This window comes from Diplotaxodon limnothrissa, linkage group LG17 (assembly GCF_057381915.1).
Source record: "Diplotaxodon limnothrissa isolate DT_005_m linkage group LG17, D_limnothrissa_male_GT1.1, whole genome shotgun sequence".
NCBI lineage: Eukaryota > Metazoa > Chordata > Actinopteri > Cichliformes > Cichlidae > Diplotaxodon > Diplotaxodon limnothrissa.
Genome location: NC_140612.1, coordinates 26,210,887 through 26,355,065, shown reverse-complemented (window position 1 = coordinate 26,355,065; position 144,179 = coordinate 26,210,887). Strand labels below are relative to the sequence as shown.

Genomic DNA, 144,179 nt, shown 5'->3' with positions numbered 1-144,179 from the left:
AATAGAAGAGGACAACAAACAATAGGTAACAACGCAACAAGCTAAAACAGCCAACTAGACAGAATCAAAAGCCAAAGTAAAAAAATAAGTTTTAAGACGTAATTTAAAAGACTGGATAGACTCGGCAGTGCGAATATGAACGGGGAGGTTATTCCAGAGTCTGGGTGCCACGGATGCAAAGGCCCGGTCGCCTCTCGACTTCATTCGAGTCCTAGGTTGTGCTAGGAGCCTATGGTTGGATGATCTAAGTGCCCTGTTGGGATTGTATGAATGGAGTAAATCAGAAAGATAACTGGGCGCTAAATTATTCAAAATATTAAAAGTGAACAAAAGAATTTTAAAATCTATACGATATTTAACAGGGAGCCAATGTAATTTGGCTAAAATTGGAGTTATGTGTTCATGAATTCTCGTACCTGTTAAAAGACGCGCAGCTGCATTTTGAATTAACTGGAGCCGGCAAAGAGAGGAGTGTTGGAGGCCCGAGTAGAGGGAGTTACAGTAGTCCAATCTGGATGTAATAAATGCGTGGATAAGCTTTTCAAGATCTTTTAAAGGAAGGAACGGCTTTGCTTTGGAAATCTGACGCAACTGGTAAAAGCTGTTTTTTACCACAGTGGACACCTGTTTCTCGAGTTTAAAAGAGCCATCCAGGAACACTCCGAGGTTTCTTACAGTGGACGAAAGATGGCTAGCGAGAGGGCCTAGGGCATCAGCTAACTGGTCTAGCGGAGTGTGACTACCAAAGACTATGATTTCGGTCTTATTCTCGTTCAATGTAAGAAAATTATGTGATAACCAAATTTTAACTTCATGCAAACAGTTGAACAGAGGTTGCAAAGAAGCAGTCACATTGGATTTCAAAGGTAAATAAATCTGGATATCATCGGCATAACAGTGAAAGGAGATGTTATGTTTTCTAAAAATTAATCCCAACGGCAACATGTACAAAGAGAAAAGAGCAGGACCGAGCACGGACCCTTGAGGCACACCACAATAAATAGGGGCAGAAGCCAAGGAGTGTTGCCCCATAGCAACAGAGAATGACCTCTCTGAGAGATAGGATTTAAACCAAGATAAAACCGTACCTTTGAGACCAACAACATGTTCCAATCTTGATAGAAGAATGTTGTGATTAACCGTGTCAAAAGCAGCAGACAAGTCAAGTAAAACTAAGACCACAGAATATCCAGAATCTACAGTTAAAAGAAGATCATTAAAAACTCTAAGCAAGGCTGTCTCTGTGCTGTGGCGAGGTTTAAAACCAGACTGAAACTTTTCATTAATACCATTTGCATCTAAAAAGGCCTGAAGTTGTTTTAGAACTACCTTTTCCAATATTTTGGAAATAAAAGGGAGTTTAGAGATCGGCCTGTAGTTAGTGAGAGCATTAGGGTCAAGATTTTTCTTTTTCATAATAGGTTGCACAACAGCATGCTTAAAGACAGACGGTACACAACCTGATGACAATGATGCATTCAGCAGAGATAAGATACAAGGACCAATAACATGTAAAGCTTCCTTAAAGAAACGAGAAGGAAGAATATCATGCGGGGAACCAGAGATTTTGAGATGATCAATTATATCTTTTAAAGCAGAATAAGACACTGGCTCAAACTGTTGAAAGACAGTCAAGCATTCAGAAGCTGGAACTGGGTCTAAAACTGATGATGGGTGAGATGGATGAGAAGCCCTTAGAGCTGAGATTTTATCAGAGAAATACTTTAAGAATTTATCACAAAGAGCAGGGGAGGCATCCCTATAAGAAATAAGCCTCAGTTTTAGGATAGCTGTTCCAGTGATTTCTGATGAGATGCTGAAATTAGATTATTAGAAATAATGACTTGACCGCCATTTTCATGTCTTATCTTAAATATTACAGTATCATCTATGTGCTCAGTAACTAAAGTGTCGGGGGGCAAAGTCACAGAGAGGAATTTAAGGCCGTGTTATAAAGTTTCAGGTTTCCAGGTGTTGCTGTTCTTGCTTCACAAATTCTTCACAGAAGAAAAAGGGGGAAAAAAAGAAATAAGATGTATGGTTGCCAAAGCTTTACTGCTTGAAATTATATATGTATTATTCATCAGTGATCATAAATCAATTCATGGGGCTTGTTTTGGGAGTATGAATAATGCATTCTATATAGATTTTGTCTTAGTATGCTGAAGATCACATCAGGAGAGATATCAGTATGGACATGAGAATGGCTGATTAGTCGAAGTTATTCCAATCTGGGACACAATCGAAATCTAGGAGCAAGAGGTTAATCGCATAGAAAAGAATTGTATTCTTTGGAATGATCACGGGTTGTATAAGGCAAGTGATGAAAACTATCTGTGCTCTATGCCCCCTGGGTTATGCAAATGGACCTCCTCTTTCAGTAGTAAATTGATGTGTAATGTTGGTCTACTGGACTCAATATGCCGAAAATACAAACTACCTGTGAGTGTATGTCTTTTTGTCACAGCTTCTTCACTGATTTAAGGCCAGTCAATTAGGCACGTAAAATAAATGTGACTATTAAACTGTTTTTTAAAACCTTGGCTTACATTTAGCAATAATTTCTACACGCTGACCATGCATTAAAATTAACATGTTTGAGTCCATCCATCGATGTCTGGGTGTCCTTGACAGGTCACCAGTCTCTCTGAAGGCCAATTATACATCCATGACCAGATATGAATCCCACTACTACAGTCCTTCCTACTTAACTGACTAAATGATGATATGAAATACCATACCATATAGAAGTACTGGAACACTAAGTGGTATTATCTCAAAACTTTGCATATCCCCCATTGACTTTGAATGTAACTGAATGCTATTTTTATTTTATTTTGTTTTCAAATGTGCTTAGCTGTACAGTACATACCTACCGGTCATTTTCATTTCTAAAATGTCCTGGTAATAACTGACACACACCTCAGAAAAAGCTGTGTGAACTTTCAAATATTCACAGAAAAGTAGTCGTGCCGTTGCCAGATAGCAGACAGGGAAAGACATTAGCATTGTGTCAGTCTATGCAGTGTTCTTCTAGTACTTTAATGACAAAAGAAATTATGTTTATACAGCATCTTTCTGCAGGGGGGTCAAGAGCTATCATAAAAGGCGGGTTATAATCTGAACATTAGCAGTGGGAACACATTAGGAGCTGCTTTCTCAGACCATTATCATCCATCATGGCCATTATTAAAACAGATGATCTCATAAAAGACAAAGATGTACCTCTCAGTGCACGTATATTACACTGTATGCTGTATGTATCTTAAAGAATCATACACTATTTTATTTTAAGCCATTTCGAATATGCTCCAAATCAGTGACAGGAATGTTCTGAGGCAGCGGAATTTGCATACATGTTACAGCCACTCAGTGTGAGGGCAACATAAAAAAATGCAATTTTCTGCATGAATTCTCACTCTTCAAGATGTCAGCTGTGCAAAGGAGAGGGTGCATAGCACCTGTAATTGCATTGCTGCTGACATTTCTCATGATTTCAACTCCCAGTGCAAAAGGTTTAAATTTGTTATTGAAAAGGGTCAAACTTCAGTTAAAGAAATACTTCACAATGAACTTTTTCAGTCATCCCTAACGGCCAATAAAACGCCCTTTCACTGTTATAAAATAGAAAAAAATAGCCTCCAAAAGAGCCTGAAAGACAGTGACATTTTATGACTGTGTTAAATGTAAACAAGGGAGGGAAAAAAATTAAAAAGGCATTAGGACTGTTGCCTCACAACAACCTTCTGGTTAACTGAGGCATTAAGTATGTGTGGTATTTGTGGCTTTGTCCCACACTCAAAACAGATAACAGTTCGGTAAAGATCATCTAAAGTGACCATAGGTATGGATCGTCTATCTGACTGTGTTAGCCTTGTGATGGAGGGGTGGCTGTAGCTCAGGAGGTAGAGCAGGTCAGCTGCTGATTGGAAGGTTGGTGGTGTGATCCCTGGTTCCAGTTTGCATGCCAAATATCCTTGGGCAACCCCGACTTGCTCTCCGATGCATCCATCGGATTATGAGTGATAGTTAGAAAGCACTCACCGTATAGATAATAGTGCTTGTGTGAATGGGGTGAATGCGGCGTGTTGTATAGAGCGCTTCGAGTACTCCAGGAGAGTAGAAAAGCGCTATATAAGAACCAGTCCATTTACCATGGACTGGTCACCCATCTAGGATATCCAGATGAGATAGACTGCAGGCCCCATGACCTTACTGTTAAGAAGATGGATGGATGAACGTCAAAAAAGCCATAAAACCTTCTTTTAAACACATCTACATTCACTGTAAGACCTCTGGTACCACCAAATGGCAGTCTGTCACAGTAAAAGAGTGTAAAAATGGGAAAACAGAACTTGATAGAAGAATGTGCATACAAGAACTTTGCACAGTGTATTTCAATTATAAGCTATGATAACATGTGAATCATCCAGTGCTACCGTGGTACTACTGACAGATGAAATCCCGTGAACTCATTTCATGTAAAATAAGTTTTAAAAAAGTAAATCTCTTATGTAAAATCCATACACATCTCCTCTTTATAAAATGTTCTGCTCCAATAACAAAATAATAAAAGGGAAGAATGGAGTTCAACCAAGAGCAGCCACAAAACATCCGTTATATTTGATGGCAGAGAGAAAATGAAGGGAATTGTTCCAGGGTCACATCTGGCTCCCTTCTATTTTGTATCCAGATATTCATCCATCTGAAAAATTTAAGTCCTCTAAAGGGTTTTATGATCGACTGCAGGGGTTACTCTCCGAGGTTGAATTAAGGTCTTACATCACTGACAGATTTTTCTTAAAATCTTGCTCTACATATCAGACCTTTGGCTGTCCATGTTAGATCGATGCTTTGACATGAATATAGACTGGAGAGATTGAGCAGCCAGTGTCCAAAATGCTCAATGTATGGCAGCCTTGGCTCCTGTGATAGTTTCGATTCAGTACATCAGTAACACTCAGTAATTTCTAAAACAGAATGAATGAGTGGTCAGTAGGGAGTCTAGCAAGAGTGAAAACGAACTCAGCCACAAGAAGCTCTCTCCCCTTGATCTGCAGCATTGTCTGTGATGAGATTATTCTTGACACAGACACACAGTAAATGTAACTTTCTATCCTCCTCATCTTTGCTCTTTTCAACAGGGCGAGTTCTAAGTTCAGCGATACATTTAGCACAATAAAACTGTAATGACGATGCTGAAGTACAAGACTTTTAATGTGTTGCTTTTTTGATTTTCATTGCACGGTCGCTGCAATTTTCATATGCCCTTTTAACATGACAGGGCCCTCTAGCAGTCTGATGTTGGCACCCAGCACCGCCTGGATTTAAATCTGCAGCCAGAGAACCCAAGCAGGACAATGACCAGATTTGGGCAGGAAGAAAGGGTGCATGTCTCAGTCCTGAATGTGAGGTGTCAGGATTTGATTAATGTCCAACATCATTGCACATTTCTACTCGGGCAGACTGATAAACTGAGATAAATTGCTGATGGATGGCCACCTTCCTCAAAGATAAGGCTCATTTCTTTCCCTGGGATATAGGAAATGCAGAAAGTATAGGTTCCTATTTTGACATTAAAGACCTTTTTTGTATCACACTGGTGATCTTATTACCCATTGGTCACTGCAGCAGGATGGCCTTTACTCAGTGTACACTTTCAATAAATACTTGATGGCTGGTCGGGTTGGCGTGTTGCTGTTTTGAGAAACAGAATTAGAATTTTTTGGGACATGAGCCAAATGGTGAGTTTTAAAATATTAAAGCACAATAGATAGGTCAGCTAAGTGCCAGCCTAGTTTGCATAAATGCCTCAAACGTGCCACGAGGGCACATAAATGAGTAATTAGTTTGTTTGTGTCATTTAAAACATTCATTTAACATTTAGCTGTTGGAATTCATTCTTCTTCTTTATAACATTGTCAGAGTATAGCCTCCCCTCCCACAAATTTAGCAGCGAGGCAAGGATGTGAATGTGTATCACGGCTCAGTTTGATGACCCAAGATGGAAATCTTTCTCAGGACTGAAAGCTTAGACATATGTCATCTAAATCAGGCATCAACGGCATCATACTCATAACATAATCAGTACTTTAGATGGATGATGATTAGGACAGCCCGATTATATCGACATGTGATCAGTGACATGTGCACAGGGTTCATGTAGTTGAGGGATGCAGAAACATAAATTGTTTATGGTGACACAGTAATTTCTAGACTTTCCAATCACATGGCCCCTGGGAAAAATATGTCGCAATAGAAGAATTATCAACTTCTGCTATTAAGCAACAGAAACAACAATAATACCATATTATAGGTGTCACTTTCATGTGCCCAGTCTCAAATCATAGTCACTGCAAATTTCTCTCAAGATAACATAATGTCGTTTTCATTAACTTTAAAGGCATGCCCCTTAAGAAGATTTAGCATGTTTTCCAGGTGTCTGGGGTGAAACTGAAAATGAAATTTTAACAGGCTGGATGTTTGGGGTGAAGGGAGAAAGATAGGACAAAAGATTTAAATTTATTTAATGGTTCTCAGACAAATTGTAGAATTAAAAAAATGATAAAGAGACACCATCTTTAGTATTAAGAGCTTTAAAAATATTATACATTTCTTAAGTGGACACAACTAATTGTAAATGAAAGTATAAGATAGGATAGAGCATCTGTTTAGTCTGTCTAAAGAACAGTCTTCATTAGGAAGATTTGCTATCAAATTAAGTAACACTCCTGTTGTAAAGCCCAGTATGTATATTTTTACCTGGGTGGGAGGGTATGGCTCACTGGAGTTCACCTTTGCTAATCTCTGTTGTACACCTTCCTCGGCTCTTCACTGTAAATTATGAGCTACATTCACCACGGTTGATTTGGCGACTCTGCTAATCGCATTAGGTAATCCCACTACTGCGTGGCAGCAACAGGACATTGTTCAAAAACTTTTTCTAAGATGCTTAGGCTGGCAGTGAGCCAGATATTATCCAACCATTCTAGTATGCAGCTTTTCTGCTACTAAATGTCAGTTCACCTTGATCTGGTATGAGGGCGTTGTCAGCAAGATTCACAACGTGAAGCCATTTTCTGACAATTTTTCAAAAATATTTTTTCCTTTATTTATTATTAGTAATATATATTATTAATAAGATTCTAAATGGTATAAAAACAAGTGATGGGGACTAATTATGAAGGGAATAACTCGAGAACAACTACTTATGCACAATGGCAAATCTGGTGTCATGACTTCTATAAACACTCTTGCTGACAGGCCAAGAGTTCAGCATATTTTTATCCTCCTTTTCTAGCAGTGGTTTCGACACTGTATGTTTGTCTGTATCAACTGCATTTCCTCAGTTTTAGTGTTTTCTTTTTTCTCCCTTCAGGACAAATTTGTAGTATCAGAACTCAGAAACTAGTACTGGGTTCTTCCATTTTATTTTTACCAACTAGGTTTCAGGCTTCAAGTATTACATGATATAACGTAATTTATAAATCTTCTAAATAAACCCCAAGGTGTTGTCAAACCACCTGAGACACCGGGTGTGCCACGGTGCCTCCTATCAGTTAGAAATAACAGAAAAACCTTAACTGACTCCTTTCGATGTAGAGGTGTAGCAGCTCTGTTCTGAGCTTCCCCCAAATGACTGAGGACTTGTATCCACAATCTCTTTCTTTCTGTCATGAAGTTTGAGAATATAGGGGAGTGTGGGAAATGGACAACTTTTCTTTTGCATTTAATGGTCTCTTTGCCACAACAGACCAGTTCAGCGTTTTTAGTACTGCAGAAGCTCTGCCAATACCCTGGGATATTTCTAGGGCCCAGGAGCAGACACTTCACCCGTTTCAACCTGCGGTGGAGGTCTTTGCTCGATGAAAATAACAGGACTACATCATATGCAAAAGGAAGAGTGTTGTTATCCGGAGAAAATTGAACCCAGAAGACTTGGCCACTTTTTTTCTGCCATTTTCCATCCATAAAATTTCTGAACAGAGTCAGTGACAAAGGGAAGCTCTGTCCAACACTTATGAGTCTAAGCTGTTGTTGGCTGTGCTCTCACTATGGTTGTACAGTGACTGAGAGACTCAGTTAACTGTTTCAAAAGGTCAGCATAGTTGCTGCGGAGCTGTACAGTGAATGCAGGCTTTTCATCACGTATACCTCGGACTCCTTAAACAGTCTTCTGATAAGCCAGAGGAGCATACAGGGAGTGCAGAATTATTGGGCAAGTTGTATTTTTGAGGAATAATTTTATTATTGAACAACAACCATGTTCTCAATGAACCCAGAAAACTCATTAATATCAAAGCTGAATGTTTTTGGAAGTAGTTTGTAGTTTGTTTTTAGTTTTAGCTATTTTAGGGGGATATCTGTGTGTGCAGGTGACTATTACTGTGCATAATTATTAGGCAACTTAACAAAAAACAAATATATACCCATTTCAATTATTTATTTTTACCAGTGAAACCAATATAACATCTCCACATTCACAAATATACATTTCTGACATTCAAAAACAAAACAAAAACAAATCAGCGACCAATATAGCCACCTTTCTTTGCAAGGACACTCAAAAGCCTGCCATCCATGGATTCTGTCAGTGTTTTGATCTGTTCACCATCAACATTGCGTGCAGCAGCAACCACAGCCTCCCAGACACTGTTCAGAGAGGTGTACTGTTTTCCCTCCTTGTAAATATCACATTTGATGATGGACCACAGGTTCTCAATGGGGTTCAGATCAGGTGAACAAGGAGGCCATGTCATTAGTTTTTCTTCTTTTATACCCTTTCTTGCCAGCCACGCTGTGGAGTACTTGGACGCGTGTGATGGAGCATTGTCCTGCATGAAAATCATGTTTTTCTTGAAGGATGCAGACTTCTTCCTGTACCACTGCTTGAAGAAGGTGTCTTCCAGAAACTGGCAGTAGGACTGGGAGTTGAGCTTGACTCCATCCTCAACCCGAAAAGGCCCCACAAGCTCATCTTTGATGATACCAGCCCAAACCAGTACTCCACCTCCACCTTGCTGGCGTCTGAGTCGGACTGGAGCTCTCTGCCCTTTACCAATCCAGCCACGGGCCCATCCATCTGGCCCATCAAGACTCACTCTCATTTCATCAGTCCATAAAACCTTAGAAAAACCAGTCTTGAGATATTTCTTGGCCCAGTCTTGACGTTTCAGCTTGTGTGTCTTGTTCAGTGGTGGTCGTCTTTCAGCCTTTCTTACCTTGGCCATGTCTCTGAGTATTGCACACCTTGTGCTTTTGGGCACTCCAGTGATGTTGCAGCTCTGAAATATGGCCAAACTGGTGGCAAGTGGCATCTTGGCAGCTGCACGCTTGACTTTTCTCAGTTCATGGGCAGTTATTTTGCGCCTTGGTTTTTCCACACGCTTCTTGCGACCCTGTTGACTATTTTGAATGAAACGCTTGATTGTTCGATGATCACGCTTCAGAAGCTTTGCAATTTTGAGACTGCTGCATCCCTCTGCAAGATATCTCACTATTTTTGACTTTTCTGAGCCTGTCAAGTCCTTCTTTTGACCCATTTTGCCAAAGGAAAGGACGTTGCCTAATAATTATGCACACCTGATATAGGGTGTTGATGTCATTAGACCACACCCCTTCTCATTACAGAGATGCACATCACCTAATATGCTTAATTGGTAGTAGGCTTTCGAGCCTATACAGCTTGGAGTAAGACAACATGCATGAAGAGGATGATGTGGACAAAATACTCATTTGCCTAATAATTCTGCACTCCCTGTATTGAGCCAGAAAATAGGAATAAATGACTGCTGCACCAAATGTCACTGGACGTCCTTCCTTTCTGTGGTCATTATATAATTCCTCGTCTTTCTGCAGAAGTTGTATAATTTTATAGTTTACACAGTCTTGGGCAACTATTAAAAAGCAATTTCCCTGAAGGATTAATATGCTTGTTCTGATTTTGATACTATAGCTGTCTATGTGGTGAATAATTCAAATGACAGACTGATGGGTGACTTTAATCATTCTTTGGCTGTCAAATGAGTATCAGAGGCCACAGACAGAATCATAACACCATAACCACCACATAATTACAAATTATAGTCCTGAATGGAACTGTAAAATTGCCTTCTGTCTGTGACAAAATGGTGCCAAAGGGAGTGAAATGTTATTAGAAGTAATATATCATTTTACATGTTTTTTTCCTTCTTTTTTTTTGACCTAGCAGTTGAGATGGAACATTCAGTAAAGGACTTAACACTGTTATTTTTATTTATATATATATATATATATATATATATATATATATATATATATATATATATTTATATTTATTAGGGGTGCAACGATACACAAAATTCACGGTTCGGTTCGATACTTTGGTGTCACGGTTCGATATTTTTTCGATACAAAAAAAAGATGTTCATGCCTTTTTAATTTGTCATTTATTAAAATTATAAATATATATTTTAACACAAAAGTACAGTTTTTAAATTTAACCCTAACCCTTGTGCGTGTTGTTTTTTAGCTCGTCACATTGCAGCCACAGAAATTCTTTTGTCCATGAAACCATAAAGCTGCACTTTCTTTTTGCCTTATAGTCTGATTTGTCATAACTTCTCCGTTTTGTGGTAAGCTTTTCTTTGGCTGTCACTTCTTCACCCTGACCTGTCTTATTTGGCTCAGCAGAACTAAAATATATATCTGTCTGTGAAGGTTCTCAATCATCCAGGTCATCGTAGTGAAATATATATCCTGCCGCACTCACATAAGCTCAGCGATTCTCTGCGCGATCAACCTCTCACATGTTTAAGCTTGCTGCAGGAGATTTCACTTGTCATGTTTGCATAGTAAGCTAACAATTAATAAGACGATGTCAGAGGAATTGGTGCACAAATTATCATCACTCACAGATCAGTGCTGTCGCTCTCTATACACAGTTCGCGCGATTGCAAAGTGAAAGCAAAAAAACAAGCGCAAATTCAAACACGATTTCAATATGTCACATATTGACAGTGGCTCACCCAATGACATAATTACCCAGCTACATTTCTGAAAGAATGCAAAAGCATTGACATATATTTTTCCTTCCTACAATAGCCCGACAGGCAGGGCAGAGATAGCCCCGGGACGTCGGGCTAGCGATATTGCGAGCCCTGTATCTGATTGAGGAATCACTCATCTTTGGAAAAGAGAGTTTATTACAGAGAAATGGCTCTTTCCAAAATAAAAGCTATACTATCCGCTTCTTCTGGGCTATATTCTCAGCAGCATAAGGAGAATCATGTGCTAACAGCTGTCTAAATGACTCGGCTAAAGTTTGTAGCATGCATGCTTGTTGTTTTTGTCTTTGCACTAGGATGATGTCGGTGTAAATGTGCAGTCATATTCGTTGTGTTCCCACTAGTGCTTTCAGGTTAATCTCGTTGAAATAACCTTAACGCCACAACACGGCAAATCTCCGTTAACGAGCTACCCTATACAGAGGGGCTAGACGGCCAACACGTTAACGAGCTAACTGCGCTAACACACTAGCTCCCACCCATGTAATTGAGCATTGCATGGCACATCCAACATACTGTTTTACTTTAGTCCATGACTCGCTTACCTTCAGGGTCATACGTCACATGAAAACCAAAATAATTCCAAACGCCAGATCTGAATGAGGGTGGGGAGGTCCACTTCTGTCTCGCTAGCTTGCCCTGCGCTCTTCCTTCTGACCATGCTGTCTGTGTTGAGTGCTCAGTGAATCTGCGTTCGACTACTCCGCCTAGGCTGCACTCTCGAGCCTAGGCGGAGTAGTCAAATGCAGATTCACTGAGCGCTCAACACAGACAGCATCGTCAGAAGGAAAGTTGATAAAATAAATTACAAATTTTGTATTGTTCTTTTTTTTTCTCCCCTTTGGTTTTCTTTCTTTCTCTCCCCCTCTTTCTTTCATTCTTTCCCCCTGTCCTATCCCACAGTCATGTCTGTCCCGTTTGCAACTGAAAATAAAATAAATTCATAATTATAATAAAGGTCAATCAAATGGACCAATATGATGATCCACTTAAAATAAATCCTCTTGGCATCTTTCTTGGCCTCAAGACAACAATTCTGATGGCTATAGATCCAAACGGGACACAAAAAAAAAAAAAAAAAAAAATTGAAAAAAAAAAAATTGAAAAAAAATTGTATTGTTCGATACATATGCGTACCGAACCGAAAGCACTGTATCGAACGGTTCAATATCGATACGAATATCGTTGCACCCCTAATAAATAAATTTATTATTTATATATATATATATATAGATAGATATATAGATAGGCCTTTGGAACAGAGGATCGCAAGTTCGATTCCTGCCTGGGGCGTCTGTATCCAGTAAGGGTCCTAAGGCTAGACCCCCTATGCTAAGCAAGCCTACCGCAGACATGAGCGAGACAGATAAATATGAAGGCATGCCGGCTCGGACGTCGCCCGGATCAACAAGGTCCGCGTCAGGTGTTGAGGAACCAGGGCACCCTGACGAAAAGTGGGCTACTGGAACAAGAAGGCATCGGTGGGCAAGGGACGAAAACAGGGCGTTGTTGGAATGCTACTATGCAAGTAACCCCGGCGGAAGGGGCTACATGAATAGGATGAGGGACCTATGGATTCTTCGATACCCAACATCCACAATGACGGCGAAACAACTAGTAGCCCAGTGTTCCAACATTCGAAAGAAGGGACTGCTCTCACAGCTAGAGATTGACGAGGTACAACACAAATGCTACGGCAAGGAGGAGTCAGGACGCCAGGTCAGGGGGGAGATATCATCACCCCCACCCGAAATTGGGTACATAGCCCCAAGTGTGATAGGAGAAGGATCGTTGAGTGCGAGAGGAACTGACCTGAAAAATAGGATCATGGCCAAGCTTGAAACCTGGATCCCCCGTAGCCGGTTACCAAGATTACGTGAAGTACCCTCAGAAGGTCTGCTAGATGATGTTAATGCAGCACTACGGGCAATACCTACAACCACGATTACCGACACTAACAAGCTGATCTACAATACGGCAGCAGTGATCAGTGAGATGCTTGGCTACAAGTTGAACAGCCACAAGGGGCAGTACCCTCCATGGAGAAGGAGGCTAGAGGGCAAGATCAAAGTAGCACGGAGAGAGGTTAGCCAACTAACGGAGTTGCAGAAAGGTGCGACGAATAAGGTGCCTAAGAAATACAGCAAGCTGTCCATACCTGAGGCCTTGGAAACTGCCAAGCAAAGACTCACAGCCTTGGCCAGCCGCTTGAGGAGGTACACCAGGCAGGAGAATAAACCAGCTGTTCTCCACAGAACCAGCAAAGGTGTACTCTCAGTGGCAAGGGAACAATAAGAGAACAGCACCACCAAGGCTGGAGACGGAGCAATACTGGAAGAGCATATGGGAGAAGGATGCAACCCATAACGGCAATGCTCAGTGGCTAGAGGATCTGAGGGCAGACCACAGCGACCTCCCTGAACAGGGTCCAGTAACCATCACAGTGGCAGATATCCAAGAAAGGGTCTCCAGTATGAAGAGTTGGACAGCACCAGGGCCCGACATGGTTCACGCCTACTGGCTGAAGAAGCTGACTGCACTCCACGAGCGTCTGGCAGCACAAATGAACCAGCTGCTAGTTAACGAGAGACACCCGGAATGGCTAACTGAAGGCCGGACGGTCCTGATCCCCAAGGACCCCAAGAAGGGACCGGTCCCCTCCAACTACCGACCAATAACCTGCCTCAGTACTACATGGAAGCTCCTGTCAGGCATCATATCGGCTAAGATGAACAGGCACATGGGTCAATACATGAGCGGGACACAGAAAGGAATTGGCAAGAATACCAGAGGCGCAAAACACCAGCTACTGGTAGACAGAACAATCAGCCGAGACTGCAAGACCAGACTGACCAACCTGTGCACTGCCTGGATTGATTACAAGAAGGCCTATGACTCAATGCCCCACAGCTGGATACTGGAATGCCTAGAATTGTACAAGATCAATGGGACCCTAAGAGCCTTCATCAGGAACTCAATGGGGATGTGGCGTACAACACTAGAGGCCAACTCCAAGCCCATAGCACAAGTCACCATCAAGTGCGGGATCTACCAAGGAGATGCTCTGTCCCCACTGCTGTTCTGCATAGGCCTGAACCCCCTCAGTGAGATCATTAACAAGACTGGCTACGGATACCGACTACGGAACGGAGCAGTTGTCAGCCACCTCCTGTACATGGATGACATTAAGCTGTATGCCAAGAGTGAACGAGACATCGATTCACTGATCCACACTACCAGGCTATACAGCAATGACATTGGAATGTCGTTCGGACTGGAGAAGTGTAGTCGGATGGTAACAAAGAGAGGGAAGGTAGTCAGAACTGAGGGGATTGAACTACCAGAAGGCAACATTGCAGACATAGAGGACAGTTACAAGTACTTGGGGATCCCGCAGGCGAATGGGAACCATGAAGAGGCCGCTAGAAAAGCTGCAACCACCAAGTACCTGCAGAGGGTCAGGCAAGTCCTGAGGAGTCAGCTGAATGGTAAGAACAAGATCCGGGCCATCAACACGTACGCCCTGCCCGTGATCAGGTACCCTGCTGGGGTAATAGGCTGGCCAAAGGAGGAGATAGAAGCCACTGACATAAAGACAAGAAAGCTCCTTACCATGCATGGAGGGTTTCACCCCAAGTCCAGCACCCTGAGGCTATACGCTAAGCGGAAGGAAGGGGGCCGGGGACTGGTGAGTGTCAGCACCACAGTCCAGGATGAGACAACGAACATCCAAGAATACATTGGGAAGATGGCCCCAACTGACCGAGTGCTCAGTGAATACCTCAGGCAGCAGAAACCCAAGAAAGAGGAGGTAGACGAGGAACCATCATGGAAGGACAGGGCCCTGCACGGTATGTACCACCGGCAGATAGAGGAGGTGGCTGATATCCAGAAATCCTACCAGTGGCTGGACAAAGCTGGACTGAGAGACAGCACAGAGGCACTAATCATGGCAGCACAAGAACAAGCTCTGAGTACAAGATCCATAGAGGCTGGGGTCTATCACACCAGGCAAGACCCCAGGTGCAGGCTGTGTAAAGATGCCCCAGAGACAATCCAGCACATAACAGCAGGGTGCAAGATGCTAGCAGGCAAGGCATACATGGAACGCCATAACCAAGTGGCCGGCATAGTGTACAGGAACATCTGTGCCGAGTATAACCTGGAAGTCCCGAGGTCAAAATGGGAGATGCCCCCAAGGGTGGTGGAGAATGACCGAGCTAAGATCCTGTGGGACTTCCAGATACAGACGGACAAAATGGTGGTGGCTAACCAACCGGACATAGTGGTGGTAGACAAACAGAAGAAGACGGCCGTAGTGATCGATGTAGCGGTTCCGAATGACAGCAATATCAGGAAGAAGGAACACGAGAAGCTGGAGAAATACCAAGGGCTCAGAGAAGAGCTCGAGAGGATGTGGAGGGTGAAGGTAACGGTGGTCCCCGTGGTAATCGGAGCACTAGGTGCGGTGACTCCCAAGCTAGGCGAGTGGCTCCAGCAGATCCCGGGAATAACATCAGAGATCTCTGTCCAGAAGAGCGCAGTCCTGGGAACAGCTAAGATACTGCGCAGGACCCTCAAGCTCCCAGGCCTCTGGTAGAGGACCCGAGCTTGAAGGATAAACCGCCCGCAGGGGCGTGCTGGGTGTTTTTTTTTTTTTTTTTATATATTATATATATATATATATATATATATATATATATATAAATAATAAATCAAAGACTTCCAGGTCATAGTTTTAGAATACTTTATGACCTGTTTATTTTTAGTTATCCTCACACTTTTCTGGTCAGTTTCCCTTCTCTGTGATTGTCTCTCCCATCTTTATTCTTGTTTCCCTTTTTCCTATTCATATGTATTTATTTGTTATCTGTTGGGTCATGCACTGCCCCATTGTTTTTCACTTTTCATTTGACCCCCAGCTATCTGCTGTACCTTTTTGTGGTTATGGTTCTATAAGTTCAACTAAAGAAGGACAGGTTTTACCTCACCTCCAAAATCTGAATCCTAATCTGAAAAAAAAAAAAAAAAAAAAAAAATCTACCCCTCGTGTATTTATATTTTGCTTCCAAAGAGTCAGACTTTCTTTTACTTTTTACTAGTCCTGACTTTTTGATGATCTTTGGACATTGGCTGCTTTTTCACTGATTTTCAGAAGATGTATTATTTTTTTAATTAAGCCACTTTACTCTGTGTTTACTATGATTCAAACACAAATAAGACACTAAATTCAAGATATGGACCAGTTTGACAGGAATAGTTTAAACAAACCTCATTTGAGCAGTTTGGACATATCAGTGAAGAACCTAGGGTAATCGGGGATTTCAGCTTTTTGATCTTCAGCCACCCTGACCTGGGTGACCCACATAGGTTTGATCAGGCCCTGACTTCTGTCTAAGCCTCAGCTGTTTCCTCCAGGTCCACCTGTAGTTGCCAATCGTGAGCTGGAGTTAGTGAGTCTATAGAGTTCTTCAGCTAGTTTGGAGGCTTTGAACCTTTCTGGATGATGACGTGAGCTATTGAATGCGCAACAGTGTATTCCCCCTCTACCGGGGCTTTGGGGTAGCAGCTCAAAATATGTTCCAAAGACCTGGTAGCCTGAAACAGATATGAAAGTTGAAAGAGCTTGGGAGAAGATTTGTATATGGACTGGATCAAAAATTAGACTGTTGCCTTTTCCCAATTCCACATCATTGTCTAGGTAATCTTCCAATGTCCCTTACATTCTCCTTTAGAAGCCAAGCAACTGTTTGGGAAATAAAATCCAGCAAAGACCTAACACAGGACCTAAGAGATGTATCTAGTCCTTCAGTTGATCTGTCTACTGTTCACTGAAGGCTCATCAGAAATGGTCCCAAAGGAAGGATGGCAGTCGAGCCAGAAAAATCAATGGCAACAGTTCACGAGGGATACAATTTTGTGTTCAAATCCTTGTCAATATGTGCTGAAGAGATCAGGAGTGTCTACAACATCTGTAAAATTCAGTTTGTCTTTTAAGTGTATTTCCTTTTGTTTTTGCACAATTCAGTATATTGCTGCCACTATTTTCCATTTTCCTAGCAAAATGTAAAGAAACAAGTGGCGGTTTGAGAGTTGCACAGTGTTGTACAAAAGTGATTATCTAGTTAATATCCATTCAAGTCTATTGGAAAGAAATCCCACATGGCTCAAAGTATTAACTGTCTCAACAATTTAACTTTCCTAAAACTTTATTTCAGACAGTCAGCAGATATTGTTAATACCATACTGGCAAACCAATTAGTTTCAATGCTTAGCAGTTAAATATGCACTTCTGAACTGTTGGCAGTTACATCACTGAAATCTGTAGTAAGGAAAACTGCTTTGAGGAGCGCTCTGCTTAGAGTGTGCAGTGACCCATTACTGAAGTCTGGCCTCTCTGCCTGCTCAATACAGCCTCCCAGTCTTTCATGCACAATGCTTTTGCTTATATTACTGAAGGGGTCATTGATAATGTTCTTGACCGTTTCTGCGAGCTGCCTAGCGCCCACAGACCATGTGGTTGTTCATTTCAATACTCATACTAACACACAGAAGAGGGATTTGATGTGCATAATGGACCATCTACACATACTCTGGCTCATATCAAGATGGTTCTTGTTCTCTAAGAACATCTCTCCATATACACAAGAGGATGACAACCTCCAGCCTTCGATGCAGCTGCTAATCTCAGACCATAAATCAAAATTGGCAAAGCCACTCCTTCGCAGCCTCTGCTCCATAAAGGCAGCATAGCCGAGTGTAGCATATTGATGCCAGCCCCTGGAGTCTAGCTGCAGTGATCCAGCTGGACTGATGCCTGGCAGTGCCTCTGCTTGCTTCCTGCCATAGCAGCCACACAGTGCTTTGCAGTGGTTTATCAAACCCAGTGTGTCATGAAAGCATGACAGCGTGAGGCCTGAAGATTAAAACCACTCAGCGCTTCGTCATTTGAAAATGAAACACACAACACCCTATAAAAATAGATTTGACAAAAGTCACAAGTCTGGGTCACAGCCAGATTGAATTATCATTTCCCTTCCATTTGTATTTGTAGGGGAAAAAACTGAACCCTAATCCAAATTTTTTGAGTTTGGCCCCATTTGTGAACTTCCTATTTCAACAATGATACTCGAATCCTGAATGTAGTACATTCAGACAGTTATCCCCATGCACTTAAGTGAACCGTTTCAACAGAACATTACTTTTCTAAACCAGAAAGAAGCAGCAGAAGTGAAGTTATTATGCAACTAACCAGCAATTTGTTCAGCGAACACTACCCTTTTAGCTTCTGTGTGGTGGCAAACTCCTACAAGTCCTGCTAGCTCATATGGGAGTAAACAGATCAATATGTTCACCTGAGAGATGGATGCTCACCTCCTCTAAGCAGAGGTTATCAGGCAAATTCTACAAATCCCTTCTTTCAGCAGCAGCCTAATGACACTAATGGGCGGCAATGCTCTCAGAGACCCTTTATTACACTGGTTAAGCCAACAACCTCAAATATAATGTCCTAATCTGATTAGGAGATGGACACAGCTGAGCAGAAGAGAGACAGACTAGACAGCAAGAGGGAGCAGACTAATCGAGATGGGTTTTTATTGTTCATGAATATAAAAAGGCGAAATTACACAGAACTGGATGTCTGCTAATTTTTATATATGTGCTAAAATATAATCTGTATAGTCATGCAAAGTGTTCCTGAAAAGTCTGCCCTTTTGAAGTGCTATGTTGACACTAACTAACCAAATGCCCAGATGCTTGGACATCTTATAGAGCTTAATTGAGCATGCAGAACTACTAAAGCGGCTGAAACCTCGCTTTAGCTTGAAATTTGAAAGCAAGCAACAACATAGAATCTCATCTTTGTGTTTTAAATTATATGCTAACCTCCTAGGACCTGGCGTCCCCATACGTGGACATCACATTTTGGGCTATTTAGACCAAAATACTTAATTTTGCTCCACAAGGGCCTGATATCCACTTATGAGGACATTATACTGCTACTGTTCTATCGCAATTTTAAACAAATATCCTCATATGTGGCTCTAACTTTTCTTAGAAACAAAAAAAATCAGTTTAAAAAAAAAAAAATCTGGTAATTCTTTGTTTTTACATTCATCGGGTCCCAATCAGCCCAAATATCAAAGAGAAATTAAAAATGCATGCCACGGAAGAGTTCGGGTCTTAAGTTATTCCCATCCATTATCCATTTGGCCACAAAAAAGTATTATTTTATGTGAAAATCTGTTCCCAGGCTGGATGTTTTGCTCTGACTTGCTAGTTAGGTTTGAAATAAAATGTTTCAGAAAAAGATTCAGCTTTGGGTAATATATGCCCCTTTACAACATCATCCCTGTGCGCTGAAAAAAAACTGATGCATCTTCACGCTTAACAAAAATAGACATTATGTCTTCAGAGTCTTTCAAATGAGAAAATAATGCACCTTAAGCTGAATTGATCATGTGATCCAGGCCAACCAAAATCAATCACTTCCTTCGAGATGGAACCTGCAGTGATGGATACCACCCCACGGCTCGTTGCAAGACAAGAGTGCCACTTTGGGAGAGCATGTGTGTATGTGTAGACCTCACTTCATTTAGCACCGCACCACAGGGGAGCCAGGGGAAATCACACAGAGACACGAGAGAGAATAAACAAACAAATCAAAAGCATTAAACCAAGCAAACACAACATAGGAGGCTTTTTTAAGGACTGTTAAACCACCATTATCCAAATCAAAATTCAATGACTTCTTTGATACTCCTATCACCATAGGGAGGTATGCAAAGCACAAATCAAATCAAATCAAATCACTTTTTTATTGTCACATCACATGTGCAGGCACACTGGCACAGCACATGCGAGTGAAATTCTTGTGTGCGAGCCCCACAAGCAACAGAGATGTGCAAACACAACAACACAAACGAGCAAAATACAAGAATGGCCAACCTGAAACTAATAAATATGTACAATATATAATAGTGTATGCATTTCTGGATGTGTATACTAAATATTTTCCTACGTGTGTGTGTGTGTGTGTGTGTGTGTGTGTGTGTGTGTGTGTGTGTGTGTGTGTATACACATTTTTACAAATTAAATGGTAAAAAAATAAAATAAAATAATAATAATAATAATAATAATAATAATAATAAAATATATAAAATATACAGAGTTGAATATGTGCAAAACAAGTGGCATTTATATACAGTGTGGAGTGCATAATGTTGAAGTTCCAGTAGTGAAGCTGAGGTGTCTATGACGTGTTCAGCAGTCTGATGGCCTGATGGAAAAAGCTGTCTCTCAGTCTGCTGGTACGGGACGGGATGCTGCAGAACCTCCTTCCTGATGGAAGCAGTCTGAACAGTTTATGGCTGGGGTGACTGGAGTCCTTGATGATCCTCCCCGCTTTCCTCAGGCAGCGCTTCCTGTAGATGTCTTGGAGGGAGGGAAGCTCACCTCCAATTATCCGTTCAGAGCACCGCACTACTCGCTGGAGAGCTTTGCAGTTGTAGGCGGTGCTGTTGCCATACCAGGTGGTGATGCATCCAGTGAGGATGCTCTCAATGGCACAGTGATAGAAGGTCCTGAGGATGCGGGGGCTCATGCCGAATCTTTTCAGTCTCCTGAGAAAGAAGAGGCGCTGCTGGGCCTTCTTCACTGTTTTGTTTGTGTGTACTGACCACGTAAGATCCTCAGCCAGGTGTACGCCAAGGAACCGGAAGCTGCTCACTCTCTCCACAGCAGCGCCGTTGATGGTGATGGGGGTGTGTACTTCTCTGCACCTCCGGAAGTCCACTATCAACTCCTTTGTCTTTGCGACGTTGAGGGTGAGATGGTTGTCTTGACACCAGTGGGTCAGGGCGCTGACCTCCTCCCTGTAAGCCGTCTCATCACCGTTGGTGATAAGACCCACCACTGTAGTGTCGTCCGCAAACTTCACAATGATGTTGGAGCTGTTAGTGGCTGTGCAGTCGTAGGTGTAGAGTGAGTACAGGAGAGGGCTCAGTACACACCCCTGTGGAGCACCAGTGTTCAGTGTGATGGGGGATGAGGTGATGCTGCCCAGTCTGACCACCTGGCGTCTGTCAGACAGGAAGCTAAGGATCCAGCTGCAGAGGGAGCTGCTCAGTCCTAGATCCTGCAGTTTCCTGTCCAGCTTCGAGGGAACGATGGTATTGAATGCTGAGCTGAGGTTTCAGACCAGAGTAACCGTACCTAAAAATACCAGCCCTAATCTTCATTCTTTTCTCCTTCAACCTCTGAACATATTTATAGTGAAAGAAGAAAATGTGTTGCTGTCTTTTGTTACCCAAAATAGAATTCGATTTATTCTCCAGGTGCTGTTGACATTTTTACTATCAAATGGGAATTAAAGGAGCACAAATGTTTACACTTAAAGCTTTCTTCGGTGTGCAAATACATGCCTCATTCCCTGCAAATGTTACACACCCACCATCGTACATCTGCAGGCATTCTGTCGTTAGGTACAGGCTACCTACAGAGCTTGGAGGAGGTTCAAATCCATAAGTTCAGATCTATAATAGTGACTCGCTTAATTACAGATTTGCAAAGAGAGATCACGTTGCCAAGCCTACATGTATGCCAATATAAAAATATACAGGGATATATATATATTGCTGTTTACTTTAGTGTTAGGCTGTCTGAATGTCAAGAACTTGGGTTATGGAAAGCCAGTAGTTAAATCCAAAAATACTGCCTTTTAAATAAGGTCGATACTGACTTTATTTCTGTATATAATAATTGGAGCTCTCTATCTACAGTTTAACTTTGGTTTGTTTCTCTAACACGTTCATAGCCAATGTGGATGCTGTTTAAGGCTTCAAATGACCGAAGTTAGCTCTTAAACGTTTCAGTGCGTCTGCCATTCCTTCAACATTAACATTATTTCATGGCAATCTAAGGACATGGCTTGGAAAAAAAGCCGACTGGACTTACCTGGATGACCGAGAACCTACACAGAAATTATGTAGAAGTCGTTAGTGTTCAATCCAGTTTGCAAATATTTTTGCACTTTTGCCATATATTGGTCTGTTAAGATACACCATTTTTCAAGCCCGACACAGGCTCTAAAAAAACCATTTAGGGCTTCGCTGCATCAGTCATGACCAATTTTTAAATCTGATGCTCACAAGTCCCATAACTTTGTGGAGGTGGAATACCATATTGCTTAAGTACTCCTTTGAAGTTTAATTTTAGGCTGCATGAGCGGAATAGCCAATTGAGTTAATTAACAGACAGCATGAATATAAAATGACTGGCTACTACAGAGGGTATCTGTCATGTTTTTGGCCTACATTGTCTCTTATAAAAAGCAAACCAAACGCTGACCAAACAGATACTATTTTTATCTAAACATATTCTGTCTAATAATATACAAACAGAATATCAAGAAATTGAGTTTAGAGTTTGATCTGATAATGGGCTATGCCAATACTTCAAGTAATGGACTGTAAAGTTTTGTGACTCATCAAAAGGTCAGAGAGTTTGTAGATTGCTTCCATATATAGTGGTTCATAGCTAAAAATTGCTTCTGCCACTAAAAATGACCTTTTTAGGTTTATAAATGCACAATTTAGCAAGCTGTCCCTCTAAATTTTTGCAAATGTCTTCAGCTTTTAGCTGTGTTTAAGTGACTGGTAAATATTTTATTAAGTGTGCTGGATTCCAAACTGCAGACAGAACAGTATTAGTCCAATAAGTGTATACGTATTTTGTTTCAATATTGTGAATGCAGTGTTGCATTACTCACAATCTGTATGTTCATTAAAAAAAAAAAAAAAAAAAAAATCATCACCAAACCTTACCTAATGTACTTTAACATGCCTAAAAACATAATGTATGTTTGTGGATTTATACTGGGCATCTTTTTAAAAAATAAGCTCATGATTGATCAGGTGCGTTTCTGATGTCTGGAGCTTTTTATCTTTAAATTGGATCACCTCATGACTGAGTGCTTGCAGCTGTGAAGTGGTGGGTGGGGGTCAGAGTTGGTATGTTTTGCACACTGAAGAAGCCTCAAGGCTTAGCTGAGTAACATGTGGAACACTTTTTGGGAGAGCAGTTTTTGTAGCCTCTCTTTTGGTTAGTGGGCTATGATGTAAAAATAGATTTGTTTTGTTTTAAGAGTCAAGTAGTAAATCTCCATAGGAACCCACAGTGTTTTTACCTTTTCTTATGTGTCTTCCAATCTTCTCTTTTTTCCCCTTTTGCTAATAGGGTTGATAGAAGCCCAGACATTTGATATTAGTATTTGACCTGTTAACTACCATTAGTGTCTTGGTTAAAAAGATGACATCAAGAATAACAGATGCAGATTTTTCGTCCTGCGTCAGATTGGCTACCTGTCAGAGGCGTACCCTGCCTCTCGCTCTGTGGTAGCTGGGAAAGGCTCTAGCCTCCCCACAACCCTAATAAGGATAAGACGAACAGGATGGATGGATGGATGGATGGATGGATGGACGGACATGCAGATTTTTCAGTATTCAGCCCATCACCATCAATGCATCCTTAATTTATGTTTTAATTCATTTTCAGTGCCCTCCAGCAAATTCACTTTGAAAATTACTTTTTCACCTGTAACAGTAAAGAAAATGTGCTTGAATGCTCAATGAACCATCTACTTAAAATGTTTAGCATTTTAGATTTGCATTAATTCAGGTCAGCAGTAGGTCTCTTTCATGCCTTTGTAACTGTAAAAACTGCTGTTTTCTGAGAACGTGTACATATGTATATATACAAAGGATGACCTTTTCTGCTTGCTGACTGCAATGGTGCCATGCAGTGAACATAGTTATAGTTGACTGAAGAAACTCATCACCTGGAACTAAAAACTGAGTTCAACCTGTTTTCTGGAATAGACCTCAGGGCTTGTGCATTGTGAGCTTCAACTGAAAATATGAGTGCAGAGGAGATACAATATTTTTGGCTGACATTTCAATTGAATAGATGGAAAATAGCTATAGAAATACTGAAGGTTAGTCTAAAAATACGCCAGAAAAGAACCCAAAGCTTTTTAGATGGTGTACAGGAAAGATGTTATAAAAAGCAAGGTCATGCCTAAAGCTAGTCAGTCTTCATGAAAACCTGTGTGTGAGAAATTTCCAGTTTATCCAAAGGGTTTCAAAGAAAGCGAGGAATTACTAAAATCATCAAAATCCTTTGATGAGATAGCTAATAGGGTAAGATATAGACCAAACTAAATGCCATGCATCCATAGTGCATGCACTATGTGGACCACAATCCTTGCCACTGAGCAAAGTGACATCAGAGTGAAGTCTTTCATATGTCATTTTTGCATGTCAAATTATGGTCCATTGAAGGGGTTGTTTTGTAGAGCAAACTAAACTTAAACTGGGGACACTATGATTAAACTGTGATTACTATTAAAACAGATATGAGCATGATTCAGACCAGGAACGTGCAAATGGCTATGAAAATCAAAAACATGAACACGACCTGGGCAGAATCATACGTGGAACTTGACGAGACAAGAAGGAAAGAACACAGATGATCTGACAAAGTCTGAATGAAACACACAGGAGGTGATCAGTGGAAGTGGAAACACATGAGGAAACAGCTGACAAAAAAGAACATAACGACGTCACAGGAGAAGAGAAACTAAACACAATAAAGAAAGAAACACAAGACTTTCAAAATAAAACAGGAAACATGGAGAGACGTAGACATGACAACACAGGCTTGACAACATACATAACAACTAGCACAGAAGGCCTGGGTGAAACAGACTAAACTTAAATTCATGGCCAATTAATAATAATCCAAAACTCCACATTATCTTCAAAATATAACAAAAGAGATCAAAATCAATTGAAAGCGCTGGGTCACAGACCCAGCCCCTGACACATTCATTAATCATGGGAATTGCCTGCACCTGTTATGGACAACCACGTGACGTCCATCAAAATTACCCATTCCAAAGTTCAACTGTTGAACTTCATATCTATGTCCAGGTTGGATCATCCAGTTGGACATACAAATTGTGGACCTAGATTTGTCCCAGTCCAGCCCCGGACACGACACGCAGTGAATTAATCTGAGAGGGTGCACATCCCAAATTAGCTTGCATAGACACATTAGTTGTACCGCTTCTTAATGATGGTATCTTAGCTAACAACCCCAACTACCAGATACAACTTGTAATTGGCTAAAAATCACTACTGGTGAGAGGGACGTTGCTAGCTGTCAGTTTTTTCAGGTGATGTTGAAATCCCCATATTCCGACACTTCAAATGCTTCAGGAGCTCTCTCCGCTCAGTACAGCAACTGTTAATATAGAGCGTTATTAAATTTATTACTAATGCAATTATATGGCACATTGACTTCTGAGGAAATTTTAGATGGCACTCATCATCAAAAAGGTTGCCTACCCCTGGTTTAAAAGAACGAGTTCCACTAAAACGGGAGATGCATGTGTATTTATTTTGCTCATCAAGGAGGAAATGGCTCACTAATGTAAACAAGTGCAGGAAAAAGGATTCCTCTCAGTTATGGTTATGTAGAAAACCGCACATGTTCCTTTTCATAATGGACCTTTTTTTTTTTTTTTCCTGAAGCTCCTTCTGCTCTGCTCTCACCTTTTCAGTCTGGCTGATGCCATGATTGCAGCAAAGAAAGAACACAGCTGAGGCAGATTTGAATCTTTTCTCCAACGACAAGGATATTCTTGCCCTTTCACTCTGGTCAATTATCCTTTTTTATGTAACTGAATCAAATTACAACAAAGGGGATCAAAATGAGTCTCTTCCCTGCAAATTACAGAGCATGACAAAATTTGAGCAGAAATGTGGGATGAACTCGCTGGAATTAATCAGAATTTATCATTGTCACTGTCACACTTGCGTAGGCACTCTAACACTCAGAAGCTGAGCTCAGTCTCTGTCAGAAGTTTGAAAAGGGCCCCTTTGGATATTTGAGGACAGATTTAAACCATTAGACTGGGAATCGGAAAAGCTGTATCCCATTTGTAAAAAGAATCACTTAGAACAAAAACACTTTAGCATTTATTATTAATGCAGACGTTTCTGTATCTTATATCAAATATCCACCAAACGTCCTTTCAGCCCAATGCCTTATATTTAATGATGTTTTCCATTGTGGCTACAAAAAGGCCAAAAAAATATATCATATGTATTTCACAATATCTATAAGGCCCTCTGATAATTTGACATCAATTTAATCAGGATTAAAAGATAAAGCAGTGTATGCAGTGACCGTGATTAGTGAGTGGCATGGATGAGCTGAATGTCCTTGTTCATCCATTATAAAATCTCATTTAGTGTCTCTGCGTGTGGTCAGTGTCTAGTTAAATGCTTCATATACAATAATGATTAGGGTAGCTTAGGATGAGCTGTGTCTTGCATAGAAAGTGGGTAAGAGCAGGCGGCAGCAGCAGGGGGAGGAAGACAAAAAGCTACAGTCAATATAAACAGTTTGCAGCAGGCCTCACAGTCTGCACAGGAAGCTACAGAAACGCACTTTGTCAGTTGTTTCCAGCCTAATGTTTTCAGACTAAATCACTATGTGTGTAGTCTCCTATAATTACTGTTGCTCTGTGGTAGCTTTACAGTGCTACATGTCAGTAGGACTTTTGAAGTTCATTAAACCAAAGGCACCGACGCACTGTGAAATTGAGCACAAGCTCAATTGTGACATGGATCTAATAAGCCTTGTTGAGACATGATGTCTGGTGCATGTAGATTGTACACTTAATAATACTTACTAAATCATGGGCTACAGTGCACACCTGCAGTTCCTCCTTGTGCACATTGTGAGACAGTCATCTTAATATTTTGACTTTTCACTTGATTTGACTTTGCAAGATAAGTCCAACATTTTGGAGCCACATTCGTCTTGCAGGATATGACAAGCTAATTCATGGCCAGAATAGAAAAAAGACAAGACAGATTAGATGAGGATGCTAAACAAACGTCTGTGAAGGTTCTCGGCCATCCAGATCATGCCAGTCTCAAGAGCTTGAAATAAGGCGACTGGGCTTCTTTAAGTTATTTGCAGGCGTTTCATTGCTCATCCATGAGACTTTTCTATTTCTAAACCAAAAGGTGGAGACTCCCAGGCATTTAAAACCTACTGGAGCTTTTCTTGTAGGAGGTAACCCACTATTACTCATGTGGGTCATTACATGAGCCAAGTTGTGAAAAAAGGCGTGGGTAATTACCGCCTAGAGTTTTGGATAAACCCACTGCGAGGCTTTGTCTCACCTTTATAGGTCGCCCTATCATGTGACCTATAAAGGTCATCTGATGCAATTTATGAATGGGGGAGGCAGTGCCTGGGAAGGGATCTCAAGAGTGCATTGTATGGGACTGACAACAGGTGTTTCTAGCTGTTAGGATGCTAATCATAAGTTTAATTGCAAAAATGAAGACAACAATGATAAACATGAGGGGTAAGAAGAAAGTAAGGTCAGTGGTGGCTGCAATGCAAATGACAACATGAACCAGCATCTGGAGGGGTGTACACAGAATGGTTAAACGATGCTTATTTCAGCGCTGTGTGACGGTCTTAACATATGTACCCTCATTAGCTTTCTTGTTGTCCCTGCCAACAAACTTACAGGTAGAAACTCTGCATGAAAAAAAGAAAGTGGGGGGTCCATAACAGAGAGTAGCAATGTGGTCATCAATTAATTAATTTTTTTACAGCAAAAATTGTGCTAATTCTTTGGATCTGAGGTTTTGCGGTCTGTGAAGATCAACTGTGTTGCTTGCATAGCTCTCTCTTAATGTTTCCTGTTTTTATATGACAGAGTTTGTCCCGATAGAGTTAAAAACCAATCTGTATGTATTGTAAGGCAAGCACCGATGATCGATTTTGCATAGGTATAGCTCATCTTGTTACCTGTTGGCTGATTACAGCAATGTTTATTTCCCTGGTTGTTGGCAAATAATCCCCTCTAATATATCCTCTCTAGCTTCATTAACTTGCTCATTTCCAATCAAGATAAGGGAAATTACACTGAGAGAACAAAACAATACAAACAAAGAGCCACTGAAAAGCATTGTCCTTGGTCTTGTGGTTTAGTTATCAGTGTGTAAAACTTAAAATATACCAGTTATGTGTGTATGTATGACTTTTTGAAGCATCAAGATCAATTCAGTGTATATTGTATCTTCTTCACAGTGGAGCAGATGTACCATACCTTTACTGATATTACCAAACAAAAGCATTTAGTATTAATTACTAATTTGTTTGGCTGTGATTCCCTAAATTTCTTAGTTTGAGTGAAAAAAAAGTAAGTGAAGAATGTCTGCTGGTTTTTAATGTGTTGCTATAAGAGCAATGGTCCAAACTGAGTGCCAAGTAAAGTAAACAGAGCAGTAATGCTAAATCTGGCCCAGGGTCTAAATGGACTGTTTTTAGAGACCATTTAGCTTTTATCTCGGTATGTTTCTCCACTGTAGATGATGTCATTTTAGCTATGGACTGAATAATGTCTAAACACTGTGTTCAAGTTTGACAGTCCGTAAAAAAAATGAGCTGCTAAGTCAATAAGTTGATCAACACAAGTGTTAAAGTGGGTTAACAGCCGGTCTTTGCTAACTTAAATTGAAAAGCTGCAGACTGACTGTGGCTCTAATAGCTCTTATTGAGTGCATAGAACTTCTGCATACCAATGAAATGATTCTCGGTACTGCTACATTTTGCTAAAAGTTTGGTTGTATGTATTAACAGTTTGTGTATTATGTCTAGTAATGTTCTATAATCTTGTTTGGAGCAGAACTGCCACAAAATTAATCAGTGAGGGCTGAAAGGCACTGAAATACTCAGTGACACATTATCTTGGCCTCTTTGGGTGACTGTGGGCACACCACTTGGGGTGTATGTGTGTATGTGCGCTTGTAATTCAGGTATTACAAATGTTATGGGGACAAAAATCTGTTTACACAATCATTTTATAGGAACGTGTCTTCCTAAACACATGTAAATTGTTAGATTTTATGTTAAAAGCATGTTTTACAGTTGTGTTAAGGGTTATTAATGGGCACATGTCTAATGTAATGTCAATTTGCTTGAAATGAGGTATAAATTGTGCTTAACTAGTACAAACTCTTAGATGTAAAAGCTAGTGTCAAACTATAGTGGGCTGTCCACAATTTACAAATCAAGATGATGCCCAGAAACGTCCTAATATCTTCATCCTTTGAATTCATTATAGCTTTAAATTTTTATATGGTGGGTTCTGTTCTATTCAGCAGCAGTTCACCATATCTCGGGTATCTTTCTGTTATCTGGTTTCACTTACACTGACCATCAGGATAAATGGTCATAAGAAGCTGGTTATCAACTCACTACGTTAACCTTCAGTGTGCATTTCCATGGATAGGATGTTGCTGGCAACATCTAACCAATCTAAAAGGAGCATTTTGTGGGTCATATGCCTCTTCTTCGACAGAAAATGCTCCCTGTGAGTGCCAGCTACTCCACAGACTTTGTCAAATGCTGATTAAAATTCTTTAGTGAACATAAAAATGCAACAGTAAGATGCAAATGTAAAAAGGAGAAGAGGAGCGTGCTGCAGCAAGTCATTAAGTGCCTGAGTAGTAAAATAAACATTTTAATTCCAGTTAATTCTTTTATCACTGAGTGTGCGCTCACTGCTGCTGCTTATTTCTAAGGTTATGGCTGCACATTAGAGCTCTCAAACTTTAAACTGGATACATTTAAACATGTAATGTTACTGTCCTACAGTCTAATAAAGAACGTGTGGGGATCGCTTTCGTTTTCCAGCATATCGATGCAAAATGAATTTGATTGAGCAGGTATTATTGGTGTGTGCATTGTGTCCTTTTAGCTGCGATAACCAGCAGTGTGAAAGAGACTCAGCAGCAGATTAGATTCAAGTATTTTAGTTTATTTTTCCTTAAATCACCAAATTAATATATCGGTATTCCCATGACAATGTGACACAGTTTGCGCTTTAGTGATGTTGGTAAGGTACGGCTGCACATATAACGCATTCCTCTACCATAGAATCGATATCACACCGAAAACATGCTGTAAATAAGAGATTCCATGAAAATGCGCTGCTTTGAGACGATTTAAACTGAAATTCCCAGCAGTTGTATTTTTAGCCTCTCACCTGCATTTTAGGGTTTGAGAGCAAATATTAAATATGGGATTTAAACAAAGCCTTGAAGCCTTTACACACCAGATGCATTCAATCTGTCTGAATATTTTGTGCATTCAAAATATTTTTTAGACTAACCCATTTTTCCATGCAGCCGTTCAGAATCAGAATCAGAATCAGAATACTTTATTGATCCCTGGGGGAAATTATTTTTTGTTACAGTGCTCCATTTTAAACCAACATTAAGACAAGACAGACAATACGCTAACTAAGAATAGTACAATATATACATATATATACATACATACATACATACATACATACATACATACATACATACATACATAAGTCACTTATAAATAAATATTTGGAAAAGAAACATGTGTAGTTGTAGCAGCAAACAGTGTGTTAAGTGGATGCGTTGTACAGGGAGATGGCCACAGGCAGGAATGATTTCCTGTGTCGTTCAGTGGTGCTTTTCGGTAATCTCAGTCTCTCACTGAACGAGCTCCTGTGACTGACCAGCATGTCATGGAGTGGGTGGGAGGTGTTATCCAACATTGTCTTTATCTTGGACAGCATCCGCCTCTCCGACACCACCTTGAGGGAGTCCAGCTCCATCCCCACAACATTGCTGGCCTTACGGATCAGTTTATTAAGTCTGTTGGCATCTGCGACCCTCAGCCTGCTCCCCCAGCATGCAACAGCATAGAGGATCGCACTGGCCACAACAGACTCATAGAAAATCCTCAGCATTTTCTGGCAGATGTTGAAGGACCTCAGTCGCCTCAAAAAATAGAGACGACTCTGGCCCTTCCTGTAAAGTGCTGTGGTGTTTTTAGCCCAGTCCAGTTTATTGTCAATGTGTACTCCAAGGTATTTATAGTCCTCCACAATGTCAACACTGACCCCCTGGATTGAAACAGGGGTCAAGTGTTTCCTGGTCTTCCTGAAGTCCACGATCAGTTCCTTGGTCTTTGCCACGTTGAGCTGCAGATGATTCTGCTCACACCACGTGACAAAGGAGTCGACCACATCCCGGTACTCTGTCTCATCATCCCTGCTGATGCATCCAACCACCGCAGAGTCATCAGAAAACTTCTGAAGATGGCAGGTCTCTGTGCAGTGGCTGAAGTCTGTGGTGTAGAGGGTGAAGAGGAAGGGGGAGAGGACAGTCCCCTGTGGTGCCCCTGTGTTGCTGATCACCTTGTCAGACACACACTGTGGGAGACGTACATATTGTGGTCTTCCTGTCAGGTAATCAACAATCCAGGACACCAGAGAAGCATCCACCTGCATCGCTGCTAACTTATCACCCAGGAGGGTCGGCCTGATGGTGTTGAAAGCACTGGAAAAGTCAAAAAACATGACCCTCACAGTGCTCGCCGGCTGGTCCAGATGGGTGTAGACACGATTGAGCAGGTAGATGATGGCGTCCTCAGTTCCGAGACGAGGCTGATAAGCGAACTGAAGGGGATCCAGGTGTGGTCTTACTATGGGTCGCAGCTGGTCCAGGATGAGCCTTTCCAGGGTCTTCATGATGTGGGAGGTCAATGCCACGGGCCTGTAATCCTGGGGGCCACTGGGACGTGGCGTCTTTGGTACAGGGACGAGGCATGATGTCTTCCACATCACCGGGACCCTCTGCAGACTCAGACTCAGCATAAACAGTTTATGAAAGACTCCACACAGCTGGGGGGCACAGGTCTTGAGGACAAGGGGACTCACTCCGTCTGGTCCAGCAGACTTGCCTGAGTGAAGTCTCCTCATTTGCATCTCAACCTGGTATTGAGTGAAGGTGATGGGTGGGGGAGGGGTGTCAGGAATCTCACAGGAGGCAACAGCGCCATGTGAAGAGAGAGGCTGGCACAGTGGTGTGGTTCTGGATTCCAGGCTGACTACAGGTGAGGTTGTGGGGGTAGGAGCAGACACTGTGGTGTCGAATCTATTGAAAAACAGATTCAACTCATTGGCTCTATTCTCACCTCCCTCAGTTCCCCTGCTGTTGGTTGGCCTGAATCCAGTGATGGTCTTCATGCCCCTCCACACCTCTCTCATGCTGTTCTGCTGGAGTTTCCACTCCAGCTTCCTCCTGTAATTGTCCTTAGCCTCTCTGATCTTGTCCTTTAGTAACACCTGGATCTTCCTCACCTCCTCTTTGTTGCCCCCTCTGAAAGCCCACACCAACCAGGTAAATTTTTGGATCCAAATAAAAAGGTTTGACCAATCAGACCAGTGCATTTTCCAACAAGTGCGCTCGTAGCTCAAAACGTGCACCAGTACTGAATATACAAATAGTAAAATAATACTATTTTCCTCAGACACACAGCTAGATGCAACTTCATGTCAACTGGCTCTCTGAACTTATTTCCCTGCTTACTTAGATGTGGTCCCAACTCTGCCAACTGAGCTCAAACTGCCCCACTGACATCCTGAAATATGTATGAAAGTGGTCGTGATGCCGCTGGATCAAACCACAGAATTCTCCCTGCTGCTGCTGCTTTCTCGTGAGAACGTCCTCCTCTTCCTTTCTTTGTTTAGAAACATCAGGATCAGCTCATCCTGGCTTGATGTGAACTTCATTTTTTACACAGTGTTTTGTTTAAAGAGAAATCCTCTGCAAAAACACATTTGATGAGTATTTATGTTAAATGGAAGTTCAGATCCAGAACATTGGTAATCTCCTCTTGTTTTATTGCGACACAAGCAACAAGTTCTGTTGACTAATGAAATTTGTAAATAATAACTACAGGATCATTCACCAAGCCCAGAAACTCATTGTTGTCAGATAAAAGAGTAGAATAACCCTTTGTCATTGTACATGTACAACAAAATTATGTAAAACATTTTTGTCAAAGAGGAATTTGAATCCATGCCTCCAGGGCAGACTGCAACCTGCACACAGCTCCTTAAACCACTTGGCCACCCTGACTAACATCTTGTGTTGACCTAACTTAAGATTAAAAAGACTCAAATGCAGACATAGCATGCAGACTGATTAATGGGATTGGGAGCCGTTTATTAAGGCTGATTCTGAGTTCAAACCAGACACACAACAAAAGAGCTCAGGGGGATCCACACACTTACCAGACACTGTGACAAAGACAGAGTGGAAGACGAGACTATTTATATACAAAGCACTAATTAGGGGAACAGGACAAAGGTGAGGGCAGAGTATTAAAATTACCACAGGTGAAGATAATCAGGGAGGAGAAGGCAATCACAAAGGAGGGAAAAGGCAGGAAGTAAAATTAGAAGTAGATACAACAGAAACTAACAGTCAAACAGGAAATGAAGGAATGAAAACAGGAACACAGAGGGAGGCATAAACGGGAACAAGGGGAAGACTACTACTGGCACTACAACTACTATCACTACGGCTACTGCTAATAATAAGAAGAATATACATGAACCAAAAACTAAGACCTCTCACTCGAATGCAGTAAACACAGGAACCAAAGACTTCATTTTACAAAGGGTCAGTCTCACTATAAAATAATAAAGGCCTCGAGCAAGTATCCAAACCTCCATGAGCATGAAACAGTAACTGGGACTCTAAACACCATAAATAAATGCTCAGGATTATATAATGGAAACAAAACAGGAGTCGAGCACTCAAAGCAACAGTAGAATAACAACAGTAGAATAACAAAAGCAATTAAATGTCTGGAACAAATGATATCTCCAAAACAACTCAAACCCTGAAAAAACAGTTGCCCACAGAAGCTAAATGATGTGTGCTCAGACCACCGAGTCACTAATTTGTGTAAATTAGATTGAGTAAAGTGATTCATGATCTGGACATGTTGAAAGCACAGACATCAGTACACATGACATTATTAATGTTAATCCATTAATAAAATATTTTTACCTTGAAAAATATTTACTTTTTTGCAGTTCAGAGTATTTTTCTTAATAAAATCAAATTATGATTCAGGGTTAAGACACTGCATGATATTTAACATACTAATGTCAACAAATTAGCCATCCTTGGTGTCAGATCTGCTAATGACTGCTTAGTTGAAAGAATCTGATTGGCTTGAGGCACAGTGTTTTGATGAAATGTTGGGTTAGGTGCGCTGTTGTTGCTACAGCAAATCTGAAACGCCAATTAATCACATTTAAATGGTGGAGAGAGTGGGGTTTTTTAAGCACAAAAGTCCAGTAGCATGCTTTCTCCAAAATATAAAACTGTCAATCAGAGCAGAAGGGAATGATATACTAAAAGCAAGGGGAGGACAGACTAAGGAGGACTAAGTACATGGCTGATTCTTGCTTTCTTTACTTTTTTCTCTTTTACACAGTGTTTTCACAACAGTGGTATTGTTTGGGTGTGCATCTTGTGTTTTGTCCATTATTTTTAGGCCATTGCGGTATTAGATGTGACATGTTCTTTGAGCATTACACAGTTTGGCAATTTATGTTATTTCTTTTGAAATATTGAGAGCATCGCTTGTCAGTTGGTTCAATCCAGTGCCAAGACCTACTTGAAAGACAGATGCCTGAAATAAATCAAATGTAACTCAGGAGCATCTTGTCTTTCAGAATCCTTCATGCATTCCCTCTTTGCAAAATCTAAATGCCTCTGACAGCATGCCAGCAGCTCTCCCTGTGATGCCTTCTTTTCAGAACATTAAACTCTGATATTTATTTTTCTTTTGATACTCCATAAAGATTATTTCACTATGCAGCTACTAGGAATTCCTATTCCAAGAATTGCAAGGCAATGTAAGTAAACAAGCCACTCTCACTTCCAAGTTCCAGCTTCCTTTTGTCAGGACTTGTACAGCTGCTGCAGTGCAAAGCACACCCTGAAGTATAATTTCATATTGTGCAGAAATTTCAGTAGAAATCGCCTAACATCTGAAACTGATGCTTTGAGACAAGAGACAAAAGTATTCTGGAGCTTTACTCCACACACCAGACAATAAAGGGGCACGCTTTAAAACAGCATAACAAGAAGGGGGTTTCCCAAACAAATGTCAATATGAGACCAGTTGGAAATGAGAAATGTTGGAAGGGAATCAATAGTGAAGCAAAAGTATTTAACTGACTTTTATAATAGTTGACAGCTGTGAAATATAGTGAAGATAAAGGCTGGATGCTTTTATGCAATAGCAGAAATTTTATTCATAATATCCAAAACATTTCAGATCCACTTTGGAGAGTTCATTGAGGTAAAATGTAAAAAAAAAAAAAAAAAAAGAAAGAAAGAAGGAAAGAAAAAAAGATGAAAAAATGCTTTTAGGTATCGCTTTACTCCACTACTAATCTCTTTTGATCAGCAGTTATATTAGAAGGAGTGACGTGGTAATCTAATCGAGAGGGTCACATAAATGGATTCTGTCAAAATCGTCTGCCTGTAACAACATGGTTTGACAGCCCGTCAGGTTTGAACACTTTGAGTTTTGGTCATGACGCATCTGTTATTCAGATCAAGGTTGACTTCCTTGGATTAGCGTCTGTCAGCTTTATTTTCAGCGACACCAAGAGGCTTCAGAGCACAGATTACTGCCAAGATGCTGATGGCCACTTGTGACTGGCTCTGGCATATTGCGTTCCTGTCTTATCTGACATAGCCGAAGCTGCTTCTTTACAAGCGCGAGACAGATCTTTCTGCAAGTGAACAATCACAGAGAGCCTTCATACATCAGTAGTTTTTGGACCACAAGTCCCATAACACTCCACTGAAACAGTTTGTTGTAGTCTCTTGAGTTTTCATTTGGGTGCAGCATTTTAAAAAATAGATTAAAGTATAACAGTACTTTACTCCCATTAAAGCTTCACAGTGCTGTAGTGTAAATCATCTTCTGGCTTAGGGCAAAAAAACATAACAGGTACTGTAAATAGAACAACCTATACAAGGGCAGCATAACTCTGTGTTTTATCATTAAACTCTGAATAACAGGAGAAAGACAGAGTAGGGGAATGGGAAGCATAATACAGAAACAATGAAGTGGAACAAATCCAACAGGCACAAGCTTTATCTCGTTCCCTTCGCCTTCCCCGCCTTTTTTCCATTTTTGCTATCTTTCTTTATCTTAATGAGCACCACAGCTTTCTATCGAGGGATGGTGCCAGTGTGATACATCACAGGCAGGACACATACAGGGGAATGAGGACAGGACAGTAGCAGGGTGAGAGTGATGCTGGCAGAGCGATTAAGAGTGCTTAAACAGGCATGCTGATTCAGAGTGTGAGCAAAAGAGCACCATCATGCTCAGAGAAATGGCAGCGGTCCTCATTCACTCCTTGATAGAAAAAAATAAATAAATAAAGAGGACTGAGAACACTCAGTGTGTGTCTGTGTGTGTGTGTGTGTGTGTGTGTGTGTGTGTGTGTGTAGCTATTTAGCCATGACTAAGTCAATTCCAAGACTGAATGCTCTGAGTGTAGGTAAAGGTGGTCACACAAAGACTAAATTAACACCTATGTGTTCACTTCAAAGACAAAAAGCATTAAACTTACACACTCACAAATACAGTTACAGAAATATATGGCAGATACTCTTGTCCATGAGCATCTGACCTGTAAAAACTGAGACCAGTGGAGTGAAAGTAACGGATTGCTGCATCGGTGTAATTTGAACAGACATACAAATCATAAATACATTTTGCATATACTGGCTTTAAATGGATGTGTAATATATTTTGTACAGTGCTTAACGCATTTACTAGATCGCACCTACTCTAAGGTTTATGCCCCAGCTGCGTTAAATGAAACAATCACTACAGCCACTGAGGAGGTTATGGTTTTCTGAGCGTTTGTGTGCATGCATGCATTTATGCATGGGTGTGTTGCATTTGGTTTTTAAACACGATATCTTCAAAAGCTTTGAATGAATTCTGGTACTATTAGCAATTTATTAAAACCTGGCTTACATCCACCATGGTTTTCAAGGTCAACTTAATGATTTATTGGTTGAAAATCGACAACACGTTGTACACGTGTACCGTCAATGTTCCCTCTAATTTTTCATGTGTCTGAGCGAACACACAAACTCCCTGAGCGATCCCTTGGACCACTGTGAGCAACATTAGACGTGTGCACTGTGGTCACGCCGGCATTGAATCCATCCAAGTTACACGGTTTATTAAAATAATCAAATTACAGCATTTACGTTTATGTTAGACTACTTTTAATTAACTGCTTTAGCCCACTTACAGTGAAAATTTTAAAAAAAAATGTTCGTGACCTGTGTAGTATGTTAACACTATTAGAAGTAAAAATAACTAGAACTCCAATTTTGAAAACACAACTTACTTTTTTTTTCTTTTTTTATATAAAGCTCTGACTTGTATCATGAGTCTGAGTCTGTGGTCTGGGAGAGAGTCCTGTAACTCTGCAAAATACAGTATATAATGACCAATGCTGGGCAATTAATTATATAGTTACTTCTTCAAAAAAGTAACTGAGTTATGCAAACAACAAAGTTTTTTGCAGCTGTTTACCTAAAAATGCAGCCAAGGCGTTTTTTTAAACAAACATTTCAAACTATTTACAGAACAATCAGCTGTTCTAGGTCAAATTTGATGCCACACAAATCATTTGTGCCACTCCAAAAAATGATTTCTGTCGACTATGAGATGAAGGAGAACAACAGCCTGACAGGCCTGACAACAGGAGATGTATCACTGCTGTAACACCTGTAACATTCAGCAGTTGCCTCATTGTTCTGACACACACAACAAAACTATTGACTACACTACACACTAACTACACAAGATTTGCGCTAAACGTGGCAAATCTCTCACATCTCAAAACACCGCCGTCACTCCTAAAACTTCCCCCTTCCTAAACAACTAAATGCCATGTTACCATATCATTTTTTGATTGGTCGACATGGTACATTTTTCCACCAATAGGAAAGGGTGGGGTTTTTTTTGTTTTGTGTTTCCTCACAGAGAGTGCTTTCGAGTTTTCCTTATAAAACGCAGTTTTTACCGTTTCTTCCCACAGTAAATATAAACAACAATAGTATTCAGGAAGAAAACCAAACATTGCATATATTTTTATCACAACTCTGGTTTTACGTGGCCTATCAACACAATTTAAAAACTGGTATAAAGTTCACACTTTTTCGGTTAATTGTTCCGTCTGTCCTGCTCACATCTCCAATGGTTGTACATGTTGCCATTAACGTGGCTTTGCTAGCTAAAACACTGGTGTCGGCACATAAGGATGCTGTCATAGCTGCGTATATACGAATGTGAATCGCATTATTGGCTGGACTATGGGATAAGGTGGCATCGTTCTAATCCCATACAGGAGCAGCCAGTCACTCACTGACTAACACTGCAAAACAGAATTGTTAAAGTTTTCATTTTCATTTCAATTCAGGTTCGATTGTTTTTTCTGTGCGCAACGCAGATTTTCTGTGCACAGAGACCTGCCAGCAGTGTGCAATTGCGCACGCGCGCAGCTTAGTGGGAACATTGTGTACCGTGTATTGTCAACATATCGGTGAAAGGATTTAAAATATCACATCAACTTTTACCTTTAACCTCCTATTATTTTATTATGGCACATGTGCAATATAGTAACAGATTATAAATGTTTAAATACATAACAATTTCAATACATGTACAAGTTTCCTGAATAAGCATATTTTTTTACTATGTGATTTTTTTACTGATGTGCGTATATTAAGTATATTAAAATGGGTTTCAAAAGGGCAAATAACAAAATATAAAAAATACAGCACCATTCCCCTAAACATACAATAGTGCCCAGAGAGTGAGCTGCCTTGCTGGGTTTGCCGTCTCTGACTGCTTCTTGTTTTTCTGTTCTTCTTTTGGTTTCTGTAACGGTGTGCACAAGGAGTATGCACAAGCTCTTTAATTGAAATGATATTTCCAAGGCGAAAACATAATTACTGTTGTTATTCATGAATTTTCTAATTTAGTGTTTTACAAAAAAGCTGAAAAAAATTAAAAAAACACATTATTATTGGTTGATTAAGATGACAAATTAAAATGAATGACTGTTATACTTGATTGATGTTTAACTTCTCAGAGAAGTCCAATTTATTTTGATAGAATTTTAAGTTTTTGTGTTTTCTGGTCTAAAAACATTTTAAGAACAGTAGTTATCATGACATCATCCATTGTTTTCTGAAGTCCTAATTTGAAGCCTCGCAGTGTCGGCTGCAGAAAAAGAAAAACAGATATGACAGTGAGGATCAGAGTGACTTGTTAAACTGTATGTTCATTACACACACTTGTCAATCATAAATTGTTAGACAAGTGTGTGTTTTCATACCAGAGATAATTCTCCATTTTGAAACACAGTATGATCAAAATTTACAAAAAAGGCTTATTTTTTTTATTCATCATGAACTTAAATGACTGACTGAGCCCACAAACCTAGCAGCAAAGTGTTTACAGAGGTAAAGTCAGAGAGCTGTTTTGCCATAGGATCACACACCTCCATAGGACTGCAACCCGTTCAGAGTTTTTTGTGCAGCCACCATAGTTGGTTGGCTGCACAATGCTGAATGCTGATTCGCTTCTTCAGTGGCTTCATTTTTCTGACTCAGGCACGTTAACGTTTTCTATTTAACAGGGAAAAACTGTAAAATCATCTTCTCTAATACTACAGCCTGAGTCTATTTAATATCACACAGCTTCTCTTGAATTTGTTCTCAGTAGCTCAATAAAACCTTATGTGCTTGACACCCTTTGAGAAACGGTCAAACCTTTTGAGAGTGACACTTGGAAACTGACATTAACAGGTTCCTGTTCTTCCAGCTCAGCTTACTTCAGTCAAAGAGTTAGCTATAATTGCTCATTGGCCTAAATTAAAATGTCAGGTCTAAAGTCAGTCTACGCTGACCCCCATGGAACAATCAGAAGTACTCACCATACAAAGTCTGAGAGCTTAGTTGCGTAACGCGGTCTCATTATTCAGAGGCAACATTGCAGCAAGTTAATAGGAGGTGACCTTTCCATTTGTTTACAGCAGACACTGTCTTATATTTTATTTTTATTCTTCATAGTTGTGCAAGCTCAAGCTCTTCAGTAGATAAAAATTGAATTATGTCTGCAACACCTACCCTTAAAATTACAATAATAGGAAATGTGGCACTATTTGCTTTTTCAATGCTGGCACCCATGAGCAGGATTTAATTGAACAATGCCTGTGAAAAGAAGGCCCGGTGCTTCACCTGCGTGAGATGATTATTGCATCCATGTCCGTGCTCTATGTGAACTCGGTAATGAGCCAGAAATTACCAGGAGACAGTAGCAGGTTGGTTCATTATCATGCATTCTATGAAGAATCAGTGACGGGGGTTGGGGGGTCCCAGAGGCGATCTAAGAATGGAAACAGGCTTTTCTATGTTGCTTCTGTCATCCTTATGGGGAAAACCAAACTCTGAAGATGTTCTTGGCTAATAGCGACAATGAGAAAAGAAACCGCATTGCCACATATAAAATACATGACAGTGCTCCTACCTAAGCAAAGCTTAGCAGTGGCCTTTTCCTTAGGATCACATCTGACTCTGAGTCATAGCTTCAGCTGCAGCAGGTCTGCATGAGAGGAGCCGTGGTAAAAGGAATGTGCGTGTATTGTGCAAGAACATTCATTGATGTGCTATTTTTGCCCACATGAGGCACAGATTAGATAATGAAAAGTGGGCATATTCTGTATGGGAGAAGCATACAGCTCAATACACTTTTTCAAATTCAAAGGATTTCTGCATGCACAGTGTGGAAAGAATAATGTCTATTGTGATCATTGTACATTATTCTTTACATTATTGCATTATTACTTCCATGGCTTTAGCCTCACACAGCTGTTGTGGGCTGCCAGTGTTGTGAAGCATCTCACCAGAGAAATGGCTCGCCTGCCAGATGTTGGTTAATATGTTTGTCTGTTGATTATAGCTTGTTTGAGAGCTGCTGCAAATGTCCTTGGTGCCGGGTAAAAAAATGTTTGTCATGTATTAGCTAACACCTGGGACAATTTCCAAAAGGAAAAAGCAAAAGAGGTAATGTCTTACAAGCCCCGTTTTTTTTTTTGTTGTTGTTGTTGTTTTTTGTTTTTCTGCCTGCCCTGGATTTTTTAGGAAAGATAATGATGATGGTATTTTTAGGTGGGGATAAGAGAGGATATTTGCGCTGACATTGGAAACACATCTGATGTTACTTACACTAAAATAAGTCCCTAAAATTCCCCACTGAGAATCCGACTAATGAAATTGTACTAGGTGGGGTAGAAGCTCACAGCTCTACTCTTGAGAAGCAATTATGATTAGAAATATGGAAATCTGCTAATTAAAACCAAATCAGCAGAGTATACATGGTGCGGGGGTTTTCAGTCGAGGGTGAATTATTTGTATGAAATAAAATGTTTAATGTGAAGCGAGAGGCAAGATAGCGAGCGTTTGAGTAGGTAGCGTGACGGTGTTTATCAAGTCGTAGCTGTTGCAGGGTTTCTTTTGTATGACAGGAGGAAAATTGACTCGTCCCCCTTACTTTCCTAGCTTGCTTGAGGACATTGTTCGTTCATTACTGGCTGAGCTCCAGTGTTTTTGAATCCCAGAAGGCTTGTGATATTTACCAGACAGGACGGCTTTGAAACTGTCATGTGCAGCGAGAACTGTAAAAGCTCTTTCCATTGACCTGTATTTGTTCAAAATAAGTTCACTTGGTTCTTCGAGGCTGGTTTAATATACACGCAGGAGAAGCCTAAAACATGCTTCAAAATGTGTTGATTTTCTTATTTTGGCTTTAACGCGTCAGGTTAATTCCGAACACAACAGCAGAGGTCAAACGTCATTTTTCACAGATGGCGTCGAGGCTGCTATAGCAAAGTAGCTGGAATATCTATGGACAGGGGGGGCGGGGTAGCAGAATAAAGGACACCTTAAAATGACATTCCCGCAGTGCTGAAGATAATTTGCACTGAATCAGTATGAACATAATTTATATGAAGTGCACATCAAAAGGTCACAGTAAAATAATTGTGAGCCTTTCGCTGTCAAGCCTCGGGACAATTCATCAGGACACATCAAACAGGAGTGCTGCAGCCACTTGATTTAAACTTGGACGACCGTAAAACAGAAGACAGGGAGGAGTGTGACCAATGTCTGTATTCTTGCTCTCCTAATATGTGCATTGAAAGACAAGTAAATTCTCCTGTGTACATTCTGAACTCGTTCCCAGCACTTTGTGCACAGTGACACATGGCCACCTACAGGTTCCATGGGGAATTTGTGAGTAGTTGACTGTTTGCAGATTATTACAGCTTGTTTTTCCACCTGCTTGGATGTCATTTCCTGCTTGTTAACCCTCCATTAGTACCCCTTGCTTCGTGTCCACTTAACACAAGCACTGCTAGAGAGGTCTGGGTTTGAGAGGCTGTGTCACACCTGCAAAAGAGAGGTTGTCCCAGTAATTACATCCTCTCATGCAGAATGCTATTGTCTAACTTTTAATAAGAAGCCACTACCATTTTTTTGTAAAGATTTAATACTCCCATTAGTGAATCATAATCTTATCACGTTAAAGAGGCTACATGCTGCTATGACCCTGGAAGTTGTGATGTTTAGCTTCAATAGGATCTTATGATCTGTTGTGAAGATCAAGATGGCGAGGGATTCTAAGATCCCCCCTTTTATCTTTTATTGTAGAGATTAACCTTATCCAGAATAGGGAAACTGGGAAATACCCTAATGCATTTTCACATATCACATGCTCTGAAAACAATATCATTAGTGTAGAGTTCGTCAGAGCTGCCCAAGATGGGAGGTACCAGTCAAGTATTGAGGTAATCATAAGACACTTACATAAGTCCTCTATAACACAGGACTTAGTGCATGTGCTATTGTCACCGCAGGGGGTGAGTTCTGGATCTCATTGATGCTTTTTGCGATTGTAATTGATAGATGTAAACACTATCTTTACACAAAAAAAAAAACAAGAATCTGACATTTACAACATATTACAGTAACTGGCCAGGTTTACATAGCTGAAAATGCAATCTGGGATAGCTTCTTTCCCAGAGCTATCACCGTAGTAAATAAGCACAAAAACAATTGAACCTATTCCATACCGTCACTGTCATTATATTATGCTGCCATTCATACTGTCATTATATTAATGCTGCTATCCTGTATATATTGTACATACTATTGTTTGAGTACTTACGATTGTTTTTTTTTTACTTTTTATATTTTACATTTATATTTATTATTGAAACTTGCACCAAGGGAGTGGCACTCCAATTTCGTTGTACTCTGTACAATGACAATAAAGGCTATTCTATTCTATTCTATTCTATTCTATTCTATTCTATTCTAAATGCCTTATTCAAGTTACGTTTTGGTCTTAATGCACTGCACAACTCTATCATTTAAATTTTATACAGCTGAGTACAGCTTGCATGTCTGCCAAATGGGACCATATAAAAATAAGCACCAAGTTATCCACTAATGTAGCTCAATTATCTCTCCACTCTCTGAGATACTGTAATGCCCAGTATTTCCTTTCAAAGCCTAAGTGTGAAGCCTCAGTCACACAGGAAGTGTCTAGCAGCAGTGTGACGTCCACAGAAAGTCAGTGATATTCAAGCAGAGACTGGTGAAACTGCTGGCGACATCAAATGGGCACATTCTAAGGTCAGCTTTGTTCATTTTCAGAGATTAAAGCGACGTTGAATGACAGTGCAGGACACCGCTGATTGACATTACTGGGTAGTAAACATAGTACTGTGCAAAAGTCTCGAGCCAGCACACTTTTATTTGTATTTCGCTTCCAAGGAGGCAGTAGTTTATTAAAATGGCCTTGAATAATAGTTCAAGGCTTTTTAAAGGTGTTTCAAAGGTTTTTGTTGTACTTTTTGGACTTTTTGGACTTTTTTCTATCTAAGCCACTTAACACGGATCTGTGAATCATTCAAGCAGAGAAAAGACAGCTAACTCAAGGTATCAAAGGTATAAGTCTACACATATCAAAAAGAATCATTGTTACAAAATCTTACAAACAACTGTATCATTAAGCACTTACTTAATTACTAGTAGCCTGTTGTAAAAACACTTTTTTTTAGTTTCTTTAGTCGAATCTATGTGAAATACCAAATTTAACAAATGAAAAGGCATAAAATTCTATTTGGCATTCTCAAATCTTGGCATTGTATGTAATGACATGTAGTGTGTCCTTAAAATAATTGAGAAAACCAGACAAGTGGAGGACAAAAGCTGTCAAACATGGTGGAGCATCTGTTATAGTTTGGGGCTGCATTTCAGCCAGTGATGTTGGGGTTCTTGTCTAAATCTATGTTATTATGAATGCAGAAAAGTACCGTCACTTTTAGAGCCATCATGCAGTACCATCTGGAAAGCATCTGATTGGCAGTGGCTTCATTTTCAGCATGACAATGATCCCAAACACACTGCCAACGGCAGTAAAAGCACACCTGGATAGAAAAACACACAATCACACAGTGGAACACCATCAATCATGAACTGGCCTTCCCGCAACCCAGACCTTAACTTTATTGAAGGAGTGTGGGATCATGTTGACAGAGAGCAGAATGAAAGGCAACCAACAGCAACAGAGAGCTTTGGAATATCATTCAAGAGGAAATAAAAAAAATTGCAAAAACAATTAAGAGTTGAAGAACTCTATTTATGCCTTAAATAGTATATTTCCAATGATGTTTTCATGAAAGAAAGTGCTGGACTAGAGCCTGTAATGGCTACTAGCACCCAACCATCAGTGACAAAGCAATACACAATGAGCAAATCACTTCCAGAGGGGACACGGCTTAAGGCAGAGCCTGAGTCTGACAAGCAGATACAGGTATTGTACTGAATTTGTGTTGGTCAGAAGAAAGTTTGTCTCTCAGTTTCACGGGTGATGCCATCCATTAGCCATGGTCATGATATCTGGGTAGAGACTTCAAGAATAACACTGGAAAGGAGCCAAAGAGTACTTTCTCAAGAGTTTGCCTGCACTCACCCGTTAAGTATAACCACTGTTCTTTTGAAAATAGTGAGTTGTTTTGACAGGGTGCTTCCTGTTGAGAAATCTGCTGGGTCTCTTTCCATGACAACATCCAGGAAGATTTTGCCATGGTATTACCTATCAGGATTACCACAGAGATCCAATATCCAATAAATCACAGAAAATGGATTAGCAAAGAGCTTTGATCATTCACAGTATAAATATTTACTCTGAATCTCTACAGGCATCTGTCAAGCTCTATAACTCACAGTCTGATATCCCTGAGACAGTCGAAGGGGCCTGAGGAAATGAATGCAAATTTGTAATTACACTCCAGCTCAAGATTTGGATCGTTTGGTAGCCATCAGAACACTGGGATGCTGTGTTGTTTTGATGGTTATCAGAACAGTTTTCATTTCCTGCTGGACTTTTTTTTCCCCAAAAAAATATTTGTATGCATTTCTGTGTCTCTGTGTATCTCCCATCTTGGTCAGTATCCCTGTCTGAATCACAACTCAACTGAAGATTAGTTTACAAAAAGGCAAAAAAACAAAAATGTTTAATCCCAACTAAACCTGCTTAGCTTAACCTAAAATCTGATTCCAAAAAGATAAGAGCCCGTTTAACCTGCTCACATATTACCTATTATTAAAGCTGTATTTATAACACTTCTCTTTGTTTTTTGTTTCTTTTTTTTTAAGGCGTCTGCTCATTTTGCCCAAAATAAAGAATCCTCAAACTTAGATGAGCAAAAAAAGCAGTGATTTTTCTTTTTGAAAACTGTCTTTTTCAGTAAACTGGTATAACCCCTGACAATAGGGCTAAATAAATCTGTACCCCCGTGGATGAGCTGGACTGTAGCAATGCGGGGTTTTTACATTCCAGTCATGCTTCTGTGCAAACAGCAAATAAACGAAGGCCTAACCTTGCACGCTCCCATGGAGAGGGCCTGCAATGAAATTGCATATAATCACAGAAAGCAGGGTGCAAGTGCCCTGGGATTTGCTTGGGATCAGTGCTCAGAGATGGGGGCTGGAAATCTGGACGCTAGGAGCAGTCAAATGCATCAGTTTAAGTTCAGCTACAATGGTGGAACATTTGGAAGCAATCTTTTATATATTTTTGGTTGAAACCATGCGGACAGAAAGCCACATTTGTTGTCTGTCTCTGGCAAAACTATTGTGTAAGTGATTAGTTATTTTCTGATTAATTTTAAATCACAAACTTTAACTTAGGGTTAAATGCACCGAGTGTTTCTGGCTTCACTTTGGGCTTTTTTTGTTATATCTGGCTAGCCTGGAGTCCCCCAGAAGAGACAGAGTGAGGACATAAGACGTGAAAGGGAGAGGTTGGCCCTCTCTGTTTCCCAGAGGGCATACGCAATTTTCAGCTCTAGTGAGCCAGCTCTAGGAATACCAGCATCTGAACGCAGAACAATACTGAAGCTCATTTAGTCATGTCTTCCCATGGTAGCAACTGACTTGTCACCTTTTTTTAAATAAAAACAATTTAAACAAAAATAGCAAATTTAGGATTACTGGACCCACTGACACACATTTAATTCTCTGAGTTGCAGAGCACAAATTACAACAAACAACAAACTTATTTTTTATTACATCATCTGTGACTGATTATGTTAATCCTTTAAAAAACTTTACAGAATAAGTGAAAAATATCTGAATATTCATCTGTCTGAGGTGCCACTCATGCTCTGATTGGGCTCTGTCGGATGCAGTGGTACCTGACTACTGTAGTACTGAGAGTTGCAGGTAAGCTCCATGATTGATAGCTATGCTAAGAGTGCCACTGCTGCTCTCCCCAGGTGACGACAATTGAACTGCTGCTCAGCAGGCTGCAGTGCCAGTATGTCTACCAGTCACACTACAGCAAAAACATCTTGCTTCTGTTCAGTAATGGCTTATTAATGTTCCTCAATTCTTCTTAAGGAGCTAAGATAAAGATGTTTAATGAGGTTTTCAGCTAAAAGCACAACAGTAAAGCGAAAGTAAATAAATGGGTTTCCTTGGAAGGGGTGTCTAATGGCTTCCTTTAAATAAAGTGATGCTTTTAAACCAAGTCTGGGCCCCTAAGTCTGCTTTTGGAAAACCATGGCTGCCCACATTGAGCTTAAAAAGGATTTGTGCATTTTTAGTTGACTCTAGCAGGGGCCCAGCTTTCGCCCTGTTGTGGAAGAGATTTCAGGTGGGGGACATAGCTTATGGCAGCTAGAGGTGGACAAAGAGCAGCTAGGGGAGTTAACTGTCTCAACAGTGCTATGACCATCTATACTGATCCCCTTTACTTCTCTAATCCACTTGGCTGAAGCAAGTCACAAGTGTGTCCCATTTGTATTGTTAGTGTTTTTGAATGTAAATCGGTGGACTTAAACATTTTATGCGGATTAGACAAGCTTAGCTCCATGCCTAATGCAATGATTGGGGATTTCTGGCACAGCAGATAAGTGAATGTTCACTAGTTACTCACTGGGCTCAACGGTTAAAGACCTTAGACCAAAATGGCAAAGTCTTGAACAAGACAGCTTTCAAGCTGGAGAAGCGTCACAGAGAAATGATCGGATTGGTCACTAACCTTTTGTTACATTAAACTGTATTCAAGCAAAAAACTTGGATGTAAAGACTGCTTAAATGTAGACTGAAGAAAGCTGAATGAAAGGAAATTTGGAAGAGAGCTACACTACTTTATATGATAGAGGATTGTAGGTGTGTGTTCTTAAACAAATGAGTGAGACAGATTTTCCAGTTTGTCTACACTTTTCAGATTTGGCATTTATCCCCGAAGAACAAACAATTTGATTTTCTGTCTTGTGTAATTAAATTCAAGGTGTTGTATGGACAGGGGTATGTGTTGGTGATTTATCTAGCAGTTTTCAGTCAAATATGCTTTGATTTATATTTACTGCAATGTCAAGAAACGTATTGGGTAACATTAAGGTTGGTTTTTAAATCACAGCAAAAGAGTACCACTAATACCTGAACCTTCAGTTCAGAGGCTGAACAAAGTTTGAGTACGTTAAGGTGTTTGCGTAAAAACACTAAACAGGTCACCAAGTGCCATAAAACCTGCAAAAAAGCAACTGAAATGACTCAAAGAATTTTGACGCACCTTAAGACACATCACTCATAATTTCAAAAGACTCTAGCACAGTATGCGCAGAACTGAGCAGTGCTTTTAAAATCAAAGCAAGGTCTGAGTTTAAGACGAGTGTTTAAGATTAAAAGGGAGAACTAGTGGGTGACTTGGGAATCCAAAGAAGTTTATAGTGCTGTATGAAAAGAATTTTTAAATGCAAGTTGGAAAATGTCTTTGAAGTTAAAATGCTAGCTCAAATTGTCAATAATTCCTTTTAAAGTTTTCATTGAACTCTTGGTAACATGATGTGTGTAGTGTATAATCACACAGTTCCTTGCTCTTTTTAAGAATGTATGCAGCAACCCTGCCTTGGTTTAAAGGAATAGTAATTTTAAATAAAACATCATTAGCTAATATATGGGTTTAGAAACACATGAAGAAGACATGAAAGGACAATAATTCAAGCCCCAAACTAGTCATTAGGTTTTACGGTATTAGTTTGAAAGTGTATCCATCAAGTGTTAACACCTAGTAAGCTTTAATCACTGGGGATTAATAAATAAATACATTTTTATATGTACATGGTTTTAAAAAATAGCAAAGAAAACATTACAGGTATGTTGTTGCATGTTTAACCAAATTCAGTCCAGTTGGGACCACAACAGTGGCATAAAAATGGCTATCAATCATCTGCAGCAATTAAGATTTAGAGGTATGGCTTTGTCCTGAGGCCTCCCCTCCCCCTGACATACACATACACAAAGATCTCAAAGATAAAATGGAACAAGTATCAGTGACAACAGACATGACATTAAGTGAGAGATTGTATTGTAAGGGGGTTGCAAAGCAGCTTGCAGAAGCAGCAGCAAAGATGAGCTAAACTCTATGTGGGCTCAGCATGTTCTATTTTACCACTAGGATGTTCAAAGATGTGTTGAGATATGCACTGAAGCTAGCAGGCACTGAGATCAGGGGGTTTCAGAGTGAGTTTGACTCTTGACTGAAGTAAAATTATGTTGTACTAGACATTGGTTTAAAAGGAATAATTTATGAAAGTTATTTATCCTTTGTTTATATGTGCATTAAAAAGGATTTGCTTATTAAACAAACAGTCCTATATGTGAACATTTCTATTACCATGACCATGTCGTCATCCATCTGTCCATCCAGCCATCTTCTTCTTTCCGCTAATTGACTAAAGACATGGTGGAGCTGGAGCGTGTTTTGAGCTATCACAGGGGGGAGAGGCAGGGTGCGTCCTGGACAGGTCGCCAGTCTGGCACAGGGTGATCTGTCATCATGATATCCTCATTTCATATCCTACCTCGATTTATTTTTACATATCTTATTATTCAGCAGTCACTGATGTGCATTAGGTTTTTGCCTCTCAGGGACCTTTTGGGTTTTTTTTCTCTATAATGAGGCAGGTGTCTAATGGGTAGATGTTATTCATGCGGTGATTATGAAAAATACAAGTGCCTGATACCTGTGCTTCCAATTATCAAGCTAATTAGTGTGTGGCCAAAATTGCCACTGTTATCTGATGAATTGCTTTTAGGAGGGCTAAAAGCTAGTTTGAAACAGAAAGGGTCATATTGCCCATACTGATGGTTTAGAGAAACATATTTTCACATTTTTGTAATGAATCTCGATTATCATCTGCTCTACTTGTACCATTACAGGTTGGAAGATGGCATCGCATCTTTTGTAGCATTCTGAAAGTATATTGTGTGCTGATAAGTGCTGCTGTCATTTGCTGTTTTAATTTAAATTTAGTGCCAATCAGCACATATTAATGTATTTTGGATTAGGTACCTTGACTATATGTGAGAAAATACTTGGCTTGCTAAGTTAAGTTAAAAATAAGTTACTGTGGGTTTCTCAGCTTTCACAGTTGAAAAGAAAAAAATAAAGTGCATACAATGTATATGCATCTAAAATAGTCTTTAGCTAGCTAACTAAAATGCTGAAGCTATCACCGTCATCCTTTGCACCTTATTACAAATCTTCTCTCTTTTGTTCTCTTGTAGGTTCCATCTGAGTAGGAGGTGGCAACAAAAGACCAAATGCCATGGATGCATTCAATTTCACATATTGGAATGCCTCTGAAGGCAATGACACAGAAGTTGTGGAAGAGAGCGAAAGCGCCTACAAGACTGTGGAGGTGGTGTTCATCGTGTTGGTGGCTGGTTCCCTCAGTTTGGTTACAGTTATTGGAAATATCCTAGTCATGCTTTCCATCAAAGTTAATAGGAACTTACAAACTGTCAACAACTACTTTTTATTCAGCCTTGCATGTGCTGATCTCATTATTGGACTGTGCTCGATGAACTTGTACACAGTCTACATAGTGATTGGCTACTGGCCCCTGGGGCCAGTGGTGTGTGACTTGTGGTTAGCATTGGACTATGTTGTCAGCAATGCATCTGTCATGAATCTTCTCATCATAAGCTTTGATAGATACTTCTGTGTCACCAAGCCCCTCACCTACCCTGTCAAAAGGACCACCAAAATGGCAGGAATGATGATTGCGGCTGCCTGGGTCCTGTCTTTCATCCTATGGGCGCCTGCTATTCTCTTCTGGCAGTTCATTGTGGGTGGGCGGACAGTGCCTGAGAAGGAGTGCTATATCCAGTTCTTTTCCAATGCTGCCGTTACTTTTGGCACAGCCATTGCCGCCTTTTACCTACCTGTCATCATCATGATTCAGCTCTACTGGCAGATCTCAAGAGCAAGCAAGAGCCGTGTGAAGAAGGACAACCGGAAGCCATCCGGAGCAATCCCTGAATCTATCTCACCAGGCCAGAGGAGAAACAACACTCCAAAATCTAACAACAACAATGTACCAGGGGAAGATGCGGGGCATTCGCAAAGCCAGAATGCTGCTGATGGGGCAAACCAGCATGACGGAAAACTCCAGAATGGCAAAGGGCCGTCCTCAACCACTGCTGAGGGAGAAACTGAAGGTGATGATGCAGCAAGGGAGAACTGTACTCCTGGAGAGGAAAAGGAAAGCTCCAATGACTCAACATCTGGCAGTGTGGCTGCTTCCAATCAGAAGGATGAGGAACCAGCACCACCCACAGCCAACTCCAGTCTTGAGACAAACCAGCCAATCACACGTCAGCGAGCCAAAGCAGGGGGCTCCAAGCTGACATGCATTAAGATCAAGACTAAATCGCCCAAAGGTGACTGCTACACACCATCTAATGCCACTGTTGAGATTGTCCCAACCTCAGAGCGGCAGAACCATGTGGCTCGGAAGATTGTGAAGATGACTAAGCAACCTCCAAACAAGAAGAAGAAAGCAGCACCGTCACGGGAGAAAAAAGTTACCCGCACCATAATGGCCATCCTGGTAGCGTTTGTTGCCACTTGGACTCCTTACAACGTGATGGTGCTTATTAACACGTTTTGCTCTAGCTGTATCCCCAACACAGTATGGACTATTGGTTACTGGCTATGCTATATCAACAGCACCATTAATCCGGCCTGCTACGCCCTGTGCAATGTCACATTTAAAAAGACATTCAAACATCTTCTTCTCTGCCAATATAAGAATATTAGGTCAGCCAGATAAACACAGATCGCTTGGCAGGAACCACAGATGGATGAGTCGTGTGTCTATGATTGTGTGTTTGTGTGTGTCATCCATGAACATGTGTATCTGTGCCTATGAAAGAGGTTTGTAAGCATCATAAAGACTGCAAGAGTACCTTTGCCATCATTCAGCCATTAGTTTTCCAAATTCTCTCAATAACCGGTTGTAGCACTTTACACAAATTCAACTGAAGCCAGTTGCATTGAGATATGTTTGCAGAAACAGTGTAGATAAGAAAGGTTAAAAAAGGGTTACTGAATGCCTAAAAAAGAAAAGGGGGTGTAAAGCAAGGAGGAGGAAGTGAGACTGATCCAATGAAAAATGAACAAAGGTAAAGAGCAGAGGAATATCTCTGCTGTAAGAAAACACAAGAAATCTTCAAAATGGGAAAATAGGGCTGACTGAATTTACAAACATCAGAAGTTTGAAGTTCAGAAAAGATACCTGTAGATAACTGTAAATATCACTATGTAATTATGTGTGTGAGTGCAGAAGTAGGTGCGTGCTGGCTCTGCATTTGTGTGCACACGTGTGGCCCTCTGCCTGCCTTCTTTCTGTGATCATCATCATGACACCTCCAATCACTCACAAAATTTGTACATTAAAAAAAAAAAGCAATTAAAATCCACTGAAGCAGCTGATAAAGATTGAAAATACTCAACAGCAAAACTTAATTTGAACCAGTCAGATAAATCCATTATTCTGCTAATTGAGGATGGATCCCCATTGAGGATGTAAATATGCTCGTTCACATCAGTGATGGATGGGAAGACTATTAGCGCTCATGTTTGTTGAGATGAAAATGGGACCAGGAGACAGTTGCTGTAGCTTAGTGTAGCACAAATAATGGAAACAAGGGGGAAATGGCTGATTAACGTGCTCTGTCATTTAATCTGCACATGTAAATGCAAACAGCAACGAGGAGGAGGATCTTAGAGTAGAGCGCTTGCTTCTTCAAATTGAAAGAAATCACTTGAGCTGGTTGGGAATGCCCTGCAGACCCCCAGAAAGGTTCAAGGTAATCACCAAGGCGAACAAGATCTGCACAATTTTGAGTTGACTGCCACTCGGTCCTGGATCCAGATAAGAGGTAGAAAATGGATCGGACTGGATGTAAAGAACAACATGATGTTTTCTGAGGGTCTATGTATGATACTACCTTTTTTTGTTGTTGTTGTTTGTTTGTTTTTATCTCGGGGCAGTGCTTTTTGTCTTGCTGTCAGTGTGAGGAAGTCACTGCACACAGTCAAAGAGTAGTCTCAAAGAGTAGTCTGTCATATACCATTAGAAGGGATAACTAAATGGCTGTAGATGAAAGGCAAACAAACAGACCCAACTGCAGTAGCTATAAAAAATAAATTTAAAATGTGGCATAGCTTGCTCAGTCGCTCTTTTGTCGCTCATGACAGCTATGAAGAAATGTGTTTTTGCTGTCAAGATATTCACCGCTGAAATGAAACTTCCTTCTCAGTGAGTGAAACAGGTGGTTGGAGCTCAGAGCTGTTTTTTCTTACCGTCTGTGGGAAGGCACTTTGAGTGGGAGACGTCATCTGATCATGCTGATTAGTGGATTGATGTCACAGCGTGCTCTGTACTGTACTGATGATGATTGCGATTGCGAAGACCTAGGTGTGTGTGTGGGGTACGCTTGTGTGTGGCTGTATACATGCGGAGTTTGTCTGTGCACTCCATGAGTGGAGTTTACTTCTGATCACAAGTCATAGACTTGTGATTTTTCTGTTTTAAAAAAAAAGGGCTATTTACACCTTTTGTGTTTTGTGACTTTTTTTATTTTACTACTGTTCAATTATTATAAACACACACACTCATATACACACACACACGTACACTTGTGTTAATGAAATGAAAAATGGAGAAAAATATATTTTTCCAGCACAACATGTTCTGTGTGCTCATACATGTCATCCATCACTTAAGCCTCGAGATCCTCGTTTATACTAATGTGCGCTCACCAGTTGATCTGATTAATACGCAGGAGAAATTGCCACGAGGATGTTGCCACATTGGCTGGTAGGTGGGCTTTTTTTTGCAAAGAATTACGCCTGCACCAAATAGCTACTCAAGGCTGTCTCCTTAAAGAGAAATCTGGGACAGATCCTATAATGAAAACTCACCATGAGGCTGATCAGATTATGGGACGATGTGGAACACCTACATTTGAGATTAAAGATTGCCCATTATACGCTCAGCTTGCTACAAGCCCATGCCCCACTTAGTGCTCCACTCAACCCTGATCCTGTTATAGTCTCTTACTCTTTTAAGGCCATGAATGTAATGTACATATAAATGTATATTTATATAGTCATTTTCATATATTATTTCATTGTATCTTTCATTTTTCTCAATGTATCACCTTATTTCCAGCTACTACACCACTGATGTATGCTCTGTTCATTTCAAATCAGTCCATATATATATTGAGACTTCGAGCAGCAGTATGTATTCTGCCACGATCGGGTGGGGATAGGGGGAAGAGATTAAACAAGAAGGTCAAAGCACAAAATTACAGTGCAGAGGAGAGTAGTGAAAGTTTGGAGTTACAGTCTTTTATGGATATTTTTATTCAAATGACTTTCAGAGACATTAGAAGGTTAGAAATAATGATATTTAGTTCAAATTAAAATTTGCCTTTCATCAAAGAATCATCAATTTTCACATTCTCGCAGCCATTTGACAATCTAGTGGCCAATTTGCCTAGATAATCTGGAAATATGTTACACCCCATGTTCCTTGAAGCAACCCTCATAAGTTAGATTGACTTGATGGCACTGTTTAGGTGTCATACAGTCAAAACTGTTCCCGCAGCTGCTCAGCAGGTCTGGGATCCAGTGGTTTTGCTGGACTCTGCATCGTAGACAGAACACCCGCTGACTGCCTCTATTCGCAATGAAGTGATTGCCTGCCTTGCCCAGAAAAGCCTCACATTTCTTTCAGCATCCATGAAAGATGGCATCAAGGGCTCCCACAGCATCTTTCCACTTGTTCTGCATCTTCTAAATCTTCTTTTTCACCAAGACACCTGAACTATAATGCTCTGATATAGGTCATTGTGTCTTAGTGGTGCGTTCATATGTATTTATCTTTTAATATTGGCACAAAATGTTTTGTCATTCTTTTAAAGTTCTCAGTAGAAATGCAAAGTAGTGTAAAACAGAAAAAAAATAAACCACCTCAGAATTTTGCTTTTGAGGTTTGAGCAACAGAAGGGAAAAAAACCCAACTGTTCCATATTTATCTAAACACCTCCAGCAGGAACTCAGACGTCCATCAGAGCAGCCATCCTTTTCGATGATAAGTGGAGCCATGTCTGTCTGACATCTGTCACACATCTTAGAAGTGAGTAAAGACCCTTCCAGAATAACTAATCTTTGCTAAGCTGTCATTTGAGTGATACCAGCAGGAGACTAAGTGGCTCACAGCTCAAGTGGTGGTCTAGGGGTCTCAGCTTGAGCAGCTGTGTAGGTGTTTGATGGAAGGCGATGGCAGTTTATCACCTCCCGGAGCGGGAAAAGGGCAAAATGCATCCAACAAAATAAACGTGTGTACTTTGAACATTAGGGCCATTAAGCCATTTCACTCATCCTGGTCTTGTTGCCACGTTGTCAAACACTTGAGAACTAAAAGACGTTCTTGTATTAGGGCTTGACTGGAAATGGTCAAAGTGGGTGGGGGTTAGGTGAGGAATGTACCCTTATGACAGAGAGAAAGTGCAACACATAGTGACAGTGAAAGAGTACAGCTGTCGTCCATATAACGGAGAAAGCAAGCTGATGGCTCCAAGGTGTTCGTTGTACATGTGAAACAGCAGATAATCGTGGTTACGAGAGTGAGACATAGAAAGGGCGGAGACAGTAGGGTCTGTTCAGTGACAAAATCCAAAGCTAGAGGATCACACCGCAGGTGGACCATGTTTGGAGAAGTCCCAGCCATTCTCAGCAGGTCAGCCAAAGGTTTTCCTGCAAGAATTTTAGTGTCCCGGTCCCAAACCTGCCACTGTATGTAAACAGAGTGACACGGCACCGTTTACTGTCGCTCCTATGCTTTTATTTCATCTCATTCTCATGCCGTGCAAACGCAATTCATAGTTTCTCACTGTTTTCAAGCATTTTAGCATTTTATCAGTGATTTCAAATGCATTTATACATACCTTGATGTCCATGACCAAAATAAACATAGTCTCTCTCTATATTGTAATAGTCATCATATCGTGTTGTGCCGTCAGAGCTAGCTGGGCTCCTGTCCATACGGCTTATGTCAAAGGGCTACATTCCTTTTTTAACCCTAGAACACTATCGCTATAAATAGTAACACGATCACTAATGCCGGGTGATTTATACCCGGTATAATATAACCAATGAAAAGTAATCAAATATATCAAAATATGACAACACATGACAAATTAGAGTGGTCTTCTTTTACTTTCAACTGTGCCATGTCTAACAAAATGAAAAATAAAACTCCTAAAACAAAATAATGACTCTGGAAAGCTGGTCTTTGGTCCACCCATTCCTGGGACATTTGAGACTTCCCTGGTGATGGCACAGGCTCCTCGACACGCAAACAGCTTCAGGAGAGAGAAATCATGTAAATGTATTTTCTCGGGTGTAAATCACCCAGCGATAGTGTTCTAGGGTTAAGGAGTACATGTGACACGCAACGTTTATCAGAGACAACTTTAAATTTGAGGTTTCTCTGGCTTCACTCTTGGGGCCGTTGCTGAGAATAATCTCAACAGTCTTGTGCAACCAAGCAGATACGAAGACGCAGCAGCTTGTGCATGCTGTGAGATTTTATTCAGAGACTGAAAGTTTATATCGCCGGATTGTACAGAGCAATTTGAAGTGCCTTATCCAGAATGACATAAACAAATTGCTCTTTTATCCTAAAATCCCTGTTGCTTCTTCAGAGTGTCTGGCCTGAAAGTTGTGGATCGTGCTGCTGTGTGATGCACGTTAAAGAGCGTGTTTGTCAGCCTTCCTGATTTTATTTATTTATTGATATTATTTTGCCAGCTCTGGGCTACCATCACTATAAGTTTTAGGTTAACAGGAGTCCCCTGTTTCGACTGAACGAGCTAAAGAATTGAAATGATGTAGAAATGTCCACAGCTAAATCAGTTTGCAGGCACAGTGGGCTTTTTTAGTGGACTGCCAATCCTTTATGTATGTATTCTAAATTGTCTTCAAAGGCATTGTACTTTTACATGCAAAACCTATGTGTGTGTCTTTACGTTGAGATCAGGGGTCATCATTCATTCGTGTGTGTCTGTGTGTGTGTGCATGCACCTTGCTGTGTGGTGGTTTATTTTTTTTCTAACTGGCATCCTCAGCATGAACTCGTCAGACTGGATAAAATATCATAACGCACATCAGGACAGATTCAGGCAGAGTGATTACCTATTTCTTTGTCATCACTTCTTTCTCTTTCAACAGCAAAAAGCTTCCAAAGACTCACTGAGACACAGAATTCCATGGAAGAGACATGATATACATACATTTTCTATCACATTTTGTAAATCTGAACCTTTTATCATTGTACAAAGTACAAATGTAGTATTACAAATTAGAATTTGACCAGTGTACAGCCAGGGTTTTTGGTTTTTTGGGGTTAAAAAATGATTAATAAAAAATCTATAAAGATGTGAATATTATAAACTGTGTTTCTAAGATTATATAACTGCAAAGGTAGAAGGTATAAATATGTGCATTTCTGGAGTGCGTCATTTGAAGAAATGGATTCTTGCCTTGGGAACTGAGTGACTGAATCCAAACTTTTACACAATGGAAAAACGTTCCAGGGGATTTGAAGAATGACTTGTGCAGCCAGAAAGAGGAAAAAAAAAAAAAAAAAGAGCAATCCCCAAGAAGGGAAACCGAGGATGGGGACAAAAGCTAAAACTAGTTTCAGTGTGGCCGAAAGCTCCGAGGCAAGGGTTTCATTTTGATTTCACCTGTAAATTTATAAGGCTTCACACTTACCTTGAGAAAAAGGTGGTTCACCTGCTCTCTTTAACATCACGGGAAAAATGTGTTCTGTAAAAAAAAAAAAAACTAATGTGCTGAGGGTTTGAGTTCTATGACCTGGTCTGAACTTCATGGGTCAGAAAACGTGTATTTAAAATGGAAACCAACTTTTAAAAAAAGCAATCAGTAGCCTGCTGCAAGTGTTAAATGTACATTCAGGTGTTAATTTTTCATTTGCTTGTATATGTAGGTGCTCACTGTGTACTCACTCACTGTGGCTTGTGGCTTCTCTTGTAATAGGAAAAATAAATTTATTGTTTGCATTGTATATATCTATATGATATTACATTATATGTAATTCAGATGCAGTATATTTGAAATGTACATACACGATTAATAGCTATTCTCTGAATGTTTCCCCTCGACAATCCCTCGTTTATTCTCCCTCCCCTCCCCCCACTATGAAACTCCCTGTACAGTAACAATGGTAATATTTTTTGCTTTGATGCATTCTTGATCGATTATCTGTTCTGGACAATGAATCTGAGTGTTCTTATCACTGGCTACCTATGACACTGTAAGATGAACTGCATTAAGTGGTTACATTGTGCCATATCCTCTCGGAATGAAATTCGAATAAAAATATACGAAACGTGTTTGAAATTTGGAGGTTTTTGATTAACGGGAAGCACAGGATGAAACACAAACACTGTTGGCGTGTTTTCTAACTTTGAATTTTATTTTATGCATTTTTAACTTTTGGAAATGTACCAGGAAACAGAGAGGATGTTAACTCGAAGGGCTACCACAGTGGGGACTCGTTTTTGTTTGTTTTTTTCGTTCTTTTTTTACAACCAAGAGATGGAGAGTTACAACCAGTGAGTATAATAAAGTGAGTACAACAGGGCAGCAGGAGAAAAAAAAAAACTATCTTATGTTTATTCGGTGCTATTTGACAGGAAGAAAAAGAATTATAATTAAAGTGAGCCACAAATTGCAAATTCATGACTTTTTTTTTTTTTTGCTCAAATTAATTGAGTAAACATTTTCATAGCTTCAGTTTTAACAAACCGACTTATTAAGTCTGGGCATGGATCAAAGAGTTTTCCAAATTAGGGTTATGCTATGTGAAACTGTAAGACAAATCCTAAGCAATTTGCCCTTGAGAAAATAATTCTAGACATAACATCATTAAGTGGGAATGCGACTAATTAAATCTGATTATTTATCTCTATTGTATTACATCCTCTATTGCAACATACAAGTCTTTCTCCTCAGGTGCTAGAAAGAAGTAAAAAGTAAAACGTGGTCACTAAGAGTCATCTTCTGACTGATTTTTGTCAAAGCTATACGGGCTCCTACAGTCAACCTACAGGACACGTAAAGAGGAACCATGTTGAAATAGGGCCGTCTGTTCCGCTGTCTTCTTCCTTCTTCACCGGCTCAAACAAGCTCATCAGCCATTTGGGTGCGCTCTCGCTTCTTGCCTTCCTTCTTTTGCTTCTTTGCATCTGCAAGGATAAAAAGGTTAAAATTTGATAGTTTCTCTAAAAGTTTTTGTGAAAAGTTAAGATAACCTGTGCTCGGTAACAAAATGTATTAACTGTATGAGTTTTAATCTTTTTTTCGCCAGAGTTCACATTTTGTGCTGTGACGATTGTAGTTCTGTGCTCTCTTGGGGATTGATTTGGCAGCCTGGGTTGTACCCCATGAAAAACCACCTTATCAACTTGCCGCAACAGTGGCTTGGTACCTGGCTGCCATGACAGGAGCCACAGTGCATGGCTCTCCTTTCTGCTTTATGGCCTCTCCACTCTGGTAAACAGAAATAGAGCACAACCCTCAGAGGTTTGGACAGCTAGCTTCTGCCTAGCTGTGTGTTGGTCATTCAGCTGTGCTGTTTATTTTTGTTTGTATCTGCGTGGCTCCATGTGTGTCTATCTCTTAGCCAAATTGTTGGTGTCTTATCATTTTACAACTTTGATGTTTCGCATTTTAGCGCGCAGATGTTATATGTCTAAAAGTACCACATCTAACATCTGTGCAAATGGTTGTTTGGCAGGAAAATGGCTCATTTCATTAGAACATATTCTGCCAAGTCATACTGGGAACATTACAGGTGGAAATAAAACAAATCATGACTGAAATTCACTGGACAATAAATACAGCCATTTTTTTTAATCATGTGCATATAGAGACAGGAAAACAATTCATGGCTCTCAACTGACTTTGCTCTATATGAAGACTGCTTTTGCAAAAAAATAGAAAAAAGGGAAGAAAATGCCTAAAAGCTACAGTGTGGTGTGGTGCACTACCACAAGGGTAAAGAACCCAGAACTAAGTTTTGCAAGCTGCTGAACCGAAAAACTGAGCCTTAAGGAGACAAAGTGGATACAGGCAATAAAACAAGAGACCTCAGAAGGACAAATGACAATTCTGTGGAATCCCAATATTCGCTCTGTTTTGCAGCAAGCATTCTGTCAGTGAGAAGTAAAATGTATAAATGCCAATTTAGGACTACTATATTTACTTCAGGCTAAGCCAAAGCATTTTGAAAGTGTGCAGCAGCAGTGAGCTCCAGAGTTTTTCCTGGCTCAGAACAGGGCTTTGGGTGGTGACTATGTATGTTAGCAAAACCGGCCTGTGCAAATTCATCTATTTCCTTAGCCATTTATCCAATCCAGGGTCACGGGAGAGCTGGAGCCAATCCCAACAGCTATAGGGCAAGTACTCATCAAATGTAATGTCTTCACTATGAGTATTACATAATACTATATTGTGTCCAAAGACATGCAGTTAGGTTAATAGGTGATTCTAAACGTGTGTGGTTATCTGTCTCTCTGTGTAAACCCTGCGACAGACTGGCGACCTGTCCAGGGTGTACCCTCCCTCTCACCCTATGATCGCTGGGATAGGCTCTGCGACCCTTATAAGGATAAGCAGAAGAGAATGGATGGATGCATCTTAACAAATCACAGCTCTTAAAGAGCAACATATGTCTAGTTAGCAATTTGGAAGCAAATGTTACTTATGTGGAGAATTCAGAGAGCTATGAATATTGTGCTTGGAAGCGTCTCAGCAAACTGACTTAGCACAATAACAGGGCCTTAAAGCCTTATTTAAAAAAAAGATTCAGTCTTTAATTGTGCGCATATCAAAGCTTGTTTTAGAATACAGACAGTGCAGTGGCATCTGCACTCCCTCTCAGCAAGAAAGTGGTTTTTGAAAATGCTACAACCTAACCATGAGTCTGTCAAGGTAGCCGCACTGCCGTGACTCATCTGGACACTTCAAAGGAACAAAGCCATGCTTAATATTGTTAGTAACACCTGTGCTTTCCCCACGATGACAAGTTAAAATGGCTGGTGTGAAAAATGCACATGGATAATGTTGAATAAAAATAATACATTTTGCTCCTTCTGCACTTTTCATCATCCTCTACATGTTTGAAGTTCTTAGGTGTTTGGCATGTCTAATCTCTGACTATAAATCGTGTTTCAAAGTAAGATTTGTCCAGCTTAGGACACGTTGAACGGCGATGTCAGCCATCTGCATCCAAAGCACATGCTCTAAACAAAAGAAGTGACTTGGCAAAGTAGAAAGTGATGGTGTGTGATGAAAATGACTGTCATTATAAGATGTCTGGAAATCCAGCAGGGACAGTAACATACAGAAAAGCTACATTGTGATTCTGTATGCATTCACTTTGTGCACTTTTGTTTGGAGAGATTGCCTTAAGAAATTATCTTAGCCTAATAACGTGCTGGCAAGCAGTTCTAAACTCCGACAAGGCTTGCTTTACCAATGAGATTCGAGCCGCCTTTCAGCCTTTTAACATTCTCAACGTGCACTACCAGGAAAAAGCCGAAAATCTCTTCTTGTCATCTCAGTTGCAAACTTCCACTGGCATAAGAATCTTGACATGCAAAGCGCTCTCGCCCCTGCAAATACAGAAATTACTCTTCCATGCCATTTGTTTACTTGTTTTTTTATTTGTTTCAATGTTTTCTCTCTCTTCATCTCCCTGCTGTTTTGTGTCAGCATATTTTGCTCCCTGGAGAGAGAGAGAGATGGAAGAAAAGGATTTATTGTCATGCTGTTCTCTCAGCTCCATATATGAGATGTGGACTCTCATGCCAGGTTGGAGTACTTTCTGCTGCATTTGCACATTGCATGACTCTGCTCCTTTTTGCCTCTGACACAGACTCATAATCAGACCCTTGCTGCCTTCTCCAGCTCGAATCTGCCCTGAGCCAAAACACAGTGGCTACATATTTGCACAAATTTCAGGCTTTTTGCATTCACTTAATAAAAATGCACATATTAAAGTAAAACTTGCATATTAAGTTAATGATATAGGATAACTGTAAACTATTTATCTACTTTATACTTCTGCTTCACAGGAAGAAAATGATACTGCTCCACATTATTGAATCACAAAGTAAAAATTAGCTCCGCCTCAATGAAATGCAATGTTACTATTTGACATCCACCTTTTCACCCTCATTTGATCAAACTTTCTGTGTTATTTTCTAATTAAAACATTATTCCAACAGTAGCTAAGGACACAGTATTATCAAGTTTTTTGTTTTATAATTTATTCTAATTGTTTTGCTTCTCAGACTTTCATTGAGGTGGAGCTGCTTAGACAGCTAAAGCAAGAGAGCTGGAGTATGACACTGATGCACATGCCATCGGTGTCATAAAAAAGAATAAAAAGGCATTTTATTACTTATTACAACTTTATCAATTATAAAGTTTGACCACTCTCAACCTCAGTTTTCGCAGCTATGCCTCTTCGCCTTTGGGAGGCAGTAATCCTGAGTGCAGTAACACAACCATATGTGGCTGTGAATGCATGTCTTTGACTTAAAAATGAGGACACCACCTGTCTGTTCAAGACGAATGGCAGAAGCAAATTCACTCCAAGAAGATCCAGAGATGCCAGATTTCTCCTAACAAAGCCTTTTGTTTTACCTGAAATCAACTTTGGCATGCAAAGACTCCCTCACGCACTGCTCTGTGTGTTGTGCTGAAAGAGAAGGTGGGGACCTTGAGATTTCTACAGGTATTCATAATGTTTCTGTCAGTCTTTGTTCTCTCTTTCGCTCCAGAGGGTCCGTGTTTCACCTGGACTAGACAGCAAAGACACGCAACTCTGGATCTCAGATTGCTCCCAAGGTGCCTCTTACCATTGTCTCCTTCAAAATCTGCAAATGACAGATGCTGCCGCCACAGCAGCAACCCTGCTGCCCTCAGGGAAAACCCGGCTGCATCTCCTAAACCTAAAGTGGCTGGTCAGGATTACATATTTGGCTGGGCAGACATGTTCTCCCAGCTGGGGGTTAGATGGTCGCTTCTTTCTCTCACTTTGTCTCTCTAAGGCAAACATTTCTGTGTTGGTTTGTTTTTCAGGGTCTTTTTTCCCCTTTTCATAAGCCCTCTGATTCTGCTGCTGTGGACTGTATCTCTGCCATCCCCTGACTCACAGAGTAGAGCATGCACAATTCCCCCTACCATGTGAACCTTATTGTGCACAGCACCCCCTCTCTGTTTCCTAGTAGCTCCCCTGTTTCCCAAGGCTTATCTTCCAACTGGCAGACATGGGATATCACACCTCGCACAGATATCGAGTCTCTCTTCCCAACTGCCTCCCTTCATGTCTGCCCCTGTCATCCTTGCTCTGCATCTCTTTTGCCCTCAGCTCTCACACCTCTTAGGTTGTCACACCGCATCCGTGCATCTGGCTTTAATTGATGTGCAGGTATGCGGTGCTGCACACATGACTGCTAAACAAATAGATTTTGACACAGTCACAGACTGTATTTAAATACATGCTGCACTTTTTTACTTGCGCTGCGCCTTGAACTGATGTGCAGTGATATTGTCTACATGTTTAATGTGGATATAATCAAGCATCTCTAAACGATTGATAAGAATTTAATGAGGAAGTCATATTTGATTTTGTTTAATTATGTAAATTAATCATTTGGTTCCTTATGAAACACTCAAACTGAAAAAAACCTGCATGTCCATAGTTGCACAGATAGATGAAGGTCTGAGAAGTATAAATGAGCACACATTCAATTTCACATTAAGTAAAATATTATTTTGAACAAAATGGATTCAATTACTTTCTATACCTTCTAAACATAAATCCACATACACCTTTAAGTGTTTAAAAGTATCATATACTTGCTGCAAAGTGTGAGAGATGGTAAGTAGAGTGCATCTCTTCAAGATGTTCCTACTGTCACAATGTATTAACAATGTGCTACCAAGAGAAATGCTCAACTGATCCCTCTTTTGAAAGTCAAATAGCGTGTGGCAAAAAATCTTAAGACAAACAGTGTTGCAGACAGATGTGCAACATTTCACAGCACTGCAGCGGCAGACGTGTTGCACTGAGAGGGTCTCTCAGAAGTGCTCACATTGTCTTATCTTTGCAGAGCGGGACTTCGCCTGACTGTGGTTGTTTGATAAAGCGATGGTAAGGTTAAGTAAACTGTATGTGCAAACTTCATGTGCACGTGTGGCATCTGGGGAGTGTGATAAGGTTGCCGTTTATGGCCACTGGCAACATTTTGTACTCATTATAATCCTGTTTGGACAATGGAACATCCTTGTTTACAAAACTGACAAAAAGCACCAACTCATTTGGAATGAATCGAGTGCTTCTCATCAACAGTTTTGCCTCAATTTTTCAAGCAGGCAGGGATATATTGTAGATATTCCATGTTTCTTTCAGATTTTCTAATTACCTTGTATCTTATAGCTCCTTAAATGTTCTATAAACTGATTAATTCTCACATTCTCTGTGAAATGGAGGCCAAAAGTATTCCTCAGTTTAGTGTCTTATACATGACTGAAGAAAGCTAAAAGCTTGTACTTATAGCTGAATAATGAGTTAACCTATTCACCCTTGCTTTAACACTGTCTTTCACAGCTCCAACTTAGCACTTAAGTAGGAGGGTTTCCATCATACTGATGGCAGATTGAATATAAATTTGAATCACAGCTGGCTTTGCCTCGATTAAATCATTTGCAAGGGTTTGCTGGATTTAGTGGAGATGCAATCAGTCTGAGATGTGCCGGAGACAAGATAAATATCTCCTGAATTTACACAGTTATTATCACAACGAGGATAGAATTAGTTCATTCTCCCAAATACCTTGATACATACTTTGTACTACTCTACTGACGCCAATCCGTCCTACTTAAAATGAAGCCCAAGTAATTTTGCCTTTGTTTTTGACCCATGTGTCGTGACAAACAAAAGAGGCAAATGTGCGGACGTGTCAGGATACAGCGAAGCACTTTGGCAGAAGAAACAAAGAGGTCTGAGCGGTAAGCATACCTTCAGCTACGATTAATTACAAAAACGAAGTGATCTGACATTGCCCGTAACTATTTACAGTGATCTAACAGTGAAAGTCCCGGAATGATTTTTCATATAGACCACGTGTCTGCGTGGGTCTGGCTTTTGATCTAAACCAACCTAATATCATGTGAGTTTCCTGGAAAGTAAACAGTTTTCAAACGAGCCCAAAAAAGGCCAGTGTTGTACGTAGGGTGGTTTTCAACAGATCTGTCTTACATTACAAATATTGAAGGAAGTTTATGAATGTGGCTTGTAAAAAAGGCTTTGTCCTGCTTTAATTTCACCCCAGATTTATATTTTACGATGATATTTTGATTCCTTCTGTAAATATTTTGAATTGGCGTTTTCTTTTAGGTACAAGTTATATAATAGGAAGCAGACAGTTCCTATATTAGCACGCTAAATTCTAACCAATAAGCGGTGCACTTTTCTGTACACCCCTATTTCCTACACATACCAAATAAGGCTGTCAGATGAAACTAAAACAGCAAACCAGTAGATCCTATAATAGCCGGACTAATTGAGCCTCACTGGAATTTGTAGAATTTTTTTGATGTACTTGGCACCAGCCTTACACATACTTGGCAGGTGTAGGGCTGGTGGTCAAAGTGAGTGCACGTTGTGGTCTGAAGTTGTTTAAAAGAGCAGTTGTCGAGGGAAAAAAGGCCAAGAAATACAAACACAGATTCCTTCATTTATTAGTGAGATGTTCCACAGACTGAGTAAATATTCACGGGTAGGTAGCCAACAGAATTGTGACTGCTTTGAGGAAAAGAGATTACAATTTGAAATTTCCACTAAGGCTCCATTACTCAGACTATTTTGGGATCTGCATGTATTCTGTCTTACTGGGAATTTAATGGAGGGTTTACAACACGCTCGTCTCTCTGCTTTCATTAGCCACCCACAAGGTGTAGTCTTGGAACTGGAGGTGTACTTAGCCAGCGAAGGAATTTCATTTCCAGCAACTTGAAAGATGCAATATGGGCTGTACAATGTGAGTCATCAGAAGCTGCTGAGCTTAGCTGCTAATCAACAACCTTGTTTTTTAAAAAATACAAAAGGTAGGAAATACTACATTTGATGTATTTCTAATTGAAATGTTAAATATTTACCGATTACACATTAAAGTAACACCCTCCTAACTAATATGGAAAGTTTATTTAGCTAATATTATTAATTACTTTATATTAGATCATAGATAACTTCTTGGATGTCATAGGGCCAATGTAAAAGGTCACATGCATGTTTCTGACAAGCCAGTTGCTTCGAGTCGCATTCATTTTTAGAGTAGAGCACGCTCTCGGATCAGTAACGAAACCTTTATTTTAAAACGTCCCTCTCTATATAACTAATAATAATGATATACGAGACACTAGATATGACATTATAACTAACTATCAAGGAACGATTTTTACCAAAAAGCTAATCTCTTTAAAAGTAATAGCAACAAAATGAGTAGTACAAGATATCACATTTTTGGACATGGTGATTCAGCATAACAACTTTAGCGCATCCCACCTTTCGTGACCAGCTCAACATGGGAGAGTTGCATTTTATGCAGCAAATGTTTTATTTCTGTCATCTTACCTTGCAGCTTGGTTTTAGGGGTTTTCCCACAAGGCTTGGTGGCTGTGACGGTGGCAGCGCAGGTCGCGTCCATGAGCGCTCGCTTTAGCACTCCCGTTCTGTTCTTCTTGCCCGTTGCCAGATCGCACTCCCCCCAGGCCTGGAAGTCGTACTTGCATTCACCTATCAAGTAAAAAAGACATCAGACTTTAAATCACCTGCTTTTTGTTAGTGAAGTCGCTCGAAGAAAGAATGGTATGGACGGGTTCAGAAAGGAAACCTGCACATCTTACATTTGTTTTTAAAAGGAGTTCATTGTAATCAGTGACTGTAACAAGCCTCTGAGCCTGGGGAGTGCTGAGTCATTGACTTTGAATGGGTGTTTGATGAGCAGTTGCCTACCCTCTTCCATCAAGAGAAACTGTCCACCGCTCACAAAGTGCCTTCATGAGACCATTTTCTTAACAACAAAGTAAAGTGTGTTTATGTTTTTTCCTGCTGGAGTCGGTGATGCTTCACAGTTTGAGTCTCATATTCTTGATATGATGAAACCTTCTAAAAGATGAATGTAATCAAGCAGAGCCTGGCTCCCGGATAGATGTCATTTTAGAGGAGGACAATTTTATATATTTACATATTCGTGATGTTTGGGGCGAGGTCTTGCTGGTGCTTTCATTTCATCATACATTTTAAACAACTTAAATTCAACCAAAAGAAGTGCAAGATTTCTCTAGACGGATGGCAACAGTCGCTAATGCACTGTATGTTACGGATATTGGTTTGAAAAGCATGCAGGCGTGTGTACGTTAGTGTTTGTTTATGTACTGTATGTCCATGTCCCACTTATCTCTCTCCATTAATTTTTTTTCCCCAGTCTAGCCGGGTTCCCTCGAGGATGTGACACTCATTCTTCTGCCTCCTCTCTCATCAAAGCATCAGCGCCCTTGTCACTGCTTCTGAGATCCCAAGGTGCTCATCAGAGGAGGGGAGAGGTGGGAGAAGGGGCGAGGAAAAGAGGGGCGAAGAGCGAAGAGGGGGAGTGACAGGGCCATTGTTGCAAGAATCCTACAGGGACTTCCTGAGCAACCAACTTTAAAAACCCTATGCCTCCACAGCTGTAAATTGTCTTGGAGAGAGAGCTCCCTTGCTGACTACCAGGAATTTGTCAGGCAGCTCATGTATTCTGTAAGGTGTTTCATACAGTGTAACATACAGTATTTGTGCTGGCAAAAATGATGGTTGCAAAAGTGACTGACTATTCATTAAACCAAAGTCACAAATCACTGAATATAATTTGTTAAGCAGTGAAAAAGACCTCAGTCATAACTCATTTCTACAGAGCCTAAAGAAACTGGAGTGCCATCAGATAGAAACAGCATATATGCAAAATGAAATATCTTCGTGAAACAGCCAACATTTTGCTTTTGATGTTGTTTCATACATTTCACCATCACTAAGATCATCCCCACCATCTATTCTTCATATCACATACTCTTTATTTCTGGAATGATTTCTAGTTTAAGTCCTTCTTGCTTTCAAAATCTTAAAAAATATGCACATAAATTTTATGTACCGTACCGTGTTCATGAGTCATCCTAATTTCCTTATATTTTGCTTCCAACAAGATTTTTTCCCATTTTTAAAGTGGTCTTAAGGATTTTTTTTTTGGTTTTTCAAGCTATTTAATACTGATCTATAAATATTTCAAGGATAAAAAAAGTCACCTTTCTTTTTCAAAGAACCACATCATTTGCTCTCTTCTCTTTTTTTAGTTGAATGTATATAAAATGCCAAAGATAATACACAGTGTGACGGATAAAAATAAGCAATTTTGCACCAACAAGGTGATTCCTAAAAGCTATTAACTGAAAACTTGCTATAGCTCAAAAAAACATGAATGGTATGTGAAAGTCGTGTCTTTTGCTGGAAAAGAAATGCAGCAAAGACCTGACACAGGACCTGAGAGACACGGCCATTTCTGATGACTACCTGATCCATCTACTCATCAGAAATGGTCTCAGAGGAAGTGTGCCTGTCAGTCATTTAAAGGAAGGGAAAAGGCTGAGATATGCTAAATTACATAAGAATTGGACTGACTGCGACAACATGTCTTGGGGAGTGATAGATCTCAATTTTAAATGTGTGTTTCTAATCATCACGAGTATGTATGGAGGACAGGAGGTCAGGAGAGAGGTACAACAGTACAGTACAGTAAAAACATGGTGGAGGCTCTGTCATAGTTTAGGGCTCCATTTCAGACAGTGTTGTTTGCTAGAATTGATCGAATTATGAGTATAGAAAAGCATGCTTGGATAGAAAAACATACAATGGAGCACTGTCAGTCATGGATTGGTCTGCCCAGAGCTTAAATAACATTATCGAAGCAATGTAAGATCGTGCTGACAGAGAACAGAGAAAAAGGCAGCCAACATTCAAAGAAGGATGGTATAAACTAGTGTTTTTCCCTTATATACTGTATATTCTTGTATGTGCACGTCTACATTTCATCACTGCAACATTTTCCCATTTTCTGAGCAATATAGAATAGAATAGCCTTTATTGTCATTGTACAACGAAATTGGAGTGCCACTCCTTTGGTGCAAGTTTCAATAATAAATATAAATGTAAAATATAAAAAGTACAAAAAAAACAATCGTAAGTACTCAAACAATAGTATGTACAATATATATAAAGAAACAAGTGATGTCTTGAGACTTTTGCAAAAATATTGCATGCTTGTGTTGGTTGTATGACATATGAGTATATGGGGATGGTCATATATTATATGGAGTGGGCAGAATTTGTTCTATGACTAACCATTAATCCCCTTTCCTGGCAATAAGAGATCCAGTTATTTATTAATTTTAATTCCTTTCCTGCATTTTCATTTCCACCTAATAAAGAAGCAATGTGCTTGTGTTTTTGTGCTATGAAAAACCTGCATATGCTAACAGTTTTATAGAAATGCACCACGGAACCAAATATTTCTACTTCCTAGTAATTCTTCTCCATTCAGCTCTCACATAGCTGCTTTCTGTGGATTCATATTGTATCAGCCACTTCAGCACTCCATATGACTTATCTCTTTCGGTTTATTATAATGAGACCCATTAGCTGCTGTGTTTGTTACCTTGGTCACCAGTCCCATAGGTACTCGTCTTTTTTGTGTCATGCTGCTGGAAACCCCAGTTTTACAATATTGTGCCCACCTCTTATATTAATATTTATTCTCCTCGCATCACTGTGTTATACTTTGGCAAGAGGCAAAGAACAGTTTGGGTTGTGTGCTGCAAACTGGAAAACCAACGTTAACCTAGTTTTCACTAGTTGGTTTTTAAGGGTCTTTTGGGTCTTAGTATTCTAATTAGATGTAAGAGTTTTGCCAGATGGGATGTCAAATCTTTTATGCTCAGGACTCTTAGAACTATACTAAAAAAAAAATCCCAGTTTTTCATGTCTCTTTTAAGACTTCATAGCTAAAGGCATATAATACAGCTCCTTATTTGAGTATGCTACCTACTAGAGCTTAGATAATAAGTGTACTAGTAACATAGTATATTAATTAATCTCAAACAGACAATTTACTTAGGTCTATATTTGGATATGCTGCAGCTAACAGCCAGGGTTGAAGTAGAGGGTCTTTTCACACCTATTCTTACAGGTTCTGTTATCCATTTTTTTCCAGTACAAAAGTATCCACACTTAAAACGACACTGCTCTCATTTTGCAGGATTTCCAGCCAAGAGGGCCAATTCACACTTTTAATTTTTTTTATTTTCTAAACTAACTTTCCACAGTTTCAAACACGCAGATGTGAAACTTAACGCCACTCCTCCAAAACTTTTCTTGCAGTAATCTATGTAGCCAGTTAGCACCATTATTTCCTGCAGTGTGTTCATCATTCGTGACAGGCTCATTGCAGAGCAGCAGGCTCTTGCCTGACAGGCCTTACTGTGGGAACAAATGTCCTCCAGGCTTGTCACTGCAAGACATTTCGGCTGTAAAAGCCTCACCGTCTCAAGCCCAAAAAAGAAAATGACAATGCCGGGCAATTATTCCTATGTTTTCCATGACAATATATTATATACTGCATAGATGTTTTTGTTGTACCTCTAATTAGCTAGCTTACTCATTCCTATTCTGAAAATGGGACCATTGTTTGTGTAAATGACGGGCCACAATAAATCATCGGGAGACGTGGTGGGAGATGGATGGCATCCATGTATTTGTACAGAAGGAGGGGAGTCCTGGGTCATTTAGAAGGCATAAATTATTTAAAAACCTAAAACAGTAGGTATTCTAAATTCTACTGGGAAAAGTAGATCCTTCTTTTCCTACTTCAACAAAGCAACATGTGAACATTTATCACCTCCAAACTTCTTTTTCCAGTTGCACGGGATCTTGCAGCGCTGGGTCTTGATGGTCTGCTTGCAGTCAGTGCCGGCGCGCGTTCCCTCCCTGGTGCCAAGTCCACAGTCCCCTTCGTTGGCTACGCACACACTCCACTGCCAATCCCCACAGTCTGACTTGCGTTCCTTCTTTCCTGTAGAATCACATCCATATTATAACACAACATCAAAATAGATAGCGCTGAGCAGGAATCCCCATGAACGTCTGTTTACAGATCTTGTAAAGAGCTGCTCACAATACCTGACAAAAGACAACAAATGTCACTACTTTTAGGCTTAAAACAACATAATTTGGGTCCCAAGACAACACAGAAGGAATCAAATCTCGAGGCATGAATTTAGCGAGATGTGAACTTATCAGGTCATCTCTACTAAGGCTAGTAGCTACAGGTTGTATTACTTCTATCAGTATAAAACAACTGAAACTTAATGAAGTGAGAGGGCCAGAGCTCCACTGAGGGTAATCTAAAACATAGACTAAACCGATGATAGTGCTTGTTCTATTACACTGATTTTTGTACTTGCTGCCAAAAGTTAATGAGAGCTCACAGTGCACTCATACACTGCTGACCTAAACTGGTGAAGAACTGTCTGAAAAAGCAAGGCTGTTTTTAATTCTTCTTTTAAGCTGAGTTTAGTAGCAAGTATTCCAAAAAAGGGGAAAGTTTAAATTGTTAATTAAATGAAATAGTGTTTCAAACACCCCTTGATTGTTGTTCATTGTGTATTTTAGGACAAACAAGGTGTGTTTTCCTTTTGTTTTGTTTGTAATTTCTTAAAATAAATGAATATAGAACAAATAATATAGTATTCCAATAACATGGTTCTCCATTACTCATGTCAACTCCTGAAATGGTGCGTGTTCAGCCAGACACCCGCGTGATTCTGTTATCTTGTATTCTAGAGGGTCAAAACTTGAGATTTTAACATCAGCTGTGAAGTTATTTCCCACAGTGAAATATGATTTAGGTCTTACATCAATCTTGCTCGTGATTTTTATTTATTAAATCTTCTGTTTATGAATTCCTCGCTTAGCCTTCTGCAATTGCAGACCAACTTCTGTTAGATGGTAGAAACTGGAAGGATAGATGGTATTAGATTATTCTGTTATTATATGTTACCTTATATATGTAATCAAAGTAGTTGAATTAGAATACTGCTGTAGATCACATTATACCCTTTAATATAGAGTGTGTGAGCTGTATGTAGTTTAGTTCTCATTATACTTTTGAGTTAACAGAACATATTCACATATTAGTTCATTAGATAAATGTGCATCACTCTGTATCCTTGATCTGCTGGGAATGTGTTACACTGTTTTCTTGACATGCTTAATTGTTGAATCATGAAGAGAAGGTTGTAAGCAGGAGACTCTGTGTCTAAAGACAGGGGAGATAGATAGACCACATTCCACACCCCCACCTTACAGAAAGCAGAGAAACAACTGCCGAGGTCATAACTTAGGCGCTGTAACAGAGAAAAAATGTGATGTTTTGGCTTTTACGACTAGCTGGGGGCCACTAGAGACTATAAAAAGCTGAGCAACCCGTCACCATTTTGAGACATGTGCCTGACCCTCTGGTAGCATCTCTCCCGTCCGGACGTTGTAATGCTCTGACTGTTGAATTGTATGGAAATAAATGATTGTTGATTGAGCATTTATACACCGAGTATTGTCCTTCCTTCAGCCCAAAGATTCAAAGAATTGGGAGAATTCAACAATGGATGGTTGGATGTTCGTCTGTTAAAGTACCCCCTTTAGGACTGTATCACATTATTTTAAGGCGACTGTAATGAGTTTAGGTGTTTGCACTAATTTCCAATGCAAATTAACTTTTTTCCCCTGAATTTAAATTAGGTTAAATGTGTTTTCTTTACCCAAGTGGGATTACTCCACTTTTTTTTTGTTCCTTATTGCAAATTATTCCTATTTGTCTCTTGTTAATTCTCATAGGAGACCAATTATTTTATCCTCAAAGTTGTATTTTAAAAATTATATTTGTATTTTTTGAAGAGTTTTGTATGACTAAATTAGTTGTTCAACAGGACAGTGAAATGTGACAGCATGCACACTGCTTAATTTAAGGTTAACTAACACTTTTCCTCTTTATCTTCTGACTTATATACTTAACAGTTTGAAGGAATCACCTTGTTTTTCTGCTTTGCCTCCTTCAGCTGCAATCACTGTAAGCACCAGGAGTGCTATTGCCACCCGTGTCCACTGCTTCTGTCCATTCATTCTGAAAGTCCCAAAAAGACAGCTGTTAGCAGGAGAATCCTACTTCTTCACGGTTTAAATGTTACAGATCAAGATCAAGCAGTTATTCTGTGTTCCTTAAAATACCTTTTCTATAAGCAACTATAGTCAGCTAATCCACTCCCTTAGTTCACACCAGACACAAAACCCCAATCCCAGCAGGTAATCTGATATCATTGCCACTCCACATCAGTTAAAGCTCAGATCATTTTATTCTTTGAATCCTATAGGCAGTTGGCATATCTGCAAGCCACTTTGCAACCATCATTTCCTCAGCTTCTCCATTCCATGCTGTCTGGCTTCATTAGCATTATGGATGTTGCCACTGATATGTGATTTTAGGTTTTTTCTACCAACCTGCCTGTGCTCTGAATACCCTTAGGTTTCCATGTATGCATGTGGGAGGGGATGTTCTAACATTTCAAAGCTCTGATTTAAAAGAAAATACACCTGAAAAGCAATCGTCATGCAGCCATCCATCACACGGATCAACAAGAACATCCTGCAAAATCTCGTTTCATGTTAGCCCCACAGTGCTGGGGTCTGAAATCAACATTTTGTTTGTCTGCACTCAAAGTAATTTGGTCTCGGTGTTGGTGAAATGTTCACTATACGGATTTCATTTATGTCAAATTTAATGTCAAAATTCTCTTTTTCTACACCCAAAAGAAAGAATCCTGAATGTTATTGAGTTTCTCACTTAATCTGTTTTTGGATTGTCAGTCAAGTTAAGTTGATCCTTCTGGTCACTTTACTGATGGATGCAAATATACTGTAAATAGCCCATAATTTATAATTATCTGACCCACACTAACTGAATGATAGAGTTCATTGTTGTACTGCCTAATTAGATATAAGATGCCCAAATTACTCAGCCAACACATGTACAACATATAGCACAACATATTTGTTCTTTTTCTTTTAATATAGATACAATCATTGTTGAAATTCACAGGTATTCTTATTTTTTGCCATCATAAAATGCAATATTATAGGCTCGAGAGACTTGAGATGCTTTGAGTCCAGGCTTACTGAGGTGCAAAACATTTGCTCAAGAAAAGATTATACCTGCAGCAAGAAAAGAGCAAGGAAGCAGAGGTGACCTCCATCATGTAGCCACTGTACAATTATTGAAACTGTTGAGAAATGTAGCCATCTGCCTCATTTTTGTCCAGTGCAGCTGACATTAGAGATTCAAAATCTAGCTGATTTATGATTTCATAAATCAAACTAAAGCCATGTTTCATATTTCCCGACCTTATTTAGTCCTCCTGCTGGTTTTGGATTGGCAGAAAGCTGTTACTGTCACTACCACTAGCCTAATGCACTAAGATGAAATTGCTGCAAAAAGCTTACTTTTTTTTTGCTCTACTGCCCTCTCCTTTTTTTCTGAGTGAGATCCTCTAGCCGACAGCACTCTCTGAGGGGGAAACAGCATGAGACTGAAGCAATTACAAAGAGTCTGACGCCAGAAACGCTCCTCTGGGCTCGAATTCTTGTAGAACAGTTCAGCCTGGCAGGGAAATAATATACATTTGTCATTTTTAATTAATCACGAGCTGGATCTGAGCCGTCCATCCTATTGTGCGTTCTCAGCTTTTCATTTCACTCACTTAAGATTCCACATAAGTTGAGTCTATGGCAGTGAGCGCCTCTGAAATGTAAAGGCATTCAAATGTTATATTTAATTATTTGCTGCTATTGAAGTAAGTTTTATCCCGGAGTTAATGTCTTCCAGCACTTCTCTGAAATTCATAATGGACCTTATGCCAGCGCCTGTAGTTTGCCTAGCAGATTGTTTTTATACTTTACTGAGTGCTCAGCTCACAGAGAAGCCCCGTTTTGATTAAATACTTCAGACTCCGTCTCCCAGTTTTTAAGAGGTCCACAACTATTCATCTCCATAACCCAAAGTATGAAAGGGGGGAAAAAATTTGAATCCCAACTGTAAGAAGTATGTACAATGATTTCTAAAAGATTCATAGAGAAAGCCCAATGAAAGCACACTGATAAAGATCATTTTCCAAGAAAAAGGCATTGTGGCCTTTCAAAAGATAAGAAAGCCGTTCCCTGAGTTAGTCACACAAAGAATGATAGGCTTTTGGTGCAGTGCAGGCATAATAATAGGGGACATGGCAGATGACTTTGAATGAGCACTACATACAGCAAGTTAAAGTAAAAATATGTCCTGGAATTGAGCTGACTTAACCATTTCCTCTGTAGAAAGTGGATCCTGGGAGACAAGTTCTTCCTCTTTGAGAAGTTAATAATTTAAATGAAAGTCACTGTACCTGTTTTCAGAGCATGACAGCACCTATAATGGATGGATGGGTCTGAGCATTTGACTATACTTCAGTAGGCATGTGTGCTGCCAGTGTTCGACTTTGATAAGAAGCCTTCCAAAGTGCCGTCTTAAAGGACAAGCGCATATGCTTTCCATAAATGCTTTCTCTCACTTTCTTTACGCTCAGAGGCACCTACAGCTCTACACATTGACAGAAAGGTAAAGACTCGGCTCCTGCTACAACCTGAGCACAAACCAGCCTTCTTTCATGACTCACACCCCTATAGTTTGACTGAACCAATGGGGGGTTTGTAAAAAACATAATTCTCCAAGGTCCCTCAAGTCACCTCTTCCCTCCGTGTAGCCAAAAGGAAATTGGTGTATTCAGATAAATACATACAGACTCCAAATAAAGGAAGGATATAGCTACTGTGATGTAAGTCGATTGGTTTATAAAGTTCTGTTTTGAATTCTCATCTTAAGCAATTCAATTTTTTGCTAATTTTTTTAAACTGGTCAACATGAAAGGTGCATCTAACGAGAAAAATAGGACACTGCATGCTTAACTTCGTTTATTGCCCATTTTACTCCCATTTTACTAAAATGGGAACTTTTTTTTCCAAGTAAGACATGAAACTTGCAATTAGGATTACACTCATCGACTACTTTCTTAGATAAGCCTGTTCAACTGCAGGGCAAGTATTTAATCAGCCAATCACATGACAGTAGCTCAATACAATTAGGCAGGTCGACATATTCGAGACGAACCAGGTGAAGTCAAATCAAATATCAGAAGACGAAGAAAAGTGATCTAACTTGATCTGAGTATTTCAGGACTTGCTCATCCTGAAACGATCTCTAAGGTTTACAGAGAATTACCCCAAAAAGACAAAATATCCATTGTGAGGTAGTTTTCTGACTGAAAATGCCCTGTTGATACCAGGCTGCTTCCGGAAGTAATGAAGCTAACACGAAGCAAGGTATGCAGAAGAGTACCTCTGAATACAGAGCATAGCAAACTTTGAAATAGATGGGCTACAGCAGCAGAAGATGATACCGTGTGCTGCTTCTGTCAGCTAAGAACAGGAAACAGAGTTACAGTTCACACTGATTCACCAGAATTGCACAAAAAAAACTTCCCCTGGTCTCACGTGACTCCTTTCTGGCATTTTCTTTCATTTTTTGGCATGAACAACATGAAAGCCTGGATCCTTGTATGGCTGCGTCAATGGCTGTGCCATGCCGCAAGGCTCAAATCATCTCAAACCGGTGTTTGAACATGACATGTCATGTTATGTGTGAGTGTGTGTGACTGTGTGCGTCTGTATTTTAAACTGTAAGGTGTACCTAATAAAATGTCCATTGGGTGTAGAAGCCTATTAGAAAAATGTTGATGAAGTGAAAGTGAAGTGAGCAGGCCATGTTTTTTTTCTCTACATTCAGATGTGTTTGAAGAAGAAAAGAAAAGTCACTTCTGTTTGTCATTAGAAAAATGCAGGAAGCCTTTTTGATTGGTTTCATATTTCAGACTTTAATATTACGTCCATCTTTTATGTCTAGTCTATAAAAGATTATCATAAAATTCTTAGACATTTTAATGTTCAGCTAAAGTTGATACCTAAGTAGCCTGACACAAGAGAGCAAGAGTCATTAATCATCGCCGAACTTATTATTGCCAGATTCCAAACTAGATATTGAAGGCAGGAAATTGCTGTAAGTAAAGGTTTAGTGAAGTGGTGCTTTTCAAATAAGAGATTTTTTTTTGCCCTCAAGGTTGTCTTTGGACAATACCCCTCACTGCCCGTCTTTCCCCAGTGCAGGAACAGGAGAAGTGAATGTTTGCAAACCTCAACAAAAGGGGTTACTTTAGCTGGAACATCAGAAACATCCTGTGGTTGATGTGGCTCATGAGCCACTAAGAATGAGCCCTATCAAACCCTACCATTTGCCCCATTGATCCAAACAAATCTGTGAGTTTGCTGGTGAAAGAAAAGGAGGAGGAAAGCCAGTACCGGGCACAGATCGATGGATCTTCAGTGACTCCTCACATGCTTCAATAAATACGAACAAGATGCTCCTCCACTCCCCAATAACCCCGCATTCAAAACATATCCCATCTCTTTCCCCTCTCTCGCGGACTGACGTAATCCCTGCTGAGAACATAAAGGAGAATCTATTTATACGATCGGATCCTTTGGTTGCGTTTGATATGAAGGCAGGAGGCGATGGAGTCAACAGTGAAGGAATAAAGGAGAGAGCAGTTTAATGAATCAATTATATGGCCCAAGAAAAGGGGAATTGCTCGGGTTATTAGCTGTACCGGCTGAGCAAAAAATATTTCCACCATTACCCTTCTGTGAAGAATAGATTTTGGTTTCTTTAATTAAAGCTGTTAACCTCTCACAATCCAGTTCCTAATCAGAGAACTTGTATAAATACATTTGGGGAGCATGCAATTAGGCAACAGCTCCTCTGTGTGTTTATAATGAACACAAATATTACCATAAGACATATGTATACATTTAATATCACTTAGCTGCATATGAATTATACATTTTTAAACAACTCCTGGCTCCCAGAAGTAAATCAAAGGATGCGCTTTCCAAATGGGAGACACTTTTGGCTATCTCTAATTTCATCACTCAATATTTAGACTTGCTCAAGAGGAAATCTTTTTTCATTTGTGATATAAGGAGTTTAGTCCAAATGTGCAGTAATGACAATTAGTAAAGTGGGTCACATGGGTTGGTTGTTTTTGTGAACATAAAGAGAATAATTACCCCAATCTAGAGTTCCAATCAGCATTAAAGGGAGTTCCAGTTCGTTATTGAGCCTTTGAGGCTGCTTTTAACACCAAATGAAATTCATGCAATGAATTCATGCAATGAATTTCATTTGGTGTGCAATTATTCATTTGTAATAATTACACATAGTCAATCAACACAACACAACACAAGCCATGAAAGCAAACAACAAGTTGTGATAAATACAGCAACACCCTGCACATGTCCCAACTAATCATCAGATACAGTCACTGACACTGAGCAGAGCGAAGCTGATACGCACACATTTAAACTCACAAATAACAAGATTAGATTTAAGTTATCTTTTATTGTAGCATTTCAAATGCAGTGAACTTTTTTTTTTTTTTTTGCTTCAAGTGGTCAAAAGTCATTATCTTTTTGGAAAATATTTTAAAATCCATAAAGATCGACAATCAGATTTTGTGCAGACCTCAGGAGACTTGGGAACATTGTACTTGAGTATATATTCAAACTATTATAAAGAGCATAGAAATTAATGGAATGGTCAGAAAATCATTTTAATGTCCCCACATTCAAGCTCACAATGTCAAAAAAATCAGTTGTACTTCGGATCGTAACAAGGGTTAAGCAACAGGTCAGACAAGAACAAGTCACAACTCTCTCTTCTATTTCATTTGCTAAATAAAAGGAGGGATGACAGCCAAAAGTGTTCCATATCATAAAGCTGACTGACGGAACAACACTGATCAGAACAGAAGAAAAAAAATGAAAAACTCACTCCTCATGTGTCCCCATGTGGAAAACTAAATGTGCTGTGAAGGAAAAAAATGGTCCTGTAAGCTTTTTGCTCCCCGATATCCTTCTAGCCTCTCTAGCTTCTCTATTTTCAGTTTTAACATTTCACATGATAGAAAAGGTAACACTAAGTCAGCACTCACAGTTTTCTACCAAGTGATTAAAAATATGTTACTCAGGTCATTTGGAGGTCTGTACAGATGAACTGAGAGAAGACAAACCTTTAAATCTTTACTGCGATGTGCATTTACCTGTATCTGTGTTCCCTAAGCACATCTGCACATCTGTGACTGCAACTTTACCTTGTCATGGTCCTGGGCCATGTGGGCCCAGTATTCTTAGTTTTCATGTATTTTTGTATTTTGTTCTTTATTTAGGCCATGCTTCCTGGGTTGATCTGTTACGTTGTTCCTTATGTGTCTTCCCTTCGTGACTCTTACCCCCTGTGTGCCCCTCTGTGTATTTATGAGCCCTCGTCTCTCTTTGTGCTTTATTCTATGTTTTCCCCAGCCCGTTATGTCTGCGTTCTCCCCGTGCTCTCTCTCCTCCTGTTTGAACCTCTGTGTACTTCCTGCTTTACTTTGCCCATCTCCCATCAGTGTTACGTTCACTCCTGCCGTGTCTTGTTATGATTATCAGTGTCACCTGTGTTCCCCGTGTGCATCCACTTCCCCTGATCATCCCTCATGTGTATTTAGTCTCTGTGTTTCGTACAGTCTGTGTCGCGTCGTCTGTGTTCTCACCTCCATGTTTTCACGGTCAGTCCTTGCAGTGATCATCATAGTCTGAGTTTTCTTAGTTTGTCGCAGTATTAGTTTTCCCAGTTTAGTTATAGTCTAGTCACGCCATCCCTGCTTTGTTTGTGCACTTTGTCTTCAGCCATAATAAAGGCTCGCTTTCTGTTAAGTTCACTCCCGTCTACTCACTTGTGTATGCACCTGGGTCCATCACACACACCACCGCACGGCCTGTCTCTGCAGACCGTGACATACCTGCCGCCAGTTTTAAATCTTTCTGTTTAGTCTGAAAATGTCAGGGAACGTATTACACTGCTATAAGATGTAATGGATCACCTACTGTACAGAGAAAAGCACGTAGGGTTATCAACCAGTTCTGCAGAAGTGGTATAAAAATATTCTTCTTTAGGTTTGTGGAAAAATATAAATCAACTCTCAAAATAAAAAAAGAAAGAAAAGAAAAATAAATGAATATGTATTATAACAGGTAGAATTTTGAGCAGCACCGTCTTTGTTGATTATTGATTCACGTCATTGGTGCAAATGGAAATTTGGAACCTGACAGAGACTCAACTTTGAGCATCTTAGCAAACAGAAACTGTAGAATCACGCTTCTGTAAAAGTGCTCCAACCTCAAATCTGCCCAACATCATAGGCGCAATAATACAGGCATTTTTGCAGCAAAGTGCCAAACCCATACCAATTTTCTTCCCTCATTCTTTTCATAAATGCCTAGATTGGATCATGCTCCCCACTGCCAACAAATTAATGTTGCTGGCAGTGGGGGGCATGATACACTTCTTGATACAATGTTGCCATTGAAATGCACCTGAAGCAAGATCCTCCACAAAATTTTCTTTCTTTTTTTTAACTTTTTTGTGTGGCACGTTTGTCATGGTTGGTGTTATTGCTCTTCTTTGTGTTTCTAGTTTGCTCAGCCTTCTCTATCATCATGTTTATTATTAGCTTTCATGTCTATTTTTTCCTTTTGTACTTTAAAGGTTACTTTTTCTGTCTCTAGTATAAAATTTACTTCCTGCTGTTGCACCTTTCCCAGCTTTGTGACTGTCTGCACCATCCTCTTTACAGTCGCCTGTATTTGATTGTTTCCACCTGTGCTTCCTTCCCACATCATCAATCACCCTCTCTGTTTTTGGATTTCTGTTTTGTTTTTTTGTTTACTTTGCCTTTTTATGTGACCTGTGTTTAGGTTCTCCCTCCAATACATCCTGACAGATTTGACACTAGCTATTTGTCTCATAAGATGACTGTATTTATTCATGTTTCTAAAACATAAGAAAAAATGCTAAATGAAACACATTCTCACTTGAAAAGATAAGATAAGATAAGATAAGATAACCTTTATTAGTCCCACACGTGGGAAATTTGTTTTGTCACAGCAGGAAGTGGACAGTGCAAAAGTTATGACGCAAAAATTAGAATACAATAAGAATAAATACAGTACACAGCTGTACAGAATAGAATAAAATAATATACTATATACAGTAGAATAAAAATATACAATAAGATAAAAATAGAATACGAATGCTATATACAACTGAGTAAAAATACAACGATGCCAGAAAAGATTATTGCACTTAGTGTTATTGCACATGTGTGGATGTGTGTGTTTGTTCAGTTAAAGTCTTTGTTGTGGAGTCTGACAGCAGTGGGGAGGAAAGACCTGCGAAATCTCTCCGTCCCACACCGTGGGTGCCGCAGCCTCCCACTGAAGGAGCTGCTCAGTGCTGTCACAGTCTGCTGCATGGGGTGGGAGATGTTGTCCATCAGGGATGACAGCTTAGCCGCCATTCTCCTGTCACTCACCACCTCCACTGGGTCCAGAGGGCATCCTAGAACAGAGCTGGCCCTTCGGATCACCCTGTTCAGTCTCTTCCTGTCCCCAGCAGAGATGCTGCCGCCCCAGCAGACCACACCATAAAAGATAGCAGAAGCCACCACAGAGTCATAGAAGGTCTTCAGGAGTGGGCCCTCCACCCCAAACGACCTGAGTCTCCGCAGCAGGTACAGCCTGCTCTGCCCTTTCCTGTAGAGGGCGTCTGAGTTATGAGTCCAGTCCAGTCTGTTGTTCAGATGAACACCAAGGTACCTGTAGCTGTCCACAGCCTCAATGTCCATACCCTGGATGTTCAGTGGTTGCAGTGGAGAATGCTTGTGCCTGCGGAAGTCTACCACCAGCTCCTTGGTTTTACTGGCGTTGATCTGGAGGTAGTTCAGCTGGCACCAGTCCACAAAGTCTTGAGTCAGTCCTCTGTACTCCTTGTCGTCCCCATCAGTGATGAGGCCGACTATTGCAGAGTCATCAGAGAACTTCTGCAGGAAGCACTGGGTGGAATTGTGGGAGAAGTCTGCAGTGTAGATGGTGAAGAGGAACGGAGCCAGAACCGTTCCCTGTGGGGCCCCCGTACTGCAGACGACCCTGTCCGACACACAGCCCTGAGTCCTCACATACTGTGGTCGGTCGGTGAGGTAGTCCAAAATCCAGGTAGTGAGGTGATGGTCCACTCCAGAGTTCTCCAGCTTGTCCTTCAGAACCGAGGGAAGAATAGTGTTGAAGGCACTGGAGAAATCAAAGAACATGATTCTCACAGTGCTTCCAGCGGTCTCCAGGTGAGCGAGGGAACGATGTAGGAGGTGAATGACGGCATCATCCGCGCCAATGCCAGGCTGGTAGGCAAACTGAAGTGGGTCCAGTGATGAGCTTGTTAGGCGCCGAAGCTGAGCCAGGACCAACCGCTCCAGGATCTTTATCAGGTGGGATGTCAGAGCCACCGGCCTGTAGCTGTTGAGGTCCTTGGGGCGTGAAGTCTTTGGCACTGGTACAACACAGGAGGTTTTCCAGAGCTGTGGGACTCTTCCCAACCTCAGGCTCAGGTTGAAGAGGTGCTCCATCACCCCACACAGTTGGTCCGCGCAGGACCTGACGACCCTCGAGCTGATGCCATCTGGGCCCGCTGCCTTCTTGCCATTAATCCTCCTCAGTTCCCTCCTAACCTGGGTGGTTGAGAGAGACAGGCTGGAGCCTTGTGTTGAGTGTGTATTGGATGCTGTTGTTGGGGGTGGGGGGAGTGAGCAGGGTGAATAGAGGAGGTGTGAAGTGTCTGAGGTGTCAGAGGTGGAACAGCAGCAGTGGGGGTGGGTGAGTCTGCAGCCGATGTTGTAGACTGTCTCATGGTTGAATCAAATCTGTTGAAGAAATGATTCAGTTCATTTGCCCACCTCACATCCCTCCCAGGCAGAGAGTTCTGCTGTTTGTGGCAGAAGTATTATGAGATTGAACATAGGATTATGGTAGTCTTAACACTATAAAGTGATACAACTGATGCTGGCTAAGATCTGCAAGATAAATCTCCATATGAACCCCTTTATAATTGCCTCAGAACCAATATGGAAGTCACCATCTAGAGCAGGGGTCTCAAACTCCAGTCCTTAAAGGCCGGTGTCCTGAAACTTTTCCATGTGTCCCTGTTGCAAAACACCTGAATAAAATTAGTAGGTCATTAGCAAGAGTATAGAACTTGACTGCATGTTGAAGTAGCAGCCCCTAACCCTACTCAAGTAAAGTCAAGTAAATATAAGTGTTTGAAAAAATGTACTTCTAAAAGTAAAAATGGTAAATAAATACTTTTATTTCTAAAAGTACTTTTATTGCACCATGTTCATTCACTCATGAACTGCTGTAACATGAATCAAATCTGTAGAGTCTTGCTAATGACCTACAGTGGCTTGCAAAACTATTCGGCCCCCTTGAACAAACACCGTCCATCTAACCTGACTGAGCTGGAGCTGTTTTGCAAAGAAGAATGGGCAAGGATTTCAGTCTGTAGATGTGCAAAGCTGGTAGAGACAGACCCTAAAAGACTGGCAGCTGTAATTGCAGCAAAAGGTGGTTCCACAAAGTATTGACTCAGGGGGCTGAATAATTACGCACACCCCACTTTTCAGTTATTTATTTGTAAAAAAGGTTTGGAATCATGTATGATTTTCATCCCACTTCTCACGTATACACCACTTTGTATTGGTCTTTCACGTGGAATTCTAATAAAATCGATTCATGTTTGTGGCTGTAATGTGACAAAATGTGGAAAAGTTCAAGGGGCCGAATACTTTTGCAAGCCACTGTACTAATTGTATTCAGTTGTGTTGCAACAGGGACACATAGAAAAGTTTCAGGACACCGGCCCTTGAAGACTGGAGTTTGAGACTCCTGATCTAGAGGAACTTGAGCTTTTGACATACCCAAGAGCACATTAGACTTGTAGTCAAGACCACCTAAACCAAGCCCAAGACAATACCAAGACCAGAGGGTATCGAGACCAAGACAAGACCAAGACCAAGACAGACCGAGTCAAGACCAAGACAAAGTCGAGACGAGACCGAACCAAAAAAAGTCTTTAAAACTGAAGCCAGATGCTGCTTCGTTTAGGCATATTTATGTGTTTTTGCGATGCACTTGCACAGCCCTCCTCACTGCTGTCTACTGTCTCACTCACTTACTGAGAGGACAGACGCACGCTCCACTTGACTGTTGCGTCTCTCACACTCTCTGTTTTTCACATAATGATATTATCCTGTATCGTCACAGGTGATTGGCCACAATATGGAGGGATTGGAGCACAGCTGAGCCACTGTGTGAGAGCTGAGCAGCGAAAGGAAATTAAAATAGGAGCCAGCTCTCGCTCAATGGGAGTCGACTCTTCTGATTCACTACAAAGCACTCTCTAAGCACGGCTCTTAGAGCTGATGCTTTTGCACGTGACACATTATCGAACGTTACATTGTGTGTCATGGATACTGTTTACTCCAAATCTCCCGACCACTATGTCGATCTGACACAGCTAGACCAAGACAGCGAGAGCAAGACAAGACCGAGGGATCCGAGACCAAGACAAGAGCCAAGACCAAAGTCCGTCGCGACCGAGACAAGCCCAAGACCAGGTCTCGAGACATCCAACTCTAGAGCACATCACCCATGACTGCACCTGTTCCATGTCCAGCTCGATTTCTGTATATCCCCTTGACCTCCTTTCATGTCGCCCATGCATTGCTTTGATTTGGACTACATTTTTTTTGTATCTAATTTCATTTCGTCATCAAGCCTTGAAAAAAAAATCATGTCCCATTGTTACGGTTTGCTGACACAGTTAAAACATAAATGGGGCAGGAAGTGTGGTTTTCTTAAGAACGCACATTTCCTCTATACACGTAACATTTATCAAGTAAAATTTGTTCAAATGTTTGTATTTCACCTGGAACGCTTACATGAGCAAACTTTGTGGATTTACTAACGAAAATATTCTCTCAGGACACTTGATAGGATATGAGTTGAACTTACTCTGGTAACCGTTTGAGATTTGCTTTGTTGGTTTGGAAATCTCCCTCATGAAAAAAATTCAGCTGAACTGACATCGGTTCTCCAAACAAAAAAATAATATATAAAATGTGGCAAAAACAAATGTCTCCTTGGATATTGATTTGTGTTCCAAAGTCACATCTGATATTTAGAGAGAGATGGAGGAAAAAACAAAAGATTTCCATTGTGTGGTTCATTGTTTTTTTGTTTATCTTCAGTAGACAGACAACACAACACTGTGTCCTTGGGAAAAGTCAGGCAGAAAAATCCACTTCTGAGTAGTTGTGATTCAGGAGAGGAGTGAATGCCTCACCTAGACACAGGGCATATTGAAAGGATTTATTTAGGAGTCTCTCTGTTTGTGTGTGTTCCTTGAGCTGAGCTTTTGAGAGATTCTAGCACGGATGAAATGAAAAGTATATTGACTAGAAAACAAAGGAAGGCCTTTGAAAGGAACTGAAAGGCAGAAAGCCACGGACAGTCGAGCATATAGCTCCAATATGCAGCCACTGTCACGGCTGAGGGTCCTGTCTTTGGCTTGTAAGATCACCTCCCTCGTGTACCTTAGTGTTTACTTTTTCTGCCTCTTAGTTGTGAGTGTCTATGCCTTCCTTCCTGCCTTTTTAACAACTTCTCTACAGGTCTGCCCGTGCCTCTGTGTGGTTTGCCTTTATTCTCTTACTCCTCTGGTTTTCCTTTTGTTCTGTTGGACTTCAGTTGTGATTCACTCTACCTAGACTTTTCTGTCTTCCCTATAAGGAGCAACCTTTTTCTGCCTAAGAGTTTGAGATCCCTTCGTCTGAACAAAAACAGAACACCCACAGAGCAAAAATGTATCTACAAAATGTAGATAACTACACAGTAAATAATGTGAGTGAAAGCTTGATAAAATGCTGCTAGGTGCAGTAATCCCTCCAGGTTCGGTGTTGAAGGAAAGTGAATCGTTTTCCCGTGGGACTGTAGAATGCCTTAAATGTGGCACGGCACCGTTTCTTGCGTGTTTAGGTGCAGATGATTAAAGGAAAATGCCACTTGTGTTTTGTAAAGGTCAGACAATGGGGGAGAGGGTATGTGAAGATGGTCCTTACTACAGTATCTCTCAGAACAGCCTGAGCGAAGCCTCCAGGGAGCCATGCTCCAGAACAAAAGCAGCATGTGTGGCATCCTCTGTGTGTGTTTCAGCTTGTGTGTATTGTGTGCTGAGTCTTCAAAATGAAACTAAGTCTGAAGAGCAGTGTAAAATAGGCTTGTTTACTGATTAACAAAAACCAACAACCCCCCCCCCCCCAAAAAAAATATAATAACAAGGATGGCAGGCAAAGGCTGTGTGAGAGCATTAGAGCTGAAACAGACGAAATTGAAGACTTCGGTTTATGCATGAATGCCTCCATCACGACGATCGTATTATATTATACCCCCAAACACTCATTCATTTGCTTATCCTCACTCTCATCTCCCCAATATATTATTAGCTGCATGAGAACATTATGAGCCCCATACTATCGCTGTGACAAATTCCAGTCATCCCAATTTTTAGGGTTATGAAACTGCAATATAGAAAAATTACAGTTGTATTAAAATTTATTGACAAATTAAAGTTTCTAATATTCTAACTATGTTTTTTTTTTTGTTTTTTTTTTACAAAGGTTGCACAAAGAAAGCTGGCAGCTGGAGCACTGCAGCAGTCAAGCGAACTTTCAATAAAGTTTTCTTTTTTAGTGAAGTAGAGATAAGTTGGCAAAATGCTGAAAAAAAACCATGTTCTGCCTCCGAGGGTAAACATTTAAAACAAATATCAGAGAATGTTAAAATATAAGATGCTGTGCACGAACATTTGAGTGAGGACAAAGTTATTTTGGAGCAGCACTGAGACGCACTCTAAGTGAATCGGAATTTTATATATAATTTGCATAATTTACAATAAAAATATTCCATATTTATCGTACACCACTCCGCTGCAGCCATTTAATTAGGCCTTTCTCTCGAATCAGGCATTTTAGCTGCTGCAGCTCCTGATCACCCGAATGTCTTTTGATTGGTCGGCTTCCGTAAACAGATTAACATCCCCTGTAACAAGCATGGGCATGAGATTATAAAGGCACCTGAGCTGCCATTTCACTGAGCGTGGGGAACAGTGCACTACTTCGTAATACTGCATTCTGGTTCGCTTGGAGTTCACTGGGATTTTTCTCCATCTTTATGTGTTGTGTTGTGGACAGAGATCTCAGATGTCATTACCGGAATCTGCTGGAAGCACTCTCCCATTCTCACCATGGTGATGTTACCTTCAACATCTTCCCTTACTCCTCTCTCAGCCTTTGGTATTTTTCCAGCATCTAGTTTTCCTTCTACTTGATGTTGCTATCGCTTGTAGTGATGTGTCGGTCGTGAACGAAATGGCTCTTAGAGCCGGGTCTTTGACGTGAACGACGCGAGCCGTGTTTTTTTTTTTTCTCTGTCTCTCGCCCTCTCTCACACACTTTTTTTCCACTTCACTCCGCACGCGAGCCTTGTGCTTTACGACAGAACAGAGCGGGCGGGAGAGACAGAGAAAGAGAGCCAGGGACAACAACGTCACATTAAAAAGGTATAGTAATCATCCACAACTATTTTCAGTTGCGGATGATAAAGGATTCAGAAAGTTTATTCATGCAGGCCCATATAACAGAGAATATGCATCTTCTTTTTGTTTTCATATTTTAATTTATATTTAATTGTGTTGTGGTTTGTGGTATTTTGTGTTGTTTCACTTTAAATTTGTTTAAAAGGAAAAAGCTGGAAATTTAAATATTTAAAAGTTGAAATGTGAATAGTTGGTTTTTGTATTATATGATTTATTTATTACATTTTATGTGGAGTGAATAAATAAAAGTATATTTACGGTGGCCCCTAGAGACAAAGAATGTACAAACTTCAAAATACCTACGAACTCTGAAGCACATACAAACTCCAAAACATGTAAAAACTCCACAGCACGTACAAACTCCAAAGCACGTAAAAACTCAAAACACGTACAAAAGACAACAGAAGTGCTCCAGGATGCTAGGGGCAGTGTTGAGCTTTTGTTACCTAGTGGCTACACAAGCCAGCAAGTACCAACGACCGGATTTGGTGTGTGGTAGTAACAGGTAAACGAACATTTTTTTTTAATTATTTGAATATATATGAATGCTTGTGTATAAATACACAAACAATACACATATGCTTTCATGCTTTCAACTGTGTAATTTAAGTGATCTAGGTAGCTCTGTTTTGGAAGTTCAGTTAACGCTAGAAATGTGTTTTGGAGTTTGTACGTGCTTTGTCTCTAGGGGCCACTGCATATATTTACATATAAACATATATAAATAGAACCACTTTTTTTTACATTAGTAATTCCTTTTGTGCATAATTTTATATTATTGTTAATAATAAATTCATTAAAGCAACAAAACAACCGTAAGAGCCAGCTCTTTTTAGTGAGCTGAGCCGAAAGATCCGGTTCTCTAAAAAGAGCCGGAAATCCCATCACTAATCACTTGGTGTAGCTACATCTGTTACCATGGATTCTTTCTCTGCTTGTCCACTGTTACTATGTCCAGTTGGTTAGCCATCACCAATTTGGACTTCCTCAGCACAGATGAACGTTAACATCACCAATGAAACATTAAGGATTAATGATTCATTCAGTTGTTTATTGTTCAATAAGTGATTTTCTAAATTACTCTTCAAAATTGTTGTTCAAAATTTGTTGTAGTAGACTGGTCAAAAGGCATAAAATGTGAAGAGTATCTAAGGGCCAACGGGTTAGCATGAGAAATTGTTGTTTCAAATGAGAAAAATGTTTTTTTTTTAAGCTACTATGAATATGTGATGAAGGCAGTAAAAGAATAATATCACTAGATGAAAATTAAGAGCGAATGAAGTCAGATGTCTTTGGCATAGATAGCAGAGATGCACACAAGACACTGGTGCCTTGGCACACTCGGGGCAGCAATACAGGACACCAAGAGATATAAATTTTTATGACACCATTAAAGTTCACATTTTGATGTTATGGGTTGGACACCAAGACTGTAGTTTGAGTCCAGTTGGGACCTTTGTGCTAGCCATTTTTTTTTTTTTTCAGATTTGTCTAGTGCTTTCTATTTTCACTTTAAGGAATGAAAAAAAGTAGTTTAATAACGACTTTCATTTTCATTGTTGTTATGTGACAGGTTGAGAGGGAGACCCTTCACTCTATTTCCATAAATCAAGTGTGTCTAGCACCAACAACAAACTTAATGCTAGATGTATCTGTGAGGCAAAAGTGGTCATATTAGATGGCCTGAGAATGAGAATGGCATCTTGAACCTTAGAAAAATCGGCTCAGTGAGTCTTTGAAATTACCTCCGTAATTACTTGCTTTTGATAAAGATTAGATTAGATTAGATTAGATAGAACTTTATTAATCCCTCGGGTGGGTTCCTCTGGGAAATTCGATTTCCAAAAAGCACAGCACCGACAGAAGTTCCAGAGTTACAGAATATTATATATATATATATATATATATATATATACACACACACACACACACACACACACACACACACACACACACATATAAATACAGAGACAATATAAATAAAATATACGAAGGGGATAAATAGAATAAATAGGAATAAAAAATAAAAATACAAGTGAATGAATCAAAACTCTGTTTTATCCCTTTTCCATTTATGGAATATTTGTAGATTTTCTGTATATTGCATTCTAAATATAGGCCTTTTTGTTTTGTGTTGCACAAACAGAGAAAACCAAATAACTGTTATTCTCTAATGGATTCTGAAATAGTAAAATTGGAAACCTTTTTTCAGGAACATTGTTCAAATTACACAACCACAAAACTGCAGACACTTTTGAGAGTTTTTCTGAAAAGAACAGATTGCACAAGGTCATATCCAAACAGCGAAAATATTCATAAATATTACTTCTGCATCTATTCCATTTTATAAAGGTCTCACGATAAGATCTAACACATTTTGATAGTAGGCTGAAAAGAAGGCTACTTTGAGTCAGCAGGTTTTGCTCATTGTAGAACACTCTGAAATAGATGTGCCGTATTCATACATGGGGCTATTTTTACCCTGTCCTTTAATCTCCATTCCTTTCTGTGAAGCTACAGTAGAAACACCTGTGTGCCTGGCTGCAGGGGACACCTTATCACCCACTACTTGTCCTTTTGCTTTTCTCTCCATTTGGGTACCTTTTGATTGCTTGAAATAGCTAGTCTTGTTCCCTTCACATGCTGGCTGTCCTGGTGCTGGACCCTTGCAGGCTGATCCCCCTGGCAGCCACTGACGGCACAGAAACAGCTCAAAGCTGCTCCATCCCTCAAGCCCCACACAGTAACATCAGCAGTCACCGCCCGCCTCCCTCTCTCCGTTCTCAAATGCTTTCTCCTGCCTACTCTCCAAAGGCGCCAATTTAGAGGTGTCTGTCTAATTGAGTAGGCAACATTTATCTGTATGTGTGTGTGTGTGTGTGTGTGTGTGTGTGTGTGTGTGTGTGGCTAAAGTGAGTATGTGTGTGTCTTTGTTTCTCTTAGGAACCTGCTGAAAGCACCTTGAGTCACTTGTTCATTAAAGTATGCTGGATGAGAAAGCCTTTGCAGAGAGCGTGGGTAGTTTTGTCTGGCTTTTGATAAAGCCATGCTCCCTCCTTCCCTTTCTCTTTTTTCCTATCCTCCCTGCCTCCTAAAATGACTTCTCTCTTTCTTTCTCTGCTTCTTATTCTGTGTATTTAGCAGAGAGTTATGCAAAGAATTTTTTTTTTGTCCACTTGAGCAGTGCTTTGCATATCTCTGTGTATTTAATTTGTGCTTGTAAACAGACTGTTGAATTTCTTAATAGCAGTCGAAAGTCGGTGACAGCTTATTAAAGAGCCAAGAAATCACTCTTCCTGAAAGTGAGAATGGACTTCATCTGCAGCTGAATAAGGTACATAATGCTGTAGAAGATCTAGTTATCAGTCACACCTCAGCTACGAACACTACAATAAATTTGCACAATGGATGTGGAAGATTTTAATTTAAAAAGTATCTACTGCTTTGGTTAGTACATTTATTTTAACTGTTTCAGTGTATATTGTAAATATCAGGGTCTTTACACTGTGTTCATCTGTATGTAATGGGCACTGCATGAATGCCATTCAGTATATTATATATACAATTCAGTATATTACATATACTGACTTTTGCTACAGATCCTTCCATGTACTTCAGAACTCAATGCCATTGTCATGTGGTTGTTTTTTCTCTTAGAAATCACATAAATATGCAACAACTGAGCAGTAAGCAGTTATAAACAAAAGATAAGCCATGCCTTGCCAGTAAACTGTTGATTTCTTATTTTAAGCTGTCACAAATTAGTTCATCTTGAGGTATTTAGTTATATAAATAAAAATCATGTACACTACAGGAAACAGGAGGCTGTGTTTCAAACACTAGTCAGCATTTTCATTTTCTTCCTAATATATATCCCTCCTAAGCTTTCAAGTAGTGATGGCTTCCTGATACCTCTCAAGTCACTCCCATTCACTCGCTAGTGCCAACCTACACAATAGTTACCCTTCTCATCCATTTAACCCTCTCAGGCTCAAATTAAACTTTTTGTTGCTAATGCACAACCAAGTCCTGCAGTGGTACTTCTGAGTAAAAAAAACTCATAAAATATGTATGTGGGGTAATCAGGTTGTTAGTTTTTAACTGTTGCAAATCGGCAACGCCTGCCTTGAGAGGGTTAAGCCATTGCAGGCTCTGAACGTCTGTAGTTTGATAACATTCACAAATGATAGGCTACGACTTTCAACTTACATGTTTTAAAAGAAAAGGTTCACTCACAGAGTTACTAGAGTCCAACAAACCAAAGATGTTGCACTCAGCATCTTAAGCTACCTGTCATTTTGTTACATTTTGCAAAGAAAATGATAGAATAGGTCTAACAGTTTGTTTAAAATGTAACCTAACCTAAACATAAATAAAATTACAGTATATAAGGTTAAAACAGATTTTCTTGAAAGTCAATGCCAAATTTGGTATTTATTCTTGTAATTCCTCTAAGTAGTTAGGAATAGTTCTCCAGGCTTCTTGGGGAAAATTCCAAAAGTCTTCTTTGGTTGTTAGCTGCCTTTTGTTCTAGAACCTGTGTCTTATAGATGGCTGTAGACACTCACTGTATAAAAGCTACTGATTGCCACTGATTTGTGTGATCAGTTCTTGTGCAATATTATCTGTTTCCCCTCTTTAAGAACGGCTTCTTGACAGCCACCCTGCTTCTGATGAGGCTTTGGTAACAGTAGAAAGATCATCTGAAGAAACTGTCATTATGATATTTTTCATACATTCAACTAAAGAAACATGAAAAACATTGTGTCTTTCCAACAGGCTGCTAATAACAAATTCTTAGCACTCATTCATCCTTTTTAGGTACCCCTTTCATGCTTAAGGGGCTCATAGAGCCACGTTAAATGGCTTAACAAACAAAATTTCTCTGAAAATGGTCAGGTACAAGGACTGGACTGAAAATGAGTAAAAGAGCAGCCAATGTCCAAATTGACACTTTGAAATATCTCCAGAAAGTTTGGATTCTTGGAAGCAAAATATAAAGAAATCAAAGACGGCAAAACAGTCTGTTTACAAACAAACCCAGACCCAACTGTAAATACAGTCCCAATCAAAAGATTAAGACGACTTGAAAATGGCAAAAAAAATCATATTTTGCATGGTTGGATCTTACCAAGGTTCCAAGTAGAGCTTAAACATGCAACAAGAAGAAATGGGAGTGAGACAAAACCCATAACCATCAGACGGCATCTGAGACTGAAGCGTTTCAAAAACAAAAAACATCTTCCAAAGCCTCGTCTCCTTGAATGCCACAGAACTGACCATGTGGACTTGGCAATACATCACCAACCATGCAGCATTGAAAGGTGGAAGAAAGATTTATTCTCTGATGAGAAAAATTTAACCTTGATGGTCCTGATGGTTTTCAACGTTACTGGCATGAAAAGCACATCCCACCTGAGATGTTTTCCACGCACCACAGTGGAGAGGGCACCATAATGGGGTGCTTTTTCCTTCAGTGGAACAATGGATCTTCAGGAGGTGCAGGGGCGTTAAATGGCCGCTGGCTATGTCCAGATGTTGCCGAGAGCAACCCTCATCTGTGTGGTAACGACTGGGTTTTTCAACAGGACAACGCTACGGTACACAGTGCTCGCAGGACAAGGGCTTTCTTCCAGGAGAATAGCATCACTTTTTTGGACTATCCTGTTCAGGTTGCTTATATATTTATTTATTTATTTATTTATTTTTCTTTCTTTTTTTTCTTTCTTTTTTTGCCTGTCCCGTTTGGCCCTTTTGCCATCAGAATTGTTGTCTAAAGGCAAAGAAAGATGCCCAACGGATTTACTTTACCAAATTGACCATCCCAGCCTTGCCGTAATGGTCCATTTGATTCACCTTTTATTGTTTATTTTATTTTCACTTACTGAATACGGGACAGACTTGACTGGGGGAAAGAAGGGGAGAAAGAAAGAGGGAAAGGGAAACAGCTGAGAAGAGGGACGGGGGAGAAGGGCAAAAGACAAAAACCAACAGAATGAGCAGGAAAAAAAAGAAAAAAAATGCATATATCAATCACCTGGATCACCTGCTTATATATTTATATGCAGCATTGCACATAAGAGGTTTTAACGTTCGGAGAAGGAAGCAGAACAGAAATCTGATAATATAGTACGGCAATATGGTATTATGGTATATGGCAGAGACATGGACTTATAAATAAAGTTTTCAATGTGTGTCCTTCAGTGGTTTTTTAAGGGTTTTTTGAGTAAGCTTCAAATATTCAGTTTTCTGTTTTGAAACCCTTACATCCATATACCTCACAGATGTCAATATTTCTACGTAGTAAAGGGGGAGGATGGAGCAGGCTATCGGGAAGGGCCATTATATTCTTTTGCAACCATGGCATCATATAACTTATATAGAAACCTTGAAAGTTATCTTTGCTGCAGCAGCATGACTGGTTCAATCCATGGAAAAGGTAGCAGTTACCATCACCACTGAAAGCATGCTCTCAGACTGTTTGCATCTAATACTTAAAAACCTGCTTAAACATGGATAGAAAGAAAAACATGATCAGTGCTGCAGAGAAAGTGCACCAAAACAAAGAAAACTGCTTTCTTTTTCTTTTTTCCTGACCTTGCAAAGTGTGCTGAAATAATGGATTTATTGATGTAATCTGCAAGTGATGATGAGAAAAGTGGTGAATAGCGAAATAAACATCAGAAGGAGAGAGCAGGTTCTTTTTTATGCTTAGCTATTATGTGCTATCTAGGAACAGAATGTTTTAACCTTGGAATTGTAGTGGGGTAATAAGCAGGTCTGGCCATTTTCAACAGTTAACTACATTCAATGCATCATAATTTGTAGAACTTTATTTATTTTACTTGACAGTAAATGGCTTTTTTTGTTGTTTTTCACACTATAGTCTAAAATTGGCTCTAAAACTGACTGCTGAAATGTTCATGTAAGTCTGCACCTAAACAGAAAGCAATAACTTTGAAATCTAATTAAACTTGTCATGGTTGTTTTTTGTACATACACTAGAAAGTTCACGAATACTTTATTTTACTGCTGATACACCATGATACTAGATCAGCATTTACTTTTTTGCTATGAAGTAATCCCCATAAAAAACAAACATACAAAACTGCAATAAAAAACATATATAACTTTAATGTCTTGCCCCAAAATACTAGCTAAGTTTCACAAGCAGGTCAACCTATATGAAAGCACAGCCAATGCAAATATGACATTCTCATCATCAACAAAACACAACAAATATATTTTAAAAACCCTTTAAGAGAGTTTTTGCTCTCTTAAAGATCTGATTCACATTCACCAAGCTACACTGTCAGCTGGACTGGATAAGGCTATACATACAAGCAGTGAACGCAATCCATTTATTCTACAAGGCCTCTGTGGGTAGAACGAATCACCTCAGTGAGCTGACAGAGGTCCTAACCAACAAAGGCATAACCAGTCTGAAACCACGATGGCTGGTTTGTTGTCTGTCCACCTTGCAGAATGAAGTAAAAAGCTTTTAAACAACAGTAATGGAAAAGTCAAAAGTGAAATATCCAAACTCAGTGTATTCTAAAACAGGCTCATAAGTACTCCAATGTGCAGAAGAACTCTTTGATCACCCACACAGTGGCTAATAGTGATGGGTCGTTCGCGAACGAAATGGCTCTTAGAGCCGGCTCTTTGAAGTGAACGACGGGAGCCGGCTCCCGTGGGTTTTTTTTTTTTTTCTTTCTCTTGCCCTCTCACTAACCTTTTTCGCTTAATGCCACACGTGAGCCTTGTGTTTGCGCTGAGCAGAGGGGGGAGGGAAGCAAACACAGCTGTGCGTTTGTGCCCCTCCCGCCTCTGCTCAGCGCTGGGCAGAGGGGGGAGGGGCGGTAGTTACACTCACAGCAGCAGTAGAACACGAACAGAGCAGGAGGGAGAGAGAGAAAGAGAGCAACAACAAGAGACAACGTCGTCAATTTAGAAAGGTACAGTAAAGAAAATGAGTGAAGCAACCAAGAAAACAAGCAAAATCTGGAACCACTTCAATTTTATTGACAGTACAAAGGCAGAGTGTAGAGTCTGCAAGAAAAGAATTTCATATAGAGCTGGCTCCACAAACAATATGAATAGGCACCTGAGAACTGTCCACCCATCAGTGCAATGGGAAAAAAACCCACAGTCAGTTGAGGGTGATATAAATGAAGGTGCTAGTGTGTCTACTGCAACTGTTGCTGCTCCTTCTTCTGCTGCAGCATCTGAAGCGTCATGCAGTATACCACCTAAACCAAGCCAGAGTTCAATGAGACAGTTTTTGCAGAAGTCACTGACCCCAGCAAGACAGAACACAATTGATGAAGAACTGGCAAAAATGATAGCACTTGATTTCCAACCATTTTCTGTTGTGGATGATAAGGGATTCAGGACTTTTATACATGCACTGAATCCCATGTATCTAATTCCAAGCAGGAAGGCTCTCTCCCAAAAAATCATCCCAGGCATATATGAAAGAGAACGTGCATCACTGCAAGAGAGGGTTAAAAAAGCCACAGCAGTGTGTCTAACAACTGACAGCTGGACATCCCAAACCACCACATCCTTCTTGTCAGTTACATGTCACTTTATTGAAAATTATAAAATGGTATCCTGTCTTCTGGATTGTTTTGAGTTCAGTGACAGACACACTTCTGAGAACTTAGCAGAAGAGCTGCTCAAAGTGGCAAAAGAGTGGGATGTGGAAAAGAAAGTGGTTTGCTGTGTTACTGACAATGCAGCTAACATAACAAAAGCAATTAAAATCCTGAAATGGACCCACCACCCATGTCTTGCGCACACAATTAACCTTGTTGTGAGAGATGCTTTGAAGGTGATGAAGCCAGCTGTGGACAAAGTGAAGGCAATAGTGGAATTTTTCCACAGGAGCACAACAGCCACACACAAGCTCAAATCTACCCAACAACAGATGGGCATGCCTGAGCTAAAGCTCAAACAAGAATGTATCACAAGGTGGAACTCAACCTTTCATATGCTAAAACGGATTTTGGAGTCCAAGGATGCAGTCATCTCTACCCTGGCAGTTATCAATGCACCGGTTGACCCTCTGAGCCATGAGGAATGGGAGGTACTACAGGAGGCATGCACTGTTTTGGAGCCATTTGAGCAGGTCACCGTGGAGATCAGTGCAGACAGGTGAGTGTGCAAATGTTATTGCATTATTATTAGTAGTAGTAGTAGTCGTAGTTAGTTGCATTGCTGGTATGAAAAGTAGATTAGACATGATCATAAATAATAATATACTGCTGAATTTTTAAAAAGCATAATTTTGAAACTTGTTATGTACTCTTTTTCAGCCATGTCACAGCCTCCAAAATGTTAATCCTGTGCAAGGGTCTGCAGAGAGTGACAGCTGAACACCAAACCAGAGTAACTACTGGAAAAGTGAAAGAGTTGGTGGATGCTCTCTGTGCATCCATGGACAGAAAATTCCACAGAATGGAATATAATGCTGTTCTCTCTGAAACCACCATTCTTGATCCAAGATTCAAGAAGCTGGTCTTTAATGACAACAGAGCGGTGGATGAAGCTCTTCAGAGAATAACTGCAGCAGCAAGATCCAGCCAACCAACTCCACTGCCAGGGAACCAAGAGGGAGAAGAGGCAGAAGAGGATGAACAAAAGGAGCAACAAGCATCTGCTGTTGGGAGGTTCTTTGAAGAACGAGCAAATAGAGACACTACCAGAAGGAATCCCTCAGCAGATGCAATACTGGAAGTGAGATCCTACATTGATGAGCCCCTTTGCCAGAGAAGTGCAGATCCACTGAGCTGGTGGGAGACAAAGGCTTATACTTATCCACGTCTTACCCAGGTGATGACACGGAGACTTTGCATTGTAGCAACATCAGTCCCCTCAGAGAGAATCTTCTCCAAAACAGGACAGATAATGAATGACAGAAGAAACCGGATCAGCTCCTCAAAGCTAAGGCACTTGATATTCCTGAATGCCAACCTTTCCGTCAATTAAAGATCTGGTTGTTCATGTTTTCTTTTTGTTTTGCATATTTTAATTGATATTTTATTGTGTTGTGGTTTGTAGTGTTTTGTGTTCTTTCGTTTTGAATTGGTTTAAAAGGAAAAAAGCTGAAAATTTAAAAGTTGAATTGTAAATAGTTGGTTTTTGTACTTATAATTTTTTTTTTTTTTACATTTTGTGTGCTGTGAATAAATACAAGAATATTTATATGATAAACATTTATAAATAAAAAAGACATTTTTTACATTAGTAGTTCATTGTGTGCATGATTTTATATTGTTGTTAATAATAAATTACTTAAAGCAATAAAACAACCTGAAGAGCCGGTTCGGAGCCGAAAGAGCCGGCTCTTTTTAGTGATCCGAGCCGAAAGAGCCGGTTCTCTAAAAAGAGCCAGAAATCCCATCACTAGTGGCTAACTTTAATCCGTTTGAATTTGGTCTTTCAATACTGCAAGAAACAATCTCAGGTCTTAAAAGATTTAGAAAGTTTATCATAGCAATACCAAACTCCTTTATTTTGCATAGCCACCATAGAAACTGTTACATATAAAATCCCATTTTCTATGATAAAAAGTTTCATTTTATTCCAAAACCTCGTACAGCAACACCAAATCTATTTTATCTAATCCTACTGATCCTAACTAGCACAACCTAATGTGTTTTTTTATATTGCTATTTTATTAGTTACTTATTATAATCCCATCGTACACTTCCATCCCACTGTCTCAAAAATGGCTACAAAAAAATGCTATTTCTTGACTTTGTGTTGCCAGTTAAATTTTTTCCCCATAATTGTTAAATCTGTCCTTTCTATAAAAATAAACATAGACCCCTTCAGACCGTTGGGAATCTCACATATATAATCAGTATATTCAGAGGCATCTTTGAATGCACAGATAATCACGAATCGGAACAGATGTATCATCTCCTTTGAGAACCTCCTGTTGGCTGTGTGATGCCAAGAAGTGACGTGTTTCCCTTGTGCAGTCTGGCTCTTGAGGTAATTTGAATAATAATGACCGTAGGCTGAAAGCTTGGCACATACAGTAGGACTCCGAATTCAGCACACGGTTATGTACTATTTGCCACATGCCAAAGAAGGAGGTATTGCTCATCTCTGGATCTAACCATGATTCTAGTCTCAGATAACCTACATCTTCCACCTACACACACACCAACCTTTCCCCTCAGAGGTTTCCCACCCACTTTCCCCAAACCAGCCATCACACTGTGAGGCTGAGAGGGAGCAGGTTTACAGCCGTTGGTGGAGAGATAAAGCCCGCTGTTACCTTTATTTCTACACCGGCTGCTCCTGCACCGCATTATGGTCAAAACAACATGCTCAACGACTAAGAGTTACTGGGATTAAAACCAGACTGAGAGCCACAAATAGTAAAACAGTCAATATAGTTGAGTGCTGAAACGTCTTTTCTTGCCATACTTCTGCTGTCAAGCACGGAAGTGCTTCTGTAATTGCATTCAATTCTCATCAATGTGTGGAGAGAATTTCTTCAAATTTGGCCAAACACTTACTTTGGCTCAAGGATGAAATTATTTGATTTTTAAGGCCACAAGTCAAGATCACTGTGATCTCATTCATAAGCTATCTGAGGATCACCTTTGATGAATGGCTTCAAATTTGGAATGAATATGTCTTTGGAGTCAAGGATGAGCTGATGTAGCATTCAAAGGTAAAAGTCACCATGATTTTGCAAATATTTTTTAGCCATAATTCAAGAAGTCACATGATTATGATTAAAATTGGATGCAAACACTCAGTATGGTAACATGCCCAGACTATCTTGGTTTTATAGAGTCAGATGTGACAATATTTAAAGAAAAGCGGACTTAGATATTAGCTAACACTAGCAAGCGTGGTAAGCAAAGTTCATCTGTTGACTATATAGGTGCCTGCTAATTAGTGCTATGTAAGGCTCCAGTCACACAGGCATAGAGACCTGTCTGTGACACCCTAGCAACAACAGGCTACTGGGAAAGAATGTGTATTCCCTAACTGCTTGTTGTAGCTACAGGTAAAATCTGTGATTGCTTTGGTTGCTAGCTGATGGTTAGCTAATTGTTGCACTCGCCTACAGTTTGTATAAAAGATGCAAACTTGTCTGAAAACACTCGTCAACTATTCACTGGAGGTTTGTGAAATCCAAGAAAGTGTGACGCAAACCGGAAATGAAGAATGTTCAAAGTCAAAGTCATGCTTCCAGTCTCCAGCAACCTGACGTTGGCAGGGTGTCACAGATTGGTCTCTTGCCCTGTGTGACTTAAGTAAGGCATACGAATAAAATTATTTCATGAAACTTACCAAAAAGTCTTCTTGAACACCCAATTAATACAGTTAGTGATGCACCAAGCAATATTATCTGTCAGGTGATTGCAAAAAATAACACGCACACACACACGCATAAACAAATTAAGCATAATTTTAAGATATAACTAAAAAAAAGTTTTGATGAAGCAAAAAAATCGGAAAGGAAATTATAGAATTTTTGGGGGGTCTAAGACTGTAAACATGTTTATTTCTGCTGCATTTATTCATTCTTATTTCTTTATTATAGTACCAGTTCAAAACAACAACACTCATCTCAAGGTGTAATTTTATTAACTTTTTTGCGACTGTTATTGTATTATATGCACGTTGTATTATATTTTATATAGGTCCAGTATGGACAGAGAGTTATATAAACTTCAAACTGACTACCGGAGATGTGCAGCCGTCTAATTTCATATGTTCTTTTGCTGATGCTTCTCTTTCACTTAGAACTTATTCCATTTTTATCAAACAAGCCAGAAACCTAAAACCTGATTGGATTGTTTTCAAACATCCAGGAAAATTTACCTCAACAGGTGAGAGCTGTTGAGAGCATTAAATCAACGCTTTTCACAAGTTGAAGCGGATGAAGGGGGAAATCAAATTTATTTATATGAAAATGTCACAGATTATTACTTCATAGCTGCACTGCACACAGTTTTTTTTCGTTTCATTTAGTGAGTTTGACACTTAACATTGGTACAAATTTGCATATTCCCAGGAGTAAGGCTGAGTTGGGTAAATATGTTTTGGTGCCATAAAACATGACAGTGTTCACTGTTTTACCTTCTAGTAATTCAGATTACTTTGTTGCTTATGAGTTAGGATAGGTATGAAATATAAATATGCAGCCTTAATATAATAAATAAGCAATTTAATAGCATTGCAATAGAGATAATAGTATATTAGCATATGTGTCATGTTCGTTGAAAAAAACTCACAAGTTAGATATTACTGCCAATCTGTAAAATCTTCTATATTGTGATGCTACCAACTATCCTTGTAATACAACAGAGCATCAAGATCAGCTGTTAGAAAGAAAAAAATGAGTGGCAAGAGCACTGGATATGTACTGTTGTCTGCCAGCAGAACATAACATAACGCGCATTATTTGATGGCTATGTTTATCCAAAACATATTGCAGCACAGTGCTGGCGAGATTTTGGCAAACAGGCTGATTAAACAAGTTTTTGAATCAGTTTTGTTGAGTGTGCGTCACAGGATGCAGGAGAAGGCTATCTTCTGTTGTCGCTAGCTGTGTTATTAGCTGTGGCAAAGTCCAAGACAGAATAATCTACTTTTACACTATTGATTTAATTTGGCATTTTCTATTTTATTTTCTGGATGGCATTACTTTTTGTTGTGAGTAAGTTAGGGGTGAAGATGTGAGCAAAACTGTCAAGGGATTCATTATTGCTCTCCTCTTTACTACTCTTGCATTTTTGCAGCTCTCATCTTGCCTCTGGAGGGAAACTGTGGTGACAATGGTGCAACATTAGCTTGAAAGTCATTTTAAAGTGTGCTGTCACTGAGACTTGCTCAAGATGAAGAGGTTTTGACTGTCTGACATCGACGCGAGACAATAACAGGGAAAGTGTGGGTGGATTGTGTTTATTCACTTTAGCAAAACAAATTGTGGTGGACAGCTCTGACAGCTCTTCCCACCATTTTTTGAATATGTACTGTTGCGTTTACAATCTCAGTGTCACACTTCTGCCATAGACATGGGAGAATATATACAGTCTGTGCTATATATACGAGAAGCTAGAAAAGTACCAAGGGCTCAGAGAAGAGCTCGAGAAGATATGGAGGGTGAAGTTAACAGTGGTCCCAGTGGTAATCGGAGCACTAGGTGCAGGGATTCCCAAGCTAGGTGAGTGGCTCCAGCAGATCCCGGGAACAACATCGGAGAGCTCTGTCCAGAAGAGCGGAGTCCTAGGAACAGCTAAGATAGTGTGCAGGACCCTCAAGCTACCAGGCCTCTGGTAGAGGGCCCGAGCTTGAAGGATAGACCGCCCGCAGTTGAAATGGTACTCTCATTGAGCCCACATAGTGTGAATCAGCAGCGTTTTATGTGTATTCCTTTTGCCTTCTTGAAATAGATATTAAAAGTGCAGGTGAACAACAAAGATACAATATGGTTTCTTTGTTTTCCTGAAGCCCCGATGATTCCCTTTCTGTGTGGCAATGGAAGAAAGCCTGACTGCACATTACGAAAGCCTCACAAAGGCATACTTTTGTAAATTTCCCCCCAGGCTGAGTCTCACCTCTGATCACACAGCAGCAGCGGGCCAGGAATAGTTGCAGTCCAACATCTATGAGATGTACGTCACACATCCACAACCAGCCAAACCCCCACAAGTGGTGCATAAAAAAATAGCCTATTGATTTTTAAAATAACAGTAGTAGTCGGTCTCTACAGCCCTTTACGTCGCACCATTACTTCAATATCTGTCCAATTTCAGGGATGACTGCAAGCAAGTAAGTTTAGGTCTTTTAACCACTAACCTGTATGCTTTAGCAGAAGCCAATCAGTTGTTATTTTCAACCACTTTCTTCCAAAGACAATCTATCAGTGACCCTTTGACCCTCCATACAATGGAGATTTCACTGTTAATTAGCCCACATGCATGCAAACAGTCTGCCTGATCTCATCTCAAGTTTAGAATATTTGCTTGGTTAATATTCAGTAACAGGTTGCTCCCAGGAGATTTTAAGGCGCAGCATTGAATAACGGTGTTCCTCTGCTGCTTTGGTGGGGGATTTGTTTCTCCCTGCAGTGTGTTCTTAATGTTTGTTTGTTTGTTAGTTTTAAAAATTTTTCCTTACTCAAATACCCCTTGTGGCTGGACCGAAGCTGAAAGATGGACAGTTGGAGTTGAGATAAACCTTGACTCAACTTTACTCTCCTCTCCGAGTTTATATGGGATTCAAATGTGTTGAAAAAGTAATGAACAATTGCGTTAAACTGATTTAAATGTCTAAATGCCTCACTTACTCTAATGAGTACCTCTGCAACAGAGATATGATTTCACTACAATCTAATTGCAAAATCTGTCACATTTGGTGCAACAGAAAATATATTATGTAAGATTTTATCTCATAGAGTTAGAAAAATATAATTGTTTACAATGCAGCACATCTGTAAAAAGCCCTTGCAAAATTACACTTCCGTCTTAAAGGCTCCAGCATCAATCAGGGGTCACTTCTCTTGGCTATTAAAATTTTTAGCATATTCCCACTGTTATCTTTATCTCTTTCACGCCTCCCTTCAGATCACTAAATCTTTACAACATTTCTCTCCGAACAGCAGGTGGGCGTTTGAATTAGGATTTTTAGAGCTAAATGATGATCGTAATTTCTGAGTTCTCCACATGATGAGAAGAACATAACTAATTTCAGATGGTTCAGCCACAGAAAATAATCATGCATATTCAATAAAGTCTATTTTCCTTCTTAATGCACAGGAGGGGGAAAAAACTGGAGATTCTGCTGTGATGGTGATACTGGTCTCTTTTGATTTAACTGTCAGTAGAGGGCTCTCATGATCTATCTATAATGGGTCTGACCTCTCTTGCAGTAACTGTATTTAATGACACCCACTATCAATGCCCTTTCATGGCAATACTGAACAGCGCTTTTGTTCTCCAGCTCACTCTGTTTCTGACTCAAACAATGGTGGGGATGGCCTTATCATTTACCTTAACTCACCATCAGACAGTATGTGCATCTTTGTTTCCTGCTGCTCGGTGTTCCATTGATTTCCTCACTGTGCTTCTGGACTAAATTATATCCACGGCTCTGTCTCTTTACTTTGACCTCCATGTGAAGGTGTTTAAAAACCTTTTTTGTGTGTGTACAGTATTTCTCATATTGAGTGGATGACCTCATCAACTACACACTGGCCTCTTCTGGGTAAAATAAGTTATTGCCTGAAGAAAAGCAAGGGAAGGGTAGAGATGCTTTTTGAGGGAGATAGGATCATTTTTTTGTAGATGGAAGATGTCAGCCGTATTAGGGGTTCATTTAAGAATATCCTCCACGTTGATGGGTAGTTTTGGAGCATGCAGCAGCGCAGAAACGAGAAAACAGATCTTCGCTGCTCTTTGTGAACCCGTGTGTCTTCTCATCTCCCCATAACACTCTTATGGCAGGCTTTGAATTACCTGCCCTCATCCCTGCCTAAATTGTTCAAATATGTTAGAAGTTGATCAAACAGAAAGGTTTGCAGCGCACAGCCGACAGAGCTTCCCCTGTGGGCTGTTGGGGATCAGACATGAAAACAGGAAAAGAACAAAGGCTTGTCGGGACAGTTAAAAGATGTCTGGACCACAGCAGCCCATCAAAATTTATTCAGTGAAACAAGCATGAAATACCCGCCATCTGCAAGAAGCTCTCAAACATGTCAAACTCCCCTCCGGTCTTTGAGAAAATGTGCTGTCAAAGCAAGGAGATTCTTACATATGAAAACTTTACCTAATCTTTGTTTTCTCACTGGCGTAAATAAATAAATACTCCCTGCAAGTCATGTTTATATCAATGAGTACATCACAAACATTTAGTTATAACAATAATCTTAAAATTATCTCTGTATTGTTTGTGTATAATGGACATAAATATCTGAAACAGGGAAAGACTATACAAACATTTTCTCACATTAACATATAGAAACCAAGATTATAAAGACTGTTTTGATTCACACCGTCTCTTTCAAACTAACCAGAAAGTTGGGGACAAGCCGGTGAAAATACTTAAGTATTTAGTTTATGTGTGTAAGACTGACAGAAGATATGTCACCCATTGGTTTTTGAAGTCTCAGCAGAAGCATTATAGCAACTACCAACTTAGGACCAAGAAATTACTGTATTTGGACGTAAGTGTGAGTTATCAAGCTGCAGCTATACAGAGATAACGATATCTGCTAATTAATCTTAAATAACAGTAACTTTTATAGTGCCAACCTGTAAACATGTTTATTTCTGCTGGCATTTTAATACAAGCCTTTGGGGATGAACTCGATTTCGTGCAAGCTGAAGTGAACATTCAAGGAACTGTAGTAGTATTTTGATACGTCCATACTGACTTCATTTTTCATCCCTATATGCTGCCACTTGGCATTCAAAAACAACTCCTGATAAGGACTATCTGTTCAGCAGTACACAGAACACTTCAACAAGAAGTTACTTGACGTAAACAGTCCGTTTATCTTTTCTGAGGCTGAAAACAAAGTGAACTTTTAAAGTTCTGCCTCGTGTCACTGGTATGTTCACCGCTTATTTGGCTTTGAAAACGATCAGTATACAGTGCTTTGCATTTGGCTTGCTGCTACAGTAAGACATTTCTGTGCTAATTTATAAACTCTTTTAAGAAGGCATTTCATATTAATTTTCTTTCATCTTGTCTTGCTTTTATTGCAAGAATGAATGATGAAAGTTAAGTGTGGCAGGAGATATAAATGTGATGGAAGAGACTACATAATTCAACAGCAGTTCTGTGCATTCAGTGTCATGTTTTTGTGGTTGCCATATTATAAAACTTGTCTGTTTCTTTCACCATGAAAAGAACCCAAAGATTTTGTAGAAACATGCAGCAAAGAAATAGAGCCGTTTTATCTTGTTCACTCCAGTTTGTAATGATAGTGTCATCCAGTTCCTATGCCGCCAGGCTCCACATGACCTGAAACGAATCACACGTAGAACCCAGTGACAGTCTTATTTCCAGCCATCGATGAAGCAGAGGTAATGTTATTTACTGAGAATGCACGATGGACACAGATTGGACATCCCTGATCTGTCAAGGACATGACTTTTGGCCAAAGCAAATCCTTCACTTTGATTGCATTGTCTTTTGGGCCATTTGGCACAAAGCGATCAAGTTGGTAATGGTGGTGGTGGTGGACGGGGGTTGCTGGCTAATGTGTAGCACTTCTTTGATCAAACATTGTTTCCCAAAGCTAAGTTTCTAGGAGAAAAAGGAAATCCATTCTTCAGAGTTTCTGAAGCCTTGTCATTAGTCTGACATAAGCAGAACAGTCTTGTTTTAAATAAAGAAATACATGAATTAAAATAAAATTACTAATCTAAATTTAAACACACACAGGCACGCACGGACGTATGCACACGCACGCACACACACTTTAAAACATCTCTGATACCAGATGGATGAAACCCCAGTTTTTCAAATAGGTACTTAAAAGACCCATCACCAACCCTAATAACCATGTAAATAACGTAAACTTCTATGTGTAAATATAATAAATACAATAAATAGTAATTCAAAGCCAAATAAGTGATGAGCATAACAGTGACACATGAGGCACTACGTTCAGTAACCTGCTGTTTAGATTTTCTGTGAGCTGCATGTTGATGAACAGCTAGCCCTAGTCTTAGAACTAGGACTATTTTTGAATGTCAAGTAGCAGCATAAAGGGATGCAAAATGAAGTTAACACGGACGTATCAAAAACGACACTTCCTTGAATGGTCAGTTGTACTTGCACGCAAAGCGAGTTAGTTCCCAAAGACCATCATATTAAAATGGCAGCAGAAATAATCATGTTTACAGGTTAAATGCCACCACTTGGGATAGGCATCAAGGGGGGCACGTGCAGCATCACAGATATCCACCGCCTGAGGTACTCTGACGTTAGCTGGAGAGGATGATAGGAATTCAATACGCAGCATCCACACCGCCTAATATATTCCACAATAAAATCGGTGGGAGCTTGTTTGTGTACCACTCCATTGATGGTTCAGCCAACTGAATGTCACTAAAGTTCATCACAAAGTCTTTAACTAAACAGGTTTCTATGTGACAGAATATTCTTGAAAAGAAAAGCATTCAGTTCAGGTCATTTACTGTCTTAGTGTTGTTTACAACACTATCCAACCCAGTGTACTAATAGTCCACATATATTAAAGAAAGTTCATACATCTATAGTCATAGTAATGGCATGGACTTTATGATAATAAGGAATGAAAATGTATACAATTTCTACTCCTTTAAAAATGCTATCCATTTTCCTGCCAAAGTCATTTAGTCTTTTTGCTCACACATACAATGCAGTGTTTACTAAAGTTCAGCTCACAGATCCATCCTATTCACCATCAACCCGCTTCTGCAGTAAGCTATTTCCATCCATCAGGAATGCAATGCGCCAGATTTTCTGTGTGCCCACCAGTGTCATTGTCTACATTCATCTGCAGAAAATAGTATTTGCTACAGCTCTATTTACCAAACCATAAATGCAGCAATGCTATATGTGACACAATTTACAAATAAATAAGGGAGCCCATTTTGCTGCATGGACAGATCCAATCATTCCTATTCAAAGTGAAAACACAACTCAGAGCTGCTGTGCAAATACCAGCAGCCCTTCTGTGACACAGGCTCTGTTTGGCTGTGGGATGGGTGTAGGGTTAAGAGGTGAGCAGGGGAGTCAGAGGAGTTTGCATGGTGGGAGAGAGCGGCTCTTGCCTTCAGTCACAGCCCAGAGCATTAAACATAACCTTTCAACTTGCCACCAAGCATTGCAGCAGTCAGAAAAGCCATCAAGTCCTTGTGTATGAATGGAGTGTGGTGGGACTACTGCTAGGACTCTTTTTCTTTAACATCTGCTAAGTAAGCCATTGCAGTCGAGGTGGTTTGACCCTGTCTTTAAACGAGTGGCCAAAACTGACATGCAGATTATTCAGTAAGAGGTTGTTGTCTCTGCAGAGCTTATACAGCGAAATAATACATAAATGACAAGTTTCTATAATAAAAATAGAAATATTTGGCAAGTAGTTAGTTTATTTATTTCTATTTTTTGAGAAACACAACATTATCAAATAAATAAATGTAGAAACGGGAAAGTTAAATGAGAATTTCATGCACCAGCAAATTTTCATCTAATTCTCTTATCTTTGTATATAAAAAAAGTCACCAAAAGTGTAATTTCATACAAAAGAACAAAACGAATGTATACTAATTCATTTTGGTTTGCAATGGCAGATTAAACATCACTGTTTTCAGAGGCATTTTAAGTAATGACTTTAAGTAATTAAGGAATGCAAATATGGAGTTCGGGGTTGAGGTGGGGGGTTCATTCACGCTGCAGACACACCCGGTTGAATTCCCGCTAGTGTGGCTGTTAGGTTGTTTGTAGCCAGTGAAGGTTCATGTCCTTGTCATGGCAGTGACTTGCTCCTCTGTTTGGTTGCCTGTAGCATCCCCAAGCCAAGCATGAGCGATAACTGCAGTGTATGGAAAATTGGCCTTTCAAATTAAGGCAGTAGTCTAATTTTCTCCATATTCTCTGATGATTATGTTTAAAGGTCACTCGGGTACATAACTGAACTTTTCAAAGTACAAATGGCAAATGCCAGAGGTTCAGAAATTGACTTGCAAAAAAGGGTGCTGTAATGTAATTCTTAGGGTCAAGTTCTCGGGCTCTGCAGTACAACTCTACATGTTTCTTGATTATGCACAAGTGGCCAGCTAGGGTCCAGTGACAACTAAGCTCAATTCTGTGGATTTGTTTAACAATCTTTACTTTAAAAATCTCAATAAAGTATGAAGCTCAGTTAGTGGATATCCATTGTTCAAGGCAAATTTAAAATGCAAGTCTAATAACAAAAGAAGTTCACATTCAATATAACATGTACACATATCAGATTTACATTAAACCAAAGCTTTATAGCTTAATATATAAAAAAATGAATTAGCATTGAATGAAAGAGCATTAAGCATCTGATATACAACTCCATGTCGCAATTCCAACTTTGACTGTTAAACCACATCGTAACCCTCAAACTGCTTTTTTTTTAAGCAAATTGGAAAAGTTAGGTCCTCTATTTTCAAAAATGTCCTCATTTCATTGGCAATAAATGCATGCTGGTCCTCACTGAGATAGGTTTATGAGTACACACAAACACAGAGAGAAAGGGGGAGAATTAACCCTAAAGCCAGGTGCTTCTTTATAAACATCTCTGGATCTCTAACGTGCAGGTTTATTTTTATTTATAGTCTGGTTTGCTGCACTTGGCCACCATCAATCTTGCTGCCAAGCACAAGAGAAGAGGTGTTCTGAGTGAGATATACCTTATTCTCAAAAAAAAAAATTAAATCACTGTTCATGGTGACTGAACTGGTAACACTGACATACCCTGTTGTAGAAATTTTAAAAATTAATGTCACTCCTCTAAAATGTTTTTTTAAATAATTTTTTTAAATTTTGTAATCGTGATAATTGCTACAGTTCTTGATAAGTGATTGATGATTAATGATTCACTGGTAAACATACAATTACCAGCAACAACTAGAATTATGTACCAAAATTATGTACATTCCCTCACACTGCCAAAACAGCTCCGATGTCAGACCTCCAAATGTGTCCAGTGATGTCTGGAACAGGGATATTTGCAGCTGATGATTTAGATTATGCTGTTGCAGAGCTGGCATTCATCTTGTTCCAGCATCCCATCGATGCTTTCAGAGTATTTGTGGACTGGTGAGAGCTTTTAATTTTTAAATCTTCACATTTACAGTTCCATTGAGGGCTACTGTTGTCTATGTTTTATATGTATGCATAAGTCGGGTTGCCTCTCCCCTCACCCCTTTTGAGTTATTTCATGAGAAAAGTTGTTAAAAGAACATTTGCTCTTTCATTTTTGTTTCTGTAAAGTGAAGAAACAGTGGTCAACTCTTAGTTAATGTATAATGATGATCCACTGCAAAATAGGGATGTTCTCCCACTCGACTTACTTAAGTTTGTTTGTTAATTGTTTTTACACTGAATAACTGGGGGGATTTCCATGAATATTTTTATACCTATTTAAATGGATTTGTGGCTGACTCAAGTTCTATATGAAATTCCAGTGTGGACACAAATGGGTTAAAAACAAAAATGCCATCTGTTGGGTAATTATATTCCCCTGCCATATGGCTCTGAATGTTTTACGTAGGTATTGTATTTGATTTTTTTGTTTGCAGGTATTTGCAGCAATTCTGTCTTCTGCAAATATCCTCTCAGTGCCCCTGTACATCAAGCACAAGAGGTTTACATGCCCCTTGAGAGTCAGGGCTCCCTTTGGGACCTGTGAAGTCTAGATACAGTACTGGGAAAGATAGGTGAAAGGAGTAGACGTCTCAAGATATCCTTTCCATAAATGCATCAGGCTGTAGAGGCCGCTAAGCTAAATTGCTCCAAGAGGTAAAGAACAGGAATTCAGACTGTGTTTTTGCTTTCTTCTTACAGGATGCAGCCTTGTACTGCACTGTCATCATCATGTACTGAACAGCATGTGAATTGTTGCTTTACTAGCCCCACTAACATCTCTAAACTCCAGTGGAGAAAGAGGGCAAGGTCACAGCCCTGGCCTAGTGTTTATGGTCAGATGGAATGTGAACTCCGGGTGAGAAGAAAGGGGGGAAGTTATAATGAGGCATCCCCCCTCTGCCGGTTGTTTGTTTGGACAGACCGGCTGTCTCACAGCACAAGCTGTGGATGGAATACTAATGGATATGACTAATGATTCTCTCGCCTCTCTCGATTTCTCCAGATTCCATCCCACTCTACTCTTTCCTCTCACTCCTCCATCTCCCATTGCCTCTTTGTGGAAAGAAACTCCTGAGAAAAGTATTCAAGATGCTTAATTCTGTTCAAATTAACAACGATGTAAGAAACTAACATAGAGCAAGTAACAACACCTCCACCCCTACTGATCCTGCTATCTAATCACTTATTGGTAGGTGGACATAAAGCCATCCTCAGTGTTTGTAACCATGGGCCTATCTAATCCCCTCCCCTTCCATCACAGGCATTTAACTTTCCAAAACATACTTTCTCTAGAATGTGGCACCCTGAGGTAAGAATACAAAGACATCCCAGAGCTGCAGAAACTCTCCACTGGGCCTGATTAAAACCTGCTGAGATTTAGCCAAGGATTAGAAACCCCCTTTGGCATGAGAAGACTATATAAACAGTTTAAAATTATTTTTATGTTAAGTATTGACAATTTTGCCCTTCAAGCAGCCAAGTAACCACTATTTGGCCTAATAAAAAAATCCACATAAAAAAGAACACATAATTTTATTGAGTCAGTTCAAGAGAATTATATATTTTACAAAACTGGCTCCCTTTCATGTGATCACAGCACTGGTAATGTGGTTAGATTTCACAATAAACAATGCAAACCATTCTAATCAGAGAAGAGTCTAACCTCTGTGCATCATTGCCATTAGCAATCCAATTAGCAGTGCGACTGGGATAGAGAAACTAAGTGGCAGACGGTGTTCCACAGTGATGCTCACAATCAATTTAACTTTCCATTCAACATCACTGGTCACATGATGTTGAACAACAAATTCCTGCATCCCTGCGCATAAGAGCAACCTGCTCCCATCCATATCAGATTTTTGTTTTCTTCATTTTATACCCTTTCATAGTTTATGGCTTGCAAGGATCAAATTCTCACTATAGGAGCGATTATAATATCGCTAATAACTCTCTTGGCAAATCTACTTCTGGCTTCAAAGCAGCTAAAAAATCATTCTAAATAAAATGAGATTCCATTGATTGAGCCTTTACATTATAGCATTTAGGTGGAACTTTGCCAACGTATTGGCTCTATGTTATTTAATAGCCCCCTTAGGGTTTTGTGAGCCATTAAGCAAGGTTCTGTACTGGAGAGAAAGTTAGTGATGCGGCTTACTTTTATTTCTGCCGTACCTATTATCAACAGAGAAAGATTTGCAGAATAACCAGATTTTAATTATTAAAAAATGACACAGTCTCCAAGGAATTACTACTAAACTGGTGCTATTATCTAGATGTTATAAATGTGCTTTTGACATTAGCTTTGTGGTAACTACAACTAAAGTATTGCTGTTTATTGTAAAATCCTGAGTTTCAAGCTTTCCCTTCGTGCTGAGAGACAAGATCATCCTTCAGTTTATTAGAGGAATACAAACACTACCCATTCCCCTGTGCTTCACACTCTAAGGCCTGTACACACAAAAACCTTGAGTGAGGGAGCACCCTCAGGAACTGTATTCCCTACATGACATTTGCTAAACATATAGTACATCTGTTCAAGGTTTCAATCTTGCACACTGCTTGAAATATTTAACCTGTTTGAGTCATTACTTAATTGCTAAAATGAAGATATAGTTTAGTTTCTTACTTTTGCATTGTTTTATGAATTACAGTTGGGTCAAAACACATGTAAGGGCACATGTATGTAAATTGTCAGGGGCCACCTTATAGTGCCTCAAGGGGCTTGTCTGAGTAAGGCAAGAAAACCCCAAAAAAGATAGAGAACCCACGTACACGCTCTGGTGTGTGTGTTTGTGTGGCGCCGAGAAGTAGCTGTCTCCCACGTCTCACGGTTTGACTGAGACAAAAAAGGAGATCCGAGAGGTCAGTCAAAAAAGAAGTTGCGACTGCAGCAAGTTTAGATGGAGTTTCGCTCCATGCGGGAAGCTTGGCTTGTGTAGCCACAACGTTTGGTGCTGCAGGCCATCGTGGAAGGAGACAGCGTGGTGATGGGGAGTTGGAGTGAGACCCAAGCTTAGCTGTGCTTTTCTGGCTAGCTGCCTCGCTGGAAGCTAACATGTCTCTTGGAGGGCTTTAGCGACTTCACTTAATGTTGCCCATTGCTGGTCTGAGTTTGAGCACATTCTTCGGACTCGACGGCGAGAACAAAGTGAGTCAGCGGTGAACGGGTTACCCTGCCATCCAGATGACATCCTGGTTGTTCATCCGCCTTCGTTCAGCTGTATGTGAAAGCGCTGCCTTCTCATAGCCCAGTATTTTTCCCGCGCACTTTCACCTAGACACAAAGGCATGGTTTCTATTTTCTTTGCTTTTTTGAACCCAAGACTTGATTCCTCACTCCAGCTCCTGTACCTCTGGTCAGCTTAACCCCGCAGTTATCTCCTTCTCACTACAGTTACACCTTCAAAGAAGAGACTGTATATGGTTTCATATTCAAAGGCCATTTTGGGGGGTCTGACTAGTAGAAACTGGGACTATTTCCTTGTGAACATTGTAAATTGTGTTATGTTTGTGATACAGTGTTAATAATTCTAGAGGGGAGAGTGAATTCATGTAATCTGGAGACCCTTGGCCTTTAAAAGAGGGTTTCATACAGTTCTATCCTCATTTTTTTAGCGCTCTGAGAAGAATTTCTTCCTTTTATTTTTATTATTTTGTTGGTGTTGTGTGTTTTGTTTGTATTTTTGGACCCTTTCAGAGGCTAATGCAAACCAGGGGTTTTAAAACAGCGGGGAAGTGGCTGTTTCATGTTTACGTTGAACCCAAGTTGCCTTGGAGTAGGGGCACTCTAACAATCTGGTTGGGCACAGAAAATCAGAGGGAAATGATGCTAGGCTATGTTATTGTCTGACAGTACAGCGCACTCCCGGTAGTCGTCGTTTCTCGAGCTTGAATTCTGGAGCTCCTTGTCTTTACCTGCAGCAGCCACACACGTAAAAACATTCTTACAGTTGTAAGTACCAGATTTGGGGTTTATTCCCTAGCAAGGTGTGAATTGGTGTGAAGGCTGTGAATTTGCATTTTCTCCCAGAGCTTTGGTTTTTCCCGCCAACCAAACATAACTAAGAGTGCTATTTGGCTTAGGACTTCACAAGATTGTGACAAAGCTGGGTTACACAATTTGTTGTCAGACAGTCAGGGAAGTGAAAAAACACCTTCCAAAGCACTTCAAATTACATTTGTATTGTGTTTTATGACAGTGCATGCCATGATTTGCTATGAGGATAAATACATGGCTCACAAGGTAAAAACAATACCAGCAATGCTAGCACAGCTGCACAAATGCATCCAATTAAGTCTTACATCACAGCTGCATGTTTACTTCCTCAGCAAGTACAGAATTTCACACCCAGCCATATGACCTTTGCCCTATTTTCCTTTAGTCATTGACTGAGGGGCCTGGGGAGAGATTGTATTTGTGCATGTGTGTAAGTGTGCGTGGATGGCTCTGTGACTGAGTGGAACACTAATGAGCCAACTGATTATAGTGGAAAGCCTCAGGTTTTCATTAGCTCTCAGAGGATCAAATACTAGATCAAACCAACAGCATGCCAGAGAAAGAGGCTGGCCACAAAGGTTCACTGAAAAACTTCAAAATCTGTACAAATAGCAAGATGGAAAGTTTTACCTTTTTAAATCAGATGATAAAACTTGCTTGTGATCAAAAAGAAACCAAGAAATTCATAATATGCCTCTATACTATGGACAAACACAAACACTGGCTTGTGTAATTGAATTCTTCCACAAAAAGCATTCATAGCGCTTTCATTGAGCTTCCTTAGACAACAGGGACCAACCCCCCTACAAACCTAGAGGTTTTGTACACAGCTTTGATTGTCTCACCCTTCCCTATATTGAAAGAGGTGCTGGCTTGACATCTCTGTGAGAACATCAGCATTTCCACTCTTGATTATTAACCCGACAGACCAAAAAGGTGGGCTCTTTGCAGTAACTTTGTATTGCCACAACTGCAGAAAAAAAGCTATAACAACCAACAAACTCAGGAAATGTGATAGCAAGAGCTCTCTACTCAGTGTCACTTTGACCCAGCATTTTCAGTTTCTTATGTTTTTGGTATTCTTCTGTATTCTGATTTATGTCTGATTCTTTAGTTATCCTGTTTTAATTATTATAAATCTACATTTCAGTTTATTCTGGTTTAGGGTTTAGTTCTTAGGTTTTGTTCTTATGCCCTCATGTTTAGTTTAGGTTTAGTTCTGTGCTTAGTCTTCTCTGCCCGTGTGTTCCCTCTGTGTAAAGTCCATGTTTCTTAGTCTGTGTCTTTGTGAATTGTTTCCTGTTTTATTTTGAAGGGTTATGTCTTATGTCAGTGTTTCTAGCTTCGCTCCCCCTGTCTCGTTAGGTCTAATTCCTCCCAGCTGTGTTCCCCTTCTGTCTCTAATTCCTTGATGACTTCTTCAGTGTATTTTAGCCCCGTGTTGTGTCAGTGACGTGTTGTACCCTCAGATTGTGCCTGTTTGTTTCCGTTCTCAGCGTTCATTGTTCAGTTAATGTTTTGTTCATCACCAGCAATAAAGCTCTGGTTTTCAGTTACAATTCAGTCTCCACGAGTCCTGCATTTGGATCCTCACCTCTGCCTGCCCGCACACAGAGCCCCAACAGTCAGTTTATCAAATATTTAAATGTTTAAATGCACTAAATTGCAACTATCAAGGATTAAAGAATGAGTGGTCAGCAGCAAGATTGATAGTGAGCAAACCAATACTTTTGCCTGAGAACCCAAAGTACAGGATGAGGTAAAAAATTTATCTTGAGGCTAAGTTGATAATATCTCATCACTGCTACAGGGGCAGGGAGAATTTAACAGAGTAATGGGTTGCTTTGCGTCAACTGTAGGGTCCAGTGGTTCTAGAGTGCTACCCATATAAGGCAGTGTGAATCAAATATGCCTCAGTTCTGCTGCTTTTATTTATTTTGTTGCCACTTGTAATAACCAAACCTTTGGAAATATTTAATAGTTCGTGTTTAACTTTTTAAAACACGAAGGATTTTTTAACCAGATTTATTTACTTCCAAGAGGTGGGCACCAGAATAATCATTTAAGGGTCACATGATTGCTTTTTCCAGCTCTGCTTTACTGCAGATTTTACTTCTAGCCTATTGTCTTTAGAGATTGATGGTTAGGACAGTTCCTTGACAGGCCTCTCTACTGGCATCCTTCCTTTCCTCTTTTCTTCTAGTCCCTTTCTTTCTTTTCCTCCCTTTCTCCGTAGGGCCCCTGGACCCCATCAAGTCTCATTCTGTACATCCCACATGTTAGGGGTCAGTGCATACCCCACAAAAATAAACCAGTCACTCAATGTGAGGATCTTTGTGTATGTCCTTACCCCCCTAGCCTCTTTCTCCATCTCTCTCTCACTCATTTACTTGCGCCCTATAGACGAGAACTGGCTCCATTCACAGTGTTCCCTCCCCCCTGGAGCGAACTTCTCTGGCCCTAACAGAGTAATTCTATGCCTTATTGCTCCAGCTCCTTCACGGAAAACTTTCTCGTCAAAGCATTTGTAAGGATACTGAAAGAAATGAACTGGCTTTGTGCTTAAACACATTGACATATAGGTGACATCATGTGGTGAAGTCTGGGGGTCAAACGTTTAAAAAAGAAAAAAGGGCAGAATGTGTGAAATGTCTCTTAAAGGCCTCCAAGTGGCCATCTTGGAGAAAAAATGCCAGGACTCTTTTAGAAATGAAGCAGTTTTATGAGTTTGCCCCTGCTGGCTATCATCCAGCTTAATCCACATTGTGTTCTGACTTCCTACAGACCAAAGCAGGTTTCTCAAGCTCATCTCCACTTCATGTTTAATCTCCCCCTGCTCTTTCATTAGGACCACACCATGTGTTGATTCTGAAGAAATGAAGCGGACACCTCATTTCGAGCACGAATGAGCCAGAGAAAGCTTTTGTCCACAGTAGGAATGCCCATAAGACAGAGAGGAACACTGTTTGGTCTGACTCGGGTTGCTATACCGGAGCTGAAGAAAGCCATGGCAACGCAAGCAGAAGGTCTTCTGGATCACTTAGTGCTGATACAATACAGCAGCTCTGGGTTTGTCATTCCAGTCAGGCCTGACCCAAATTACGACATCCTGGGAAAAAGTAGCCCACTTCAATCAGTGCCCACGCACAGGCAGACTTAATTTGGGCCAACACATATTTGGCTGATAGCAGTAATAAACAAAACATATGGATGTTTGAAGTATAATCACTGAGAAAGAGGGCCTGTTAATGATTTAACAGCAAAGTCTGTAGCCCATGGCTGTTGGATTACTGGGTCTTTCCAATTGTTTACACAGTATGTCTACAAGCCACTTTTCCATCTGCTGTTATAATTCTCAGCATTTTAAGCTTAATAGTCTTTTATATTTTCATATGTTTATTATCTCCTATCAACAGCCTCAAGACAAAATCTGCTTAAAATGGGAAGAACAACAAAGAATCAATTAGGACCATGTCTACAGAAGTTTGTTTTTTTTATTGTTTGTTTGGGGGTTTTTTTGTTTTTTTTTACCAAAAGGCGAAATATCAGAAAAATGCACAATTGCAAAAGTGTTGTGCTTGGAGCAGAAACTTTTGCTGAGTTTTTTTTTTTTTTGCAACTTTACAAAAACTTTACTTATTCCAAGTTTTAAAGCCATATGAAAACAAGCTGGATGGATACTAGCAGTCCTTGAATCCATATAAATCCCATCCCAAACATACAGAGTGAGCAGAAAGACCAAAAATCATACAAATGATAACGTCAAGTTACTGCTCTGTTAATCAGTTCAACATTGTATCACCCCCCAAAAGCTACATATCAATAAGTGTAGACCCCGAAAAGGAATCCACTTACTTTGTTTTGGAGGTCTGGTAGTTGTATTTCAGAGCTTAAAGCAATAGTTTCTCCAGGCTCTTTTCATCTGCACCTCTGCCCTGCTGCCCTGCCTCTCCAATACTATTTGTCTTTGTGGGCTGAGCATTCGATAGCAGTGTAGACTTTTTTCTTTTTTTGTGTGTCTGTTACATGGGGTGAGGGGAGGGTGATGGGTTGGGTGTTGAATGCCGGGATTCCTGACTCGTGATCAGGAGCTCATTACCCCCCAAGGTCACTCCAGGGACGCTACGGCCTGGCACTTATGGAGACACCAGAGAGAAGACGTAAGATGGTGGATGAGTGTGTGGGAGAAAGAGATAGGGGGAGAGAGCAGTTAAGAGCCAAAGTGTTTGGGAGATCTATGGGGACCAGGAGAAAAAGCTGTGAGGAAAAAGAGACGGACAGATATGTATAAGCAAGAGAAATGAGACGCTGATACAAATGCCAACAGAGAGGCAGATATTCAGGAGGAGCGAGCTAACGCTACAATAAAATACGTCTGCGTGTGACTCTGTTGAGCCCACAGAGTGAGCAAGCTGAGAACAGCAGTCCCATCAAACCACACAGTTACATAAAATATCGTGTTCATCTATGGAAAAGTCAGTCATAAGCAATCAATAGAATATTGGCAAACACCAGTAGGGCTCTGGGTTTGTCTCTGAGTGCTTTATATAGGCCAGTGTTTCCAAATAAACAAAAAACTTTTGTTTCAGGTAAATAACATATTTTCTGAAACAATAGTACCTTTAATCACTTGACTGTTGTTTATGTGGAATTTTCCAGTGTGTTCATTTTATTTTATTTTACTTATGCTAGGATTGTGGTTGCCTGACTTTTAAATGATAATTGCTAAGTCTAAACTTTACACTAAACCGGATACAACTTTTAAGGTTTAACTCTGTTGACAACTAAGTATTTTTTTGAATTATTATATTTAATCAAGTTGCAGTTTGCATATAAAACATTAAAAAGTAGCAGTGCTGTGCCTGACATAGACTTGTTCACATAATATACTTCTTGTATTTGATATTCTGCGCTCACGTGGAAAAGCATGATCAGCATCCAGATAGTGTACTCATAATGAGGCTTGTGCTGATGCAGTGTTTGCATCAGATATCGGCATAATCCTGACTCAAAAAGCTGGCTCAGATAGGAGTAATTCTTTATTTTACCACATATTAGCGGGGGAAAGGCCAAAAAGAAGCTAACGTGCTAATTCAGAAAATGTACATTATTAGATGTGTTTATTTATCAGGTTAGTGAAGTTGTGTTAAGTGTAGTCTGACTAGCTCCCAGCAGGGATATTGTGGAGATTCTTAACAGATGCAACATCTGCGGGGTTTACCATCATTGTTTACTATCAACTAGAACGTTTTAACAAATTGCTTGAGCCACATTGCACCAGACCTCTATGGCCCATCCTAAGAGTGCTGGGTCATCTACAGGAGGTCTTGCCAGTGCGGCTGATTTGAGTGGGTCCAGCCACCAGGCACTCGTCAATGAGCCCCTCCTCCAAGCCTGACTCTAGGGTGGGGCCCTGGCAAACCCCATCTATGGTTACAGGCAAAATGTAGTCATCTGTATCCATCGTAGAGAATACACAAAACCAACAAATATAATAAAGTGGCCATTCACAGAGGGAATTGTTCAAAAATGGGGGAGGAAAGAACTGGAAAGTTGACAGATTTGGTGCAGAAAGTGCAGTAATGCTGGACCTGTCATGGTGTTGAAAGCACTGAACGTGAAAGCGAATCCTTCTATTTAATGTCATCAGCTTTTCAAATATTTAATCATAAACTTGCAATAGTACTAGCAGTAAGTAATGGAAAAATCAAAGACAGTGGGGAGCCAGTCTTGTTGTGCAGAAGTGTATGGGAAAATGACCCTTTAGGGTCCTTTAATTTATGACCTCAGTTAACACTTTCCTGACAAGATTTTGGTCTCAATGTCTAGTGTCACATGTTATTGACTAAAACATGAAGCTCATTTTGTAAATTATGGTGCCCATTAAGGGCGTAATTAACAAGTCATTACTGTATCAGTCAGTCAAATCCACGCTTCCTTTGTCACATCCATTTTTAAAACACCAAGATGGTGACGGTGGAAACATTCAGCTAGAGCGCAGCAACAGGACTTCACTAACCAGTAGGTGATCTTTTATATACACTCTACAGAAAAATGGGAAATTTACAATTTAAGACTACACTTAACACATTTAAATTCAATCAATAGATCAATTTTGTTTGTTTTTGTTCTAGAACACCAGAGTGAGGAGCCTAATGTTATCAGTAATATAGTGAATGAAATTTTTTAGTCAGTAATTAGTAATTGATTATGTGTTACAGGTAACTTGACTAATAGGCTAATCCATTCATTCCCAAACATAAAATTACCAATCCTATTAAGAATTTGTATTAACAGAGTTTCTTGGCACTGTCAAGAGGTAAGGGCATCAGCGTAACTTTGTGCTGAACATTGGGGGGGGGGGGGGTCAAGATCTCTATCTAAATAAATAAATAAATAAATCTGGGTAAATTCCCAGATGATTAAACATGCAACTATTTTGCTGGTAATAACGGAAATGAGTAAAGAAAATCAACAGCCGATTTATGCAAGATAAATCATAATTTTATTTGGGGGTTATTTGGTTGGGTCTGATTATTGGGGGGCTCATAACCCCCTGGAAATTACGTCCCTGGGTAAAGGGTGTCTTGTTCACTGGTCTTTGCATATTGTCTATGCAGTAAAGAGAGCTCAAGAGAAACTTCAGTGTGAAAACAAATCTAATGAGTTCACCACTCAATCTACATTTCTACCCTTAGGTGTTTTCACAAGCGCTGGGTAGTGACCAGAAATACACCATGAATACGAGGGATGGAAGTGAGTTTCCTCCAGCGTGTGGTCGGGTTCTCCTTTGGAGACAGAGTGAGGAGCTCAGCAATTCAGGAGGGACTCAGTGTGAGGTGGCTACTCCACATCAAAAGCAGTAGTCAGTAGTCAGACAGTAGTTTGGGATCCATCCTGGGTGAGGTACTTTGGGTATTTGGAGGAGACCCTGGAGAAAACTTAGACCATGCTGGAGAGATTGCATATCTTGGGTGGCTGGGAAGGCCTTGGTGTAACCCAGGAAGAGCTGAAGGAGGGAGGTGCACAGGCAAAGGGAGATCTGGGTATCTCTGCTTTGACTGCCACATAAGAAGCAACAAATGGCTAAATGGATGGCTGAAAATAAATCATCACCTGACCAACAAATCAGCAAAGTGTACAATTTTGCAGTCTAATCTAGATAGAATAAACAGTGACTTTTAATGGTCAACTTGAATTAGGTTTAAATCTGAGAATTGCCTTTAGAGCTACAGTGTCTGACAGCTGATATGTAGTCACTTGATTTCTATCTTTTCCTCTCTTCCTCTCGTATTTCCAGTTAAATCAATTTCAGCTCTCATTTGTAGCAATATATCCTTTTGGAAGGGGTTGTGGTAAAAAGATGTGAATACAGTGAGTGTGTTTCGAAGAGCAGATGGCTGCAGATGACCCTATAGAGCAAACCCGGCACCCTGCCACAGCTGGACAAGTCTGGATTGACAGATTACAGCACACACAATCAATAAAGTCTCCCATTAGTTCTGTCCACAATGCCCTGTGTACAATACTGATGTCAGACTGCCTCTATACTCGCTAAAGTCCCCGCAAAGAGGAATGGCCTTATATATCACATTATAAGGCTTTTTTTCCAGGCTTGAGTTATTGATTGAGTACCTGGCACAGGCACTTTCTGTGCTAGATTAAATGCCTCTTAGCTCGAAATGAAAGCATCTCTCCAGGTCATAATTATTAGATAACCCATTTTAGTGACAGGGACTGCTGTCAAGGTGCTATTCAGTCATTGGCAATGTGATTATAATGCACAATTACAACTTTAATCGTCTTTATGCACATTCAAGAACCATTAGTTACTATGGTGAGGCTCAACATTATGAATTAAAAATAGGTGGAAAAATAACCTTAGTGACTAAAATATGCCCCAAAGCCTTTTCACCAGAGTTCTTTACATCAAGAATGAATAAAGGAGTCAGAGTTAAATATTACTTCAGTCTCTGAATAAAAATCATTAAACTCACAGTCTTTGAACATTTTCCTTTCAAAGTTGGGTTGTCATTCTGCAGCATCAATTTAATAGCTTTAAATTTAAATCAATTTCAATTTACCCTACCGTCCTTCGTCATTCTGTTAAATAGTTTGGTTTTTATAGCTTTCAAACTTTACTGCTATATTTTTAACAGCTGATTTAATTCTGACCAGTTGCCATCATTGTAAAGCCGTTTTGAATAAAAAATTTGGTAGTATGTTTCATAAATTAAACTGAAACATGACAACACATCTGTTAGATACGTAGTGCACATACCTACAAGATCTACCTCTCCATGTTTTATTTATTTTCACAGATTTTTATCATCCTAAAATTGGCAGCTTTCACGTAAGGTCTTCAGGGAGCCTCATAGCTCTCAATTTCAAGACTATAACAGATTTTTTTTTCTGATGCAAGTCACGCTCAAGTCAAGTCTCAAGTCTTGAAATCTGCTTTCACTTGGACCAAGCAGCTTCTTTCAGGGTGATATGAAAAGTGAAAAGGTGAGGGCTAAAATTTTCATGCCGCTCGATCGCAAGAGTTTCAACACCTTTCGCCTAGCAACTGAAGGCTTGTTTCGAAAGTCTTTAGAGTGTTGCTGTGTTTAAAAAAAAAATGCTGAAATTGGAAAGCAATAGGCCAGGCGCAAAAATATGGATTAGTTAGTAAGAAACTTTTAGAATCCTTGGTGCATCTGCCCAAGATAGATGTGTCCTCATCTATAGCCTAAATTTAGGTAAAAACTTGTAATGTAGGAATTGATTTTTTATTTTTATTTTTACAATAATACACAGATTAAACACTTGAGTGTACACATGGCCAAATGGCATCAAGATGCAAGTTGTGTTCCCCGATTGTATCACATAGTTTTATTATTACCGAGTATTTTACTCCACCGTTCATTTGTGCTGACAAAGAGAGAAGAAACAGAGGAATTTATTATGTCTTTTAAGACTCACATCACTCATATCACTCATTTACCATAGCTTATAAAGTCCAATTTTTGAAGCCTCAATTTCAGCATCAAGGCTCTCATCAATTTGGTTTTCCACAAATTAAGAGAGCAGGTCACTAAGCTCCAGCTAATGCTAAAAGCCTTTTAGCAAGCTATATACAAACACTTGCTATATATGAATATTTGATGAGGCAATCACATGACAGGGACTCAGTACATTTCAGAAGGTAAACGTGGTCAAGAAAACATGAAGTTCAGTATCACAGCGGTGAAGACAGTTGATTAGAAACTGCTGATCTGCTGAGATTTTTACTACACAGCTATTTCTAGGGCCTACAAAGGATGGCCCATAAAGAGAAACTATCCAGTGAGTTGTATTGCTCTTTGGGATAATAAGTTGTTGATGTTACAGATCTGAGGAGGATGGCCAGACTGCAACAGTAACCCCAAAAAAACCCAACTAATTACAACCAAGGTCTCTGAAGACACAACACATGGAGCTTTGAATGGGATGCAGCAGCAGAAGACCACATCGGATGCCACTCCTGTCAGCTGAAGTAAAGACAAGCAGACAGAAATTGGCTACACCCACATGTGTTGGCATACCAGTATCAAATTAGCCTTTTTACAAGCAATGCACCATTTAAGCAACCACATGTAACATTTAAATGAATGAGTTGCTTAAATGTGGGAGTCTATGGGGCTTCACTCACTTTTGGAGTTTGCTTCAAGTGACCATTTAAGTGACTGCTATGTTTGGTACTTTATATTTGACTCACTTTTTCAGCCACTGAGGATGCTGATAGTAATTTACCAATACAAATTGCTGCTTTCACACTTGTTTCAGGCGACATATTCATTTAAATTTAATCATTTAAATTTAATCATAATGTATCCATAAAATAAGAAAACTGCTACTTTTTTTAAGTGAATCATACGCTTAGAGGACTTACATGAAACATAAACCTTTAACTCTGGCTTTCTTTTTCTGTCAGGGTCACATGTTTAGCTTCGTGTTGCACTATTGGGGATTTCTGCATCAGCCCCAAGCCCCAGCTCTACTGATTGTCCGTAATTAGCATGACTCATACCCCCCCATTCCCCACTGATAAAGATATATAATTCCACTCCTGCCGTCTCATATTCAGCTCATTAATAATACATTTGATCCATTTGCTTTCCCTTCAGTCCACCACTTAGTGTGTGCTGCTCTTTAGTGTCACCCACAAGGAGCTTCACAAATGATATCATTTCCCTTGTTTGATTAAATGAGATCTGGCAATCAAGGAAAAAATTATGAAAAAGAAGATTGTCTTTAGAATGCTCCAAGAGTAGATTTTCTGTTTTTATTCTCTCAAAAGTATGAAGGGAACGCCACAAAAGAGTTTAGCAACATCTAAACGGTAGGGGTGCAACGATACACAAAATTCACGGTTCGGTTCGGTTCGGTTCGATACTTTGGTGTCACGGTTCGATGTTTTTTCGATACAAAAAAATGTTCATGCATTTTTAATTTGTCATTTATTAAAATTATAAATATATATTTTAACTCAAAAGTACAGTTTTTAAATTTAACCCTAACCCTTGTGCGTGTTTTTTATTTTGACAGCGAATGCGCACCTGCGGACCACTTATGTGCAGCCCTGGTTATTTAGCTCATCATATTGCAGCCACAGAAATTCTTTTGTCCATGAAACCATAAAGCTGCACTTTCTTTTTGCCTTATAGTCTCATTTGTCATAACTTCTCCGTTTTGTGGTAAGCTTTTCTTTGGCTGTCACTTCTTCACCCTGACCTGTCTTATTTGGCTCAGCAGAACTGAAATGCTTTTACACGCACTCACATAAGCTCAGCGATTCTCTGCGCGATCAACCTCTCACATGTTTAAGCTTGCTGCGGGAGATTTCACTTGTCATGTTTGCATAGTAAGCTAACGATTAATAAGACGATGTCAGAGGAATTGGTGCACAAATTATCATCACTCACAGATCAGTGCTGTCGCTCTCTATACACAGTTCGCACGATTGCAAAGTGAAAGCAAAAAAACAAGCGCAAATTCAAATGCGACTTCAATATGTCACATATTGACAGTGGCTCACCGATGCCAATGACATAATTACCCAGCTACATTTCTGAAAGAATGCAAAAGCATTGACATATATTTTTCCTACAATAGCCCGACGGGCAGGGAAGAGATAGATTTTGGTAGCCCGACTGAAAAAAATCGCTAGCTCCGGGACGTCGGGCTAGCGATATTGCAAGCCCTGTATCTGATTGAGGAATCACTCATCTTTGGAAAAGAGAGTTTATTACAGAGAAATGGCTCTTTCCAAAATAAAAGCTATACTATCCGCTTCTTCTGGGCTATATTCTCAGCAGCATAAGGAGAATCATGTGCTAACAGCTGTCTAAATGACTCGGCTAAAGTTAGTAGCATGCTTGCTTTTTTTTGTCTGCTTCCACTTGTCTTTGCACTAGGATGATGTCGGCGTAAATGTGCAGTCATATTCGTTGTGTTCCCACTAGTGCTTTCAGGTTAATCTCGTTGAAATGACCTTAACGCCACAACACGGCAAATCTCCGTTAACGAGCTACCGCCGATCGCTCCGTGCATGGGGCTAGACGGCCAACACGTTAACGAGCTAACTGCGCTAACACACTAGTTCACACCAATGTAATTGAGCATTGCATGGCACATCCAACATACTGTTTTACTTTAGTCCATGACTCGCTTACCTTCAGGGTCATACGTCACATGAAAACCAAAATAATTCCAAACGCCAGATCTGAATGAGGTTCAATTTGCCTGTTGCAAGGAGAGCTTAACTTCTGTCTCGCTAGCTTGCCCTGCGCTCTTCCTTCTGACTATGCTGTCTGTGTTGAGCGCTCAGTGGATCTGCGCTCGACAGTGCAGCCTAGGCGGAGTAGTCGAACACAGATTCACTGAGCGCTCAACACAGACAGCATCGTCAGAAGGATAGTTGATAAAATAAATTACAAATGTTGTATTGTTCGATACATATGCGTACCGAACCGAAAGCACTGTATCGAACGGTTCAATATCGATACGAATATCGTTGCACCCCTACTAAACGGGTTTGAGTGAAAAATGACCTTAATGTTAAACCCAACAGCTTCCTCATTATTTTTTACACTGTTTAAACTGGCTGCTGTCATTGTGAGCCAGGGATGAAGTCACTGTTAAGCTCCACTGGCTTTGTTCATTGAGTACATGTCCACCGGCAGCCCAATCAGTGATGGCAGTGACTCGGCCTTTCCGTGGCGAGAGCCTGATGAAACCAAATGAAATAAGCCTGTCAAAGTCAGCCACATGATTTCTTTCTTCTTCTTTTTTTTAAGTCACAGCTCCACCCGTTCTGCCTCTTCATCCCATCATTCCTTGACACAAACATGGCACAGATGAGAGCGACAGGAAATGGCAGAGAAGTCATTTTTCCACAGTTTTTTTCTTCTTTTTTTCAGAGCAAGTATTCAGTGTGTCTAGAAGGAAATGGAGATTCATTTTATGGATGTAAGAGATGCAGATAAAATAGCTGTGCCTGTGAACATCTTCTCAAATCACTCAAAAAATTGTTTAGGTACAATATTATCATCAGAACATATTGAGCCCTTCATGGTAATATATATCCCTTCAGGGACAGATTTGTACTTTTCTCATTTCAATCGATTTCATTCATCATATAGTAACGGTAAATGAGGAGAAAATGGAGGCCCAACATGTCTTGGCAATGTTATTCACATAATGTGCCCTGCAAGGCTTCAAGTCACATCACGCGCAGGACATATCTCACACGCACTGACGCACACTGAACATCTGCAGGCCACAACCACCATTTAAACTGAAATCCAGCCACATACCATATCCAGCTGTCCGCAGTACATCTAAACAAAACAAGTTCATTTGTATCAAACTTACTTGCATTTGTCTGAAATGTAGAGCATAGAGAAATCACCCTAAAACCTTAATACAAGCAAGGTGGATTTCATGCTTTCATGTCCTTTATACCAAATTCTGACACTACAGTCCAAACATAACAGCCTCATCAGGCCAGGCCACATTTTTTCAATCTCCTGTTGTCTAGTTTTGGTGAGCCCGTGTGAACTGTTCTCTGTTTTCAGCTGAGTGCCGCCCAGTGTGGACCTCTGCTGCAGTAGCCCATCAGGTTGGGAATGTTATACATGCAGAGATGCCGTTCTGCATACTTTTGTTGTGATGAGTGTTTTGTTTTTTCAGTTACTTCCTGCCAGCTCATTACAGTCTGCCCATTCTCTTTTGCCCTCTGATATCAACAAGGCACTTTCACCAAGAGAGCTGTCTCTCATTGGATACTCTCTCCTATTGAAATCCTGCTATCTAAACCTTAGAGATCATCAGTTTCTGAAATGCCCAGAACTGTTTGCCTGGCATCAACAACCATGCCACGTTCAAGGTCACTTAAATCACCTTTCTTCTCAATTCTGATAATCCGTTTTGAACTTCAACAGGTTGTCATCTTACATATTATAAAAAAAATCGCTTAACCAGTGATGTTCAAGCTCTGCTAGTTATTCCAGCATGTTTAGCACCCAGTTGATAATTTTGTGCTCAAAGTAGCTGCCTGATGAGGCAGCGATTGTGAAAGCAGCATTAAAGTTGAAGATTCAAGTTGAGCAACTCTCTGGCAAAAGGTCGAGACTAGATGAGAAGCACAGAGCTGATCAGTGAAGTTTCTTGGATTTGTCACCACCAACATCTTTCTCATTTTATGCAGCGTATGGCACCCATTATTACTGTAATATTAATTCCATTTGATTTTGATCATTTTTCAGAAGCACAAACTCTTGTACAACTTTAATTGGACACAAACACAACATGAAAACTTCAGTAAAGTCAATTTCCATCGCAATCTATTCTTTCTGAAAACACAAAGGTTTATGGCTCTAATTAATTCAGCACAAGGTAATGAACAGTATTGCATTATGCCCATTTAATTTCACAAGAAGCTCATGTTCATTAATACAACATAAGCTCTCAGTTGAATATTAATATTCATATGCCTGTGCCAAAGCTAATAAAAGTAAAGAGATTTTCACTTTTCCAAAGACCATCTTCAGCATTCACTGTGCTAAATGATTGGAATCTTTGAAACTTCAGGAATGATTTTTTCACATTTTTACTGTAGATAAAGGAATGTATAAAGCAAAGGTATACCTCTTATACTTCCAGTACTGCAGCTGCATTTCTAATTCAGGCCTTAATGCAGTATTTAATCTCCATTTAAAATCCATTTGATGGTAATTAGTCATCATACACTTTTAGCATCAGCAATGTAATGGTGAAAATCTATTGATTAGCAAGATAATCAGAATTCAAATGAAATAATGCTGATTTATTAGCTTGATGCTTTTGTATGATAATGTGGTTTCCCTGCACTGGGATCCCCAAAGGATCTTAGCGGATGTGAAGTTCTCAGTTTCTCTTGAATGTCAGACTGTGGAAACTTCTACCAGTCAAACAAATGGAAATCTGATACTGTGTTCGCTTTGCTGTGCACAATGCCTTTTGAAATTTCTCTGCTGAATTTTAATGGAACTCCAGCCAGATAAATCAAACATGTTCTCTCCTGTACTCATGTATAACCATGTCAGTGAAAGCCCCCTGTCTTGGCAGTCCTATTATAACACTGCAGAACTTAAGTTATGACTGACAATTAATCTGAAGGAGCAAAAACACTGCAGCATGGCTGGTGAAGCGTGACAGCGTTGGCAAAAACAGCTTTCGCCCGATTCGTCTCTCAGCCGACAGTCTGGCCCTGTCGCCCAGCATTTATCTGTCTCCATACGCTTCCCCCCCAAAACTCATTAATCTCTAATGACTTAATTCTGTGTTTCCAGTATGGCCTGCATATGTTCTCATTAATGGCTTTTCAATCTTATGCTATAGAGTAGAAACAAGATTATGAAATGCCTTTCTTCCAAAAAAAGGGAAAAAAACGAAAGAAAAAGGGAGGCTTAGATTAGAAATAGGAAATGTACGTGATCCTTCTTGTAGCTATTTGATGTCGAGTGCTGCAGATAATCAAGTATGAGATCTAGGGGTGATGACAGAAAATGAAAATGTATAAAAGCTTCAAGCAAGTTATAGTTCAAACGAAAATTAAGAACTTGCGAAAGACATTGAAAGACACGGGGTAAACTAAGTTTATAGAGGCCAAGTTATTCAGCGTGGTGGTTTGAGAGTAAAACATCAACGTCCTTGATGCTGAATGAAACATTTTAAGATTCATATTTGTTAAATTGAGGAGATTGGAAACCTAAAAAAAGGGATGGAACAAAAGTTTGCCTGCCTTAACAACTTTGTAAACAAGACGCTGTTCTGCAGTCTTGTTCTTAAGTATTGTTGGGATTACGGGTTCTCACACTCCCCTTTGGGTATTTGCTCTGTGGTGAAATAAACACAGTCTCCCATATTTCATGTCACTCTTTTCAATTCGACTTTAAGTTGTCAAAACAACCCAGAGCTTGACAAAGAAAGAATGTGTGCACTTGAATAGATCAATAGCTTTGAGGCCAATTAACGAGGGAATTGCAGTGGGGGGGGGAGGCCTGCACAGAATGATGACGAGGTGAAGAAAAACTTAAATGACATGTCATCTGCTCGGTTCTGTAAGAGTAACTTTGTGTTATCCAAAAAACACAGAGCTCTGTACTTGAGCTCAAAGCATCGCGGTGTTCCCAGCCGTCACCTTTAACAATAGGATTAGTGCCAAGCTGGGCAGCAAAAAAAGGCAGGGGGGAAGGAAGATAAAAACTGCCTGGGATCACTGCTATCACTGATGGAGCCTCAAACCCTGAGGGAGCACTTGTCTTTCTGTTTGATTTGTTCTCTGTCATCTAGTCTGTAGCCAGTGGGCAGGGGTCTGTTTGCTTGGCACTGGCACAGGCCTTTTATCTGCTGATTGAGAGAAAGAAGTGAAGGAAATAGCTCTGCGACCAACTGCTGAACCTTCGTCGTCCTTCCCCTTAAAGGCTCACTAACCTGAAAACCTGTTCCTCAAACCTGTTTGATGATGGGAGACCTGTGCTGCACAAAGGTAACCATCCGGGTCTGTTTAATACAACATGCTCTGGCCGGCACCTCGCCTCAGAAAACTTTATGAAGATGACTTACCTGTGCAACTGAATAAATAAAACACCTCTGTCTCACTTCTTCAGCTGATTGCCAGTTGTCAGTGGTTGGAAAGACCTGCGGCGCTAATCGATGAGGAAATAAATTACCACTGGCAGTCTGGGCATAGACCTGAGGAGAGAAGGTGAGCCACAGCGCCAATTAGTGTACAACTGACCTGATCTTTCAAAGAAGGTGATACAAGACATATACAAAATATATGCTTTTGTCTCAATTTTTGACTCTCGTTTTTAAAATCTCTTCGTCTCTTGTCATCAGCGAGGTTTAGCAAGACAGTTAAAATGTTGATGATTGGCACTGAGCCCTGAGCCTATTTCTCAGGTTGTGGATACTTTGACAAGCAATCCAAGCGTGTAAAGACACATCAGTTTAGTGGGCATTGGTTCAGCTCTTTGCAGGTGTACACTGTCAGTCCAGAACGTGGAAAAGTAAAAGAGCACCCAGTGCTCCTTTGGACAAAAAGAAAGGTTTTTTTTGTAGTTTTTGTTTTGTTTTTTTTAATTAAATTAATTTACATTAATTTCATTGCAAATACTGTACTTCAGAGAAAAACATCATGCTAGAATAGGGCAAGGGTAAGTCATTCAGGGTTTTGGGGGGATTTGCTGGTGTACTTGCAATTGTTTTCCTGTTGTGTAACCCAGTTTTGGATAACCCATAGCTGTAGTTCAAATTATAGTTCATTGTTAACTCAGTGACTCCAAAGTGGCCAGGTCTTGTGGCTCTAAAACAGTCCAAGATCATGACGCCTCCATCACCATGCTTGACTGTTGCTATGAGGGATTTGTGCTGATACGCCATGTCTGCTTTTTGCAAACACAACGTATCATTACATAGCATTGTGCAACATTTCGACTTTGGTCCCGTATCTTCAAAGGACATTTTTGTTGTGGTTTCTTCAGATACAACTTAGTCATACTTGTCCAGCCTTTCTAATTGTACTGCCATGAACTTTTAACGTGCTAACCGAGGCCTGTCGAATCAGAGATGTAGCTGTTAGGTTCATTCTCTGAGCACTGGACAGTTTGACCTTGAGGTAAAATTTCCATCCCGGGAAGTCTCTGGCATTGTGTTATCACACACCTGAATGCTCACAATCGAGTGTATTTGATTAACAGCAGCTGGCTGCTCCTTACTCTATTAATTCCTCTGGGAGCAGTAAGGATATGCTTAGCACTCTATAAAGCCCTTTGAAAACAGACATGAGACTGTAAATATAAAATGATGCAGAAATTGCAACGTTTAAAATAAGGAAAAGTACAGCAATAGTGCAAGGATGTTTTAATGGTTGTGGCACTAAAGAGATTGCTGATTCTAAAAACTAGAGGGAGTAAAGAATCATCTGAGTATTTCCTTTCCTGTGGGTATTTGATCAAAAGTCAATTTATTATCCATGTTTAAGACTTGATCGTGATGCTGAGAGAAAGCTACAGCTAGTGATAAACATGATAACCAAATGAAATTACAAAGAAAGCAGAATCATTTTATTTACATAGAGCTTTAAGACTCGCCACATTTTGATCCCCATCCATTTTTAATGAAACCGCATGCAGCCCCCTCTGTTGAAACATGTTTGAGCAGAGAGCCATTTGTCATGGTTGGAAAAGGACATTCTTGCAAAGATAGAATGTAAGGATTATCCACTGCATTGCAGTCTCCCATGCTTAATGCTTGCTGATGAGTTTTCATGTATAATTGAAGTATGCAAATGCTGTTTTCTCTTTAGCAAGCGTTAAAAGTGGTGCATTACAATCCATGCTCCCAAATGGTCTCCTTCATTGTACTGGGATGAGTTTGTAACTTTTTTAACTACAAGAGCAAAATGCTTTTACTGTTCCTAAAACTTCTCGGAATTTTTTTGTTTATTTTTTGTTCCATAGATGATGCTTAACTTAATTCTGGCTTGCATCAGGTTTATGAATATTGATCACAGCATTCAAAATGAGCTTTCTGCATTCACTGCTTAGATTTTATGACTGGCACCATGAGAAAACGAATCCAAACAAAGCAGCTGCAGTGATATGTGTTTCATTTGTGTTTTATTTGGGTCAATTTTGGCCAAGCAGATGGAGCAAAGCACCAGCCGCATTGATGTCTGTGTTAGTGTCTCCTGGCATACAGATGAGAATGCGTCTGGTCCAAGAGGACTTCAGTGATTTCTTCTTAATGAGGTTGAGAATATCCACAGTCTAAGCAGTGTAGGCTAGACTGCGCTGACCTTTAACACCCCATAGCCATCATTCACAAGAGCCTGACGGATTACAAACAGCAGACCAAAGCGCCAGCCAAGGAAGGGGGTTCAATTGTCAGCATAGCAAGGAAGGCAGTTCCTAGTTAACTTATAGCCAGCCAGCATGCCTATATCAGCTGAAATCTATACATTAGTAAATCATTATCATTCTTCTGCCAATTACGGCACAAAATATACGGGTCAATTTAACAAGAATGAAGAAATAAAGACTGGTATAAGTGTATCCTGTTTTCAGTGTAGCACCATGACCAGTGCATTGTAAATAAGTAGGAGGAGACAAATAGGAAGTCTAATCAAATGAGGCAGAGCAAATCAAATTGTTGGTATTTTGGTCAAAAGAGATTTAGACATTGCACTCAAACAGAATTATCTGTTTTCATGGTGCATAATCTGTTCTGTTGCAATGTTAATTAGTCTGAGGCCAATCCGGTCATCCCATTAAAAAGAGAAATTTAGAGAAGCAGGACCCAACAATAATAGAATTGTGCTTAAAATATAATATTATATTACCTTCTAGCTTTTAGATGGTTTTGATATAAGCATTCGAATTTTAGCATTGAACAGGAACATCACTGAAGCAGTCTGCACAGAAATATAAGTGTCTACTGCATCATCAACACATATGTTTTCCACATATAGACACATATTGTATACCAGTGGCGGCTGGCCCATAGGGGGCGCTCGGGCTCCGCCCCCCCAAATGTGGAGGAGTAAAAATATATATTTTTAAAAAATTCATCAATGATAGTTTTACTATGTGTGTGCCCATATACAGCCAGGCGTATTTTAACATTTTCACCAGCTGACTCATTAAAGTTCAACCAACAAACGGTGTTTTTCTTCTTCTGGGGCGCTCGTCAAAGCGCCCTTGATATGCAGCGAAATAGCCTATCATTAAATGGTTGCCAGGGGAAAATAATAAATATTTGACCTATCAGCGTCGCTGAATTAAATGGTTTGGGGGCGCTTAAAATTGCGCCCCTGCAGAAAACGCGCGAAGATTTGCTGTTCTAGAATTTTACCTCAGTCAGTAGCCTAAGTGAGCTATAAGGTCAGAGAGAGACGATGGCAGCGGTATTGTTAACGGTTGAGGCACAGCCTCCCCCAAATTCGGTTAGATCGCTTCTAACCTACCCTTTTGCCAGAAGGACAATGGCAGAAAAACTGCAAGTTAAAGAGTTGGGACCTGACAAGCCCGAAATTCAACTAACCCAGGCAACGAAGGAGAAGTCAAAAGCATACAACAGGACTTTTTGTCGGAGTTGGTTCCAGCGCAAGTCGCGGCTGACAGGCCACTCAGAAAGACAGACGAGCAAAGTTCTTGTACAAATAAGAACCCTTAACCATATTTACTCTCTTTCTCCATCCCTCTCTCTTTCTCTCTTTAGCCCACCCCCCCAATCAGTTTACAGTTGTTGTTTTCAATAGTTATTTTTCATTCATTCAAAAAAAAAAAAAAAATCTGTTCATGTTCATTTTTACAAATCTATACAAATGGCCAGAATATGGTTGTTCATTTTTACAAATCTATACAAATGGCCAGAATATGGTTGTTCATTTTAAATTTAAATTAAAATTGTGTTGTTTGATGTACTCATTAAATGGGTCATTTTAGTCGATATCATAAAAATTGCCCCCCCTGAGATTTTTTTCAGGAGCCGCCACTGTTGTATACTGAATCATACTCTACCTTTGCCATGCTTCTCTGTCTGTAGGGTTGACTGAGAGACATAATATTCATTCCAGTATTTGTTTATTGTTTTTAAGTTACTTCTTGTTTTACTTAATTTTAGATATATATTGTTTTTGTGTTTCTTCTTAGTAATATAAAGACTCGCCTTTTCTGTTGCCTCCAGCTGCCTCTGTGTACTGTGTTTGGTGTCTTTGCACTTTTCAGAGTTCCATTCTGAGAGTATGAAAAGATTGTCCTTCACTCATTCAAATTCATTAAATCCCAGGATGAATGCTTCTTTATTTATGTGGTAAATATTGGATTCCAGCAGTTTATAAATCCTGTGTGTCACTGCCTCATTTAAAAAGTTTGTTTAGCCAAAGTCAGGTGGCCCTGAGAGCTTGATGCACTATTTAAAAGGAAACAGGTCAATAGGCAAAACACCAGCGAAAAAAGAAAATATTTGTGAATATTCTACTAAAGTTCTAGACAAGAACTAAAGTGTTTTGCAAATACTGTCAGGTAGTAGAGACTTTAATATAGGTGCTACTAGGGAATTTGAACAAGTGATGAGCAAGGCTGGGAGATATTTGTTGCTTTGGTGACTCATGAAGTAACTGAAGTTTATTAGGCCACAGTAATGTTGAAAAGTTTTATTTATCACCTTTAATAGACTGGCAGTGTTTCCATGGTGTATTCAGTTTTTCAGCGTATGACAGCTGGGATAGTCTCCTGCAACCCTTAGTTGGAGTACTGTTTACAAAAATGGATGGATGGACTTTTTTGTTGTTTTTTTTATATTCTGGTACATTTTATGTGTTGCTAATGTTTAACCATTGCGGGGTGACCGTGGTTCAGGGGGTTGGGAAGCTCATTTGTAACCAGAAGGTTGCCGGTTCAATCCCCCAGCTGCCTACTGGTGATGGCCAGATGGGCCGATGGTATGATATGGCAGCCTTCTGTCAGTCAGTCAGGCAGCTGTGGCTACAACTGTGGTTTGCCTGCACCAGTGTGTGAATGTGAGAGTGAACGAATAGTCGAGTTGTAAAGCGCTTTGGGTGCCTAGAAAAGCGCTATATAAATGCAATCAGAGTTTTTGAAATGAAATTTCGCATTTACCTTTAGCATTTGGATAATTTGCATGTGTAAAATACCTAAATAAAAGTAAAATACCATTGTGATGCTCTCTTGTCACGTTGTGCAAGTCTGCATCAATATAGTTATATCAATATAATTTTGTGCGTGCGTGTGTGTGTGGGGGGGGGGGGGGGGGTTTCCTCTGTTGCCACAGATAAACCAGGTGGGGTGAGGCAGGTGCTCTTCGACCTTGATATCTTTGGGTTTCATTTTAATAAAAATGAGCAACAACATTTAGAAACATGTTCAAGATGAACAGCTGCCAGTGATAAATCCAAGCTAACGTAAGTTTGGGGCCATGAACTGAAGGAACTAAAGGAAAATGGATCATCAGGCTTTTAGAATATTATTTTTTAAGTTTACTTGAAAATAACTATGATGGTAATTGAGTACATCATATGTAGATATGCCCACAGCAAGATTTATAAAGATTTCAGTCAGAATCAGTCTGAAAGGATTTTTTCTATCAGCAGTAATTCATACCATGGAATGGCTCTGTTGTGGGATCTCCCAGCCCTTCCATGCACACATATCTGGAGATCCATAATCAGCAAGATGCCTTGTACAGTTGTCTATTGATGACAACAGATGTTATCATTTCAGGGTGGAAGTGGGTTGCAAATTGGCTTGCAGACACGCAGAAGCATCTTAAATTAGCACCCATAAGCCATCAGTTAGTATGAAGTCATGTTTACATTAATCTCAATGTGGTCTCTACACTTAATATTTATTCCCCTCTGGTGATACATAACCCTTTGTTTATATATGTATACTTATGGACCATTTCTGAATGTTAAATGTAACATATGATGTTGGAAAGCCACAGGCAGCTTTGAGCAATGACACCATTCTATATAACTGCGTGCTTATGGTTGCAAGTGCAGCCAAACACTTAGTAAGGCATTACCTTCACTGAGGGCATGGTGGGGTCAAGGAGGGAACACCAACACAATAATTATCCTAGCTCATTTCCCCTACAGTACACCCACTATACATCACTTTTTTATCAAAATTGATGAGGCCCAACCGAATACAGCGACCAAGACCTGGTCTCTCCATGGATCGATGGCTAGTTATAGCACTTGCTGTGGTTTAAGCACCTCTCATCACAAGCCAAGTCCAGTCCTAGCAGTATGAGTCAATACAGATGGTCGACACATTAGAGGCCACACTGAGGCTAGCACTGAGGGTTAAAGTTGAATTATTGTCTCTCTTTCAAAAAACAAACCCAAAAGAAAAAGGCTGTTGTTTAGAGACAGTCGTGTTTTTCTTCTGTGAGTGCCAGTACTAAGGAAGCTAACGTGGCTCACAACAGGATTCAACAAGATGTGACATTCAACAGATTTGGGTCATTCCAAAGTTGTTAATATTTTAAAAGAAAAAACAGAAGGACCACAACAAAGACTTCAAAAATGGCATTGTTCTGTCTCGCCCACGGTGCCTTTTCTTTTTTTCCAAGTCGAGAATTAGCCGAGCTTCAGGATAGTCTCATTATGCAACTGCTATCATCAAATGCACTCAGTCAGGGCTCCACTTGAAGAGTTTGCTGCGTCTCCTCTTCTTCTTGAAAAGAACCGCAGTGATAAAAAGGTCTCTTATCAGCTTCTCTGCTCAGCCCGCCGTCCTGCAGTTTTCTAGACCCCCCACCCCCCCTTCTTTCATAAGCATATTAAAACATGTCAAGACCTAAAAATCACTAGTCCTTGTTGTCTGACATTTTAATTGCAGCCAATTCTCTGAGTCGTCTCAGGGCACTGTCCTCTTCTTGTTTAAAATGTCACACTAATAAGATACAAACAGTCACCATAATCCGATTTGGTGTACGTCCTTAAGCATAAGATGTAATCAATGCATTCGTGTCTGTGGTATCCCAGCAACATGGGCAAGTCTCCGAAAGTTTTCGGCTACACCACACTTAAGAGAGTAAGAGGGGACAAGCCGGTTACTGGAAGGAGTGTTTGTTAATTTCCCACCAGTACACAGGTTGTTGACATTAAAAAAAAAAAAAAAAGCTAGCACATTTATAGATGTCAATCATGTTACAGGTCACAACCTGAGAATATGTCAGTGCACCCTCCCTGTCGTTTTGACTGACTTTCACTGGCTTTTTTATGTTTTGTTTCTGCCAACTTTACGTTATACTTGGTTTGAGTCTAAATTTACAAAAGACATTTTTTAAGCTGGTTTGTCAAACACAGCAATCAGTATGCTGATATAACCCAGGCCTCAGTTAAAAGTCTTATCATAGTGTCTGTTTATCTAAATGATTCTCTGCAAAGTGTATTTATGAATAATTTCTTTTCTTGCAAAGATTTTCACTCCATTTTCTGCCACCTGTTGATTTCAGCTGAGGACAAAGGGTTGCTTGGATGAAGCAAAGGAATACAAGTTGGGATCTGAGGACAGACAAGAGGTGGGTGGTAGTGTTGCTGGTTATTCTGGTGGCAGCTGTGGCCTTTGTGGCTAGGTGGTGTTTCTGTATCAGACTGTGTTTGCCTGTGCAGTACATCCTGTAGTAAGGACCTTTGCAGTGCTGCTGATTGGCCAGATTACAGGATTAGTACCGTCTCGGACTGTTTGACACCTTTAAGTCAGGCGAAAGCTCCAATCCTTTTTCTGGCAATGGGGATTTATATCATTCAAATCCTCCCCGTAGCTAAGATAGGAAATAAAATAATAATTTAATCTCATTGGCTGATGTCATCCTGATGTGTGGAGCCACAGGAATGTTAATTAGTGCTGAGGTCTCCAAAAGTCGTATCAGGAAAAAAATTGGCAGATATTTGAACCTGAAGAAATGCTTCTGATTTATCTACGAAGACACACAAAGCCACAAAAAAGACAACCCAAGCACCTCTCATGTGTGTTAAAGTGGGCTCTGTATTCTCCCGCTGTTTTGTCCAGATCGTGACTATCTGAGCATTTTATCAAGCGAATCATGTGCATCACACTTCAGTGGTTGTTTGCACCTTTATCTCTCCCAGTAAACACATACCAACAAACACATGTGCACACAAATGCAGTGACCACTACAATGAAGATGTTGGAGAAAATTCTTTTATTCTTGACTTGTTGCAGTTTGCTTATCAGCTCAGTGCAGGTGTCAATGATGCAAAAGCCCTTTTAAAATAAAGGGTGTCACCAAAAGACGATACTCTAGGGAAGAATCAAATTTGGCCAACTGAAGCTGCTTAGAGGAGTTATAACTACTTTGTAAAAGGAAAAAAACAGTGAATGAATATTAAAATAGTAACAGAGTGAGACAAACAAGTCACATGAGATTATCGAAAAAGAGAAATGACTTCCAGCCTTATTCGAGCCTTCCAGAAATGAAAGTCCAGATGGGAAAACAACAGGGGAAGGAAGGGAGAAAACTTTCTCCGGGTGCCAGCAAGGCTTCTCCTACAGGTACTCCAACTTCCTCCTACAGCCTAAACTCATGCTTGTCTGGTTAATTTGTGAATATAAATGATGTGTGAATAGTTTGAGGTCCTAGTGTGAAAAAGAAAAAAACATAGGTTAAAAAAATATAGAAAGAAAGAAAGAAAGAAAGAAAGAAAGAAAGAAAGAAAGAAAGAAAGAAAGAAAGAAAGAAAGAAAGAAAGAAAGAAAGAAAGAAAGAGAAAGAAAGAAATTATACTCATGATAACAGTAATATTATACGATATGGGCTCCATTATGAGTCCAATGATGCCTTAAGGAGAGAGTTACAAAAGAAGACTCTGGATCATTTATGGAACTGTTAAATTATTTAAAAAGATGTCCTTAAGAGGAGTCATTCGCTTCCAAATATATACATGGATCAACAGGGGTCAGTGGGATTATGTAGCCTCCCTCCTGCAATCCATATCATACATTCGGTCTGATGTAGACCCATTTGGGGTGGTGTCTATCTCACAGACCAGCTCATAATGTACACTACCACGTGACAGAGGGGCTTTGGGTGCCATAATAGAAGAGCAGGCACATCCATCTCAGCGCTAAAGAGAACCAGGCCTGCCTGAAGTCGATGAAATGAAGGGAGGCCTGGGTCTAATTTATTCCTGTGGATCAAAACCACATACATGTGTACGTTTTCTCTCAGGTCCTTTAACTGTATTTTTGAAAGGCCTGATAAGGTTAGCCATGATGTCCCTGATGATCACATTTAGCATTTTGTAGGCTTTGAGAGGAATAATGTTGCTCTGTCTCGTTACCCTGAGATCCCTGGCTTCAGCCCCACAGCCGATCATGTCATGCCACAGCTGATTTGACACATCGATGGTGACAGCCGGCTGTAGCCTAAGCTGAGCCAAATGACCCACATAGATGGTTACTGCGTGGTCCTCCTCGTGCTGCAACAGCCCCACAGAGCCATTAAAAGATTTCACTCGCGTGTTTACAGTTTGATCCGCTTCATCTAGTTGACATTCATTTTTACGACTACTGAAGGGACCAGAGGTACGCCATCGCTATTCTGCTTTACCTATTCGAGATGGCATGAAATGGCGAGAAGATCACTTCCCCCCCCCACCAAAAAAAAAGTGATATAAAGAAAGAAATACCTCAATTTCAACAGAAAATGATTGTAGGCAATTCTCTGACACGGACACAATTTCCTGACTCTCTCTACATCATTTACGATAGCAGGGAAGTGACAAAAAAAAGAAACTTAATAAAGATTTGGGTCGTCACAGGCAGCAGATTCATCCGGCTATAACAAAATTGTCATCATGCTTCTTTGCTGAGCTAGGGTTTAAAGGGAAGGGAGGAAGCCAGGAGGGGAAATGGGTTAGCAAAAAGATGGAGAGAGCAGCTGTGTTATGGTGTATTGCTCTGTCCCTGTCAGGCTGAGTTTATTGAATTGATGTCACTCCTTTAAATTTCAGTGGTTTCGGTGCAGGTGTGAGGGAGTGAGCGAGAGAGGGAGGGAAATAACCAAGGTTTTCCTGGGAATTTGGAGAGCCTGGCGACCTTCCAGAGATTCAGGGAGGTTTCTGAGCCCAAGGCTTTCCAGCAGGCTCTCCAATAAGATCAAATTTACCTCCAATTCAGTACACATTTGCGTGTGTGAAAATGTCAATGTGTTTATGTGTCAGCGTGGCTGCATTACACATTCAGGTGCGGGTATGTGTGTGGGTCTTCTCAGTCAACCCTTCCCTCACACACTTCCATATACACACTGAAAATTGCTAGCAGGGAAAAGACCTAAACTTTACCACGTCACACATGCTTTACAGTGTCTGTGAAGTTTCTCAACCACTACCAGGAGGGGCATTCAAAATGTGACACCCCCCCCCCCCCCCCCCCCCCCCCCCCAAAGAAAAGCACCTGGTCTTTGAGAGTGCCTTGCAAGCTGTGATGAAATTGGGCATTTAATCCAATTTACATGGAGCGGTCAATTCATGTGTTAAAATAGAGACAAAATAAAAGCATCCTCAGATGAAATGAATGCGCAAAAGCGTTTTCCTTTGACGACGAAGCTCCCTCCCTCCCATTCACAATGTGAAGAGCATGGAAATGGTTCGTCAGTGCATCACATTTTAATTCGAAAAGATCAAATGGTACTGATATGGCACAAAGTATAATTCAGCTCTGGTGCCTATGTCCCTCTGCCTATCTGTCTTCTCTCTGGTAGCATTTACAATTATGAATAAACCAGGAGATTAATTTTACAGTCTTCCCCACACTGTGCACTGACTGAGCCGACTGTAATCTTCTGCACTGCAGGAATTTCAATATTTAGAGGAATGTTATTATCTATCGGATACAACTAGGCTTATATGCAAAAAGCACAGTAGGGCGCTTGTGTAGTAAATTAAGATTTTTCAGACTTGAACATACTGACACATGACAGAGCTTAATGCAGAAAGGCAGCTTGATATAAATGCTGGCAACTGGTCTGAACGTGAAATGAATCTTAGAGGCAGCACTCTTGCTCAGAAAGACAAGTGGACAGAAATTCACAGGAGGCGCGGACTGAGGTGAAGACATCTGAGTGATCTGGTACAAAGATGTTTTCCTTTGCCTGTGTGGGTCTCCTCTGGGTGCTCAGGCTCCTTCTCATAGTCCAAAGACACACATGTTAGGTTAGCTGGTGACACTGTAGGTGTGCATGTGCTCTGTCTGTCTGTTGGGATGGCAATCTGTCCAGGGTGCACCCAGCCTCTTAGTCTATGTCAGCTGGGATGGGCTCCAACAACCCTGCAACCCTGTGCTGCATAAGCTTTATTCTTTGTTACCGAAAATCATGCATGTATCAGCTGTTTGTATGAGAGCAGCTTTGTAAATTCATGCACATGCACAAAATAAGAGGGGTCTAGAGGTATGTGAAGTCATGATGTTGATGAGCAGGAAGATGGAGTAGATAGAACTATCCCAACCAGCACACCCCTCACACACAGTCGGTGTGTGTGTGTACTGTGCTATGGCTAACATAATCCCTCAAAAAAAGGGAAACCCGGTCCATCCCAGCAGCTGGTGGGAGTTAAGAGAGTGTGACACATCAGAAGCCATGATTGACAGTGAGCAGGATTACAAAGGGGGAAAAGTGACATTCTTGCACCCTCTTTGCTCCAGATACCACAGATGGGCTGTCTAAAAAAAATTGATGACGTGTCAGATGGAATAGAGGCTATTTTGTGCATATGTGAAATTTTGGCTTGCCCTTTGCTGGTCTAAACAAGGGGTGAGAAACTCATTTTCATTCATGGTCCATAAACAACCCTTTTTTTTAAGTGAAGTCAAGCATTCACATTTAGTCGGCCATGTCTTAAGGAAAATATGTACAATTTCAGCAGCAGGTCTAACTCTTTCACATCAAGCGCGTCTATGTGTCTGCTGTTGTTACAAAGAAATGCTACGCCCATAAATCAAAGAAACACGTCAGCACTGATTCTTGACTCAACACCTTACTTCTGGGAACGACCACAGGGAATGTCACTGACTTGCATCACAGTTTCCTGGTGGAAAACAGAGTAAAAAAAAGTCCAAATGTTCTCTTTTTCTGCTAATTTAACACTGTGCAAAGCTATTTACTGGGCCACACTGCACCTTTTTTGGCACACCACCCATATGTGTGATGCCTCGGTCTGAAAATCTTCAAACATAAGGTGAATAATTTTTGTTTTGTGAGAAAGTGTTACCTTAAAACAGAATTTATATACTGTCAGAAAAACACATTGTGATGCATATGCATGGTGAAATTAGGAGAGCTAAGAGGATAACTACCAGGTATGGGATGTATTTGCAAACACGCTTGCACGGGGGTAATATAAATATGAAACCGCTATGCTTCGCTGATAATGTTTTTGAAGCACCTCTTGAGCTGTTCTCATCAATACTTCCGTTGACCTACAAAGGAGTAGTTCATCTCCCGCTTCTTGGTGTGAAGTGTCAGGTGGTGAGACAGGTCTGACTGAGGTTGTCTCTCTGGTTTGTTACCCTGCCTGTCCTCATTAGATGCTCAGGGACGGACACAGCCCCCCCCCATCCCGACCCCTTTCCCCTCAGCCCAGATGAAGTTCTCTGTGAACACTGGCTGGGTGTGGGCAATAATGAATCACTATTAGCCCGGGTCACACTGGCTGACAACCAATTTACAGAGTAGCAGAGGCCACAAAGGGTGACATCCAGGTAGATGTGAGCGTTTAACTGCTTTATCCTGAGGTAAAGCAGTTTTTCTTCTCTAAAGTAATATCCAGGTCAGATAAGACTAGAAGATTATATCTTATCTTTTGAATCTTCTAGTCTGCCTCAAGTCATTTTAATGCAATGCTATTATGAACTTTTCTGCATTGATACTGCAGCATTTGTTCAGTATTTTTAAGCAGTCAGCGCGCTATTTGATGTCATAGGTGAGTATATTCTGACATCTAGTGGTGCTTATTGGTTACAGCAATATAAATTAAAATGGTTACTGGTGAGAGGTTGCCAGATTTTACTGCCGATTATGATGTGAATATAAAGAAGTTAGCTTCCTCATAAATAAACCAGAAGCAAACTTGCAAATGCAAATGCATCCGAAATGCCAAAATGAAACATATCCTGTTAAACAGCATATGGCATGTAAAGAGGTATGGAGAAGCAAAATAACAGGGATATAATTTCATTTTATAATACATGGAGCCACATAAGTCCGCAGAGCACTAAAACCTTTCCCTGAACCCACAGTATAATTTAGAGAGCAGCCCATGCTAATAAAGACATAGTGTTTTGCAATGTTCTGTAATAAACTGCAACACTGTAAACGTTTTAGTGGCCAAATGAAGCTCAGTGGGCTCAGCTTCGCTTAAAACATTCCGTCATTTGGAAATGAAGAAAATAACAGAAACATCTGCTGGAAACTTATGGCTGGCACACAGACCATCTGTGTTCCCAGTCTTATTACAAAAGCATAGTGCTAAAAGAAAATTTTCACAATTTATTGTAACTTTTGCAAAGCTGATTTCATACTTAAGGTTTTTTTTGGAAAGTGACAGCTCAGTCGTGTACTCCATCAGTCGGGGGTCCCTCAGACAAACAGCAGGTTGTTGATCTAATCAGCAAAATCCCCTTCTCCATATCTGGGTCAAAATTTGAAAAAAGGACTCTCGAGTGTACAAAAAAATCAAAGCGCTGTAGCGGCTTAGTTCACACTCAAATATCTCAACAACTGTCAGGTGGATTGCCTTTAATTTTGTACAGACATTCGAGCACCCTGAGGATAAATAGGCCCTTTTCACAGCACTCAGGTTTGACATGTCACTGCAAGCCAAATGCGGATGTAATTAACACATTAACTATGGCACCGTTCCATTAAATTGGCCGGGCCCCTGGTATTGTGCACGGTGGCTCGCAGGAATGATGGTGACATTCCAAATAGAAGGGGCTATAATAAATTTTTATCAATTACACCTATGTTTACCCTGCTATGACATGTCCAAATGGCTGCTGTGAACTGGGTTTATTGCCACACAAGTAGGCTGGCAGTTGATGCTAAGGGGGGGGAAATACCTGAACAAATATGGATGTATCACCTACTGTAACAACTTGGTGATCCTTTTGACAATTGACTCAAACTTCCTTCAGTACTTAGATTCTGATCTGATACTTGGCACATATTAGCATGTTACATATTATCCATGAAATACAGGTC

At 40.1% G+C, this 144,179-nt stretch overlaps 3 protein-coding genes across 3 annotated transcripts; 2 read left to right on the top strand and 1 right to left on the bottom strand.

Annotated features, from left to right (window-relative positions):
• The first annotated feature begins 50,274 nt into the window (after window positions 1–50,274).
• Window positions 50,275–51,792, top strand: chrm2a (cholinergic receptor, muscarinic 2a). Its single transcript, XM_085375910.1, has one exon. It carries the CDS (start codon window positions 50,284–50,286, stop codon window positions 51,790–51,792), a length of 1,509 nt encoding a protein of 502 aa, XP_085232036.1. The 5' UTR covers window positions 50,275–50,283.
• A 7,133-nt stretch (window positions 51,793–58,925) lies between these two features.
• ptn (pleiotrophin) lies at window positions 58,926–117,797 on the bottom strand. The gene is made up of 5 exons (XM_085375979.1): window positions 117,711–117,797; window positions 73,305–73,396; window positions 71,117–71,290; window positions 66,769–66,930; window positions 58,926–59,308 (listed from the first exon to the last, which is right to left on the bottom strand). Exons 2-5 carry the CDS (start codon window positions 73,393–73,395, stop codon window positions 59,241–59,243), a joined length of 495 nt encoding a protein of 164 aa, XP_085232105.1. The 5' UTR covers window position 73,396; window positions 117,711–117,797; the 3' UTR covers window positions 58,926–59,240.
• LOC146615091 (zinc finger BED domain-containing protein 4-like) lies at window positions 96,831–97,984 on the top strand. The gene is made up of 2 exons (XM_085375532.1): window positions 96,831–97,150; window positions 97,312–97,984. The coding sequence occupies exons 1-2, from the start codon at window positions 96,831–96,833 to the stop codon at window positions 97,982–97,984; spliced, it is 993 nt and encodes a 330-aa protein (XP_085231658.1).
• Window positions 117,798–144,179: the final 26,382 nt, after the last annotated feature.

Excerpts from the sequence above, each read along its gene's own strand:
- LOC146615091 (XM_085375532.1), top strand. The coding sequence starts at position 96,831 with ATGAAGCCAGCTGTGGACAAAGTGAAGGCAATAGTGGAATTTTTCCAC. Across the intron at positions 97,151-97,311 it reads GTGGAGATCAGTGCAGACAG|CCATGTCACAGCCTCCAAAA; the intron begins GTGAGTGTGCAA and ends ACTCTTTTTCAG.
- chrm2a (XM_085375910.1), top strand. The coding sequence starts at position 50,284 with ATGGATGCATTCAATTTCACATATTGGAATGCCTCTGAAGGCAATGAC.
- ptn (XM_085375979.1), bottom strand. The coding sequence starts at position 73,395 with ATGAATGGACAGAAGCAGTGGACACGGGTGGCAATAGCACTCCTGGTG. Across the intron at positions 71,291-73,304 it reads AGGCAAAGCAGAAAAACAAG|GAAAGAAGGAACGCAAGTCA; the intron begins GTGATTCCTTCA and ends GTGATTCTACAG. Across the intron at positions 59,309-66,768 it reads CCCTAAAACCAAGCTGCAAG|ATGCAAAGAAGCAAAAGAAG; the intron begins GTAAGATGACAG and ends TTATCCTTGCAG.